This window comes from Eutrigla gurnardus, assembly GCF_963514095.1.
Source record: "Eutrigla gurnardus genome assembly, chromosome: 6".
NCBI classification, from domain to species: Eukaryota; Metazoa; Chordata; class Actinopteri; order Perciformes; family Triglidae; genus Eutrigla; species Eutrigla gurnardus.
Window position 1 is genome coordinate 4445604 of NC_139920.1, and position 144179 is coordinate 4589782.

Consider the following 144179-nt stretch of genomic DNA (forward strand, 5'->3'; position numbering starts at 1 on the left):
ATTAAGGTGCTGGAATCTGATTTCAGTGAGAGAGGTGGAGAAGAGACAACCTTCTGTCAGGAAGATCTTCATTTTTTGGCAAAGCTGAAAGATGGAATCAGACAGAAGCAAGATGGTCATTTTGAAATGCCCTTACCTTTCAAACAAGACAAACCAAATCTACCAAATAATAAATCATGTGCTGTACAACGCCTAATGTCCTTGGAACGGAAGCTCAAGCGAGACCAGCAATACTGCAATGACTACATAGGATTTATGAAGGACATCATTGCTCGTGGTGATGCAGAAAAGGTCCCTGAAGAAGAGCTTAACAAGCAGCCAGTCTGGTATGTTCCCCACCATGGCGTGTACCATCCTCAAAAACCTGGGAAGATACGAGTGGTCTTTGATTGCTCAGCAAGGTTCCAAGACACGTCACTGAATGACCACCTTCTCACTGGTCCAGAGCTCACAAACACCTTGGTGGGAGTCCTTTGTAGGTTTCGCAAGGGCCCGATTGCCATCATGTGTGATGTGGAACGTATGTTCCACCAGTTCCACGTAAGGCCTGAACATCAAGACTACCTCAGGTTCCTATGGTGGGAGAACAGTGATCCAGCATCTCCACCATCAATTTTTCGGATGAAGGTCCACCTATTCGGGGCAGCCTCCTCACCTGGCTGTGCCAATTTTGGACTTAAACATCTAGCTGCTCAAGGTCAGGATAAGTTTAACCCCAGCACTGTTAATTTTATCCAAAGAAATTTTTATGTTGACGATGGACTAGTTTGTGCGATGTCTGATGCTGAAGCAATCCAGCTAATCAAGGAAGCGACAGAGCTTTGCAGCACAGGCAAGCTTAGACTACACAAGGTCGTCTCCAACAGCCAGGAGGTATTGAAATTGATACCGAAGGAGGAGTGTGCTGAAAGCGTCAAGGACATGGATATGGCTTTGGGAGAGCCGCTCATGGAAAGAGCTCTTGGCGTCCAATGGTGTGTATCCTCTGATGACTTCCAGTTCAGAGTGACCGTTAAGTAACACCCAACTACCAGAAGAGGAGTACTCTCTACAGTAGCTTCCATCTATGACCCGTTGGGGTTTGTAGCGCCCTTTATCCTCTGTGGAAAGCAGATCTTACAACAACTGTGTCGAGACAAGGTTGCTTGGGATGAGCCACTCCCAGAAGAGCTAAGACCACAGTGGGAATTTTGGCTACAAGATCTGCGAAACTTGTCTAGGGTAAGGATAAGAAGGTGCTATTTACCAGCTAACTTCACAGATGTCAAGCAGTACGAACTTCACCACTTCTCAGACGCCAGTGTCACCGGTTATGGGGAGTGTTCTTACCTCAGAGTAGTCGATGTCAATGGAGATGTTCATTGCTCACTAGTCATGGGAAAAGCACGTGTCGCTCCTACCAAAGTCACCACAGTGCCACGGCTTGAGTTATCGGCTGCAGTGGTAGCAGCAAGGACAAGTGTTATGCTCAGAAATGAGCTTGAAATAGAAGGTCTTCAAGAACATTTTTGGACAGACTCAAAGGTTGTCATCGGCTATATAAACAATGATGCCAGACGGTTTCATGTGTTTGTAGCGAACAGAGTCCAAAGAATCAAGTCCACTACAGATCCCGAACAATGGCACTTCGTACAGTCTGAAGATAATCCCGCGGATCATGCTTCAAGAGGCCTGTCGGCAGATCAGCTTGTTGCTTCAAATTGGTTCACTGGACCAGATTTTCTATGGAAAAGGGAGCTACCCAGAAGAGATGAACGTGTTCAATGAACACGTTCTTTTGAACTCCTTAATGCACAACACTGGAACTACACTATCGCTTAACAAGGGCACCGAAAGGAAGCGGGCTCCGCTCCGCGCCTATGCGCGGCGCTTCCGCGGCCGGTGTGAACCAGGCGTGAAACCAGGTTGGAGGTTCCCGTACCGTACTACGACTGCAACATACCAGGGTTTCGTTCTGTTATCTGGCTTCTCTAACTAACAACTGCAGTCAAGATCACACGCTGGTTATCAACTCGGTAAGTCAACCAGGGTTTCCCAATCCAGCTATGAGGCTGCGTTCACACTCATCGACTTTGCATGGGTATCACATTATGCCGAAATGAAATGCATCGCTTGTGTCGCTCACGTCGGAGAAGTTGAGACGGATCCGTCAGCCAATCAGATGGAGATCAGAGCTGGCTGCGTCTGTAAACCAGAACCAGACCCGCCTTCCCTTGTCCGGCACCGGTCCGTCAACGTAGTGTGAACGTGACCTAAGAGCTCGAGAGGAAGTGCTGAGGTCAGCACGTGAAGTCACTATCATGAACCACAAAGACAAAAATTGATCTTTGAGTGACATTGAAAGATCGTTTTCAACAACGGCATTGAGAAGGGCAACTTCGAACCCATTTCTTTCGTAATTTAGCTTTTTCCGATCATTTATAGTATTATACTTGTATCCCCTGGTTCTCACCTGGAGTAGGCGTGGCATCTACTTTTTATACAGAAGACATGCAGATCTTTTGTAATGACACGAAAACATGAAAAGCTCAAATGAACCTGAGACACTTAAAGGTCGATCCTGGTCTTTCCATTTTTCTTTCTTTTTTTGAAGTTTATTTTTGCAAATTAGGCTGCACGGTGGTGTAGTGGGTAGCACTGTCGCCTCACAGCGAGAGGGTCACAAGTTCGATTCCCGGGTCGGGCCCGGGTTCCTTCTGTGTGGAGTTTGCATGTTCTCCCCGTGTAAGCGTGGGTTCTCTCCGGGTTCTCCGGCTTCCTCCCACAGTCCAAAGACATGCAGGATGGGGATAGGTTCATTGATGACTCTAAATTGCCCGTAGGTGTGAATGTGAGCGTGAATGGTTGTTTGTCTCTACATGTTGGTCCTGTGATAGACTGGAGACCTGTCCAGGTGAACCCTGCCTTCGCCCAATGACAGCTGGGATCGGCTCCAGCCCCCCCGTGACCCTAAATACAGGATAAGCGGTAGACAATGGATGGATGGATTTTTGCAAGTTTAAAACATCTAAATCCACAATTTTTTCATGTGCAAAGAACTTTTAACTCATTTCCCTTTCCTTTCTTTATTTAGCTCTATCACTTGTACACTATATAACATTATAACATATCCCATTATAAATATTGCTATTTAATATTTTTGTATGTGTAGATCTTTTATTGTTTATTTCTATTTAAATTTATTTTACTTGTCTTATAGGCACTTTTGTGTCTGCCTCCAGGTCTTCTTGGTGTGCCTCCTTTCCTTTTCCCAGTGGATGCTGGAGAGGCCTTGTGATGCTGGAGGCAGGCTTATTGTTGTGTGTCTATTAGGCTTGGCTGCTATTACACTTTTTTACGATTGCTATTTGCTACAATTGCAATTTTTCCCTAAACTCTTAACACACTTAACACATCTTTCTGTATAAGCTATACAATTAACACATGTCTTGTTGCTTTAAAACTTACACAGTAAACACAAATATAAAATGCTTGAACTTTTACACACAAGCTCAACCAAGACCAAAACAATGGATTTTTACTGGCAAATTTACAAATGCTTTCACACAGTATGTCAGAACAGAGAACATCATGTTATATACTGCTGTAGTTGTGTTTTACATTGCACGTTCTGCTTTTTGAACTTCTGGTTAAACTCTAATGGCATATTGTATTGTTCCCTGCACAATGCAGGAGGACAAGAGAGAGGAAGACGAGTCCCATGTTATCGTTGTCTTTACTGTAGCAGTTCTCTCTGCCTTTTTTTGTTTTCATAAACGTATGTTCTATAAAGCTACTCTGACATGAGTCATTGATTTTTTGTATTACATTTCTGCAGAAAAAGAAACAAAATCTAGTCATATGTATACGACTAAATGTTCCTGTATGAAGAGAACATGTGTTAGTTTGGTAGACATTGTGTATTGTCTATTAGTGTATTTTTTAAATTAGTGTTGGAGTTAAGTTTACAATGTGTGATTTTGAGCATGAAATTAACCGTTTGTCAATTGTGTGTGACAGGCAGCTGAGCTCAGAAAGATGGAGGGGAAACCGCAACTCCTTCTTCCTAGTACAGGCCTCTGGACTCCCCAGCCCCAGAGATGATTGTAATTGGTTGAAAGAAATAGAAAGGAGCCAGAGAGTAATGAAATGAGAAAGTTCAGTTGTGATATTGTATTTAATAAAAAGTGTTTACATCATCATTACATCAGATTGTGTTGTGCCTCTCAACCAAAGTGTAAAACATAAAGACAACGCTGATCCTGAGATATTTAAGGCGGCAGATAGAGTTCAGGTGGATGATAGGAATTAGACAACGTGTCAAAGAGAGAACGCTGCTACATAACACAGTGGAAGTCCAGGATGACGGCCGCCATGACTTCCAGGCAGCAGCGTGACTCATGGATTTGCTCCCGTGAGGTCGTGTGTTTCCCGGCAGCATCAGTCCTCCGGGCTCTCCACAAACGTTTCGTATGGTGGCGGCTGTCGGTAGAGGCAGTAGTGCTGAGTCATGAAGAGGATGTCAAACACCACGGAGAACAGACCCAGGCCAAACTTAGTGGGATCACCAAAGATCAGACCCCACTCCTCTGAGGAGAGACACACCAGTCAGTACAAACATACAGGAGGTGGTGGGGGAGGATCAGGTTTTTATTATTGGGATCATCATAATTATCACCATCAGTAATTTGAAAAAGCTGTCAAGCTCTCCGTCATGTAGAAAGTGAAATATTAAGTATTTATTCATCCTTCATTTATGCTGGGACACTTTATGATTTTATTTCAGATTATTTGATGATTTTTCTCTAAAAAAGGATGTTCACAAAAAAAAAACATACGTACAAATATTTGTTTCTTAACTAAATGCAAAGTGATTCCAGTTTGTTTTAGTGCCGTTTTAAGAATTTTATATATCAGGATATTTATTTATATATAAATATCAGGAAATGATCGTGAATTACAATTATTTGGGCCAGGATGATCCTGTTCATATTGTATGCGCATTAACACCCCATACTGACGAAGCCAAAACAGGATTTGACATTTTTGTAAATTCATGAAAAATAAATAAAAACCAAATTGAGGTCAGTATTTAGAACACAGTATTTAGTTTAAGCACCTTTGACTAGAATCTGTATAGAAGAAGTGGACGTCGTCATGGTGACGCCACCTGTTGGTTTGTGGACCACTGTTTTGAAGCATTGAGATCTGAAGAAGTGACCATATTTGGACTACGGAGCAGCAGAGCAGCACCCTTACTGGATCTGGATCCATCTGGATTCTGGTGTGAAGCTGCTAACAAAGTTAGCTTCATAGTTCAAGGTCAACTTTACAGCTAAGTGTTAAAGTCATCTTAGTAGCTAACTGCGTTGGTAGCGACCTGTCAATCAGCAGGTAGCCCCGCCCCCTAAAGCATCCCCTGCTTCCTGGTCTGTTTGACTCTAAATGGACCATAATGTACTAAATGAACATCATGCTGGATTGAAGAAGACTTGAAACCAGAGATTGAGACCATAAACTCATGTTTACATCAGTCGCCCCCTGATGGCCAGCAGAGAGAATTACAGTTTAAGGCCCTTCTTAATGCTGAAACCCAAATTAACCTTTTATCAAACATTTAATTTTAGTTAATTTAACACCTGTTTACTTCTTCATTGTTAAGTTTACACCCGACGTTTAAGCCCGACTGCCCTCAAAGCTGCAGATGAAGAACAGAGTGGATCATTAAACAGTTACCGTTGTTGTAAGACTGTAAGATCATCTGGAGAATACTGAAGGTCCCTCCAGTGAAGTCCAGCAACACGTTGCCGATACTCCACCCTTCAGTACTCTTCTTCCTGTAGTTCATGTAGGCCTGGAACAACAGCCAGACAACACCAACACTGTCAACATACTTCTGATCATTCAGACAATGAATTTTGATTCTCCACACTTTGTGAAATAGCTTTGAAGCATATTAGACTGTACTGTTTAATATATCATAAGAATGAGAACACGTGAGTACAGTCTCAAAACACACAGCCAACAAATAGAAACATTTAACTACGTGGGATGTACTGCATCTACAGTCAATCACTACTCACTACATAGTGAGTTCCCCATGTTTTACTGCTGTCTGAATGTATAGTTACCTCTGACCTTCCACAAAAGCACAAGACATATATGCAGCATCACTGATTACCAGGGGAACTTAAATTACAACAAATCAGCTCAAAATATGTATTCATTACCAAATATATGTCAGTATTTATGATGGATGTCCGTTGATCTGACACGTTTTGATCGTGCGACAGCTGTGACGGAGTATGACTGTGTATATTTGTGTGTGTGTGTGTCTTACCTGCGGTACATATTTGATCAGAGTGATGGCTAGTTTAATGTAGGAGAAATAGTACATGTAATCCAACCAGCTGATCACTTTTGCTACAGCAAGAAACAAGCTGACCAAAGCAAACGTCCAGCCAATCACCAACAAGACCAGGGCGGTGCGGGACACCCTTTGATCGCCCCTCTGGAAGAGAGAGAATCACAGTGACACAGGGTCAACGATGTCCTGTATCCTGTTGGACACACACACACACACACACACACACACACACACGCACACACGCACACACGCACACACGCACACGCACACGCACACACACACACACCTCGTACACAGCAGCCTGGATGATGTAGATCACCGTGAGCAGGAGAGCGTGGAGACTGAAGAAGACATCATTGGTGCTCACAGGGTTGATTCCATTTGGGTTTTTCTCCAGAAACTGCTCCTACAGGACAGACAGACAGACAGACAGACGGACAGACAGACAGACAGAATGAACTCTACATGGTTCATTCAAAGCGGAATGGAAAGTCACCATAAACTCATGTTCACAATGTTGACTGAGAAAATAAATCAACGTAGAAGTACGATCATTTTCTCATAGACTTCTATACAATCAGAGAGGAGTCGCCCCCTGATGGCCAGCAGAGAGAATGACAGTTTAAGGCACTTCATCCTACAAAACAATCATGGAGTTCGCATTTCAGAACCGGAGATCGACACCCGGTTTGGACAACGTACTCCACTTTGAGAACATTTGTGATTCAAAAGGGTTTTATCCTGATAATCATTCAAATATGCTGCAAACTTCACCACACATTTGTTCAGAAAGGTTTCTTAATTCCATCACAGATGCTTCTTTTTTAGTGAACAGATTTTTTACTGAAAACAATCGTGGGACTCGCAATTTATTTTATCTTTATCTTTATACTTGGTGTGTTCACACCAAGTATAAAGCGACTTTTTGCCTCTCGTTACTCGCATGACTTTGACTGCCACATCATTTGTGTTCATTTTCTCCAGTCTGGTCTGGTCTCTGGACTAATGTGAGCTACAAAAATACATAGAATACAAACAGCAATGAATCTTTCCAGGAATCAAGATAATCACAGACCTGGTTGTGAGCAGCTTCATGTCATTTCGACTATAGTTCCTACATGTGTGGGGAAAGTATTTTAGGGTGAATTGTCCCTTTAAGGGGCACAATCACTTCACTCCTCTGGAACTTAGCTACATGTAAACGTGTCAGTTGACATGATGACTTAGTACATTATAGTGAAGTGATTTAGCATTTAGCTTGTGAGGTTTTTCGAGACCGAGTCCCAGGAAACCGGACTGGAACCTGAGCGCCATGTGTGGAAACAGAAGTTACCTTGATATAAGGAACCCAGAACAGTCCGATGTTGAAGACGCTGTACGCGATGAAGCCGGTGAAGTTGAGTGCCAGGAAGTCAAAGTTGAGACCTACAACACTGAAAACAAACATGTTGGTATTATTTATCTGGAGATATAAAGCTACGTTAACCTTTAGAATGATAATAACTAGTAATATGGTACCAGCCAGTGTGGTTTAGACTACGCAGATATAATGTTGATACTCTTTGAATGTAGGATTAAAGAGAAAGAAACATAGGTCAGCATTTCACTAAGCCCATCACCAGGAGACCCAGCTGGCTCGAAACTAGGTCACGGTTTCTGGTCCAGAGGGGGGTCTGGACGGTTCCCCGGGGTTCAGAGCCCCGGAGCCGATGAATAAACAACAACCCACCTTTTCCTCCTGAAGTTTTCCCAAGCTTGTGGATAGAAGGACACCGACCAGGCCAGGAAGTAAATCCAGCCAATCACCTGGCTGATTACTGTCAGGATGCTGCTATGGACGACCATGAAGTGGATCCTGATGGACAAACTGGAGGAGAGAGAATCAGGTTCACAAAGAGACCGGACAAACTGGTCTGTCTGTCTGTCTGTCTCCTTCTCTATCCTGACTGGTTCTTCTCTAGTCTATCAGGTTCACATGTAGTCCAGCTCCTCCAGGATCCACATCCATACATGAGGTCACATGAAGTTTTGTGTCTCCCAGCACAGTCTCAAGAGCCCGGAGGAGATCCCTGGAGACCAGTACACCAGGAGACCTGGACCGGTCCGCAGAAGAGCATCAACCCAGCAGTGCTCCTCCTGGTCCTCCTTCACTAAGGAGCAGATACTGGTCCTGGTACTGGTCTGATCCCTTTGTACAGTTCTACGGCTCCGCCTCATGGTCCAAGTAGTGACAAGGACACTAGCAGAACCAGAACTAGAGAAAAAGCAGTCGGGAGGTTGAGGGCCGTCCTGCTGTCGCCTCGTTGCTCCTGTTTCACTTTGATTTGAGCTTCCTTAATGGACACATTGGTGGAGTTTAACTGACCTGGTGTCAGACTGTGATGATGATGTATGTGTGCATACATACAAACATACCTAGATATGAGATACGAAGCCTGATGCAGGAGTTCCTACCTGTTCAAGTCTGTGTTGTTGCTCAGCAGGTATGTGGTCACCTGACCCACATCATGGGCTGTCACGTTGAAACTCACCGAGGTTTCCTCAGCTGGCAGCAAAACCTAAACAAAAGAAAAGACGTAGAAAGAAATAGGATCTGTGTGTGCCGACGTCGGTTCATCCAGTGAAGGAAGTGTCCTTAATTCTTCAGAATTCAAGGTTGACTCAAGTGTGGCGAGGCTATATCACAAAGTATGCAGCACAGCTGGTTTATGTGTTACCTGATCCGGCAGTGTGATTATAGACGAGTAGTCTGACTTGGAGCTGAAGGTCACATTAAAGTGGATCCCAGCCGACTGGTTGAGAGGGGAACTAGAGGAAACACAGAAGTCCAGTCAGAACAACACAGATGCCGACATCAGCCACATCGAGGCTCCGCCTGTCTCCGTTAGCCACGAGGAAGTAACTGCTGATGTTCCCGATATTATCCCCATAATCATCCAAACGTGCTTAAAATGGCAGCAAAACACACCAGAATCACTTGACCTCATATTTTGTCAGGAAAGTAATTTCCATTGCATCACTTTTAAACAAGACTTTTGTTTTTTTGTACAGGAAAAATTAATAATTAAATAATAATACAATTCAAAATTGTATCAAAAATTTTCATTGTGCAAGTCTGTTGTTTCTGACCTATTTTTGTAATTTAATAAAAAATGTTCACATCTCTACCATGACAGCTTTTTTATGGTGAAGAAGGTGAAATCTTATATCTCCGGCTGCAACGCTGGATCCACGTCCTGAAATTTACATGTGCTGAGCATATTTGCTCATATTTTGTTTGTTTTGTCACGGCTTCATATTTTCACCTTTGTTCTGCAGAAGCAGTGAATCAGCACAACTGTGTAAAGTTTATTGGTTTAAGCCGCCACAGGACAACCAGTCTGTCGCAGTTAAGACATTTACAGAGTAATGGCAAAAAACTGCAAACTAGAGCAGGAAATAGAAGCCAATCAAATGCTTGCGTTGAAAGGCTAATTTTCAGCTTCCTTCAAAAAGCACACTGGCTGCAGTTCGAATGTCAAAAACTTGGATTATTATATATTATTTATATCGAGAGAGAGAAAAAGCTGGTGTGAAAATGCTCCGTGTTCACACTTACTTGGCCAATAAAGCTGATTCGGATTTCACTGTACATCTAACAGGTACAGAAAAAGCTCAAGAATTGACCTCAGTCTTTGAGTGGACTTTAAAAGAGAGACAGGCAGCCCTACAGGATCTGAACTAACCTCCAATGAAGTCTGCTAGCCTGAGACTGAGAGAAGCCTGTGTTTCTGTTCTTACCTGGAAGTAAAGCTGATATTGGCTTGAGAGTTTTCCTCCAGCGAGACGATCTCTGGTGCAAACAAATACACTCTGGACTCTGAGGGACAGAAAACAATTCATTATTGGACAACCAATCCCCAGTGTTCACAGAGTCAAACATATAAAGGCATGGCATCATAATAAGGAATATTTTTTTCCCAATTTGATCCTTTTCAGAAGCTGAACATCCTTATCTCCATTTACTGGGTGAACAAAGAGGTTTCTTCCAGGTTCTCATTGAAATAAACAGCCAGAACAGCAGCCAGTCAGTCACCAGAGACACCGGTCAGCGTCCACAGGAACAGCAGCTGAGCAGGGATCCATCTCCTCGCCGAGCCCGACATCACTGGAACATGGACGCTGCCAACCTGAAGGAGAGTGTTGCAGCGATGCTATGTCATTTCAAGATAACATGGTCATTATATTCACAACTGTAGCAGAGACACACAGCTGATGGGCTGGGATGTCCTGAGATATGTAACATTATTTTTAAATATCCAATCCACTTATTTATAGAGCACAAAAGAAAACAACAAAGTTGACATTGATATCAAAAGCACACATACACAGTATGTCACATAAAAAGTCTCTCAAGCTATGTCAAAGCCAAAGAAAATAAATGTGTTTTGAGGTGTGATTTAAACACTGCAGAATGGGGCCCTCCTAACATGCAGAGGCAGCTCGTTCCAGAGCTTTGGGGCTGCCACTGCTAAGGCCCGGTCTTCCCTAAGCTTCAGCCTGGACAGTTCAAGGGGACCCAAATCACCAGGAGGAGACACATGGACATTACTGGGACCAAACACCAGAACTTCGGTTTTACTGTCATTAAAGTTTAGAAAGTTTAATGCCAGCCATGCTTTGACATCTTCAAGACATGCTAACAAATGTTTTATGGGTCTAGGATTATTTATTTTCAAAGACAGATATATTTTGAGTGTCATTTGCGTAACAGTGAAAGGAGACACCATGTTTTCTAAGTAAAGATCCTCGGGGGAGCAAATACAACATAAATAAAATTGGCCCAAGAATTGAGCCCTGGGGCACCCCACAGATACAGAAGAAGATACAGAGAGGCCCAGGCTGACACAAAAGCTCCTCTCTGACAGGTACGATCTGAAAAACTCCAGAGCTGAACCTTTAATAGTCACTATGCAACAAATGGCTGGAATAAACTTCCTGAAGATGTAAGACTTGCCCCAACTCTGACCACTTTTAACTAGACTGAAAACTTTTGTGTTCACCATAGCTTTCTGCTAAATCTTTTAATTATTGCAAATATGTTTTTAATTATTGCAAATATGTTTTTATTCTCCTTTGTTTCTGTAATGCATTTTTAAATTTGCCTTTATTTTCTTTTAATTCTTCTATTTTTTTTCACTTTGTTGTATGATGTGAAGCACTTTGAGTCTGCCTTGTGTATGAAATATGCTATACAAATAAAGTTGCCTTGCCTTGCCTTGCCTTAATGCCAATCCAGTGCTCCAGGCGGGAGAGCAGAATATTATGAGCCACTGTGTTGAAAGCAGCAGTGGGATCTAACAGTACAAGAATTAGAGAGTCACCAGAGTCAGTGGCCAGAAAGAAATCATTGACAACTCTTAAAACTGCAGTCTCGGTACTATGCAGCGCTTTATAACTAGATTGGAACACTTCCAGAATGCCATGCGTGTCTAGAAAAGACATCAATTGAACAAGTACAATTTTTTCCAAAACTTTGGAAAGACGTGGGAGCTTGGCAATAGGCCTGAAATTAGAGATGACAGAGGTGTCCAGGTTGGGCTTTTTAATCAGCGGTTGCACCACAGCATGTTTCAAATGTACAGGTACATCTCCTGCAAGGCTGTCATTGATAATTATTTGGACATTTGGTCCTATAGCCCTGCTGGCCTCTTTAACAAGGCGAGGATGAGCCTGAGGGCTTCATATGGGAAATGATTTCCTCTAGCTGAGTAAGAGACTCAAACTGGCTAAAAGTGGAAGGGCAGGTGACAGTAATAGAAGGGTCATACATAGGGGTGGAGATGCTAGCTCGAATGTTGGCTACTTAATCAATAAAAACTGCAGAAAGAGCTCTGTTTCAGAGGAGGCTTCAAGACAGACAGACTGGGGGCATCAAGAATAGAATTTATAGTTTTAAAAAGAACCCGAGGCTTGTGACAATTGTTTAAAATTATATCAGAAAAATGTTTAGTCTTTGCCAGAATCTACGCCAGCTATCCCTCAGAATCATTCAAATGACACCTGCAGCTTGTCCTTAATATGACTATGATTCACGATATTATCCTGATAATGCTCAAACATATGCTTCAAACCCATGAAAAATGGCAGCAAAACATACTGCATACAGCTTAAAAACAGCTCACATCATTACTAACTTTATAAAACACTTAAAGCCCGTATTTATAAAGCAAATGTCAAATAACCACCGGTCGACCAAAGGGAAGTACAGACAATCAGTTAAACAGTAACCATAATACAATATGTACTAATACCGTAAAAGCCCACTCAGAACCGCCACGGAATCATCTCCAGCTTTACAAACAATACGGCTGCTGTAAGAAATAGTCCCGTTGTGATTAACCTAACTGACATACGAAGTACAGACTGAAACAAACCAGTAGACACCAGTAGATACCAGTAAGCACCAGTAGATACCAGTAAACACCAGTAACGGGGGAACTCACTCCGGTTCGGTTGACTGGTTCCTCATCGGTCACAAGACGAACCTGAAGTTCCTCTTGTGCGTTCTTCTCTCAGGTTCAACTAGGTTGCTTCTTCTTCGTTGGTGTTTTACAGCAGCCGGCATCCGTTGATTTGCTTTGCTGCCACCTGTTGGAAGTAGTCCGCTACTGAGTATTCTTCATTCTGGACGCAGAAGAGGCTGAAGGTCTAAACCTGAACCCTCAGGGACTGAACTGACGTCACCAGGTAGATGGTGAGTGTGAGAGGCTGTGAGGGCTTGCCTTGGTGAATACAAACGGGACAGCACTCATCATGTCACTTTAGTTTGATTAAAGTTTGGGTTTTTACATGTTTACAGCCTGATCTGAACGTCTTCTAGGATCTTATCACCCCAGACCAGACGTTGCTGTCAAATAATGTATTTACTTGTTTTAGTTAAAACGGCTTCAATAAGCGGAATTAATATAAATGGTTGATGAATAAACCAGGTGTGTAATATAATAATAATAACAATATTCATAATAATAAACCAGGTGTAGCCTATGATGGCATTCCTATGATTTCAAGTGTTTTATGTTTCATATTAAATCTTTAATGTTAATGTTTCTGTGTGAATATAATATTCCACACTCTTTGTTTACCTTTATTTTTTAATTGCTCCGGGCTTCCCCTGGTAACCCTGTGTTTCACGTCACAACGCTATGAACTGTGGGTAATTCCCTCAGGCAAAGGCAGCAACAATGCTGACTTAAAGTTGGCATAAAGGGCTCAAGGAGTCCGTGAGCGAGTCCTCGTGGACCTGACTTGACCGTGGGACAGACCTGAACCCTCAGGGACTTAACTAACATTAAATGGTTGAGTCTGAGAGGCGGTGAGGGCTTGAGGACAGAACTTAACATGTCACCTGTTATCTAAAATCGTGTGTTTGTATTTGACATTTTTTAATAACTGATCTGAAAATCTTCCAGGCTCTTGTCTCTCTGGACAAGAGATAATATTAAATAATCCATCTACTTCTTTTAGTTCAAATAACTGGTTGATGAATAAACCAGGTGAGGATTGGAGCTGTTCCTCTGATTTCATGTGTTTTATGTTCCATATTAAGTCCTTCATGTTTCTGTGTGTAAATGCCTCTGGAAACTGGGAGAGGTTTTATCCTGGGGTCAGGGTGTGATGTTTACAAGCACAACAGACCTTAAGATACTAGTACACATGCAAATGCACTCCTTAATAATAAAATCCTTTAAAAAAATACTGCTTTTTATTTGCTTTGACATCAACAAATATGACACAACTGACTCCTAGTTTATTTTGTCATTTTCACAAGAACTTTATTACATAAACTCCATTTACAACATAGTTACATTTACAGCTCATAGTTTGGGGGGTCCAGATAACTTCCATCCCTCCATCTTGCCGACTTTTGTGAAGAAGGCCAGTGTTCCCAGACCGAGACATGCTGAGGTCCCAGTCATAGCACTGTGGGCTGGAGGGACAAGAAAAGTGAATCATTATGGTCATAGCACCCCGAGCAGCAACCTTACTGGATCTGGATCCATCTGGATTCTGGTGTGAAGCTGCTAACAAAGTTAGGTTCATAATTCAAGGTCAACTTAACAGCTAAATGTTAAAGTCATCTTAGTACCGTAGCTAACTGCATTGGTAGAGTGGTAGCAACCTGTCAATCAGCAGTTAGCCCCGCCCCTAAAGCATCCCCTGCTTTCTGGACTGGTGGACTCTAAATGGACCATAAAGTACTAAATGAACATCATGCTGGATTGAAGAAGACTTGAAACTAGAGATTGAGACCATAAACTCATGTTTACAATGTTTACTGAGATAATACATCAAGAGAGAAGTAGGACCATTTTCTCATAGACTTCTATACAATCAGAGAGGAGTCGCCCCCTGGTGACCAGGCGAGAGAATGACAGTTGAAGGCACTTCAGCTTTGGCTTCACTTTTCAGAAGCAGAGGTTGCTGCTTGACTGAATGCTTTCACACCTGAAGATAGGTTCATTTTGGAAAAGTGTACATTGATGATTTGAGTTCTGGTTCCTGTTCACAGTGAAGTTTTACCAACAGAGGAAGAAACAGGAAGTTATCCAGACAGGAAACTCGTTGATTGTCACCATCAGGACCAACGTGTGGAAAAGAAACTCTGGAGACTGAGAAACTGACAGCACTCTATACTTGTGTCTATTAGGTTCTTGGATTAAAACATGATCATAATTATTATTAGTATTGTTGAATTGGCCACGTTATGATGAATCGTGGTAGAGACACGACTGACCGGACACATGAGGCGTATTACTGAGGATCACTGTCACACCTTCTTATGAACGGACACGTTTCATAGTCTGATACCAGCAATACACATTTTGGGACGTTTCTATTCATGGTCTTAAATACAGATCTATAAGATTGCTTCCTGAACAGATTTCACCATCAGTGGATAGATTTATTAGAAGTTTAGAACGTTTTGAAATCATGCTACAATCACATGTCTGCCATCATAAAACCCTGCGGTTGCTTCATTTGCGTTCATACCACAGACGAGCTACGTCAGAGTCGTCTTGGACTGAAGGTTCACACCAAATGTGAAGAGAATTCTTCGTGCGGTGCTGTTGCATACAAAGTCAATGCTAATACACGCTAATTCGTGTCGGGCGATCCTGCGGTCAAACTGGCGCGAGTAACGCGAGGCGACAATTTACTTTGCGTTTGTTGTGAACAAACCTGGAGATCCACCATCACTTGTTTGGTCCGCAGCAGGATTCGATTAACAGCTTTAACACCCGGCCAACCAAACTGCATGAACACTAACAGAGCAACCGGATCCAGGTGAATCGATTGAACTGAATGGGTTAAATAAACGCCATGCTCTCCACTGTAAACTCGTGTTTACAATATTATGCTAATAAAACGAGTGCCCATAGAGTGCTGACGTCAGATAAAACAGACTGAGCTCCCCTCTCCTCCTGATACTTACTTCTGGCTCCCAGGAAGATCCCGGAGGTGCAACCCCCGATGAAGTAGTTCAGCGGGTCGTCTGGGGCCTCACGGGCCTGAGCACTGAGACAGGTGGCAATGCCGAAAACGGCTCCCATGGTGGCTGGTACAACACAGACACACACCGAATCAGCATCACACTACTTTACAGCATCTTGAGTGGGATTTCTACAGCGACACAATGAGCATCGGTCTGACTTCGTACAGATTTTCAAATGATACAATCAGTCCACGTTCATACGGCTGTAATTTATCTGAAAGATTAAAGATTAACCTCAGTCATCGTTTCATTTTCAAGTCAAGTAGTTTACAAAAAGACGAAGGAAGGAAAATTCGGTTTTAAAGTGTGTGTATCTTAGTCATGTCTGAAATAGCTCAAATTGGTTATCATAACATGTTATGTATAGGTTGCTGCTGTCATTTCTTGTTATTCTACAACTTACTGTAAAATGAATAACGGTTACACAAAATGTCACCTCCATGCCAGCAGACAGATTGCAGGGAAGTTCCTCGCAGCTGTAGCCAAGTTCAAGCTGCATGTTCACTTTTTTTTTTTAAATCAATCAATCAATTTAATTGTCACACAGATCTAAATCCCACCAGTCTGGTCAATTCCAGTTTGGCAACAGGTTCAACATTTAGAACAAAATGATAACGGACATGAAGAGTCTGAGGACAATATGGAGAAAAAAAGCATTGTGCTCTGGGTGTGTTGACATGTTACTGCACAGTTGGTGCATCTTTTCTCTCTGTGCTCTTAAAAATTAATCAGCTATCATGTTGTTTAACAACAATTCAGTACAGTGTGATCTGCAGCCCTCAGTCCAAAAATCAAAAATGAATTGAAAAAAGATGGAAGTCATCATTTCCTCGACTCACAACATGTTTTTCTCTCATGAAATATCCTGTTTCAGTTCCTATTTGTTGGCGTCAAAGCTTTTTAAATCATTATTTCCTATTGGGTTTATCAGTAATGACAGGTGCCCTTTAGTATGTTATAATGAGGCAATCTAGTGCATTATGAGAATAACTTTTCTTTATACTCATTGAATGACAGATTTGAAAGGTTTCCCTGACTTGTCAAGCAGGAGAAATCTTTCACTTTATCATTTTTAATGACAATTAATGATGTGAACAATGCTGAATGACAATATGAGTATTTACCCATGGTGACTGTTGTGTTGGTTGCCCTCTGTAGCGCTGCCAGTGCAGAATCAGGCTGGAATGCCACGATGTGATAGGCTGAACCCACCAGGCCTGAAAAACACACACACACACACATTAACAAACTTGAAATAAAAAAAATAAAAAGGAATATTATTCTAATAATATTTTAAATCAAATACAAAGTATTCATTAGTAGTATGATGTCGTCCAAACATGTTGATGGAGGTTCTAAATGGCTACGGACGCATTAAACCACCACCAAAACAGAGCCTGATTGTTAAAATACAGTATACCACAACATTTAAATTGAGTTTTTCACCATAAACAAATGAGTGCCTTATGTGTGACACAATACAAATATTAAGTGTTACCAGTGTGTTTTGCTTGCTTGCATTTTTAAGTTTTAAGTATTTATGGGGATAATATCATGAATCACGATCATTCTTGGCAGGATAATCGTGACATGACATGTCATGACATGTCTGGACCAAAAAGCCTGCAGTGACCTCCATGACATGAGCTTTACTTTGGTGAGTTCAGGTAGTTAATGTGGCGTCAGTAACGATACTTGGTGTGTTAAGGGTAAATGGACCGGCCTTTATATAGCTTACTAGCTACTCAAGGCGCTAATGTGTGTTGTTAGCTCACTGTTGACAGCAACAAAAAGGCTCCAGAGCCACACAGCGACACCGCGTCCAACACTTCAGCAAACAAACCAGACTGAAGTGGTTTCTCTTCGCGTTGTTGAAACCTGAACGCAGCATCTCCACCGGCTCTGGGCTAACCTGCTAGCGCGTTAGCATTAGCTGATACATTAACGCTAGTTCAACACACACAGCGGGATAGACCGCGTGCACAGCCAGCATGACTCGCAGTGGTTTTATCGGAGCTGATATTCACCCAAAGCTGTGGCCAGTTTGGTGGTGATCCATGCCTTTTCGATACAGCCCGTGCCCTCTGGTAGGTCCCAGTACCCCATTTCGGACGTAGCAAGGACGCAATCTACGGTACGGAAATCTCGCGAGAAACGGGTATGTTTTAGTGGCGAGGAACCCAGTTTGTGGCGCATTACCGCCACCTATCGGATAGGAGGATGAAGTCGTGAACTGGCACTAAGAAGGAAACACTAGTCGGTGCTGCTCAACAGGTTTCTTCATCAAGTAGTTCATTGAATGTCTGCAAGAAGGAAAGTCTAATATTATCTTCCTTGGCTTTTCCCCATTTGTTGAGAAATAAACACGTTTAATCTTCGTCTGGTGTGTGCACATAATCCTGTCGCTGGGTTAAGTACGTATATGGGTGCCGTATTTCAGATACAAATACTACTACTACTACTAAAAATAATAATACATTAAATTTAAAACAACAACAAAAAACATGCAATTTTTAAGGGTTGAAATGGGATAAATAAAAAGTAAAAGTAAAAAAAAGGAGAGACTAGAGAAGATTTAGTGATTTGTAAAGGAAACCCTAGAGTGTCAGCTTGGGCGGTATCTGTTTTTTAATGTCATCATTCCTTCCAACATTTCACCGGGGCGTACAGACTTATATATGCTAGATGTCGGGTGTGTGTTTGTGGGGGCAATTTATTTAATGATCTAGGTCAATTTAGATCTATGTATTAATCAATTGTGGTGTTTTCTTCCCATGATGCCCAGCAACACAGCTGGACTCACCATGACCATATTTCTCTCTCTCTCTCTCTCACACACACACAACACACACACACACACACACACACACACACACACACACACACACACACACACACACACACACACACACACACACACACACACACACACACACACAGGGCCATTTTAGCGTTGATCTCAGAGTGAATTGAAATTACGGGCCTGAAAGCAGAAAAACAAGTACTGAAAACATTGAGTCAGGATTGATTAGTCATCTGATTGGCTCTTCTGATCAGCTTTTAGAGACACCACCAATCAAATAATTCAGAACCAATATCAGCTGATTGGTGGCTGCACCTGGAACCTGATCGAAATGCAGCATAAACTTCAGCAAAGTCAACATAAAATAAGATTCTTACCTATAGTTCTTGATCATAGCACTGTTGTTCTTAAGGTATGTTTGCTGAACAGCTACTACTTTACTCAGACGAGGACCTAACACTGGTTCTATTTTTAGCTCTTACTTTATAGGCAATGATATGTTGTGGTTTCTTTCTTTTGACAAATGCACTTATTGTAAGTCACTGAGTGACTCCATCTCTCTGAGGTGGCAAAGGCCTTAACACTCTACAAAGCTAATAGTAATACTGAATCCTCTATTATTTTTATATCCTTGTTACGCCCCAGGCTAGGGGAACAGAGGCGCAGCACAAACAGAGACAGAGCGGGACGTTTAAAGGAGTCATCACCTGGTTTTATACGTATCCAGCCCCCCTTGGATCGCTTTGGATCAATTCGTAAAACTTATTAGAAAAAAAAAAAAAAAATTTAATCAAACATTGAGCTTGTTCTGACCCTTTTTCGTACCGCGATTTTATCACGCGAGATTACGCGCGAGGTTTTGACTGGTCCGGATGTGCATTGTATAATATGTAATGAGGCGCGCGTTGATTCGCCGCAGGAAGGACAGAGCCGGGGGGGCTTGCCTGCATGCAGACTCCAAAACATAATGGCGGCGCTTCGGCGATTTCAGGTAGCGGACGGGGCGGGGTTGGGTGGTGAAAGAGGGGTGGGCTTATGCAAGTAGCCGCCACGGTGACGTCACCGAAGGCGCAGAATCAAAATCTCGTGCTTTAGGAATGCACACCCTTGTGTGCTATTCCTGTTCGGAAAAAGAGCAGAAGCGAAAAAACGGCGCCACTTTCAAACTCCAGCCTTTCAGGCAAGTTTCAACTGAGGTCAAACACAGATATGCATCTTTTAACAAGAGAAATTGCGATTTCCGGGTGATGACTCCTTTAAGTACCAGTACACCGTATTTATTGTAACCCGGTGGGGGATAATCAATACTGTGGTACAATGCAGACCACATAAACACACATAACACAAAATGAAGTTTTGCTTCAGGGTGAGCCGAGGCCAAAATAACAAACAGAAGAAACTATCAACTCAACCAGCTAACTTGCCCTGGGAGGAAAAAAGGAACGAAACAAAATTACAACAACTAAACCTATCTCTCTAAACTAACGAAAAAACAGGAGAAAAAGAAGGGAATCAAAACAAACGGCAGTTCACCCTTACTGCTTCTTAAACAGGAAAATACTGAGTACAAAAAGTGCTATTTACAATGTGGTTAACCAAGGGAGAGAGAGATCAACGCACAGCACAAGGATAATCTATACAACGCTACGATCAGAAGTGGATCTTAAGTTTCACACACTGGTTGCTAAACAGTAGTTCGGGTCGCGAGGAGGAGAGTCACACCACACAGTGACAGCCCCGTTTGCTGTCTGGAGAACCCCGGTATATGAAGCTGGACTGTTCGTTGTCGGCTCGTCAAGCTCAGCGGCTGCAGCTGCGGAGGACCAATGGCCGGCGGCAGGAGGCGGGACCTGTCAATCAGGCAGAGATGGTGTAGAACACAGGAGCGCTCACTCGGCCTGAAGACAGCAGATGACACACAATACACACAAAACACTCACAGGTCCAAATGGCAAACAGTAACGGCTGGGGGCCGTAACAATCCTCTTTTAACTCGTCACCTAGGAGGAGAGAGAGATGACAAGCTGCTGCTTAGTGACAGAATGCTGACTCGTGGATTTCTGAACTTTCAACAGGGCAAGTGCAGCCGAACACTACCATCAACATAATGTGCTTCATTAATATTCACCAACTGATACACAGTTTTAAAGCAGTTTATTAATGCAGTTTTTAGCAGCTCATTTACAGTTGAAGGAAAGTAACAGAGTCATAGCACAGAGCAGCAGCGGTCCTCCAGCTACATGTGGTCTCTTACTCATCCCCAATACAAGAGTCCTCCGGCTTTCACAGTCCCAACATTTGACCTTGAGAAGGAATCACTTTGTTGGCATAAAAACATCCAGTTAGAACATCCTGTATGTGGACCTTCAGGGAGATTTACATCAGAGAAGTCATTTCTTCTTCCAGAAGTGGCTGTATTTGTCGGCTTTGAAGTCATCTTCATAGTGGACGGCGGTCTGCTTCTTTGTCTTCTTCACTTCTCTCTTTTTCTGTCGAGCTCGACGCTCCTCTTCAGACAGAGTGGACAGGTTGACCGGCATCTTTCAAAAACACACAAAGAAACACCAATGAACCTACAAAAACATGACTGGTGGGGCCAGTAAGGCGATATGCGAGAGAGAAGTCTGAGAAGTTAACCCTGATGAGGTCACAGTGATGTTCTCAGGGTTTTCTCAGCTACGACTACAAAGTTAGAACAGAAGTCGACCCGCTCCAGGGATGGGACAATGTAGGATTCTATCCCGGTAAAAAAAACCTGACAGTGAGTTGATTATTATTACCAAGTTGTTATTTAAGAGTTTTAAGCATATTTTGATGATACCATAAATCGCAATTATTTGAGTGTGGACAATCACAATGTTTCCCATACATAGTCCAATGTGTGGCGCAGCACCACAGAATCAGCACTGAGCGCCACCAATTGATTCTGAGTTTTTTTTTTTTTTTCCCCCAAATGTGATTTTGAAATATAAAATCATTCCATTCATTCATCTCTGCATAGCACTCTTTCTCCCTGTCATTCTTGTTGCATCAAACTTTGCTACAAGGTGGCTGTGGAGCAGTATGACATAAATTTTTTGTAATAGTTTTACACCGAATGAATATGTTCACAAAATAAAAGTCTCTCGTAGAACAAAATCATAATCCAGGAGTATCTAAATCAACCTAAATCAAATCAATCTATTCCACAGAAGTGTTATCGAAACTTCTTTCTACCCGTTTTAGACACGTTTCCATCAGCGGTCACAGTATCTGATGGCTCCATAGACTGTATATAAGAAGTGGATGTAGTCATGGCGACATCACCCGCTGGTTTGTGGACTACGGTGTTGAAGCGTCGGCGGCATTTTGACTGTAGTTTGGCCTGAGAATTGTTTTCTTGCCTCGGTTAAGGAATATGAAAGTAAGTGTGTGTGTAAATGAACATCATGCTGGATTGAAGAAGATTAAGACCATAAACTCATGTTTACAATGTTTACTGAGATAATACATCAAGAAAGAAGTAGGACCATTTTCTCAGACTTCAATACAACCAGAGAGGAGTCGCCCCCTGGTGGCCAGCAGAGAGAATGGCAGTTTGAGGGACTATAGCATGGCGTGATGTTATGATGGGTAGGGGACCGGTACTAACCGTGAGGATCCGTTTGGGCTCCTTGTATCTGATGTTCACCGTGGATCCATCCGGTCGGACGAGCATCACCGGGTACAGCCGCTCATACTTCTGCCGCCCGCAGCGCACCACCGACGTCCTGTTGGAGTTGAACCGAGGACCCTGTGTGTGGAGAAGTGAAGCCTGGCCCAGCGGTGACGTCATCCGAGTGAACACCGGGCAAAGCCACCTGCCCGTACACACGCAACATATAACGGGAGCGTTAATGTCGGCTGTAGCTTAGCTCAAAATATGTCTGTTTCCTTCATTGTTATATCCGTACAGAGCACATTTACCGCCATGTAGCAAGGTCGCTACCACGTATTATTTAACAGTAGCGCACCCTTCCTCTCCATTCACCCCACAAGGTGTGGCAGCGAGCTAACAGCTAGCTAGCAGCCAGCCCTACCAGTCACAATGAATGAGCATGAGTAAGTCTTACCGTGATAAAACACTCTGCGGTGTACAGAGCTTCATTAAAAACATGTTGGCGACCATGGAAGTCTAACAGGAAGCACTTTACTAGAAGGTCAAACTCCTTCGTCTTCTCCTCTGAGGTTTTATGGAGCTTGGCAAACAACTACATGGACCATTACCGCCACCTACTGGCTTGGAGTGTGGATCAAAATATCTCCTCTTCAAAAACAAATAAATACACATAAAATCATGTCTTCTCCATCTATTTAGTCATTTTAACAACTGAAACACAAGTCGGCAACACTCACTTCTGTAAAATATCAATACAATCGAATGTGATCCTTTCCTCTGGTCCCGAATCAAACTTCCACTTTCTGCTTCATGTCTGTGACAGTAAATCCTAGCGTGCTTCACATCTTCCTGTACCATGTTTACCCACTTTATATAATGAATGGTTTTAGCCCAAATCTGAGCTGTGGGATGATAGTTTCCTCTCTGCTGCTCCGTTCAGATCGTGTCATTTCTTCCTGTATTTCTATTCAGATGTCTGGTCTGCTCTCTGGTTGACTGAACGGTTCGACTGGCTAGAGATGAGCTTGAAGCTGAACATATGATTGTTCTCATAGTTTCTTTTGATCCACTGTAATGCCAATAACATTGCGGTCATTTCTGCAGTGTAAACAGATAACCCCTCGCTGATCCTTTACCCACTTTGAAACTCTGGAATGATAAATGCAACTTGTCTTCTATTAACAAAATCCTTTGATGCATCTGTGTATTTTGGATGTACCTGTGGTAACTATCAATATATGCCTGTATAGTGTGTGAATTAAGATGAAATCCCCTATCCTTGATCTTTCTTTTTAACAATGTGAAGTCTACTTTGGCACCCGGACGTATCCAACGTGGTATAGACTGTTGAACTAAGGTTGAATTGATCTGTGTTACTGTCTGTCCAAAGCGTTCCCTTTTCCCCAACAAGGTTTTAAAGTGTCTTGTGCTGGATGTTCTTGACTATGGCCTCGACTGTAGATGAACCCAGTAATTCAGTGTTAGTTGCATCCTTCTGATGTCTAAAGGCCTTTCTCCCATATACACCTGCTGCTGCTGAGGTTGTTTTAAATGCACCTGTGCATAATCTCAAAGCCTGATACTGAATGATATCTCACTTCTATTAGTGATGTTTTAAACATGTAATAACTCCTTTGACTCAAGTCACTAAATAATTATTAATTAAAATAAAGTAAACAACTGTTTTTGTGCTGCACACTTCATTTGTCTATTGTTAAAACTTGAATGTAAATAAGGTGCCAGAGTGAATAAAAAAGCATGAAAGCAGAGCTTTTCACATTGAAACTGTCACGTGACGAGCCGGATGAGAATGTGTTGCTTTAGTGTGTTTATGTCCATTATAGCTAACTAGAGAGGTCAGCGTGTGTCGATAACACACTGATTAATAATTAAGCTTCAGGCTGACAGCACAGATTCACACCCGTCAGCTTTAGGATCGACTAGCGACTCACACACAGTCACACAGGAAACGCTGGAGGACCGAGCGTCTGGAAGATCCCAACATGTCTGCCAGTCTCACTACAGGTCTGAACCTCTTTAACTCACTTTACTACGACCGGAAGATTTATTTTAATGACACGCCAAAAGCAGATTTTCTAGACAGAACATGTAACACAGGCTAGCAGAGATACAAGCTCTAAATATTAATAATACATTTGATTCAAAGAGCACTTTTCATGGGACTCAGAGTCGTTCTACAGTTAAAATAGAAACAAAAACAAAATGACAGCATTAAAGCAGACAGATATGTTTTGAAACAGTTGATCCAGCAGCTGGATCATTCCAAGACAAACCTTTGATTGGAGAACTATTGGCTGTGAGGTGTAATAAGGAAGGAGCAGCTTGTAACCATAAAGTACTAAATGAACATCATGCTGGATTGAAGAAGACTTGAAACTAGAGATTGAGACCATAAACTCATGTTTACAATGTTTGCTGAGATAATACATCAAGAGAGAAGTAGCACCATTTTCTCATAGACCTCTATACGATCAGAGAGGAGTCGCCCCCTGGTGGGCAGCAGAGAGAATGCAACTGGCACTTCAGATTTGGCTTCACTTTTCAGAACCGAAGGTTGTCGCCTGGTTTCAAGTCAATAACACCTTCAAACTTAATGATACAGGAATTAATTTTCCATCTATCCATCTGGAACTCTGATTCTGTTGATCATCATGAACAGGCAGCAAATTTCAGAGGTGGCAAAAGTACTCATATTCTGTACTTAAGTAGAAGTACAGATACATGTGTAAAAAAATGCTCTGGTAAAAGTAGAAGTACTGAAGTACTTTCAAAGTAAAAGTAAAAAGTAAAAATGTTTTTTGAACACATTTTTGAACGCCAGCAGTTCGTGGTTTTTCGGTTGACACAGGACACAGCGCATACACCATGAGTCCTTTTTGGAGCCGACAACAATAAATAACTCTTTAAAATAGGGCCATGGACGGGGAATGTCTTGCTTCTCTGAATCTTCTGAAGCGTCGCCGTCGGCAATACTCGCTTTGTTTCCTTCCTCCATGTCGCTGCTACAGTGCAAGTTCTCTACCGTCTCTATTGTCCCCTCACTCATACAACTTCTTCCCGGGGTAACCTGTCCCCCCCTCTTCTTCTCCCTCTTTCCCTCTCGAGTTCGTCACGTCTTTTACGTATTGTCGCCATCTGTGGAGGTTTTTTAAAAAAAGTAACAAGTCTGTTTTTACGATGTAAGGAGTAGAAAGTACATATTTTTGTGTATAAATGTAGGGAGTAAAAGTAAAAAGTCATCAGAAAAATAAATACTCAAGTAAAGTACAGATACCTGAAAAATCTACTTAAGTACAGTAATGAAGTATTTGTACTTCGTTACTTGTCATCTCTGGCAAATATTGACAGTGCAGTCAGTGTGCTCGAACCATAGACTAGATAAGAGGCGGACGTAGTCATGGTGATGTCACCCATTGGTTTGTGGACTACGGTTTGGAAGCCTTGAGTTCATCCTTTTGGCCGTTGCCATCTTGGATTTTTGCAACCACAAGTCACACGAGAAGGCGGAGCTAAGAACAACCTGGAGCGTCGACAAGAGCAGGAGGCGGAGACTTCAAGCTGTCAGTCAGTCCAGTAGCCTCCACAGGATTACAGGAAGTCATATGTGACAGGCAGCAACACACACACACACACACACACACACACACACACACACACACACACACACACAGAGACACACACACACACGTCCCTGCTAATGAGAATGATAAATGATATTCTTCAATGTGGGGGATAAGACCAGGGGGAGGGGCTATTAATTTAAAGGCAATATATTTTTGGCAATAGAGAAGTTAGTCTTGGTGTTACAGATGAGGTAACAGCTAGTGGAGGATCCAGACTATATTATAAATAACATTGATTTTCCTGCTCTGAAGTGAGTTATTGAGGAACTCTAGTCAGTGCTGTTTTGTTATTTTTGTATATAATGTTCTTTTCACTTTTGTAATTTTGTTCATCTTTTGTAAATATTACCATTGCCCCATTTGCGACTACAGCATTGTTTCATAAAGTCTTGAGGAGTTGGGAGTAGAACCATAGACAAACAGAAATAGTTACATCCTGTTAGACATGATTTGTAGGCTACCTGTAGTTTGTTGATCACATTCAAATGTATTAATTGTATTCTATCCTTCTTCTTCTTCTTAAAAGAGTTGAAGAGGGTTTGATAGTGACATCATATCCTGTCCATCTGCAGGCAGCAGCTCCTCAGGGTTTGCCACTGCACCCCCTCCCACACCTGGTTTGGAGGCTGCTGACATCGCCGTGGTCGTCATCTACTTTATCTTTGTCATGGTGGTTGGAATCTGGGTAAGACCTGGATCATCTCATTTTAACCTCACCATTATCTTATTACTATCTTAAGAGCGATCTCAGGTAAACATATTCATAGTATTATATCGGCCGTGAGGTGTAATAAGGAAGGAGCAGCTTGAAGTGTCGGTTCACTGAAGTCACAAACACATTTGGCACCAGTCTGAACCTGATCCAGGAGGACCAGACCGGGAGAGCCCTCTCCACACAGTGAGACCACGTAGACCCTAATCCTTTGGTTGATCTGTTTCTTGTTGAATGTTCATGATGGTAACATAACTGTAAGTTTAATTGCTTCACACAAAAACTGCGTCAACAATCCTCCAAAACAGTTTTAAAAAACAAAGTCTCTTCATTTTCAACCACAGACTATAAGAAGGACATCATGATGTCATCCATTGGTTTATGCATTGTTAGCATGGTAGTGACCTGTCAATCAGCAGGTAGCCCCGCCTCTAAAGCATCCCCTGCTTCCTGGTCTGTTTGACCTGAATGGACCATAATGTACTAAATGAACATCATGCTGGATTGAAGAAGACTTGAGGTCTTGACTTGAAGTCATGAGGAAGATCGTTTGCAGTTTAGTATGTTTCTGGGAGCTCATAGGTTGTACATGTATGACACAGTATGAGAACACAGTTGGAAGCATCCTGATGGTCTAACCTCTCATTCTCTCTCTCTCTCTCTCTCTCTCTCTCTCTCTCTCTCTCTCTCTCTCTCTCTCTCTCTCTCTCTCTCTCTCCCCGACAGTCATCGGTGCGAGCCAATCGCAGCACAGTGAGAGGCTACTTCTTGGCCAGCCGTTCGATGAGCTGGTTGCCTGTGAGTAGCTAATCTCTGAATGTCTGAATGTAAAAAAAATGAGAAAAAAAGTCACAGAATTGTCAGCAACAACTTCAGTGAAGAGTACACAGCGTCTAGTACACAGAATGACCACAGCTAACAGCTAAACCCACCTGTTCTCTGGCTGTGGTCATTCTGCCCTGCATGCTCTGCACAAATTCATTGACCTAATTTGAAAATGCTAATTTGAAGCAGAATGACAAAATTAAACGGCAAGTTATGTCATACTTGAATAACTTAACAAGAGACATGTTCCGAATATGTAAATAGTACAAGGCTTCCTGATTGCTATTTAACAAATTATTTGCACAACAAAGAAATGAAGATTTTGAGGAAGCAAAATAATATTGAAGCACAGAAAAAAAATGAAATAATAATTGACATATTCGAAAAGGAGTGAGAAGAAGCATAGCTTGTTAGCTCTCACCCCTTTGTCTAAATAAAATTATATATATATATATAAATATATATATATATATATATATATATATATATACTGTATATACATACACATACATATACACACACACATATACATGCATATATATATACATACACACATAAACACATACATACATATACACACATATACACATACATATACATACATACATATACACATTCACATTCTCTACCTCTCGTCACCTTGCCACATCAATTGATAAATAATAATCACCAATGATCATTAATGACCATTATCCATTGTACCCACTAAATAACATGTTTTTGTACATTTTCTTGAACTGGTTAATATCTGGACTTTGCTTGAGTTCCTCCCTTAGATTGTTCAGCTTGACACCAGAAATAGATACACAGACTCAAAACCTTCTGCTTCGTCCAAAGATGGCGTTGCTGTTGCTTCACGTGTGCATGAGTGAGCTCTGTGTTCTCGCCAGGAACAGAAAGTTACAAGTCCAGTTAACTCAGATGAACCTAGTGTTACGCCTACGCCTCACATCTGTAAGGCTTCAATAACAATGACAACATACCAATGAACCATACTGAGTAGGTGGAGCCGAACCAAGACTGACAAGGGTGTGAAGAGGGGAGGGAACTACATCGCTACACAACCAGTGAAGGAAGTGACCATATTTGGACTGTGGAAGAACGACGGGTGGATCTGATGAATACAAGAGGCAGAGTGGCACTCTTTCTGAATCTGGATCCATCTGGAGTCTTTGTGATCACGGATCGCTACCGCGGCCTTGTTACTGTTGCTACCAAGCTACCACTGCAATTAGCACAAGATGACTTTAAAGGTCTTCGCCCACTTCCAAATAAATACAACCTCATGTTCTTTGAATCACGTTTGCACACTGACTCCGAAACATTCATCAGTGAAAAAAGTTTTCAGAAAAGGTCCAATTTTCTGTATCCGCAAGCTCGTCCACCTTGTAGCTCAAAGCAATACGCTGTATGACAAACAGTCTGAAGCCTATAGAGATGATGGGAATGATGATGATGATGATGAAGGACAGATTGAGGCAGTGATCACCGAGCAGTTTGGGATCGGGGGACGTACTGCAGCCTGTTCAGTGTCCGGTGGACTGTGGAGATTGATGGTCTTCTGAAGTGGGGTCCCAGTGGAGTTGCAGACTGGACCATCCTGAAGTCCACCTGGGTCGTTGTGCAGCTCCCTTCTGTTTCTTTTTTCAAGAATGAGAAAATCACAAAACTTTCCTCACTGCTGGATGACTGCGTTTATTTTCAAAACTAATCTATATTAAAAAAAACATGATCTTCATGTTTAGACCGTCATTGAAGCAAAACTCAGATATTAAACAGACTGATGACATCATCCTGAATTCTCTCTTTGTTTACGTTCCTATTCTGACATATACGGCACGCAGGCTGTTTTTCTGCCACTGTACACGTCTGCAGTGACGTTAAAGCAACGTCCACACATTGTGTATATTCATGTATGATTGTAATTTTTCAATCGAAGCAAGCTGACTATTTTTCTTGTTAATGTGTGTTATGTTTGCAGATCGGAGCCTCTCTGATGTCCAGTAATGTCGGCAGCGGTCTGTTTATCGGTCTAGCGGGAACAGGAGCAGCCGGAGGGATCGCTGTTGGGGGGTTTGAATGGAATGTAAGGAAATCAGTCTCGTATAAAGCTTTGGTGCTCTTGACCTTGCTAAGCCCCGCCCCTCGCTGTTACTCCGTCAGGCTCAGAATGTTATTATCAGTGTCTGACAACATTATGGAAAGAACCCTACATAGATTTTTGGGATTGACCTTTTTGTTAAAGAGTAAAATGCCTTTTCTTTAACCAGTAACAGCAGCTACATGGCTGTTATTAAATACACCAGACTCCAAAAACAGAAAAACAGTCATTTTAACGTGTCGTAAAGCACACTTTATTCGGACATGGACAATTTGATGGTCAAAAGTCAATATATAGGGATGTATATCTCCGAATTATACTTTTCCATGATGCGGTCCCACCATAATGTGGACCCTCCAATCTTTTAAATGTGTGTGTCCTGTTTCAGGCAAATGGGCGAAGGCAACCTTGTGTTCTCCTTCGTCCACTGAAAGAAGTGGAGTAGCAGACGATGGTGACGTGTTGCTGAGGCTGTGTGTGTGTCTGCAGGCAGCGTGGGTTTTGGTGGCTCTGGGTTGGATCTTCATCCCGGTCTACATCTCTGCTGGAGTGGTGACCATGCCCGAGTACCTGGCCAAGCGCTTCGGAGGCCAGAGGATACGCATATACATGTCTGTTCTGTCACTCATCCTCTACATCTTCACCAAGATATCTGTAAGACCCACACACACACACACACACACACACACACACACACACACGGTTAGCGGGTGTGAGATATAATACATCATTAATGAGGAAAATATGACGTTCTTTAAAATGTGAACATATCAGAGAGCATTCATATATGATCAGAGTCCCATGGCTGTGGTCCCCATGGTCCCAAGACATAGAAGAAACATTTGTGTGTGTGTGTGTGTGTGTGTGTGTGTGTGTGTGTATGTGTGTGTGTGTGTGTGTTACCCAGACAGATTTATTTTCGGGAGCACTGTTCATCCAGATATCGTTGGGCTGGGATCTCTATCTGTCCACAGGTGTTCTGCTGCTGGTCACTGCTGCTTACACTGTGGCAGGTAAACACACACACACACACACACATAAACACACATAAACACACACACACACACACACACACACACACACACACACACACACACACACACACACACACACACACACACACACACACACACACACACACACACACATAAACACACACACACACACACACACACACACACACACACACACACACACACACACACACACACACACACACACACACACACGCTACATTCCTTTCTGAGGGCTAATTGCACAAAACCTAGATAAGGGGTTAAGCTGGGCTTTCCGGCTGTAGTTAGCTGTGATCCAGTTGCATGAAAGTATGTCTCATATGTTATGGCATACGTTACCATGGAGATTGTGGAGTTAGCCTGCTCCACAGGATCTATGAATCTGATCCCGTATCTCAGTGACTTCATTGGGAATCCAACGTGTTCATTACAGTAATCCCACTGCTCCTTACATGTTACCATCCAGGAAGTAGCCTGCTGTCATTATTTAATGTGATCATTACTTTATATTCAATCAGCCGATATTCATACATTTTATTAAATTCCACATGTGACCGTCATGGTAACAGTTATAATTGTGTTCATATTGTTCAGTAAAGGTTTATCAGTTTAAGGCCGGCGGTCCAAACCACTGGGGGCGCTGTTATACAGTGAGCGTTCGCCTCCTCAGCCACCGTACTTGTCAAAGTTGTTTCATATAGTATTTGAGCATCAGATTAAAGTGCTACAGTAACAATATAACAATGTCTGGTTCATTAAGCCACAGTTCTTCTATTTACGGAGGAGCTTGAACTCCTCATACGCCTCCATCAGAAGCTCGTAGTCAGTTTATGAAAAGTTCATATGCCGTATATACTGTATGTGTGTGTGCGTGCGTGTGTGTGTGTGTGTGTGTGTGTGCAGGTGGCTTGGCAGCAGTGATCTACACTGATGCTCTCCAGACTGTGATCATGGTCGGGGGAGCCTTTGCTCTGATGTTCATAGGTAAGGTACACACACACACACACACACACACACACACACACACACACACACACACACACACACACACACACACGCACACACACACACACACACACACACACACACACACACACACACACACACACACACACATATACACACAGGTTGAGCTTGAAAAGGCTGTGCATAACATCAGCTGACAAACAGGCTCAGTGCAGCCAACGAACCATCGTCATGACGACGGCACACACTGTCACTCAGAACACACTGAGAGGAAAAACAAAAAAATCATTGAAATAGCATTTTGTCAAATATCTCAGAGAAAAGAACATTGATTGTCTGAAAAACTATAACATTTTAATACTAGGAAGCATATTGATCAGCTCCTGTGTGTGTGTGTGTGTGTGTGTGTGTGTGTATTTCCCAGCATTCTCCAAAGTTGGCTGGTATGAGGGCTTCGTGGACCATTACATGTCAGCGGTTCCCACGGTGACCGTCGCCAACACCACCTGCCACCTGCCTCGTAGCGACGCCTTCCGCCTGCTCAGAGACCCGGTCTCGGGGGACCTGCCCTGGCCCGGTCTGGTGTTTGGCCTCACCATCTTGGCTACGTGGGTCTGGTGTGCTGATCAGGTGACTTTACCTGCATTAATAGTCCATTGACTCTTTCATAATTTTGGTTCATCACTCATTTTAAATGTGTGTGCAACCCTATTAAAAATGTGATATCAGATGAAAAGTACAATAATCCTGCTTTGTTTTATCACGTCATTCTACGAAGATATATATTTAGGGACCAAATAAGCACCAATAACAATGTAAATAATGAACTGATAATGAACTATAAACCATAAAAACGATATATTATATATGATATAAAGGCTCTCATTCAATGATAATATATGCATCCCATGCTATTGACTGTCCTCCCATCTCTCCCTGCTCTTCTCCTGGAGTTTCAATTCTTCAAGAGAGAAGTCAGGTCATTTTCTCATAGACTTCCATGCAATCAGAGAGGAATCGCCCCCTGGTGGCCAGTAGAGATAACGACAGTTTAAAGGTCCGGATAAATGAGACGTGGTCTAGGTTTTTAGTATTAAGTTGTGTTTAGGGAACACATTGTGTCAATGAGGGTTCTCACTAGTCTAGAAAGACCGGTATGTGTGTGTGTGTGTGTGTGTGTGTGTGTGCAGGTTATAGTCCAGAGGTCTCTATCAGCCAAGTCCTTGTCTCATGCCAAAGCAGGCAGTGTGTTTGGAGGCTACCTCAAACTGCTGCCCATGTTCTTCATCGTCATGCCGGGCATGATCAGCCGATCACTGTTCCCAGGTCAGTCTGCCGGGTCAATGCTTCTTCATGCATCATTTTCATTTGGTCATCATCTCATGGAACCTGCCAAACACGTTCACTCACCCAAATACTGAGCATGAAAGTTTTCCAAGTGCCCCTCCATTAGAAAACCCACAGGCAGCTACATGTACCATGTCTGATGTTCACTGTGAGGGATCAGGTCTCTGCAGGTCTTATTATGAGTGGGGGTCTAAAATGTGGAAAGATCATATTTGTAAACCCTAAAACACTGCAGTCTTTTTAAAAAGGGCAAGAATCCCTGCAGTAGATACCTGCAGATATGATGTTTTCATGGATGACGATCAAACTTTTGTTCTAAAGCATTTAGAAGCTGGACAAGTAAGGCCCCGTTTCCCAGGTAACAACATGGTGACATCTCACCACCACTCTGACCTCTGTAGGATGAGAGACTAGCACCGCCCCTTTTATGATCGATTTACTGTTTGTCTGATATTGTCTTGGACCTTACCCACGGAGTCGTCCTCCAATCAGAAGCCTCCTCCAGTCCACATGTTGAAGAAGCCCAGCTGGGCCCTGAAGGCTGCGCCATCAGTGTGTGGATGTATGAACCTCTACGTCTGTGTGTTGTAGATGAAGTGGGTTGTGTGGATCCAGCGGTGTGTCAGAGTGTGTGTGGAGCGTCGGTTGGCTGCTCCAACATCGCCTACCCCAAACTGGTGTTGGAGCTGATGCCTGTGGGTGAGTCCAGACCAAACCAGCCAAACCATAAAGCTCACTCTGCGTTTTGCTTTTGGGTCCTGAAGTCTTTTCCCTTAAATCGTAACACGAGTACAAGTTAAATGAACTGGAAATAAAGATTAAAAACTCTCCTATTTAGATGCAGAATTATTATTGTTTATTAAAACAGTTATAACTTCAGAATATTCCCTAACTTGTCTAACCTTTGGGCTCCTGTATGTTACCACGGTTTGTTTGAGTTGTCAAACATCCACATGAAAAAAGAGTCTAACCAGATACTTCCTCATATTTATTTTAGAGATGCACCGATCCGATACCTGGATCGGATATCGGCTCCGATATTGACTAATTGGATATCGGATGAATGAGGACGATTCAGCATTCCGATCCAGTCATTTCATTTTTATTAATATCATACACAGCAATACAGTTACAGCGATCTAGTCACTTCAATTCTATGTTTGCAACGCTGGTTACGTCATCACGCAGAGCAGCTAGTGATGAGCAACACAGAGCAACATGGAGCAAGCAACGGTTCATTAAGCCATTGTTTGTTGGGTTTCAGGCAGCTGCTATATTTTATATTACATTTTAAAATATCTGTTTGCAGTGCACTTTACATGGTTACAAGCATTATTTATTTATTTTTGCTGCTAATGTACACTTTGTTATTTGTTAATAAATAATATTAAGTACATTTATATCTGTGTTCATTTGTTACCTTTTTTTTTAACAAGGCTAAATGTTTAGGTCAAGCCTGATGCCTTCACTCACATGGCAAGTATACGGTTCATTCATTCAACAGTAGTATCAGATCGGTATCGGGTATCGGCCGATATGCTCAGCGCAGATATCGGATTGGATCGGAAAAAACTGGATCGGTGCATCTCTAATTTATTTCACAGTCAACAGCCTGAGCTTTCATTCACTACATTATTATCCTTGTTTTTTCCCCAGTGTGATTAATGATGAAATCATTGATAATAATAAAGAGTTGAACCCGATATTTCACCATGACAGGTCTTCGTGGTCTGATGCTAGCCGTGATGTTAGCTGCTCTGATGTCGTCTCTGACCTCCATCTTTAACAGCAGCTCCACCCTGTTCACTCTGGACCTGTACCACCGGGCCCGGCCCGGCGCTTCAGAGAGGGAGCTCATGGTGGTCGGAAGGTAGGGCTGCAAACACCGACTTTATCTTTACTTTCAGAGTGCTTAGAATGGAGGAATTTTTTTGCAAATATTCAAGAAAATGTTCTTCTGAACGCAATTAGGAAATAAAATGTTTGAGATGTGTGATGCCTTTACTGATCCATATGGAAAAATGGTGTCAACAACAAATCCTCTTATGCTGTGAATGTTCCTGAAAATGTTTGTCCCGGTTCGTTAAAATCCTCCTTCTAGCTGACATTCCAGTTATTCACTTCTTGTAAGGGACACTGTAGCCTCACAGTGAGAGGGTCCCGGGTTCGATTCCCGGGTCGGCCCCGGGTTCCTTCTGTGTGGAGTTTGCATGTTCTCCCCGTGTAAGTGTGGGTTCTCCCCGGGTTCTCCGGCTTCCTCCCACAGTCCAAAGACATGCAGGATGGGGATAGGTTCATTGATGACTCCAATCGCCCAGTAATACAGTCATTTTGGATCCATTAAAGAACACCAGGTTGTATTACCTAAACCATAAGACTTTACAGTCACTATAGAGTGTTTTTAAACTGTTTCAACATGGATGTCAGTGAACGGAGGTTAAAAAGCTGGGTTCCCGTCGAATCATTGTTCAGTCTTTCAGTTGCCATTTGTAAGAACTCCATTTTTACTTCACTGATCAAAGCTGACACAATATTTTGTGAACTTTCAGGGTGTTCATCCTGGTCTTGGTGTGTGTGAGTCTGTTGTGGATTCCTGTCATCCAAACAGCCAACAGTGGACAGCTGTTTGATTATATCCAATCAGTGACCAGCTTTCTAGCTCCACCCATTACCGCTGTATTCCTAATGGCTGTCTTCTGGCCACGTGCCAATGAGCAGGTAGGTCTCACACACACACACACACACACACACACACACACACACACACACACACACACACACACACACACACACACACACACACACATTTTGGCCATCGCCATCTTGGAATTCTCTCCACCAGTGAAGGAAGTGACCATATTTAGACGGTGGAGGAGCGACGGGTGGATCTGGTAAACACAACCAGCAGCAGCAACCTTACTGGATCTGGATCCATCTGGATTCTGATGTGAAGTTGCTCACAAAGTTAGCTTCATAATTCAAGGTCAACTTTACAGCTAAGTGTTTAAGTCATCTTGTAGCTAACTGCATTGGTAGCGTGGTAGCGACCTGTCAATCAGCAGGTAGCCCCGCCCCTAAAGCATCCCCTGCTTTCTAGTCTGGTGGACTCTAAATGGACCATAAAGTACTAAATGAACATCATGCTGGATTGAAGAAGACTTGAAACTAGAGATTGAGACCATAAACTCATGTTTACAATGACGATTCAAAATGCTGAACATTCCAGTGATGTTTTGTCTGTTCAATGTGACTACATTTAATATTTCATGTATGTGTTTCTCAGGGTGCATTCTGGGGTCTGATGACTGGACTAGTGGTGGGACTGGTCCGCATGGTCCTGGAGTTCTCCTATACAATCCCTTCCTGTGGTCAGCCTGATGGTCGGCCTGCGGTCCTGGCTGACGTCCACTACCTGTACTTTGCTCTCATCCTGTTGGCTTTCAGCTGCCTCGTCATCGTTGCTGTCAGCTTGGCCACGGCCCCGATACCTGAGGAACATGTAAGGAACGTTTCCTGTCATTCAGAAGCTGTGTGCCTGTCGTGAACTTTATTGTCAAAAGAACAGCCAACATCTGTCCGCTGCTCTCATTCCACACATCCGATTAGCTGTAATGCTGTTCACGCCAACACAAAGCTCATTTTGTCGTGATTCTGTTCTATTTCAATGCAAAGACACAAATTTATCCGGAGCGGGAAATTTGTCTATCAGCGTTGAGATCGTCCTCCGCTGAATCCTAAACGGAGGAAACAAATATTTGTCTCCTGTGTCTGTGGTCCCGCAATGGTCTACAATAGTTCACATTAGTCCAGAGACCAGACCAGACTATGTGGAGAAACCAGAGACTGTCTGTGCTCCCACAGAGGTCTAGATAGTAGCTCACATTAGTCCAGAGACCAGACCAGACTATGTGGAGAAACCAGAGACTGTCTGTGGTTCCCCAGAGGTCTACAGTAGTAACTCATATTAGTCCAGAGACCAGACTATGTGGATACCCTGAAATACTCAGTATTTATGTCTAGATGACCTTATTTGAAGTGCTGCAAGTAGTGCAGACGACAAGAGAAAGTGTTTCCAGGGAACACGAGAACGTGATGCACACACACTGGGATATGCTTGTTGTTGCCATGGTTATTTTGCTTATGAAGTCGTTGCCAGCTTTCACCAGTATGAAACCCCTTTGCGGTCCAGTTTGTGCTCCCTTTATACTGGTCTAACTGTGTTAGGCTGACTTGTGTCCCCATGTCTGCCACACACAAGATGTTCTGTTGTTTGCTGTTATTTATAAAAGTGTGCTTGCTATTGTTGATATTGTGTCATTCTCTCTCCCTTCCAGCTGTACCGGCTGACCTGGTGGTCTCGATATAGCCAGGAGCCTCGGATCGACTTCACAGCTCCTCCGATGACCGCCGACCCAGTGACCTCTGACCTCAGCCGAGAATCTGAACGCTTGCCAGAATCTCGGTGGCTGAGAGGAGCTCTGTGGCTCTGTGGTCTGACTGGTCCAGGTTCTGGCTCGGCGCCTCCAGTGACTGACGACAGCGAGCTGGACTCCCTGAAGGAGGAGCCTCTCTGGAGGAGAGTCTGTGACGTGAATGCCCTGCTGCTGCTGGCTGTCAACGTGTTTCTCTGGGGATATTTTGCATAATAACTTGGTATCAGTAAGGTTCGATTGGTGTTGTTTTTGTAATGAAATAAAAGGCTTGGTCGAGAGTCTAAACCATCAGCTGGATCCGTCTCTTATAGGCAAGAACAGACGGTTCACTTAGAAGTGGTTTATCAGGAATGACAACTAATAATGATGGTGGGACACTTTTAACCAGCCAACGCTACACACACTTCATAAAAGGCTAAAAGAGACCGCTACCTGACATTTATCCTGATACCAGAAGTGGACATGCAGTCAAATATATATCAGCAACATTTGAGAGTGATGGAAAACAACAAAGATATTCCTTGCAACTCATCAACCAAGAGCCTTTTAGATGTCAGTGTTAGAACTCAGCAGGATTACGTGTGCAGGCTGACGAGTCTGGATCCAACTTCAGATGTTATCACATACTTTTGAGATGAGGAACAAAACCTGATCCAGACCCGAGTGATCTCAACTATCAGGGAAGCGTTTCAGAGTATATATTAGTTTAGCTTTGCATCCGGCTAACCTCAGCATCTCACACAGAGGACAGAATTATTAGAGATGGAAAGAAAATGTTGCTAAAAGGCTAAAATATTAGAGATGGAGAGAAAATGTTGAGTGTTGCTGACTATGATGGGATGTTTTGTTGCCAATACTGGAATAGCATTTGTTTCAGCAGGATAGTTCACAAAGATTCATGTACGCTTGGTTTCTCTATCGGGTGTGTAAACCACAGACGTATTCATCATGAAGCCTCGAGTTGGATCCATCGATCCTGGTGTGAAGCTGCTAACAAAGTTAGCTTCATAATTCAAGGTATACACGCTCACCCGAAGTGAACTCCTTTCATTCACGCTGACTCTGAACAAAATCATGTTTAGACGTTTATGTTTACGCCGGTTCTAGTCTTCAAAATGACAGAACGACATGGAAGCCTCCTGAGGACTTACTGTCCATGTAAATACAAATAAGAAATTATTCACTTACGAGGATAGAGCAGATTATTGGCAGAGTTAATTATACACTTATGAGAACCTATTTATGAATGAAGATATTGATTTTAGCTGATTTTTACTTAAAATGTTCCACACTGTCCCTTTAACTTTCTACAACAAGCATTTAAAAAAATAAATGAGACAAAGATCACGTCTGTTTTCCAGAATATGGCAATGAAGTGTTTATTTTGTCTTGTGTTGACAAAGAAAAAAAAACAAAAACAAAAAAAACTTTACAAAGTAACAATTCAACATCAGACTCAAACTGTTTTTATACTGTCCGTTACCAAAGACTGCCGAAATCTGACAATGGAGCTAAGTTCATCATGTGAAGAAGTTCAGTGATGTCTGGAGGAGGGAGGAGGAAGAGGAGGTGGAGCAGGAGGGGGAAGAAGAGGAGAAAGAAGAGGAGGAGGACGAGGTGGTGCTACATTAACATGTTACCAGCGTTGGCTCAGTGTGGAAGTCTGTTTAGAAGGGACTCTTTAGAAAATGTCTCTGAATTCCTTCAGCCACTGAAAGCAGTGCTTGTGGAGCTTTCGACCTAATCACAGGAGTACTTTAAATACTTGCTGCTCATTTCTGAGATGGAAAGATCTGATGATGCTCGAAAGCTCCAGAACAGCTACTAAAGGACCACGTGGTCCAATTCCTTCAAACTCATCTTTGGCATTTGTGTAATAGTTGTTACTTAGCGGCGGTCAAACGCAGCGATATCACATGTATATTTACACAAACGTGTAGCGTCGACGCCTTGAATGTGGAGCTGAAGGAAGTGTGACTAACGAGCATCGGTTAACTCACCGGCTCCAGCTGGTGGACACATGGTGTAACAGCAACACTGTTTCTGAATGAGCCTACTACGGCCAATATCTACGCTAATACTGATATAAGGATTGATCGATCATGTTTCATGGTTAACACTTTTCAGAGTTGAACATATTGGCATACAGAATGTAGAACACTGGAAACCAGCTTGTTGAACCCAGGAACCAAATCACCAACATGGACACGCCCATCGCCAAAACAATGGCGCCGCGTGGCGCTCTGCTCATCATGCACATGGAACCTAGATGGAGTTACATTATCATGTGTTAGTGGGCGGGGCCGTGCAGCCTGAAGGCTGGCAGAGAGGATTCTGGGTGCAGCTCCAGCTGTTGTGCTTGATATTGTGGAGGCTGAGTTTGGTTGGTGTGAATACCTTAAAAGCTTCTGTAGAACATGGGCCACTGGCATGGCAGCCATGACATCATCATATCTTTTTCAATCTAAATTCACACTTCTGACTGGATATGATGATGATAATGATGATAATGATGAACGACAAAACAGCAACAATTCAGGAAAACATTTGTAATCTCTTCAGTCCGAATGTAAAGTAGAAAAGAAAGAAAAAGAACTCAAGGCACAAATAAATACTGCAAAATGGAATCCAGCCGTCTAATGAACACGTGTCTTACATACTGGTGGATGTGATAGAAGGGCTGCAGGAAGATGTCGAGTCAGCCTGTCGTACTGACCCGACGCAGAGCCATGATGGACAGTTAACACTGGTCATGTGGACCAGGTCTGGAGACAAACCAGATCCACGAGGAGGTTCCATGTGAGGCGCTACATGCTTGACTGCATCCTCACATCGTCTCCTGTTCTCACACAAATCCATGGAGTTCTCTGAAGGACACTTAGATTTGCAATTGCCAAAACACAGACCGTGGAAGTATCACTGGACCACATCACTGATCAGGTCTATGAAAGTCTACCTCCGTTTGTCAAACGTTGCCATTAAAATAACACTCTATCTACCAATCAGGATGCAGGACCAATAAGATCGCTAGAAACAGGATCTAGGTCGGCTTTTTACAGCCAACAACATGGAGGGAACGACTATGAAGAACTAACTTGTGTCCCAAATCACTCACTCATTCACTACTCAGTACACATGGAGGTCTACGTACGGACTATGGCATGTAATGGACTCTGTGGAGGACTATATAGTGGATAAAGCTTGTAAAGTACTTTTCCAGATGCATTGTGGGATACTTTGATACCACTATAGGGTATGCTAATTGTCACCATACATTCTGACAGACCTACAACATGGTGAACTCTCTACGTAGTGAGTGATTGTGGACTCAGCCCAGGTGTCTGATATGGTTTAATGAACGTGGGTTCATAGTCTGAATTTACAGAATGCAACAAATGAAAAGACCAAAGATGTTTTTGGGAGTAAAGTTGAAGTAAAGAGTTTACTTAGTTCTGAATGAAGTGGTTTGTGAGATATTGTGAGCTCTTGTGTGTAGAGTTTGGACAATGAGGGGATCCTGGTCAGTAATTGTGTGTTAGCAATTGCAAAAAAGTGTAAAGAGAGAATAGAATGAAAGCACAGCAAGGTGTAAAAGGAACCTCTGATGTCATCTACTAATGCTGCGTCTGCATGAATCACCAGGACGCAGGAATACTTTGTTGTGATGAAGTGAGCTGCTACTTCTCAATAACACTCATGTTTCTGCCTCACAGCGTCATCACAGCCAGCAGCCCAGGAAACAAACAAGACAAGGCGGCGCAGGGAGAATCTGCTGAGTTGACATGTTTGCAGACAGGAAGGAGCTGAACATCGGAGCGAGCGGCGACTCCGCTCCTCTCCAACGTGCCGACACACAAAGTGTAAAAGCCAGATTAGATGAGAGCGGCGCCGGGCTCGAGGGGGAAACAAAACCACTGTAAACATAAACGGGCTGCTCTGAGGATTGCTGCTGCAGGGGCTTCTTGGAGATAGGAGGTGAGGTCAGGCTCTATCCACGTGTCTTGAAGACCACCTTTCCCAGAAGCACTTGCAGCGTTTGTGTGGAGGAACCCTGGGTGTACTGACAAGACACGTAATGCTGTAAAACTCCAGAAAACACGTTACTCTGGCCATTTCACACCGGAAACCTCCTTCCCTCCATGCGACGGTCAGCTGCTCTGCTAAACGTGCTGACAGGAAGTAGGACTAAAGCCGCCGTGTGAACGGGGCTGCAGGAGGACACGCCTGGCGTGTAGCGGCAGCCCTTTGAGATAAAGCACAAGGGCAGACCTGGACCCGGACACAGTCCACGTCACCGTGAGTGTGACTGTATCACATCCACGCCACAACGCTCGGTCAACCAGAACACTGAATTAGGGCCAACACACAGTCAGTCCAACGTGACATCATCCATTCACCAAGAGTCCAAACGACTGGTGATTTCATGACGGCGCTCGATGAAAAGGAAAATAAGCCAATAGTGGTGAATTTCCAGTATCAGGATAATCGTAAATATCCTCATGAGGGACTTTTAAAGGTGATCTTATCTGCCATCATGGTAAGGGAGGTAAGAATACAGTATACACATACATTTCTTTAAATTGATTCATCCCTTTTTATGCATTTTAGTGCAGCTCATACCAAAACCATCTCAAGACAACGAACATTTCGTAGCTACTCTGGAGCTTTTCATAATGCACATGTACTTCATCAGCAGTCAGATTCTGCTACCATCTACAACTCCGTGACCACAGGGTCAACTCCAGCTGTTGATGAAGACCATGTGATGTGATCAAAAGCTCTGCGACGGGTATTAAATGGACCTTGTGGCGAGCTCTCTGACTGTGCTTGGTTGTAGATGTCGGTGTCGGTCTCAGTGAGATGACGGCTCGGACGAAGACCACACCCAGTGTACACGAGCCGCTAAGGGGAGCCATCACGAAGCAAACGGCAAGAGGAAGTAGCCCGACAGGACAGGAAGTATGGTCTGGGTCGAAAAATGGCCAGAGTTGTGATTGAACATCTCAGGACAAAACGTCCAACATACAACTACTCATTGTCAAATTCAGAACCTAGAGATCTTAACGGTGAACACCAGAACATCTGGTCAAAGACAATCCGCCTACCTCTCCGTCTTTATAGTGCTCAAAGCTTTAAGAATCAAACTTTTCACAGCGCGTGCCACTCAAGAACAGCAGTTCTCTCATTCTGGCCCTTGTGACTGCCGGACAAGCTTCCAAAGTACGAACCACTACAGTCCAGACCCACAGCACCCAGCACAGACCCCCACGCTTCAGCGTGGTACAGTACAACGAAGAGCTTTATCACATGGTCCAGCACTAAACCATTAGAATAAAAATCATAAAAAAATATCTAAAAATAAAAACACATCTGAGACAAAAACTATACACTCACATGAAACCATGAACCTGCATAAAGCATGTTGTGTGGCCCCCGGCGGCTGGAGGGCCGACCCTGCCCCCCCTCTGAGGAGCAGCTCTACTCTGTTCACACAGTGCACCTCAAATAGGAAAATAAAGCACAACAAAAAGGCAAAATTAAGAATATACACATCTCTAACTGATGAAATAATTTATGTTTGAAAAGAACAAAATCTGGTAAACAAAATAAATTAAGGCATGCAAAAGATAGTGTCAAATCTCAAGATTTGGATACTTCTGTTTTTTTTTTTTAAGCCAAACATCCTATATTGTTAGATCTTCCTGTTAAGAAGAAACCACTCACTCTTATTAAATCATGAGAACGAAGGTAGCTGCCAAAATAAAATTCAAACCCACTGGAATATCACTGTAATATGCCCGAGCATTTAAAGGCCCATATTTACATATTTGTGTTCTGTGTTCGAGCTTTAAGAGGCCGATATTTACATACATGTTCATGCGGATTCAGCAGCAGTGCAGCAAAACAAGCAGCGAACACTCGAGTGACACAGACAGGCCTGCTTCTTCAAGCATCCCGAATCAGAGGAAATAAATACCACGTATCAAAATAAAAGAGAAAACAAAAATGTACATCACAAACAATGTCAACCTCGCTCAGATCCCTCCTTTGAAAAAGGAATACTGCGGCCTCACAAAATGATATGTATAAAACAAATGATAGTAGAAAGTGAGACAGCGACGTGTCTGTTGGCCTGTAAGGTGACGGTGATACATCAGAAGTGAAGCAGTGCGAGCCGAGCAGAGGGAGCTGTGGTTCTGCCACATTAAGGCTTTGCAGTAAACATCAGAGCTGCGATGCTGCTGCTCCCTCCAACCACAACCAACTCATGTCAACTTGTAGTAGTTAAGCCGGCACGGACAAAAAGACATGCAGCACACACACACGCACACAAACACGCACGCACACACGCACGCACACTCACAATCGACAGTTCACTTAGAGAGACTTGCCACTGCCTCTTAATTTTTTCCTCTTTTTTTCGGGCTGGACCCCCCCCACTCAGGCAGCGTTATGTGGTGCACCTCTTCAGCCCTCCCAGCCTGTGCCCCCCATCTCTCCTCACCTGCCCCACCCCTCTTCCTCTGAGTGGCTGAACAGGGTGCGAGGAGGCCAGGCCGGAGGGGAGCTTGGGGTGTGGAGGAGGGGGGGGCAGTTCAGTAGTCTGCGATAGGGGCGAGCTCAGGGTTCAGGTCCACCGTGATGTTCTTGTAGAGGCTGCTGAGGGAGATGTGGGGGCTGTAATGGAGGTTGTTGAGGCCATCCAAGTGTTGCCGCTCTTTGGAATACCTCAGCAGTTTATACCTACGAACACAGTCAAACATCATCGTTATCTACTCCACCTGCACTCAGACACACAGGCTGCTTTCACCTGCTAAAAAGGGTAGCTAACTGCATTGGTACATGTCAACCAGCAGGTAGCCCCGCCCCTAAAGCATCCCCTGCTTTCTGGTCTGTTTGACCAGAAAGACTGAAACTAGAGATTGAGACCATAAACTCATGTTTACAAAGTTGACTGAGATAATAAACCAAGAGAGAAGTAGGACCATTTTCTCATAGACTTCCATAGTCATCGACTAAATAAATACGTCGACACGAATGATTTGCGTTGACGTCCCAAACAACTAAAGTAGATAACTCTCGTCCCACACTCAGTCCAGTGGTGGCGGGAAGTTTCCCGCTAGCTTGGCCTGCGTTTTTTTTTTTTTTTTAATTAATATGAACAGACAATTGTAGACGCGAGACGTGAGCGGCGCTAACAAGCGCTCATTAAATCCACACCGACTCGTTCCATCAGCGTCTCTGGCCGTCTGTCAGCAGCAGCTCTGCGGGGCGGAGCAAGCCCCTCATCTCCCCTCTGTGAGAGACTCATCATGTCTGAGCAGCAAAGACGTTTTAGTCTCTGTGTTCTGCTCTCAGGACTTTTGAAGCTTCTAACTGGAACTCTGTGGTCTGAAGTTTAGTTTCTCTGTTCGTACTTTCAGAAAACGTCTTGTTTTTTACGGTTTCGTGTTCTTTCGGCTGAATAGGATTTGTGTTAAGTTACCGCTCATGGAAAGTAAGGGGTCACTTTTATTGTGAATAATTGATAGGAAATTAATGTTTATTCGCGTTAGACCCAATCCTTCATAGTCGTATGACCTTTAATTAATAATAGGCTAATTAAAAAAAAAAGTATCATATGTAATATTGAAATGTTAACAAGAAATGTTTTGATATCCATATTGTGTGAATAGTTACATTGATCAAGTAATGGGAAATAATCGATCGAACTGAAAAATAAATAGTTAGATTAATCGAAAACGTAACAAAGCCTGAGGTTGTAGAATCAATGAAACAAAGAGAAAGTCTCCTAGTGGATCTTGTAGATCAGATGACTTGGACTCTTCTCGTTCCTGCAGCTCTGCTTCGTCTCTGATGTCACAAACATCATCATCATTCACACTCACTGTGCTTCCTCGATCCTCAGTTAAAATCAGAATCAGGGCTTCACTTAAAGCCACCTGCTTGGCTATGAACAGCACTGCATTAGTCTCTTACATAAAAGAGACGTCTCCACTCTCAGTTTCTTTTTTTTACAGAATAGAGACCTTAATGTAGACAAACAACGAGCCGTCCTACCTCCCGAGGAACTGCACCTCTCCTCTGTGGTGGTGAGGAATGGACTTGTACTTGCCGATCTCTCCCTCGGGTCGCGTGACATTCAGACCAGCGTAGTGAACCCTGAGGAGAAAGCAGCAGAGTGTGTTTAGAACCAAACCTCAACCCGTTTGTTTCATGTGTGATAGCGGTACACAGCCTCCCAACAAGCCGCTGGTAGAACCACGGCCATGTCTTCCTACAGGTACGTTTGTTTCATCTCAGTCAGCTGAAAGTACGAAGCAGAAACGCTTCTGGACCATCAAGCTGATTGATTGTTTTGGGACAGTCATAAGATGGTACTGGGTGGTCTTTACTGCTGTGCTACAGGTCCGGTCATGGACAGAAACACCGTTTTATAGAATTAATAATAAATGAAACAGTTTGACAAATGTTTCTGACACGATATAATGGGCTCTTCACTTCTACCAGAGCACTCGAAGCCCCACATCACACATTCAAACTACATGTGAACCGATATTAAATGTGGGGAGAAGATGAACCTTTAAGTAATAGCGTTTTAAATCAACCTTAAATTGAAATTAAGGTTATTGAAAGAATGTTTGACAAAAATGTTCAGATTTTTGAACTGATTGTGTGCATCAAATAAAGAGCAGAAACACGATCTCCGCTCAGAACGCGCTGGTCTCGCAACATAACGTTTCACTGGAATGGGAGTATGCAGCTGTGACACACGCCGTCTCCCAATTCAGCGTCCAGCCGTCGGAGGACGCATCCTTTTAGCTCTGTGCCTTTTAAAGCCCATATCGGCCGGTCCTTGAAAGAGCCTGCAGGCCGGATCAAGCGGTCCCCGAAATCAGGATTTCCTGTTTGCGTTATCTTAGAGCAGAAGAGGTAACGACGTTATCCAATTAAAATGAGTCAGAGATCATATTTGATTATTTTAATTGTATAATATGATGGGGAGATGCTTCATGATTTATATTAGGCTGAGAGTTTATTCTGCTGCATCTCCTGCTGCTGATTCACTCATAGATGCCATGTTGATTCAAATCCAGTTATCACTGGCGCGCAATGAATCTTGGGATACGTAGGGCCGTGAAGGATCCATCAGTTGGATCCTCTGAATCAGGAGAAGAAGGCATTTCTTGGCTCTATTTGAAGGCGTTTGTGACACATGCAGAGTTAAAATGGAGCCTCCGAAGGACGGACGCTGGATTGAGACACAAATATTGTGCTGATTCTGTCGGATCCAACAACTTCAGGAGTGAAAAATCTAATTTTTATTCCCAGGTTAATGGTCAGGCTGATTCCTGGGAATAAACAGTCTCAGGTCACGAAGAACAGAAAAGACATTCCTGTATATCTACATGGAATTAATGTGAGAGCAAAGGACAAGTCTTTTGCTTTTACTTATCGTTATGAAGTTGTTATGCATAATATAACGACTATAGAGTCGTGACTAAATTATCGTTTCCCTAGAAGCATGGCTTTGCTGTCGATTGCAATCTCACAGGAAAGGCTCTACTTTTACTGGTTTGACACTGCCTTCATCGTAGCACTGAGATCGGGGTTCCTAGTTCAAATTGGGAGACTTACAGTTGTTTCTTGCTTTGGACAGTAGCTAGGCTACTAGCGGTAGCATGTTGCTAACACTAAGGAGCTGTAAGGAAGCCAGGAACAGACGGGATCAAACAAATAAACAAACATCTATGTTTATCACTAGCTAGCATTAGCCACAGGGGTAGAAGGGTAGGCTACTCAAACTCCACGGTTCGGAACGTACCTCAGTGTTTGGCTCACGGTTCGCTTCATTTTCAGTACAATAGGATTAGCAAAGAAAATAACATTTTATGTTTGTTTACCTTGAAAATTATAAACATTCAACAGTTGCTTATTGGCCATAATTCTTACTTACACTCAAATACTGTCATATTGTCAATAAGAAATACTAATAAATCACAGTTTCATGTAAATGTAAGCAGTTTCCCCAGGGATCAATAAAGTATCCCTCATTGTGTAATCCTCCATTATCAGACTCGGATCGGTTGATAAACATTCATGTGTGGTCACATCTACGCATCAATAAACAAAATATAGCATTAGTTATTACTAGAGCTGTGTTGAAAAAAATCGATTTTCCGATTTTTAATCGATTCGCATATTAATGACCGATTATCGATTCGTACGTCCAAAGATCGTTTTTTTTTTTTTTTTTAAGATTTTTTTTTTTTTTAAAGATTTTTTTGAGGCATAGACGCCTTTTATTAGCAGTGGATAGATCGGAAACATGAGGAGAGAGAGGGAATGTGACATGCAGCAAAGGACCTCCGGCTGGGATTCGAACCGGGGTCGGCTGCGTATGTACGTTCGTACATGGCATGCGCTCTAACCACTCCGCCAACTGCGCGCCAAAGATCGATTTTTTTTAATTAAAATTATTTTCTACATTTCCCTCAGTGAACTGTTCTGTTCTTATGTTCGCACTTTAAAGAAAAATGCTCAACGTTTACATTTTATACTTCCAGTTTCAGTACTTCTCAGTTTATTAAGTGTGAGCAGTTTTAAAATAAAAATGCTTTTGGTAGCAACCGCTTTTGGGTGAATTCTTAATTATTTTCAAGCATAATAATAATGCACTGGTTAGTGTCCCAGTAGGAATCCACTGTTGCAGATATAGTCACCTCAATGATGTCCTCCATTTATTGTCCTGAATTATCTTTCTTGACGGTAGATTGACCCTTAACCTTTTCATCAGTCTTCCAGCCATCAGTAACTACCAATACTTGTAAGATTTGCTGTTTAATATTGATATAATACTAGTTTTAATATGTTGCTTCTCTACACAGTCATGAAGTGAAGGAAACGGTTCAAATACATTTTTCATTTTTAATAACATTAACCCCCGGATCGAATCGAAATCGGAAATCAGATCAAAATCGGATCGAATCGGATGGAATCTGAGAAAATCGGAAAAAAACGATTCTGAAACTTAAAAATCGGAATCGAATCGATTCTTGAAATTTGAATCGAAACCCAGCTCTAGTTATTACTCCAATCTGTTTTTGCTTCGCTCCGCTGACACATTCAGGTGATGATTTCATGAATTAAATGTGAATCCTCAGATGAACTTCAGTTAAACATCATCAGGACACAGTTTAACACAACTCCTGGTCCACTGAGCTAATTAACCAGACTTTCCCGGCTAAACATGCTGAGCTACAAGTATCTTGTGTATTTTATCATTCCCCTTGGTTTGGTAGTTTATTAATGTGCTGTTTAGGGTCCAAAATGCCAATGCTACCTTTGTTAGGGTTTGGAATGTGTAATATGTCAGTGGTTTTGTTGGTAATTGTCACTTTTGTGCTGGTTTGTTTGTGGTATAAATGCTATAAAAGTATTCTTGACTCCAGCTATATTTTGCCATGGTGACGGGGTTCTGGTCCTCTGGGTTCTTTAACATGACACTAAGCTGTGGGGCTATTGTAAGTGGCAGTGCGCTCTGCTGGCCAAAACATATAATGACACCATTTCTGAACCATTCCAACAGCACTTTTGTCAGATTCTTTTAAAATGTATGTTTAATATCCGTTATGATTGTGGGCTTTGTTGTTATTTTGTAGTCATTCTGTCTTGTGTTGCAATATGGGCCAGCATATACTGTATACCGATTCAGATTTATCTGCGACAAATACCTGACGATAAAGAGATTAGAGAGCAAAAAGTAGTGCAACAGACAGTAAATGGCAGCGAAAGCAGTAAAGACTCACTGAGCTGAATGAAACTTAACTCCCGACTACATGACATCACTGCATCGATGCAGACCTGTCCACAGCCTGATGAATCCAAGCCAACCTCTAGTTAGTGACTTCTTTGTGACGTCACACTGTCACAATCATGAGGAACTAAAGGAGTCAGACTAACCTGTTCCACAAGTCATCGTCCTCTCCTCCCCAGCCCCAGAATGCATTGGGAAAGCCATTAATCTTGCGGAACTGCTCCACAGTGAGTCCGCTCACACCACCAAAGAACTCGCTGTATGGAAGACTGGAAACAACCACGAACGCGAGTTAAACATCCGAAACGGTCATGCAGGCCCACACATTTCATGCTTCAGCTCTCATGTCTATTTGTCTTCACCACAGAGTAACGTTGGTTTCAATATAACATCTAACGCTGATGTTGCTTTAGGCATTTATATTCTGTCTGTTCTTAAAATATATACACATGCATTGTGATGACACTCACATGTACATGTATTTGTCCAGCTTGGCAGCAAAGTGGCGTGGCATCTGACCACAGCCGTAGTAGTTTCGGTCATTCTCAGGGATGTGGTCGACATCATGGAAGATCAAGCAGTCCCAGTCCAAGTCCTTCATGGCCTCCAGGAAGCCCACGTTAAACAGCATGGCTCTGTTGAAGGGCTGGCTCCCACTCTACACACACAGAGGCACAAAAACACACACAAACACGCACACACAATCATCAATTCTAAAGGCTAACACAAAACGCAAATTGTTGCCTCACCTCCCTCATCATTCCTAGAAGTGTCCCGTCTTAGAGCTGCTATGTGAAAACATTATTTGTGTAGAATAGAGCACACTTCCAATGCACTGCAGAATGATTAATGCTTTGTGTTGTAGTCTGACTTTCAAAAGCACTTTCCAAATAAAAAGGGAGTTCAGATTTATCTGATTGCTTGTATTAATTGATGAAAAATGTGTAGTAGTATAGAACATTGAGGATGACGGTACCTGTTCGATGACGTAGAAGGCAAACTGCAGCCGCTGTCTCTGCAGCATGGGGATGAGGTGGTGGAAGAGGATGGGAAGGTGTTCGTGGCGGTTTCTAAATGGAATCAGGATGGCCACCTGAAGGACAAACGTTACAGTGAGAATCAGCCCAGACTATACCGACTCAACTAGATCTGTTGTCTAGGTTTGTTTTCTTCATTCTATATCACTGACATTATACCATATGTACACATTATATAAAAGTGTTGTTTTGTTTAGAGGATATACATTTACTAGGGATGCCACGGTTCTCAATATGATAGTGAACCGTACGGTACGCCATGCATATGTACATTTACAAATTGTTTTACCCCCTTTTATCCTATACCAGTTGTCAAGGTAAAGAAGCACTTTTGCATTTGAAAGTGTTCCTTTTTTTAATCATTTATTTATTTTATTATACAATACACTTGAATGTCTCTGAATGTAAAAAACAAAAAACATTTTGGAATATATAAATAGCAATTTTTTTCTCCTTGCGCACAAAATGTGTACCGAAACAGAACTGCAACCGTAACCCAAGAACCGAGGTATTGATCTGTGGGCTAACTGTATTGTTGCATCCCTAATATTTACTAGATTTGTAAAATGCTTAAACCCACCTTCCAGCGAGGTCTGCAGTCCTTTGGTTTCCAATGGCCTCCAAACTCAATGTCAAAGAACTTGGAGAACTGCAGCTCCATCTCCTCCATGGGGATCTCTGTCATATTCACTTCCATAAGGCCCTCTGTGGAGAGGATTCGGAAGGTTATTCCACCGATAAACCAGCATCACAACACAGAAAAATCACCACACATAAAAACACAAGGCTGTCATAAGACAAGACACAGTCCAAACCCAACCTCATACACCACATACTGGGAGAAAACACTCTTGGTGGGGATGTTGTGGCCCAGCAGCAGTAATGTGTCTGGGATTCAGAGTGATGATCCTTAACGGATCTGATTAAGCAGCTTGTGGCTTTACCTGCCTCCATCAACTAACACATCACATGAATTCTGCAGCCTGCGTTGACTGAACAGTAGTGCTGGGCGGTATGACCAAAAATGTATATCACGGTATTTTTCAAAATGATATCGGTTTCACGGTATTTGACGGTATTTTTTTTTTCAAGCACGACTGGGTGTTAACCTAATTTTCTAATAATTTAGAGAATAATTACTGCAGTAAATTGGCTTGGACTGACATATTTTAATGTCATAAGGAGTGAATATTGTAGAAAAACATTAATGTCCACACTAGCATTAATGATGTGAAGGAATCAGAATGCATGACTGTTGCAGTCAAAATACATTACCCTTTATTGTTTTGCAACTTGAAAAAACATCTTTTGTAAACCAACTGGCTACACAATGTAAACAATACGTCTCCTGTAACTGCAATATGAAGACTTCTTTATCCACTGGACATCAATTAAGGCAACATCCATAAATAATATTGAAACAAATAAATTAAAAAAATAAATAGTTCCACAGTTTGCTTTTCTTGTCGTAGGCAGTCCCCCTAGCAAACGCGTCTTTGAGTGACATTTGACTCGTCTCTTCTCTCGCAGTGCGAACAGCGGCTACAACTTTAGCCCGACGGCATTTGCAGAATATTGTTGTTTGTTCGACTCGATTTTTTAAAGCCGAAGAATTTCCAAACAACAGACACGGCTCCTCTTTTCGGCACAAGTTCTTCTGTTTCATTGCTTGCTCGTTCTGAACTTTCGGCGAAAGTTTCGGCGAAAAAAAGAAATGGATAAACACGGCGAAAGTTTCGGCAAAAAGAAACTTTCGCCGTGTTTATCTATTTTTTCACCGCATCTTACGCTCAACACAGGCTGTGCTCTCGCATGCTGCTTGTTTGGTGCAGCTGCTAAACAGCCCCCTCTCAAACAATGTCCGGCGGCGCGACGTTCCGCCGCTCTGCGTTCCCGACGTTCATACGCTACACACTCACCGGTATTGGGGTATATGAAAAATGCATATCATAAACAAAAAAACCACCGGTATTCGGTATGAACCGGTATACCGCCCAGCACTACTGAACAGACTCAAACATAGCTGGGATTATCTATAGTCAGTCAACTTTGACCTTGATGGCCAACGCCCCTTCACAGCACAGCCAATGAGATTACAGCTGTATATGACGTAGCCACTTTTACCTGCACCCACAGTATCTGCAATATGCTCTGCACTAGATATGGATTATGTTTTCAAAATATGCTCAAAACTCTTAAAATGGCACTTAAACCTAATGGAATCACTTCACATTTGTTTAAGAAAACATGTGTATTGTTTCACAGTTAGGACACATTTTTTTTTGTGAAAAACAACTGCATCTGTTTTTTTTTAATACATGATACTTCCTGTATTTTTTCGATATATTTTTATTGAAAAGTATTCTTATATAGATAGATAGATTATTCTCTATCATAACAAGCTTGACATGGGCTAGAACATATTAGCAAATATCCCGATAATGGAAAATCATCACAAATCAACCTACTCTACCACCTCCCTAGCTTCAGACAGAATGAAACCAGCTTTGTGGAGCCTGAAACCTGGTGCTTTCAATAAAGTTGTCATAATGAAATAAAGGCTTGATTGCAGTATCAATATTATATTAAACTATTGTGTCAGGGGAGATAACACCAGCCTGTAGGTCCATTAGTTTTGATATATTAGTAACATGAGAGCAGGCTAATATAAAGCGCTAACATTAGCTAGATTTATGCGTTTGTTTACCCTGATTGTGATAGTGCTGCTAACCTCAACTTTGCCTTAAGGCGAGTCCACACCGGAAACACGAAAACCGGAAGTAGCCGGTCCTCTCTAGACCATAACACAGAGCATGCTGTCCTCACCAGTCACTGTTGTCAGCAGAGTGAGGTTGTAGACTGTAGTTGTGATTACTCTCTGAACGGAAAAATCTAAAATGTAAACTGTAACCCGATTCCACTGTTTATCTGGTATGTTTACCATCGTCACTTCCGGACTCCACTGATCGCTAGTCAAGCTGCTAGCCTCCACCAATCAGAATGGTAAAAGAATGACCGACTCGAATGGCGGATTATACATTTGAGTCGGCTGAAATGAACGCCGACGTGGGCCGATTCGAGCGACCACACCAAGTAGACTCATGTCACGGACGCCGACTCTCTCAAAGACGCCGATTTTCGGTCCAGCGTGGACTCGCCTTTTAACTAAAATAAAAATGTTACACAGAATGCCAGGTTGATTAACTCAAACATCACCTGGCCAACAAACGCATAACTAACTATAGCTACAATAGCCAACGTCAGCCAACACTGTCGGATGCCATTAAGGGTGCTTTGATCGATCCGCAGTCTCTGTAAAGGCCAATCAGAAGAGCTGATCCTGTTACACACGGAAAAAAACAAAAAAAAAAAAACAAACATGCAAGACAGTTTCTCTAAGGACTACTAAAATGGTGTCACCCTTCTGGCAGTTCTACCGGGTGTCTGATAAACAAGATACTCTTGCAATTTGCAATGTGTGCTCCAAAGAAATCCCTTGTGGAGGAACACAAAAAAAACCCTTCAACACCACAAACCTCATCAGAAATGTGAAGGTTAGACGCACCATGAATATGATGAGTTCTCTAAACTAGCTCGCACAAAGGCAGAGACCATTTAGCAACTCCATCTACACTCACACAGAAAGGACGGCAAGAAGAAAAGACAAAAGAAACCGCCAAAATAATGCAACTTGTATGCCTTGATCACCAGCCACTGGAAAAGGTGCATGTTACTCTAAGACGAGGAACATGGACAAGGCCATGAGGGATTGGGATTGACCCAGCCTACCGAGCATGGTGCATGCACTCCAGCTCATGGTTTCACCATGTAGCATCGCTGATATAAGAACCTCTGGAAGACGCCAGCTTGCCTACTGTACCGGATGTCTTTTTTTAATGCAACGCATCCATTGGTTTTTCCAGTGAAGCATTGAAAGCCTGCAGTCACGACGTCAACTTATCACCCTTAAAAAATAAATAATTGTTAATTAAATTTGTTGCTTTTTAATTAAATTAACTCTGAATGCTTTCTCAATGTGAGTCGTGATGTCTTGATGGAACGTGGAGCTAATAGGCTGAATCGGATCTTTGTAATGTAACCTAATGAGAGCACATGTAAGAGAGATACATTTTGACTCCAGTACTTCACAATGCTTTGGAGTTAATGGACATTTTTGGATCTCATAAGTCAAACAATAATATGAAGTCACCATCTTCATTTTACAAAAAATATAATTAAGTGATGATGATAAGGTATTTTGGTACATTCAATTACATGAATATTGTTGTTTAATCAGAATGATTAAATATGCAAACAAAAACGGCTGCTTCTGCGCAGCATTGGCATTTTTATTTTAAATTAAAGATGGCTTCAAATATCAGCACAGATAGATAGATCGATACAATACCAACAAATAATGTAAGTTAAATGTTAATGCACTTCAATCAGCTCGCTAATTAGTCAGAGTTGACATGAGCCTGTATGAGTTTGATATATTATTAATATGACAGCTGAGCCTGCTGTCATTAATAATATACCAGGCTCGTCCTTCAGTCAACATTGTGGAAGCAACCTTCAATCCAGTTCCTGTATCTCTTTGTGGGCTTTGGAGAGCTTTACACACTTCTCTGCCCACGTTTGATTCTTGTAACACTTAGCTGGGATAAGTTTCTGGGAGACAGGACCTGCCTGCCATGTGAAAATAATGAATTGACCCTCTGAAAAGAGCCTTTTCTGGTGTTGAGTACCAGTGTCTACTCACTCATAGAAGGTAATCGCTCTGGACAGGGGAGGTTCTGGGCGTAGGTGAAGTTCTCAGGGAGGTACGTGGTTGGCTGCACCAGGTATTCACTGGAGTTACTGCCGTCAGGATAGTCTGCAGCAAAAACAACATCAAGCATCACGGCAGAATACTCCAAACTATATCAAACGTCTACTAGATGATCACACCCACATTTCTACTTACTTATTGGTCTTGGATGTAAATATCAGCGTTTCCTTAAGTGATTGCAAACTCGTACCACAGCCTTACGTTAAAGCAGCACCAATACTTCTCTTCCGAGTACTTTTATGTATCTGGATGTTGGTCATATTATCATGGTGTTGAGACATTTTTTGTGTTTGTAAACATTGATGCATTTTCTGGGCGGAGAACAACTGATGTAGGGCTCCAGAGCGCGAACATTTTGGGTGCACACACATGCAACCAAAAATTAGTGAAGTGCAACAAAAATGTTGCTTGGTTGCCCCGGTGCAACCAACATTTAGCTGGTCTCTTTATGTGTGTAGCGTTATGTTTTTTCCCCACCAGCATACAGGGAAGAAGAAATACCACAGTCTGAGCCAATCAAAGGCAAATCGGGGTGGACTGTCGTGTCTGATTGGCTCTGACCGCGGTCTCCTCTTCGCTGAATGTTTGTGGGAAAGCCTTCATATACTACATGTGAAAAACATGAGTTTTTCTGCTCATGCTCGAACGACAAAAATAAAGAGACATGTATACATTTTTCCGTAAAGTAAGTTGCTGGATCCGTAACACCACCTATCCCAGCACAGACACGACATCGTCGTGGAGTTAACTGCTTCACCACCTGTCTCCCCTCACACTGTAAGATGCCCGTCCTGTCTCACTCGACTGTGAGCTGGTGTCGTGAAGGCAGTCCGGTCAGTCGTAGTTTTAAGAACTAGAACTGTTTGATTTGCTCTGTTTCGCCACAGCCATTAAGCATTTATTTTAAAGAGTACGACCAGAGCTTGGCTGGGGACACTGCTTTTGCTGTCGGAGCATCGTCGTTTAAAAAGCACCAGAAACACAACCTGTACTGGGACAAGTGTGTGGTGGGCTGAGCATCCCCCCTCCCCTCCCGGCAGCGTCTCAGCGTTGGGCAGCCAAAAACTGAAGCAGGGCGTAGTCAGAAATAATAATAACATTAAACACTGCTTATAATATCACCAAAGAAGCACATTTTAAGAGATTTAAATTAAGAAAAAACATTCATGAATAATACAAAAAACACCTTTATTCCTGTTTATTAAATTACCAGTGGATATAGGAACTGTAAAGAAAAGTTATATGAAACATTTTGGGTGCACCTAAATGAAAAAGTTAGGCGCACCAGTGTGACAAATGCAAAAAGTTAGTCTGGAGCCCTGTGGCGTCAGAAAGTGACAGTTCTGTAGTAGCGCCTTCACGTGTCACAAAGAGTATGGATCATCTGAAGCCTCCTCTGATTATCCGACTGGTTTTTCAGTCGGATAATCAGAGGACATTAATAAGATATGATTTATCAACATGGTGAGTTTCCTGAGTCGTAGTCACTGTACAGAACAACCCAGTATCTCCACTAAAGAACAACCCAGTATCTCCACTAAAGAACAACCCAGTATCTCCACTAAAGAACAACCCAGTATCTCCACTAAAGAACAACCCAGTATCTCCACTGAAGAACAACCCAGTATCTCCATCATGTTCAGTACTGAGATTCAAATGATTTCTGTTGTACTGAGCGTCATCATGACGACGTCCTCAGTCATCACATTGGAACACCAATGATATTATGAGTACCAAGACTCAGCTAAGTTTGTGTTGAGTCATAGTGGAAAGTAAAGGCTCGGTTATGCTTCCGCGTAGTGATCACGCAACGGCCACGCAACGGCCACGCAGTTGCTTGGAGACCGTGATGGTTCTGCGTTGGGTTTACGTGTCGAAATGCAATTCAATGCCACACCGGTAGAGGGCGCTATGTTTTTTGTAAAGACTGACCGACCGACCGAGACTCTTGACGTATCGTCGTTAGCCTCGTTATAGCCTGTTTGTTTACTTTCCGGCTTTAAACATCCAAAATTTTTTAGAACTTGTTGTTTTATTTCTTTGTGCAAAATCGAGAAGGTGCAAACAATAAAACGAGGTGCAAACAATAAAAGTAGCCTATTAAAAGTTTAAATGCCGGTGTTTATGAGTGGAAACCGGAAAAGTGGTCTCCAGCGGATGTAGTTAGCGGACCAATCACAGCCAATGCCGCTGCGTTGGTGTTGCGTCGCCTCGACGCGCGTCTAGGATTTTTGGGAGGTGCACGTCACGCCCTTGCGTTGGACGTAAGGGGGGTCCGCAAGGATGTAAGGGGTCCGCAACCCCCTTGTGTTGTGTCGACACGGAAGCATAACTTGGGCTTAAGGGTGCACTTACTAAGAGATAACACAGAGAACTGCAAACAATAGTGGTGCTTTTGATTTGAAACAGGATGTACAATGTCGTCCCTCTCTGAGAGAGTGACCGCGGTTGGATTGGAAACGGGACGTCTGCGTCAACGACTGTTGCCTTGTGCCATCGGGGCACCGCAGCCTCCTTAACGTCGTCGCTATGGCGACAATGTCCAATGCTGCACTTGGTATATAATGATGCAGCTTCTCGATCTAGTTGGTGAAACTTTTTCAAGGCAAATGCGACATAGAAACTCAATAAAAGGCCTGTAATCCAGCTGCTGTCACTGCATTTTCCAGTAGTAGCAGTGGTTGGAGACAGGAAAGCAAGACTTCTACGTGTTGGTGCGTTAATGTCCTTACTAAGAAAGTAATTCAAGACACCATGCCAAATATAATAACTTAATGCAAATAAAGCAAGACAATAATAACGACTGCAGTGAGGTCAATGTGATGTCCACTCCAAAGTGCTCCATTCACATACACAATACAGTGGTGGAAAGGACATTTCCCCGAACCTTAAGTGTAGAGTTGAGGTCTACTAAACGTCCCATTTGATATTATTTCAAGCAACTGTGTACTCCACTACACCTCAAGGAGAGATTGTGTACTTTTTACCGTGCTTTATTATTCTGACTGCTTATGGTGGAGGATCAGAGCTCTAAGATTCCGTTATTGTTAGTCTGCTCCAAAAGAATGAAAGAGGCCATGGCCCTATAGTTGATGACTTTGTGCAGTGGTGTGAAGAGTCACATCTTCAAATTAACATATCGAAAACAAAGGACATGTTAATTGATTTTAGCAAACAAATTCACACATATGATGCCACAACCATAAGAGGTCAGTTAGTGGAATGTGTGGAATCCTACAAATATCTTGGGACTATCATTGATTTTAAATTGAACTTTCAAGAAAACTGTGAAACTGTGTGTAAAAAAGGACAACAGCGTTTGCACTGTCTGAGAAAACTGTCTTACTGGAATGTTGACAGAACCATGATGATTCTTTTTTATCGTGCTTTTATCGAGTCCGTTTTATCCTTTTCTTTGGTGTCATGGTTTGGAAGCCTTTCTACTAAAAACAAGAACACACTGAATCAAATTGTGAAATGGTCAAGTAAGCTGATAGGTGAGCCACAGCTGAACCCTTCTTCCCTGTATACCAGACAGTTACAGCGGATAGCCACGACCATTTTAAATGATAGTCTACACCCTTTGCACAGTGAATTCCAGTTTCTTCCCTCTGGACGGAGGTTGTCAGTCCCATACTGCAGAACAAAACGTTATAAAAACAGCTTTGTTCCAGCCGCAGTAACACTAGTAAACAAGCTGTAGTTTGCACAAAAGATGCACAAGTCACTTTTCAGAGCATGATGTATCCCCCTCTTTTTTTAATCTATTTATTTCATGAACTGCAGCACTTTCTGTCGAGACGAAGCTGTCTCTTGTTTTATGTGTATGTGTTCTTTTTAAATGTCCTGTTTCTAATTTGATTGTTCGTTTTCTGTTGCCTTCTGTTGCCTGTTGAACTCTCGACTGCAAAACTAGTTTACCCTTGGGTATCAATAAAGTAACCTGAACCTGAACCTGAAGACAGTAAGACGGTCAACTAAACCAATAATATAGTTTGTCTTCACTAATGCCTCTCCTCTCCTGATCCATGCATTCTGCACATCCAGACATCACAATAAAAAATGTTTTTGAGTCAGTTATTTACATGCAGTTGTTTCATTACACCAACTATCGATACTGGTCCAATTGAATAGTGTTTATTACAACTAGTGCTGTCAAACGATTAAAAAATGTAATCGAGTTAATCACAATAACAGGTTGTGATTAATCACGATTAATCACAAGTTTAAAATACTAGTATTTACTTGTATTTTTGGGGGTAGGATATAAGTGCATTGGCTTGCAAGTGATATCTCAGACTGGACGTACTTCTATGGTAGCTAATTTCATATCCACAGTACGCGCAGATGACTTTGGTCTTATCGACTGAACCATCCGGCAGTCTTTTTGCTTCCCAGTATTGCACGCTTGGTGGGCTGCCACGAGAGGATGATTGACAGGCGCTCTCCCTCAAACAACAGATTTTTGCGAGCGTTCGCGAGCGTTCCCGAGGCGGCGAGTCGAGCCCGGCGCCTCTGATTAGCATAAAGTAGATTCGATTTATACTTTAGGCAAATGGGAGCGGCCAACTCGCGCGCCGTCTCTCGACATTCGCCGCGACGCTACCAGAATGCATTGCACGGCTTTTCACATAGACAATGAATGGGACGCGGGGAAACACCGCTGCCTGTGGACACGCACCTTCCCTCTGGATCAGGACTACAGGTGCCACCGACGGCCATAAAACATACAATGCGCTTTTTTTTTTTTTTTTTTTTTTTAATACCGAGCGTTAATCGCGCGTTAAAAAAATGAACGCCGTTAAGAGGATGTTGCGTTAACGCGTTATTAACGCGTTAACGTTGACAGCCCTAATTACAACACAAGTTATACAAAAAACCTACAGTAACACTTCTACTTGTAAGCTGGTAGTTTACAGTGTTGATCAGTGCCGTAACTCCACTGCCTCTGCTGAAGCCTCTCCAAGCTAAGCTAAGCTAGTAGTTCAAACAGCTTTGTTGTCAGGTTTTGAATGCATGTTTTTATTTTCTTCAAGCTAGAACCGGATTATTCGTTTTTAATGAACTTCAATGGCCCATATCAATTACTCTGCTGCTGGCCTTCAGCACCACCACACTCTCCACCGCCCACCCTTTTCTAGAGATCATTTTCTGTGGAAGTCTGCGTTACAAGACTGCACGTCTATGGCAACACCCTATGTTATCTTACATAAAATAATATTGTAAGTTCCAAGAAGAATAATATAATATACAAACCCTACCTTGGGCCCTATGATTTCAGCAAAAACGCGGACAGAATCTCGGAATCTGACAATGAAAATGGAATATACTGTAAAACACAGATTCCGAGGAATTTGTCAAAATCTGGATACAAGTTAGAAAAAGCTATGTTTTCTCTGACATTATAAGTGTTTGTCACCGCACCTAAGCTGAAAGAAAAGACGTTGCCGGGAGTCTCTACTGTGTTTTAGTGTAATTAACAAGCACACCGCTTCATCCAGCGTCTCTCCTCTCTGTCTGTTTCACCGAGGGGCGGGGCTTAGACACGCAGTGATAGTCACGTCGAAGACGTTTATTATTCTTTTCAACAAGAATGACTCGACCCGCAGAATCCATAGGGGGGGGGGGGATTTGAAAAAGTTGGTGGTATATTGTGACTCCTCCATAAATTATTGTACATACACTTACTTATTTATCTACATTTGCATGGTCTCAGAATGACAAGGAATTAGCCCTATTAGAATGTTTCTTCGGTAATTTCTTAATTTTGATTGATCAACCACATGATTAGACACCATTTGACGGAAAACAATGCTCTAAAACTGTAAAACACAGAATTTAGAAAAAATAAAATGGAAAACACGGAATTGGGGAAAAATAAAACTGATTTCATAGGGCCCTAAAACTAGCACAGTTCGCAGCAGTCACTGGTTTTCGCAGTGTTTCCACAGTGTAACCGAGAGCAAGCAGCCTGTTAAAAATACTACAAATACTCTGGTCGATAAACTTCCATTTGAACATTAATGATGAAATAATGATGTGACATATAGAAGTTAATTCTCAGCTAAAAGGAAAAAAGGAGAATGTACCGTTTCAATTCCTCCGTCATGTTTGACGTGTTTTCCAGTCTGAACACAAAGCAAAGCAGAAACAGCAGCTCGTCTCTCACAAGTCAGTGAAAAGGAGGAGGGTAGAGAGGGTAGATTTCACTGTAATTTTACCAATGGATCCCCCTGTTAAAACCTTATGTATCTATAGAAATAATGCTGGAATAACAACATTATAAGTTGTGTTTGTGTATAGATGCAGTGCTGTCTATAGTCCTAAACAGAGGAGATCAACAGAAAGAACTGCCATAATTCTATTTCTCCGATTTTAGGAATCCACAGAGAGAAATGACAACGAAAGAGACGTCAGCAAACGAGGCTGAAAGCCGGAAACACTCGTTTCTACGCACGTTTCCTGCTGATTCTGACACACATTCATAATTCAAAATACATCAGCATTCTGATAAGGTGTGAGTGGTTTGATTAATAAATATAGTTTCTAAATTTTGGAAACTTGCCTTGTATTGTTATTCAGCGCTTCCTATAGACTCTTTCTAAGAAGTAGACCTAGTCATGGTATGCTAGTCATTGCAGCTCGCGGCGCCTGCAGCTCACGGTTAATCAGTCGACCACTACTACATGGTGATGTTAATTGATGTACAATAATGATAGGTTTTTTCGCCACTGTGAGATTGTCAGTCTAATCAGGCTCCTTAGAATTTAACTTTTGAGGATTTGGGGTCCCTCATTTTCAATACAACACACATCATAGTCAAATGTGCAAGGGTATCACTTACCCGTCCCGTTGAGCGTACTGTTCTTGTTGGTGTACAATCGAATCATCTGGCCGATGGTCCTCACATTGTCCCTCAACATGATGCCCTGAGCCTGCACCATGAAGAAGTATGTGTTGGCTGACAGAAAGACAGGAAAAAGAAGTTGACAATTTGTGGGAATCATTGCATTACACAAATTTGATTCTCAAGCTGCAGCTACAAACACTGGAAACGGTAAATTTAACATTTATTACAACTACAGCAGCCACAACACAGACGTGGCACAACATGAATCAAGGGGACCTAGATAAATATTAAAAGTTCCATACGGTTTAAAGGTGACAGGTGAATGAAATACTGTCAGGACGTCTAGAAAATCTCCACTGGAGCCGTTAAAGATTTGTTTTGCATTGATGTTTAAATAGTCCTGTAACTATCACAATGTTCTGTCTAAAAGATCTTCCAAGTGGTGTGAAAGCAAACAAACGAGCCACATGATTGGATGATAGCAAATACGTGATTTTTGGCATGAACTACAAATATGAATAACATTCTAACATTAACAGTCCTTTATTATGCCACAAATCAGAATAAACACAGTTTGATTCCCTCTCATGGGACCTGATGATGCAGAGTGACAATCGCCGAAACGCTCCCATCAGTCTGTAAAACTTCATGTTCACTGTTCGTCTGTGAAACAGCAACAATCATTTTGTTGTTCCCCGAGTCTGGACCTGAAGGGAGAGCCACATAAAGAGGGCTGCAGAATTGATGGGCTTGAAAACTTTTGATTTTATCGCTGCAGCTTAATTAATGACCACTTTGAGCTGGAGGAACGCTCGCCGCTTCATCTCACTGATGCTAATCAAGCTGCCAATATCTTTTGTCATTATTTCATCATCATTCAGTCGACAGCGAAAACTGCTGCAGATTTTAAAAAGTGTATATAGAGTATGGAACAGCAGGATGTTGAGTTGGGACGTAATTCCCATTTGCTCACATGTTGTAAATAAAGCATGTTGCTAGATATTGATCATTTCATCCATGTAGCTAAATGAAACACCACACGTCTTATCATAATTAGGGGTGTAACGGTACATGTATTTGTATTGAACCGTTTCGGTACGGGGTGCTCGGTTCGGAACGGAGGCGTACCGAACGAGTTTTCATACGGACATATTATGTAGAGGACTGCATTTGTGGAGCGTGCTGCAGCCGCACATGCGCAGTTGCGCACACCGCGACACAATAAACAGCAGTAGTAGCGGACGTCATGGCTAATGCCGCTAGCGTTGGCAACAAGCCAGAGTTGGAGGACCCTCCCGCGACATTAAGGTCTCCCGTTTGGGAACACTTCGGCAAAGCGGTTTGCCGACATTGTTCATGTGAGGTCGGGTATGTTTCTTGCAACACGTCAAACCTGTTGACGCATTTGAAACGGCACCACCCCCACGTGAACATCGCTACGAGGAGAAAGACGAGCGTAGCGTTAAGGCGGGTCCACACCGCACCGACTGCCCGACTCGCGTCGGTAAATGAAGTCGGGCTACTTAATATGGCCGACTCGAATGGCGGATTACACATTTGAATCGGCTGAAATGAACGCCGACGTGGGCCGATTCGAGCGACCACACCAAGGAGACTCATGTCACGGACGCCGACTCTCTCAAAGACGCCGATTTTCGGTCCGGTGTGGACCCGCCTTTAGTGCAAACACAGCTCCCCACCGCATTTAAACAGCCTCTCCCTGCCCTGTTCAATTTTGCACATCAGATGGAGAAAAGATTTGTTTTTAAAAAAACAGTCTGAGCCTTATTCATGTTATTTAATCTGAGCAACAACTTGAAACATTTAGTGTTGCAACTGTTCAATTTTGCACATCAGATGGATTATTTTTTTTAAACTAACAGTCTGTTATTTTTATTTATTTTTATTTTTTAAATAAATATTTTAAATACTTGTATTTATATTTTTGAGCAGCATTCTAGCTCCAGTGCATGTTCCTACTGTTAAAAGCACAAAAGTAATAAACAACTAGCACATTTATATTTTGCATTTTGTTTTCTTACTGTACCGAAAATGAACCGAACCGTGACCTCAAAACCGAGGTACGTACCGAACCGAGATTTTTGTGTACCGTTACACCCCTAATCATAATACTATAATATTTATATGAAGCTACCCTGCTTTTTGTCTATTTAAATAGCTCTCTGAAGGTTGACATCATTCCACCTAAACATCGTCATAACCCTGGTGTTGGTTTCAGTTCCGTCTTCCTATCGGCCGGCACACCGGTGTCAGCATGCGTGCTAATGAAGGACCAGCACAGTGTCACAGAATGATAAGCTTATCACAGCAGCCAGGCAGCCAGGGTTAAGAGAACAGGCAGGTCAAAGCAGGCTAATGATGTTTCTAGCTGACAAACGGTTAAAAATGTTTCCTTTGACAATCCCTGAAACTAACTCTGTTCAGGATCAAAAATAAAATCTGAATCTATCTGCTGGGAGTGTAACACACACATCAATATGTACTCCAGTCATCAACGATACACAGGCTTGAAAAGTCAAATCTGTCACAGGGAAGGCAGAACAAGCAAAGCATGAAATGACGGTCCTGAGTTCTCAAATTAAATTCTCAGCAGGATGTTGAATAGAGCGTGGAGCACAGCAATCCCACACTGGCTGGGAATCCACACAAAACCCAGGCAGCACCCGAACGCAGCACAAACAGCAGTCAGCAACATACTGAATGCTGCATGACATTTGGAGCTCCGATACAAGCCAACATCCAGCACCGCATCACACGCCGCTCAGGCTAAATAATTCGAAAAACGCTCCCTCGACTGTATGATTTGCACGCATTAAAGAGCGCATTAACTAGCTACAGCTATTTCAAACCAAGAGCAATATGCAGATGGGTGAAAAACAAACAAACACAAATAGCCTTATTTGCTGGGCCAGCCCGAGCCTTCAGCATCAGCGCTCTTTGTCAGAGATTCTCCACATTCGTTATGCTGCCCCACTCATTCATTCAGTCTCTATGTCTACATTTCGCTGAGTGGCAGTGAGACAGCACGGATGCTGTCTATTATTTATACATGTGGAGTCATGTGTTCATGTCATGCTAACTTCAGTCTCGTTGTTGACAGTCAGAACAAGTCATGCATGAATCTATGGCGTAATATTGATATGGAAACATGTTCTTCTGAAAAACACCAGATGTATAAAGATTGTCCTTTTCCTCAGTTTGAAAAAGATACGGCACTGTGGCCTCAAATGTCCATAACCCCACTATGAGTGTAGCCTTGCAAGAGTTTATAGACAAAATAAGTGTTTGTTGTGTCCAGTCATGGGATGAAAATTTAACCTTTAAGAAATTGCAGTTTAAATTATTTTGCCGATAAACATCAAAATATGCTTAAACTCATAAAATCGCGGGAAAAATGCTAGAATCACTTCACGTAACATGTTGCTGAGAAAGTAATTACACATCCTTTTTGATGAGATAATCTTGGAGATAATAAATCCTAAGGTTCCACTTCATGATTAAAGAATAAATACTTTCTGTTCTGATGATTTCCGTATTTGAAATATTTTTCCTTCCAACATGTGTCACTTGTGACGATATTTCCGATTATCCCGATATTGGGAATTCTCCACGATCAACGTATTGTTAGTGTTTTTAATCACGACATCGTCCCAGGTGTGTCTGTTAGATCTTTACTTCATGAGCATGTTGAACGTGTAATTGCCAGTGAGTACATGTGATAATACTTCATCAATTAATAAGGATGGATGCGTTTCACTTATTCCACTTTTAGTATCAATACAATAAACCACCAGGTCCAAACCACATCCCATATCATATACTTTACTAGCTTTTATCTAATGCAATTCAGTACACTAAACAAGCAAAAACAACACCCCTTTCGATCACTGACTAATACAGTCTACAGCGCCAAAACCATCTCATTACAGTTATGGTCACACTGCTACCTATCAGGCTGTCCACAAGTATTCAGTGAATTTCCCCAGAAGTGCCTCTCCTCTCAAGCATGACTGCCCCTGATTGCTGCACCATCAGCACATAATTCCTGTCAACAACTTCCCTCCTGCATGCTGTCGCCGCAAAGTTTGCCAGAAAAAAACCTCAAATCAACATAAGCAATACACAAACTAAGCAGAGTAACCATAACCAGCCCAGTCCTCCCAGTATGACTCCAGCATCAGCATAGAGGATGTAAACATCCACCACAAAGTTGTTCCTCCGTGTTTGCATGGGAGATGCAGTTGGAGGTAGAAGCCAGGAGGCTGGGAGATGAAAGGTCGTGTCATTTAAACTGAACACATGTGGAGATGGTGAACTCTGGTACATGTCGGTCCAGTCGCATCGGGGCCGGTCTACATCCCCGTCACGGACCGGGATGTGGACCCGACGGACTGGCCCGAGCTGCCCGTGTTGCTGTGTGGATTTTAACATGAGCATTGATGCCGAAACTTCATTCATTCACAAGTCACCTATGCAACCAGCAACCATAAACCAAACACTTATGTATTTTATATATCCACCCGTCTGTCATTAAGAGACACATTTTGCTCTGTAACATAGCAGAAACGGCGAGGGGCTAGCCGGGCATCATGGCCTGGGTTGGAACCACTACGTGGGGTAGTTAGCCTGGTGGTTAGCTCGTTAGTTAGCCCGTTAGCTAGCCCATTAGTTAGCCCGTAAATTAGCCTGTTAGTTAGCTCGTTAATTAGCCTGTTAGTTAGCTTGTTATTTAGCTCGTTAATTGGCCCGTTAGTTAGCCCGTTAGCTACCAGGATTAGAGTCAGCGTGGAATTTGACAGCAGATGGAGCTCGTCAGGCTGCGAGAGATAATCCGGGCATAATCCCATTAACTGTTACCCCGTGCAACGTGTAGTGTGAACCCGAGTTAACTGACCTATTCCGGGAGCCACGTAGATGAAGTAGAGACAGGTGGTGGACATGGAGAAGAAGAAGATGAAGGCCAGAAACGATCGGTTGGACATTCGCAGCAGCCGCCTCCAGTTCACCATTTTGGCTTAGGCCCGCGTCTCGCTCGCCAATGTGAATCCCATAAAACACGTTGCGGAGCTAAAGAGTCGACTCGAACTGATGGACAACAGCGTCGGTGGTGCGGTCATGGGAAACCCCGCACCATCCCAGCCCGGAGATGCAGCGCGGAGAAGGCGGACGCTAGCGGTGCTAGCCGACCTGCTTTCCCCTGCCGACAGACCTCCAGTTGGAAAAAGCAGGCCTGTAGCGGTGATATCAGGCAACTGAGAGCCTCATGGAGCACCGGCGGTCGGGCATCGTGGAACCGTTCTACTGCTAAAGCTCAGCGAGTCCTCTTAAGGAGACCCGTGGTAGCCCTCCATGGTCGCAGGGTCGCCAGCGGAGCTTTCCTCGCTAGCAATGAAGGTTGCTCATTGAAGCGGGGCAGGACCGCGCTGCCTTCACCCACACAGTCTAGTCTCCGCCGGCGCGGTGTTCCCAGCACAGTCGGCGCACTACTTCGTCAAACCGCGCGCCCAGTCCGGGTCCGCTCATGCCACCGGGTCTCTCCACACTGTCCCCGCACGTCTGTGGCATTCAAAACACGGAGGCGCGGGATAACATAGGAGAAATAAACTCAATTAGAGAGATGGCAGGTCCGCCTCCCTTTCATTTTCTGCTGGCACTGCAGAGACCGTTTCCGGTGGGTGGAACAACCCGTTCCCCTCCTCCATGTCGCCATGGAAACCTGTGCGCGCGGTGCGGCGGAGTGTCTTCCTCGAACGAAAAATTAAGAAAAATAAAAAAATAATTAATAAATATACAAATGGCGCTATATTAAAAAAAAAAAAAAAAAAAAAAAAAAAAAATATATATATATATATATATATATATATATATATATATATATATATATATATATATATATATATATATAGCGCCTTTTCTCAAACATTCATATTTGAAAATTGAAGACAGAGGAGCAAACTTTAAATTCACAATATAAAATGTAGATTTAAAAATTCAAATGTTGTATAATTATATTAATTATATAATATTAATATATATTTTTAATATTGTATTATTACTAGATATACAAAGTATTCTAACTATTTTATTTATTCATTCATTTTACTGGAGGGAGACCATTAACTGTGTGCTTTTCAAGTGGTCTCTAACAGTGGTATGGCGCCTGCAAAATATTACATAGGGGTGACCAGAAAATCTGTGGGTGGCAAATAAAAACCAAAAGCCTTGTAGGGCCAATAGGCTACACTATGTCAGTATATGAGAGTTAAGGAATCACATAATTATATCGACCCATCCATTATCAATCACCGCTTATCCTGCTCAGGGTCGCGGGGGGCTGGAGCTGATCTGACATTGGGTGAAGGCAGGGTACACCCTGGACAGCCAGGGACAGTGCTAACCACTACACCACCGTGCTGCCACATACTGATATGTTGGGTTATTATTTTCCAGTAAATGTTAAAAATGTATTAAAAGGCAATTTTATTTGTATAACACCTTTCAATCACGGCAATTCAAAGTGCTTTACATAAAACATGTAAAGCATTAGAAAGACACAAAAAAAACATAAAAAACTTAAAAATTAAACCAAGATTTACAAAGGAATAAAAATTACAGTGCAGTATAAGAAGTTCATAGATAGTATTGTTTACTGAAAGGCAGCAGCAAACAGAAAAGTCTTCAATCTCAAATCTAAACAAGCGGAGATTTGCAGCAGACCTGCAGCTTTGGAAGCTTGTTCCAGATATGTGGTGCATTAAAACTCTGGGATCTCTGTGGCAATCACACTTTGATAATTACACGTTTTGTTCAGCAAGATAATCTTCACAAATTAACACATACGATTTTTGAAGGTTGATTGCAATTAGCAAAGCTAATGTTAGGCTATAAAGGAACTACACCAAGCTCAAGTGCCTCAAACTTGCATTCTCTCTGCTGGCCATCAGGGGGCGACTCTGACATCAGATTGTTTAGAAGTCTATGAAAAATTGTTTCTACTTCTCTCTTGATTTATTATCTCAGTAAATATTGTAAATATGAGTTTTTATGGTCTCAACCTCTAGTTTCAAGTCTTCTTCAATCCAGCATGATGTTCATTTAGTCCATTTAGAGTCCAACAGACCAGAAAGCAGGGGATGCTTTAGGGGCGGGGCTACCTGCTGATTGACAGGTCGCTACCACTCTACCAATGCAGTTAGCTACTAAGATGACTTTAACACTTAGCTGTAAAGTTGACCTTGAATCATGAAGCTAATTTTGTTAGCAGCTTCACACCAGAATCCAGATGGATCCAGATCGAGTAAGGTTGCTGCTCCACCACTTGTGTTCATCAGATCCACCATCAGATCTATCGCACCTCCGCAGTCCAAATATGGTCACTTCCTTCACTGGTTGCAAAAATACCTAGACAACAATGGCCAAAATCCAATATGGCACTCAAGGATTCAAAACCGTAGTCCGCAAACCAACCGGTGACGTCATGATGACTGCGTGTGTGTGGGGGGGACTGAGAGTCCAGTGTGTGTTCATGGTCACGAAGGAACATGTAACCCGGGGCATCAGTGCGGCTCATTGATGTGGTTTAATAGAGGTGTATGGCACAGAGGTAGAAGCTAAATCTTGCTTTTATGCACACACAATACTTGTTTGTTGATACATATTATTGGTTTTAGATCAGCAAATAAGATTTTTTGAGAAAAAACAAACAAAACACAGATGATCTCCAGCCTTCGTGGGGTCATGTGCATCACTGGTGTGTGTCGGTGACCACGGCGGTGGTGGTGTACGAGTACGGACTCAGCAGCAGGGCCAAGGTGTAGTGACGATGGCCTTCAGCATGGGCCTCAAACACCACCTGCACACACACACACACACACACACACACAAACACACACACACACACACACACGCACCCACACACACACACACACACACACACACATGATGCCACAGGAAAAACATTTACAGTCAGGGTGACCAATACAGTGGAGCATGATGTCATAATAAATGAATGATACTCATTTGGCATTGAAGTCTTTGCATGTTTGGGACCAACCACCTCAAAATACATACATTTCTGAAAATCTAGTCTGAGTTGCAATGAAACGTTGGAAGCAACATGGCTGAAAGAAGCTTTCCTGTCATTGCTGCCGCATCCTTCAGAGGACGCTGTCTTTGCGGTCTACATTGGCCGGATCCCTTGAAGACCAACAAATTCTGACCCCCCCTGTTGCCTAGCAACCAGCTGCAGTTGACAAGAAAGAGGTAACTAATGTTATCTGATTCAAATGGAGCCAGAGATCATATTCGACTCATATATTCGCTGTTACCATGTTGATTAAAATCCAATCATCACTGATGTGCAATGCATCTTGGGATACGTTGTGCCATGAAGGATCCATGAGTTTGATCCTCTGAATCAGGAGGAGAAGGCGATGTTTCTGGGTGGCATTTGGAGGAGTCTTTGAAAGGGGACAGACGATGCATTCGGTGTTCAGATGTAACCTCCGAAGGACGGACGCTGGACTGGGACTCTAATATGTTTAAAGTTTTGATGCAACAGAGACCACATTTTGTTTGTTTGCCACAAACTGAATGAACAATCATATATATTGAAGAGTGAATAAAGAAGAGAAAGTAGCCATTAGATAACGTTAACGGAGGACTTTTGGCCACGCTGTTCTGGGAAGAGTTACCTCACACTGCAGACTAACAGCAGAACAGCAAACATGCTTGAACAATGCTGCTTTTCAATGCTGACGACAGCACTGTCCTTATCTGAGTGATCCAAGGTCAGATAAACAGAAGGTTTACACAGGTTGAACAGTGTGTTGTATTGGTCAGCTGAGAGAGGGGGCCTAAACTTGTCTCTCAGCTCTTTTCATATGCACATATTTTAAACCCATATTGTATTGCATTTTTAAACAAATTGAAAAAAAACGTGAGTCAAATATGGGTCTTTCTTTCTTCTGTCTGCTTTAATGTAGAGGTGTTAAACCCCTTACTTGTATTATCCACTTATTTATATTTCCTTTATTATTATGATCATCATTTGGGGCTGCACGGTGGTGTAGTGGGTAGCACTGTCGCCTCACAGCGAGAGGGTCCTGGGTTCGAATCCTGGTTTTGGCTCGGGTTCCTTCTGTGTGGAGTTTGAGTCGGTTCTCTCCGGGTTCTCCGGCTTCCTCCCACAGTCCAAAGACATGCAGGATGGGGATAGGTTCATTGATGACTCTAAATTGCCCGTAGGTGTGAATGTGAGCGTGAATGGTTGTTTGTCTCTACAACGTGTCGGCCCTGTGATAGACTGGCGTCCTGTCCAGGGTGTCCCCTGGATGATGGATGGATTATGATCATTTGCTTTTTTATCTTCTCTTTTCATTTGTCAACAACTTGTTGATGTTATTATGATAATCATCTATTTACACAATTCTCTGTCTTCCTTCTCCTCGGACATGGGCAAACCTCTGGTAACACGCTGTATGAACATATGACACACTCACCAACACTGACAATACTCCCTCTAACAAAATCAACAAACCGTATTTAAATCATAACATCGGTTTCACATGTCCTATGTTAATGTCTGTGTATTTTGTGATTTATTTCTACCCACTCCCTGTGCTTTGTAATGTTACTGCTCCTCGTTTCGGCACAGAATCTCCCCTCAGTCACTCTGTTTATACTGTTTGGCCCTTTGAAACAGTCTCAATGGCAACGGTACACATAAAAACTGCGGCCCCTCTGACCCCACTGCTACGTTGATTTGAGTGGGGCTGTCCACTCTACAACTGTCTCTAGGGGCTCCCACTGGCTCAGAAGTGCAATTTAAAACACACCACAGGCAGCAGCAGGATGTGATTAAAGGTGGAGGAGCCCATGGAAAACGTTCTAGTGTAATGTCATAACTAACATGAATTCTTCACATTGTGGTGGTGACACATCGCTATGATGACTATACTCACATCAGCTACTTCATGGAAGGGCGTGCTCCCCTCATTCTTCCAGTACGTTTTGGTATCAAACTCAATGCGATACACTCCGGCAGGAAACTGCTGCTCTGTGATCAGATTGTGGACCTCTCCAGTGGCATCAGTCATTCTGCAGTGAGGAACAGTGATACCTTATTGCATGGTATTAAACACATCATAGAATATACTGAACCCCTGTTTCATGTCTTACATACCCATTAGCCACCTGTGTCCATCCTCCATCAGCAGTGGCCTGAGACAGCTTGAGGGCCACTGATCCGGCTGGAGTCCCTTTCACGGCATCCAGGATCTTCACCATCACAGGACACTTGGTGTCTGAGCCCCCATGTTTCTCCTGCACACACAGGTAACCATCATAGGGCTGACATGTAGAGACAGACAGGTAACCAGACCATCACAGGGCTGACATGGAACATGTAACATGCAAACTCCACACAGAAGGAACCCAAACGGGACGTGGAGCCCCAAACCGTAAAAAACGGAACATACATGTAACTACAAGAACACCTGTCACCTGGTTGAAAGTCTTCTACCACACATTAACCCTCACTGGTTCATCAATACTCAATAGATATTCAGTTTTAAACCAAAGCATTCAACTTCCGATCGTACTTTGAATTCCGGGTCATTCAGTGAGCATTGTTTATTAAGCTCAATGAGTTCAGTGCCGTTATCTCCCGTGTTTGCAGTACAGTGGGCGATGAACAGAGCAGCATGTACATTATGACAGTGAACCAGGTCACTGAACTGGTTTCTCTGCCGCACACTGATTTGGTCTACTGGCCAGTACTGTGCCAGGTGTCTGTCTGTCTGCAGACTTGTCTCTGTGATCATCACAACAATGCAAGATGCAGTTCTGAAGTCTTGACCAGTGAAGTAAGTGACCATATTTGGACTATGGAGGAGCGACGGGTGGATCTGATGAACACAAGCAGCAAAGCAGAACCCTTACTGGATCTGGATCCATCTGGATTCTGGTGTGAAGATGTTAACAAAGTTAGCTTCATAATTCAAGGGTCAACTTTACAGCTAGGTATTAAAATCATCTTAGTAGCTAACTGCATTGGTAGAGTGGTAGTGACCTGTCAATCAGCAGGTAGCCCCGCCCCCAAAGCATCCCCTGCTTCCTGGTCTGTTGGACTCTAAATGGACTAAATGAACATCATGCTGGATTGAAGAAGACTTGAAACTAGAGATTGAGACCATAAACTCATGTTTACAATGTTTACTGAGATAATACATCAAGAGAGAAGTAGGACCATTTTTCTTATAGACTTATGATACAATCAGAGAGGAGTCGCCTCCTGGTGGCAAGCAGAGAGAATGACAGTTTAAGGTACTACAGGCTTCACATATCAGAACCGGAGGTTGTCGCCTGTTAAATACTTAAACACTTCCAATGGAGTTCTCACTTCCTTAGTTGTCTGGTCGTTGTAGTGAATGTTCATAACTTTACAGTGATCCTCTGCCTCTCAGAGGATCATGTCAAATCAGGATAGAAATGTGTCTAAGAATATCAGATGGATTCTTATATATAAATTATAAACTCAAATACACAACATATTATTGTAAGATAATGTTTTTTTCTTTTAGTTCATCCGAAAACCCCACTGACAAGTCATCAGCTTCTCTTATTTGAATTCTGTTGTTGAATGTTCTTATTGGATATCAAATTATTGAAGTAACTGCATGTATCGTCATTGTGAAAAAAAATCCCACATTGACACATTTTTGTACACAGACGGACAGACAGACAGACAGACAGACAGACAGACAGACACTGACCGTGGGGGTTGGCATGGTGGTGCAGAGCAGCACAGCAGAGGCCAGAAGCAGACAGTGTAGAGGGTGAAGCATGGTCGGCTGGTGGACGGACGGACGGACGGACGGAAATCACTTGTACTCGTTCAAGACCTGCACTGTCTTAGGCCTCTTATAACACCAGCTGTCCTCCCCCTCCCTCCCTCCCTCCCTCCACCACTCCCTCACCCACACTGGTGACCACATCAAACCCTGGACAATGAATAACTTAGACCACATCAGTTTAAATTACCTGCTTTTAAACTTGCTCAAACTAGTAGAAGTACATGAAAAAGGTGTTGTTACGGAAACAAGAGTAATAGTAATTTGTTGCCTCCAACTCTGCAGCAGTCCTACTTTATTTACAATGTGGAAACACTACACACTAATTTCATGTTAGAGGACACAACTACACACTGGTTTAATATAAATGGACAGGACTATACACTGGATTAATATAAAAGGAGACGACTATACACTGGTTTAATATAAGAGGAGACACCTATATACTGGTTTAATATAAAAGGACAGGACTACACACTGGTTTAATATAAATGGACACGACTACACACTGGTTTAATATAAGAGGAGACGACTACACACTGGTTTAATATGAATGGACACGACTACACACTGGTTTAATATAAGAGGAGACGCCTATATACTGGTTTAATATAAAAGGACAGGACTACACACTGGTTTAATATAAATGGACACAACTACACACTGGTTTAATATAAGAGGAGACGACTACACACTGGTTTAATATAAATGGACACGAGGTCGCAATTCTCTTGCATTTCTTCCGGTTTATGACACATTTTCATCATCACAGTCTGTGTTTCCACCCAAACCACAATACAGTTACACCTTACAGATGCATCTCACCATAGAGAGGCAGACAGGCACAAGTGTGTAGCGGCCGTGCACCAGGACCAGCAGAGCATCACCGGACTGTTGGCCAAAGGGAGACGTGATGCGGTGGTGTACGCCGACCTTTCACATTCTGATGAAATGAAGAACTTGTTAAAGGACATATTTGCTAAGAGGCTATTCTCATGTGGGAGAACAGAGGCAACTGAAATAGTTAAAGGTATACCCAATGCTATTCCACATCATCAAGGCTAGTCCAAACTATCCTTTGAAAGAAAATTGTAAAATGATAATTTTCCCTGTTATTGTAATGAATTTGGTTATTTGGTTGTTTGCATGCTGCAGTCACAGCATGTGACACAGTGTTTTACAGCTATATCAGTTGGAGGTCTTTTGCAGGCATGTTTATGAAAAATAAAGTTGTCTACTTAAGTGTGTTCAAATGTATATACTCAATGCCATTAGCACAGCAATTCTGATAATTGGGGAAAACACACTTATAAAAGAGACTTAAACTAAAACTGTTTATGTTGTCTCAGGAACTGACATGTTTCTGGGGAGGGTGCATGTACCCTGCTAGAATCCTCCCTATTTTAGACTATTTTAGACTATTTTAGTATGCACATTATGGACACATTGGAATTGAGACCAGTCTGAGCTATTCAGCCATATGAAGATTAAACTTTTTACCAGAAGGTGGTGTAACAACACCAGGAAATGGATGCACTGACTCCTATATTACAAACTTTGACCCTGACGAGCATTTGTATAAGATATGCTCTGTGACACCACATCAGTGCAAACATTACACGAGTACATACCAGGGTAGGAGCGTACTCTGAAATGTGTACTCATGTAGCATTGTGCTAACTTTACTTGCTGCACTCAAAAAGAAAATGGAGTCACAGTTCGACTGCTGTCAATCACTTTATTCTCTGCTGTGTGGTGTTTTAGGATTTTAAATTTCTTTGTGATTGCTTACAGACTACAAGTACATACTTTGAAAAAAGCAATAAAACCGTAACTTTTGTAACCATGCCTTATTCAAACACACTTTGTTTGCACGTCTGCAACACACTTCTTGGAAAACACTCCACACGTTTCTGACATTCACACACATGCTTGAGCATGAAATCTCTTACTATCATTGTTGAAACTTCTATTCAAAGTGCAAAACATACTTCACACACACACACACACACACACACACACGGGGAAAATGTAGACACTAATAAAACAGTCTTGAGTCAGGGGGAGGAGGAGACATTGCTTGTGATGTGGATGAGGTGATGTGATCTGAACCGCCAGGAGCCAAATGTTCTAATATCCAGCATGTGGTGCAGTCGGCACACGTGCATGACTGATCACACACATGCCCACAACAGCTCTAGACTACACATGATCTTGATTCTCTCCTTCGCCCCCTCGTGGCCTCTTTGCCACCAGGTGGTATCACTAGCTCCCCCTACTGGCCAAATGATTGGGACTCTCCGTAGAGCTGCTGTATCATATCCTAGTCCTTATTAAAGTCCCAGTCGGCAAGTCCGGCAGATCGAGGGCACTCTGTCAGATTTTGAATGTTTACAACTCTCAGGCTCCTCCCCCACGACCACCGAGCTCCTTCCCCTCGACTTCCTGCCCTTTGAAATCCCTTAGATCACGCCACCTTTGAAACGCGGGTCCGATGTTGACTCTGGTTTTATCACGGGCACCGTCTCCATCTTTCTTTTTTTCCTTATTTTCCACCGGTGTTTTCTTTCCTTGGTTGTTTTGGACCTCCTTGTTTCGGTTTTTAACTGAGGAATTGGAAGCTTGTTGCTACTTCCCTCCACCTCCCCCCTGTGATAGTGGTATGACCCGAGGGGGGAGGGGCTCTGTGTGTGCATGAACACAGTCCTGCGTGCTGATTGGACAGGATGATCCGGGCTCTGTAGATTTTTTTGCAAATTAAGGCTCTACGTGCACGTAGAGGCGTGCTTTTTTTTCTAAGACTGATTTATGTTGTTCTATCGGAGCGTAGTGTCGGCTTCAGTGAATATGATCAAAAAAATGTTGCCGACTGGGACTTTAATAATAGACCACATAAATGCTCTAACGCAGCACGTAGAATGTATTTCAACCTGGCGCTTAAGCCCCTTCCATTAGATGCAGTCTTTTAAATGTTAGGTCCCTCTCTAATAAGACATTTGTTTTCAATTTCAAAAAATAGAACCATCCATCCATTGTCTACCGCTTACCGGTATACTGTATTCAGGGCCGCAGGGGGGCTGGAGCTGATCCCAGCTGTCATTGGGCGAAAGCAGGGTACATCCTGGACAGGGCGCCAGTCTATCACAGGGCTAACATGTAGAGACAAATCCATTCACGCTCACATTCACACCTACGGGCAATTTAGAGTCATTAATGAACCTATCCCCATCCTGCATGTCTTTGGACTGTGGGAGGAAGCCGGGGAACCCAGAGAGAACCCACGCTTACACGGGGAGAACATGCAAACTCAAAAAATAGATTTCTTTTGATAAAATAAAACCTGACTGAAGGAAAATTGTAGATATTTTAACTCCCCCAGGCTAATTAGTGTTGGTGGTGCCCTAGCTGTAGTTTAAAATTAATTTTTTATTTTTTTTATTGTACATTTTTTAACAAGCTTTGAGGCTCTAATGTTGCTTATTGTGGCACCCCACATCAGACCCGGTCATCCACCATTACCAGTATCACCTTCGCCGGCCACGACATCCACCTTTCTCCATCAGTCACCAACCTTGGAGTAATAATGGACCCCCACCTGACCTTTGAACTTCACATCAAACAGCTTTGCAAAAACTCTTTTTACCACCTAAAAAACATTGCAAAACTCCGTCCATCACTCTCTCTCCCAGATGCAGAAAAACTCGTCCATGCCTTTGTCTCCACCAGGCTGGACTACTGTAATGCTCTTCTTGCCGGGATCTCCAACAAAAACATCCAAAAACTCCAATACATTCAAAACTGTGCTGCCCGGATCCTTACAAGGACACGAAAATTTGACCACATCACACCAATTCTCAAATCCCTCCACTGGCTCCCTGTCCCATTCAGGATTGAATACAAGGTTTCCCTACTGACCCACCAGTGCCTCCATGGTAATGCTCCTATTTACCTGAAGGAGCTAATCACCCCTCAGCCCACTTCACGACACCTCCGCTCCGGTCAGGCAAACCTCCTGCAGATCCCAAGGACCAAACTCCGAACCATGGGAGACAGAGCTTTCTGTCACGCCGCTCCCTGTCTTTGGAATGCTCTCCCTGACCACCTGAGAGCACCACTGACCCTGGACACTTTTAAAAAAGGCCTAAAAACCTACCTTTTTAAAAAAGCCTTTCATTAGTTGTTTCCTTTGGAGAGACGCTCTCTCTCCAAATTTTTACTTTTACTTTTCTTTTTTTATGTAGCACTTTGAGAGTGTTTGCTCAATATAAAGTGCATTACAAATAAAATTCATTATTATTATTATTATTGTTCTAATCCTGTATGTTGCATTCTTGTTTACTGTTCTCCAAAACCAAACAGTTATTTCTTATCTGACCTCTCTGAATGCATTGCCGTGGCAGTACAAAGTCATTGTGGTTGGTGATTTTAATTTTCATGTTCAGGGTCCCACCTATAAACATGGCCATACCCACGGTTTTTACCTTTTCGAAAGAATCATAGCACAGAGACAGCCCTGTTGTCACAAATGATATCTTCTTGCAACTAGACCACTGTGAAATAGCTCTTTTAGTTCTCTTATCTAGCGATCTTCCCTGATAAGAAATGAACCACTATTGTAGGACGGGGAAAAAAATGGGTATAGCCTTAGGTCTCCTCACTAACCCCAAATCCTGCTCCGTAGTACAGGACTGGAGAGTGCTAGTGATTTGTGACCTGTACGGCAGGTTTTCCTCACATAGCGCCTACAGCAGGGTGTTGAAGATCAATGGATCTGTCATCTATTGAAGTCAATAGAGAAGCTTTCGACAGGTGGGAATTCTTTGTTCTTGATATCATGCCAATGTTTTTTATTGCACCTGTGCTGACTTAGCTAATGCTGCAGTGTAAGCCGTTAAATCTCAGAGATCAGATTCCTGCTAACATGAGAACAAGACGTTCAGACATTCTCAACGTTCAATCTAAACAAACCCACATAAAGACACCCATCTGACAGCGAGTCACTCATTCATTAGTTTACATGTTATACCTTGGAATTATAAAGTTCCACATGAAATCTGAAAGATATTGAGGTTCAGTGACTTGCAGCAAAGTTCATCTCTGGAGCCGATCCCAGCTGACATTGGGCGTTCGCTTCCTCGGGAGGAAGTCCTGCACCATGTAGCCCCTCTGTAATAATTGGCAGCCTTTCTGGGGAAAACCTGGTCTGATCAGGAGAGATGGCATCCGCCCCACTTTGGATGGAGCTGCTCTCCTATCTAGAAACATCGCTGATCTCATTGGTAGTCCTAGAACATGACAAACCAGTGTTGAGACCAGGAAGCAGAGTTGCAGTCTTACACACCTCTCTGCGCCTCCTTTAGAGCAGTCACCCACCCAAAACCAAAACCACATAAGAACGGTGTCTGTCCCCCGACCCACCAAATTAATCAGGTCAAACAGAAGAGAGTTTTCACATGAAAACCTAATAAAAATTAGCACTTCCGATGAAGTAAAACAAAATAAGAGAATTACATGTGGACTCTTAAACATTAGATCTCTCTCATCCAAAGCAGTATTAGTGAACGACTTAATATCAGATAATCATATTGATTTATTCTGCCTGACTGAAACCTGGCTGCATGATGAAGACTATGTTTGCTTAAACGAAGCTAGTCCTCCCAGCCATATTAATACTCATATATCTCGAGGCAGCAGACGTGGAGGAGGAGTTGCAGCCATTTTTGATTCAAGCCTGTCAATCAATCCTAAGCCAAAACTAAACTATAACTCATTTGAGAGTCTGATTCTCAGCCTTTCGCACTCAAACTGGAAAACAATGCAGCCAATTCTGTTTGTTATTGTGTATCGTGCTCCTGGTCCATACTCTGAATTCCTATCTGAATTTTCTGAGTTGCTATCAAGTTTAGTCCTTAAATCAGATAAAGTAATCATTGTGGGGGATTTTAATGTCCATGTGGACGTTGTAAATGACAGCCTTAGTGTAGCATTTACTTCCTTAATAGATTCTATTGGCTTCAGTCAGAGTGTACAGAAACCAACTCACTGTCATAGCCACACTCTCGACCTCGTCTTATCTTATGGCGTTGGAATTGAAAACTTAATAATCTTTCCTCAAAATTCTTCTTTATCTGACCATTACTTGATAACCTTTGAATTATTGTTGCTGGACTTCACTCCTCTAGGAAAAAGCTACTGCTCTCGGTGTCTATCGGATAGAGCAGTAGCTAAGTTTAAGGAAGTAATTCCACCAGTCTTGAGTTCACTTCCATGTCTTAATGAAACGGAGGACTTTTATGTTAATCTTAGTCCCTCCCAGATCGATTCTCTTATAGATGAATCTGGAAGCCTACTGCGAACGACTCTCGACTCTGTTGCTCCGCTAAAACAGAAAACTATAAAGCATAGGAAGTTAGCTCCCTGGTATAACTCCCAAACTCGTAAATTAAAACAAAAACTGCGTAAACTTGAAACCATCTGGCGCTCCACCAAACTAGAAGAATCCCGCCTAGTTTGGCAGGACTGTCTTAAAATATATAAGAAGGCTCTCCGTAATGCCAGAGCAGCCTACTACTCATCTTTAATAGAGGAAAATAAAAACAACCCTAGATTTCTTTTCAGTACTGTAGCCAGGCTGACAAAGAGTCACAGCTCTACTGAGCCATGCATTCCTAGAGATCTTAGTAGTAACGACTTTATGAACTTTTTTAATGATAAAATTCTAGCAATCCGCGACAAAATTACTTGCATCTTGCCTTCAATTGGAACCGCATTACCCTCAAACTCAGGAGTTTTAGAACTAGCATTAAGACCTGATGTCACAAGGCCAGCGCCATGAGAGTTTGTGTTGCATGTTTGTCTGTTTTGTTTTGTCACCCTACCTGTTTGTATGTCTGTCTCCTTCCCCCTCCCCCTTGCACTCTGTCACCTCTCCTGGGCCTGCCTGCCTCCCACTCCACACCTGCCCTGCTGCTGCAATCAGGCCACCTGGTTCCCATCAGCTCGTCACCCAGTCTGCACTTCAGCCCTGCTCAACCGTCAGTCTCTGCCGGATCGTCACTCTGTCCACACGGTTTGTCGTAGTCACGTTTGAGCTAAGCCAAGCCTCAGAATTTCGACTAGAAAGTTTTTGCGCTTTTTCTGACTGCTGCCTTTTCCTGCCGCAGTTCTTGCCCTGCCTGACAGCCTGCCTGCCCGCCTGCCTGCCAGCCTGCCAGCCTGCCAGCCTGCCTGCCTGCCAGCCTGCCAGCCTGCCTGCCTGCCTGCCCAACCAGCACCTCACAACTTCCAATAAAACTTCTCAATTCTGCCAGTTGGTGTCTGAATCATTGGTTCCTAGCAGAGTCGTGACACCTGATATATATTTAGACTGCTTTTCTCCAATCAACCTAAACCAACTAACGTCAATGATCTCTTCTTCTAAACCTTCAACCTGTCTCCTAGACCCGATACCAACCAGGCTACTGAAAGAAGTCTTACCCTTAGTTAGCGCGTCGCTATTAGATATGATCAATGTCTCTTTATTAACAGGCTATGTGCCACAGTCATTTAAAGTAGCTGTAATTAAACCTCTTCTTAAGAAGCCTACTCTAGATCCAGGGGTTTTATCAAACTACAGACCAATATCAAATCTTCCTTTTCTCTCTAAGATCCTTGAGAAAGTAGTCGCCAACCAACTGTGACTTTCTCAACAATAACAGTCTACTTGAGGACTTCCAGTCAGGATTTAGAGTACATCATAGCACAGAGGCAGCTCTGGTAAAAATTACAAATGACCTTCTTATTGCTTCTGCTAAAGGACTGGTTTCTGTACTTGTTCTGCTAGATCTTAGTGCTGCATTTGACACCATTAACCATGAGATTCTAATATGTAGACTGGAAAAATTAATTGGCATCAAAGGAAACGCATTAAGCTGGTTTAAGTCCTATTTATCCAATCGATCTCAGTTTGTGCATGTCAATGAAAAATCCTCCAGGCACACTGAAGTTAAATACGGTGTTCCTCAAGGTTCTGTGCTCAGACCAATTCTTTTCAACTTATATATGCTTCCTTTAGGCAACATTATTAGAGGACACTCTATAAACTTCCATTGTTATGCTGATGATACTCAGTTATATCTATCGATCAAGCCTGAAGAAACCAATCAGTTAGTTAAACTCCAGGCATGTGTGAATGACATAAAATCCTGGATGACCTGCAATTTCCTGATGTTAAACTCCGATAAAACGGAAGTTATTGTACTTGGGCCTAAACTCCTCCGAAGCTCGCTGTCTAAAGATATAGCGACTATTGATGGGATTGCCATCACCTCAAATACTACTGTAAGAAACCTTGGAGTTATCTTTGATCAGGACCTGTCCTTTGACTCACGAAAAGGACAGCCTATTTTCACCTGCGTAACATTACTAAAATTAGGCCAATGCTGTCTCAAAAAGATGCAGAAAAACTCGTCCATCTATTTGTTACCTCAAGGCTGGACTATTGTAATTCCTTATTATCAGGCTGTTCTAATAAATCTCTTAAATCTCTCCAGCTGGTCCAGAATGCTGCAGCTCGTGTTCTGACTAAAACCAGAAGAAGGGATTACATTTCTCCTGTATTAGCTTCTCTGCACTGGCTGCCAGTAAAATCCAGAATAGAATTTAAAATCCTTCTCCTCACTTACAAGGCTCTTAATGGACGGGCACCATCATATCTTAAAGAGCTCATTAAACCCTACTGTCCTCCTAGAGCACTACGCTCTCAGAATAAAGGGTTACTTGTAGTTCCTAAAGTCTCCAAAATTAGAACAGGGGCCAGAGCTTTCAGCCATCAAGCTCCTCTTCTGTGGAACCGTCTTCCGGTTCTGGTTCGTGAGGCAGACGCTGTTCCCACATTTAAGAGTAGGCTTAAAACCTTTCTCTTTGACACCGCTTATAGCTAGTGCTGGCTCAGGTTTGCCCTGAGCCAGCTCTTGGTTAAGCTGCTATAGGCCTAGACTGCTGGGGGATTATAGTGACACACTGAGCCCCTCCCGGGATCACTCCCGGGAGTCTGGCTATGCTTTCTGGTCCAGCAGAGTCCACTGAGGTCCTGACCGATGCAGACTGCTAACTGGCCTGATGCTGGAAACACCACATTGTAGCTCCACCTGCCCACTGTGTGACTGCTCAACTACTCCTGCTTTCTGGTCTACGGCGACGTGGTTGGGATGGATTCATCTCGGCGTGGCTGTGCCTGCTGCCATGGACTACTACTGTTGATACTATTGCTTCTGTTAATGCCACCACTACTGTTAATGCTACTACTACTATACTACCAACACCAAATGCAGTTGGAACCCAAGGGCCTGGGCTGCACGAGATTTCTGCCTAAAAGCTTATTAAGGCAGTTTTTTCTCGCCACTGTCGCTGTAACGCTTGCCCCTGGGTGATGTTGGGAATTTGAAATTGTGTTGACTCTTGAAATTTTGAGCGTATTCTAGTCCTGCTCAATGTGTTAAGTGTCCTGAGATGACTTCTGTTGTGATTTGACACTATAAATAAAATTGAATTGAATTGAATCTGTAGCACTAGTACAGCTGCACCGGCACAGTGACCTCAGTAGGGGTCTCAGACGAGCTTCAAGGTATCCAGTCTGGCAAAATGGACAGCCTTCACATTTTTTCATCACTGTTAAAAAAAAAAACCCTGAAACGAACCAACAAACCGAACTGAAAATGTAACCTCTTTGGTGGGGGGACAATGAAACTGGTTCATCAAGACGGAGTAAACATTCAGCCCTGAGAGCACTCAGAAGTATTTACATAACTAAATAAAAAACCTCTACTAACCAGTAATGTTGCTGTTTACACCTGTCTGTCCAAAACGTCATAGTTTTATGCTTTTTTGTGAGTTATGGACCAAATGTTTTGTGAGGTCACGTTGACCTTTGATCACCAAATCCTAACCAGTTATCCTTGAGTCTAAATAGCTGTTTGTGCCAAATTTGGGAAACTTCCCTTACAGTGTTCCTGAGATATACCTGTGAACCGGCAGACGGACAGACAAACGCACATATGGATGGGCCATATACAGCATAATCCCTCCAGCTATCGAGGCATAATAAAACTATTATTATTGAACCAAGAGTGCCCTTACTGTACACAACACATAATATACTGTTAAATTTAATGATGACATTATTCAGTATTCCCAAATTGTATTGAAAAAACAGTTTTTAATGATTTTTAATGATAATTATTTCAGACAACAAGATGAAATCACCAAAAAACTTTTAACACACCTACTCCCAAATGCAGCCTCAGAAAATATGTTCAGAAACTCTGCTCAGTTTCTCCAGCTTTTGTTTCAACCAGTTAAACACGTTTTGTCTGGTTGTTGACGATTGCATTTCAGCTAAAAGCAAATAAGAAGAGCTGTCTCCAGCACAAACGTGGTAAAAAGGATGAAATAAAAGATAATGAAATTATACGAGACATTATACGAGATTATTTACCCCCCCTATTACTGATTATGTAATAGCTGTTTTAATCAGAGAGGTTTACAATCAAACCAGGAACACAATCATTATATTTGATGAATTGACAAACACACAATTTTTCTATTTGTAAATAACATATAGGAGAATTTCCCTCAAATGTCGTTAATGCATATAATGCATGCAATATTTTTTTGGAAAGCAGAAATAACACACGTTTTTTTGCCAATCAAAAGTTGAAATCATTAGCAATAATAAAATCCACTGTTGCTCATTTGAACACAATAGGCGTAAAGTCATCTTAGTAGATAACTGCATTGGTAGCGTGATAGTGACCTGTCAATCAGCAGGTAGCCCCGCCCCCAAAAGCATCCCCTGCTTTCTGGTCTGTTTGACTCTAAATGGACCATAATGTACTCAATGAACATCATGCTGGATTGAAGAAGACTTAAAGCACCCTTTAATATGGCAATATACCCACCCTCACTAACAACGACTTGGTAGTAGATTTGGTCGGTCTTCTGCCACTATTTCTATTTGTTACCTGATGAATAAAGTACCGGTTGACAATAACCTCCGGGGCCTATGCCTCTTCAAAAGGGTTAGGGACATTCCAGTGGAGAATGTACTTTATATGCAAACTTAACATTTCAATTGCAAGCTGTCAGGTTTTACAAATGTTTCACACATGGGTACAGTTTTCTGTCTTTTAGGCTACGTTCACACCGCAGTTACAAGTGACCTGAATCAGATTTTTTCGCTCATATGTGACCCATATCTGATTTGCTTTTGACAATGTGAACAGCACAAGTCGCATTGAATCTGACATTTTCTAATCAGATTCAGGCCACATTTAAATGTGGTACTGAATCGGATACGTATCGGATTTTTTTGAATGCGACCGCAGTCTGAACAGCCAGGTCGCATTTAATGCGACTTTGACGTCATTCTGACCCGCGCTGCACTGTTTTGTAAATTAATGACAAATAAAGTTGATTGAAAAGCGGGCGGGAGCCAAAACAAACATGGAGGACAGCAGCGAAGCAAATTTGCCGGCTGCCGCCACACACTGTTTTTAGCATGAAGCCATACAGTCCCACGTTACCGGTTGCCGTTGCCATGTTCGCTTCCGTAAACACCGCTGTGGCGTGGTCTCATCAATGATCAACTGCGCATGCGGGTCACTTCAGGAGCGTGAGCTGTTCACACAGCAATCCGTAGACAGGCCGCATTTAAAGAGGTAGAGCCAAACAAAAAATCGGATTTGAGCCATAAATCGGAATTGTGCATTAAGACCTGCGGTGTGAACGTAGCCTTAGTCTCAACTGTGTGTGCACAGCGCCAAGCCAGGCTGCAAGGGCAATTCAGGACAGCATGGGAAAATCATGGTCATTGATCAAGAAACAGCCACCATGTGAACCAAACTCATCCGACAAAAACTGGAAAACATTTGTCAGGAGAGTTCGCAACAGGGAAAGAGACTTCTGCAAATTAAAATCTAAGCAAGTAAATACAAGACATATTTTATTCCTCAAGTCATCAGCCTGTATAACATGCACTTTTGCTTTCATTTCAAATCTGATTTTAATGTTTTGCATTGACCTATTTTATTTGACTGATTTTATTCTCTCTCAATTTGATCAAATGTCTAAATGTGGTCTTTCCGTGTTCACACCAAACCTGAAGCGATTTATAATATTTGCTGGGTGAAACAGCCCTACTTTTATTGAAGTTATGATGACGGAGATTTAATGATGAAAGTGGTGCAGAAAGTTTCTGGGGCAGACCACATTTAATGCTACAATTTACTGTATTGCTGTTAATGCAGCTTCAAACTGGAAGCAATCACTGTTGATGGCACTTTCCAGAGGGGCTTTTTGGACTACGAGGATTCTTATTGGAGTTCTTTTTACTCTTTCTGGATTTGTTCCGAGGAGCTTCGCTGATAACTGACTGAAGCTGTACAGGACTCGCTTCAGCACCACTTGCCTCAGCACCACTTGCCTCAGCACCACTTGCCTCAGCACCGTGCATGTAATTGGGAGCTGTTGAACAAGCATGCCCTGCAGCAATTAGGCTTACCTCTGCTGCTTCTCCAACCACGTGCACGCTTTCATTCTGAACAAGGGGACCAGCCTCCTCGCCTACCTCACTCATTGCAATAATACATGCTGTTCCTGTCTCTGTTGAGCCTGGGTCTGTTTCCAACACTGAAGATATGGTCCTGCCCACAACTTCAATCCCTGAATAAGATGTTGGTGACACTCGACCAGATGCATTTGTTGCACTATTATCTAATGTCTCTGTAATCCCTACATCAGAACTGACCTCTGCTTTGTCTTTTTCCAAAGTCAGATCCCCACCCTCGCTCTGTAAAAATATGTCTGTGTTTAGGTAATCACCCTGAGAGGTTTCATCCCCAGCAACCTGTCCAGATGCCAATATTCTACCAGTGTACACTTTCTCTGGACTGGACATAGAAACCTGTCCTGTGGCCACCCTGGACGACCTCAGTTCCTCTGAAGATGTGTCCGCAACATCCAAAGCCTCCATGTAAGCACCCCTCACTAACGCTGGTCTCTCAGGAGTATCCAGAGTTATGTCTCCTGTCTGAGAAGAGTCCATCTCTTGCCTCAATTGATGTGCAGTAACGCCAAAAGATATTCCTTCAGCTAAAACCACCTGTGATGTTTCTACCACTTGAGTCGTTTCTGCATGTTGTCTTGCTGAGTAAGCATCTTGCACAGATAAACATTCTGTCTCTAAAGAGTCCTCTTCTAACAGCTGGTCAGAATGAATGCCATCATCAACGGCATGAGGACCCAATGCATCGTCTCTGTCACTTTCTTCATCTTCGCCATTTTTTTGCTGAATGGCTGATGGTTTCTGTCCATCACTTACACGGTCATCTGTGATGAGCTTATCCTCTGCTTGAGAAGCTGCGTGGGAAGAATCTTCTTTTCCACCATCTTCATCTTCATCTGAGCCAAAAGACATTTGATGTGCAGGTGAGATCTCTTCCTCTACAACATCCTCCTCCTTCTCCTCCTCCATCTCCTCTGAGATGAACTGATCCTCCACTTGGTAAATCACACTTCCTGCATCTGTTTCTAGAATCTCTTGATCATGGCCATTTGAGATGCTAAGATGTGGCTGTATAGCTGATGTTACTTCCTCTACGATATACACCTCCTCTTCATTATTTATATCGTCACCTGTGATGAGTTGATCCTCCAAAGGAGAACTTCTTCCTGACACTGCTTTTCCTTCAATCTCTTCATCTTGGTTGTCCTTGATGCAAACATTTTGCTGTATGGATAACACCACTTCCTCACCAGTCTCTTCCTCCTCATTTATCTGATCATCTGAGTTATCTACTTCAGAACTTGTGCATGTAGCATCTTCTGCTGCACACCCTGCATCTTCGTCATCTGAGAGGCTTATATTTTGCTGTGAAACCATTTCCTCCACAGCATTTTCATCTTTCTCTTCATCAGTATTGCCATCATCTGAGGTTGAATGATCCTCCGTGAGAGAACTCAAAGCACTTTGTCTTTCAGTGTCCTCATCTTGGTCATCAGAGGTCTGCTGCGATACTCCGTTCTCCACAATATTCTCCATTTTCTCTCCATCACTTATACTGTCTGCACCTGATTCTGATGTCATATTTGATTGATTATCATCTTCTTCTCTGTAGCCAGGGTCTTTTGCTGTATGCAGATCTTGCTCTAACGTTGAAATGGTTGGCACATTAGAGCCCTCCTCTTGTTCTTCTTGTTCTCGAGTGGTCATTTCTTCTGATACTGAATACAAATAACCCTGATCTCCTTCTTCTTGGTTAGTTAAAATAGTACTCCCTGGTTGCAATGCCGATCTTCCTTCAGAATCAGCAATCTCTGCCTTTGTTTGACCTTCATCTGTCATGTTGTCTTTACTGTGATCCGCCTGTGGTTCTGGGATCACTTCTTGATCAGGGATGAGCCTCTCTTCAGATGCATTCACAGTATCTGTTGAGATCTGTTTTGGAGGAGTTGCTGACAATTCATCAACCAAAGTATTGAGTCCCTCTTCAGAATCTAACAGTTGTGTCTGCTCAGCCTCAACCTCGTCATGTGAATCACTGGGGACAATTGTCATTTCATCCATATTCTCATCTGCCTGGATGCCATCAGATGTGGAAATTACCTGATTACTTTCTAAGTCTGAAACAACTTTCTCTGTTGGACTGACATCTTCCTCCAGGCCCCTGTCATGTTGATCCTCTGTGATCCCTTGTGATTGACGTTCTGACCCAACTTCAGCACTTATGTCATCTGGATCTTCAACTATGCTGTGCTCAACAGACGTTCCTTCTTCTTCTTCTACTTTTTCTTCTTTAATAGGTGCTGCTTCCTGTCTGTCCAAAATATTTTCTACACTATCGTGTATTTGTTTATCTACAATGTTGATGTGTTCTAAAGTAGAAGCTTCTCCTTCTGTTTGAAGACATGTTGATGTCATTTTGTCTGTATTAGTGATTTTATTTAAGTGATTGGGTCCAATTTCGTCTATTGTACCTCTCAGTTTCTCTATCACTGTGTCAGACTGATCGAATGATGTCCGCGGTACATCTGGCCCTGGCAATGATTTCACCACATCTTCCTTAAGGTTTACAGTTGAAGGTTTTTCTGATGTCTGCGTTGGATACTCTTGGATAACTTTATTCTCCACAGATGCCCTTGGGACTACCTCACTAGGCTCCTCATCACCTGGTGTTGTGTTGTGCTCTGATGTGTTTTCAACTGGATCTCGATCATTCTTAAAAAGATTTTCCCTCTTAACCTTTTTCTTTGAAGGCCGAAGAGTTTTAGTGGTTTGAGAAGAAATCATGTTTTTTATGACTCTAGTGGTGTTGTCCTCCTTTGGTGAAGCTGTTCTATATGCTGTCAGCCCCGCTGTTTGTTCCAATGACGGTGGTTTCTCAATCACGTGTCCCATTCCTATTCTTGTTTGTCCAACACCAACCCCCAAAACTGGCCCTAAACCCATCTGCCCTGACTTCCCAACCCACGTTTGTCCTAAATAGCTATTTACAGCAGAGTGTCCTGGCAGAATGCCATACACAATCCCCTGAGCTGCTTGACCTGAGACCCCCTGAGGGGGAGCAGCCTCATTTACCAGGATGGCACCTCTGGGCAGAATGCCCTGAGATGAGCCTGGGTCCGCCCAATTAGCTTCACCTGGACTACTCTTTTCTTTAACTAACATATAAGTACCATCAGGATTTGGCCCTACCACTTTCCAGCCTTCCCCAGGTACTGAGCCCTGAGAAACACCTGGGCCACCAGTTAGCAGCAGGGTGGGGCTTGCTGGACTGGTGGGGCTGGCAGAGCTTCTGTGGCTCTCATTGCTCTGGATAACTAGCCCAGAGGGGGAGCCTTGGGAACCACTGATTACGAGTCCAGAAGGACTCTGACTCTGCCCAGTGACTACATACATGCTTGGATAATTGGCTCCATGGGTCCCATCTGCCAGCAGCACCGTGTTTTGAAGCTGTGGTTGAACTACATACTGCACAGGCTGTAGTACAGGGCTGGTGGTGTAGTAGACTGGCTGCTGCTGCTGCAGTATGACAGTCTGAGCTTGGTGGGGCATAGTTGCAGAACGACTGACGTTAGAGGAATGACTCATGCTCATAAACCTGGAGTGAGGAAGCCTCATGGATGGTGCTGCAGTGCTCACATTACTGACGGAAGAGTTGGAGATGTTAGTAGATGACATGACTTTCTGGGTCTTTATATCCGTATGCTTTGTTTCAACACTGCGTTCAATTTTGGGTTTAAAAACCTGTTCAACTGAGTGTGTTTTGACAGCACCTGCCATTTTGTGTGTCAGGGAAGGTTTGGGTGTTGGTGTAGGAGGGGAACAGATGGCAGCCAGAGTCTTGAACTTTGGCCCAAGTTCATTAAGGAATTCTAGGTCATTGTTGGACTCCAGGAGGCTGCAGCAGCCAACTGAACCAGCAGGGGAGCCCTGACCCTCAAAATCATACTCCAGAAGACCGTCCTTCACTGGCACAGCACATGCCACTTTCTGTATAGGGCAATAAAAGAACACAAACACAGGTGAAGATGAACTCTGTATGTGAGAGATCCGGTAAGAAAACAGCTGCATGTACAGCTAACATAGTACCTGTGAGTAGTAATCATCGAGGAAAGCGTCAGGTAGGGCTTCGAACAGAGCCGAGGTATGCCGGGCACCAAGAGTTTGCCTGCTGAATGTAGTGCTGCCACTGCCAAGGTTTAACAATTCCCTTGAAAATCTGTAGGCGTTGTCGACCTCCATTAAACTTTGGCTGGTTTCCTGATACTGCTGCATAGTTTCTTCATAGCTTGAGGTCATCTGATGAGTGGCTGTGGCGATGGCGCTGAAGTTGGCTGCTTCTGAGGTCTTTAATTTCTTCTGACTTCCCAACATGATAGGGACACTTTGGAGGGGCACTTCCTAAGGAAAGAACAGAAGAAAGAAAATGTGACCTTGCAAGATATATTATGTATGGTTTTGACTGGGTGTGGTTAAAAGACAACAACAAATTGGTTAAAAGTTATGAGGGTCAAAACCATAGAATCACAACCAGTGCCTGTAGTTTTTTTAAATTATATTTTAAACAGGTATTGTAGAGCTCCATGACTTTAAAATTATGAACTATAAGTGGGGCTATTTTTATCAAACCTTTCGAGAAAGATAACATGACTAATCCGTTTTAGGATGGGTGTAGACAGATTGAACAAATTCAAATGATCGGTGACAGCAGTAGCCCATACGATATCCCAGTGACACCATTAGCTCACCTCTAAAGGTGTGTTCACACCAAACATGATGCAAATTTTCGCCTTGCGTTACTCACGTGAGTTTGGACGCTGAATAACTTGAGTTCACTCTCACTAGAGGGCGAGGGGGACTTACTTCCATGTAGACACCAACAATGTTTCATCCATCATGGCTGAAATAACCACTATTGCTGATTTGTACATGTTGTGAAGTATTTAGTAAACTATTTAGCTGCGATGTAGTATCAATAACCAGATGAAAAGGATGCTGAAATAACCATAATGATAGTGATACGTAAAAAGTCTGAAGTTTTGCTTTGTTAGGTCTGTCTGCAAGCCGACAAGCTAACTACTTTAAAAAAGCTTGTTTTCTGAATGGAGTCTGGGTTGATGGGTTCGAGGCTATGCTAAAAATTGTAAAAAAAAAAAAATTGTACACCATCAACACTCCAAATAAGGTCATCTAGACATAAATATGACAGAGACCTTTGGTTTGGACCACAGACAGTCTCTGGTTTCTCCACATAGTCTGGTCTGGTCTCTGGACTAATATGAGTTACTATCGTAGACCTCTGGGGGACCACAGACATCATTTGTCATTTGTTTCCTTCATTCTGATTCAGCAACATGACAGGAGGAGGATCTCAACACTGATAGGCTTTCAAGACAGAACGTCATGCATATCTTGGATATTCGCCTCATTTGCGTTGCGTCATTTGTGTAAAATTGGTGTCTTTGCATTGACTTTATGCAAACCCGCCACAATTTGGTGAGAACATAGCATTCCAGCATTCATTAATTTCAAATACTATTAATGTTTAATTCTGTGTATTGATAAAAAAAAAAGTGATTTATGCTTTTCATACCACAAAAAGGAAACAAAAAATTCCAACCTTATCCTCGCCTTTGCCTTCAGTGTGGTAAGATATGAGGTGCTGTTTGGCATCAAATGGCAGATCACTAAATTGGTCAGGAAAGATGGTGTCTGCTCCGCCACACTGACAGAACAGCAGGAAAAGGGGGATGACTGCAGAGAGAGAAGACAACATTCAGATCAAAGCCAATTTAAGGTGGGCTAAATAATAACAGCTAAATAGTTTATTCTGGTTCCTCCTGCTGTGGTTAACCAGCTGATGTGTGTCTTGCTAGATCCAGTGAATCCAGCACTTCCAATGTTGGCAAAAACATTGTGTTAACGAATGAGGGGATTCTGTCCACAGAAAGAGGAATTGTAGTTTGAATCCATAACAGGAAGTGTTTTGAATGTTTTTCATGTCTTGTAAAGTGTTCTGCAGATCACACAGCAAAACTTTAGTAATGTTGCTGCACTTGATAATAGTAAAAGAAAATAATTGGAAACTGGGTATTTGTCCACACGATGAGGTAATTATGTGTGTTTGTGTGTGTGTGTGTGTGTGTGTGTGCGTGTGCACTCAAGTTCAACTCACGCAACAGTAAGCATATTGCTGCTAGCAGCAGGCCAATGGCTGGGGCAGAGAGTTCAGATGAAGGTGCTCCTCTCCTGGATGTCCTCGGACCGCAGTCCTCGGTGTCCACACAGGTACAAACGTCCACAGTGAAAGTGTCTTTGGCCGGGCAGGACAGACCCTGAGCGTCCAACACCTCCACCTGCAGCTCATATGAGCCCGGCCACAGCGCCTCCCCAGAGTGAAGAGCGGCAGTCGTCGCTGGAGACAACAAAGAAACTCACACTGTTTTATCATAATAGACATTTTTGTGTTTGTTAACAGCGATGACATGTTTAGTGGGAGGAGTGTGAGAGTAAAAGGGGAAAGAGAGAACGACGACATGCTTTAAAAGAGGGCTGCACTGCGGATTCGAACCCATGACCGCTGCAGGGTGCCTCGGGATATGGAGCAGCAACTGTACCACTGAGCTATCAGCACACTTATCACATTAATTTAATCAATCAGATCTAAATAGTGCTGTTATGATGGGGCAGTCATATTATACGACTATTAACTTACACATTCGTAAAGTCGGCGAGTTTTTAAGACTGGAGCAGATGTTAGTCACGCGATGTTATTGATGTGAAATATTAATAACTGACCATTCGTCACTCAATATTTGAATATTTGAGAAAACTGATATTAAATGTTGAATTCAGGATGATTTCATCAGTCCAGTGGGAGAAGTTGGGCTTCAGAATCAGGAAAAGTAGGCCACATTTCTTTCCTTCGCATTTATACATAAAATATTCACAATATACAATGGGTTTTCATCAATGAACGGCCAATGCATCTTAAACAGATGCTAACTGATGCCTTGGTGCTTCACTATCAGGGCCAGTGTGTGTATTTGATGAGCTGGGAGTGAGAAAGGGGTGAGCACTTTATGCCTGGATGAATTACACTCAGACAAGTATTTGCTAAAAAGAACATTATCACAACAATCACTAATGCGAGGTGAAAGGGCACATTGCCTTACCATTGATGACTTCTACGTCCCAGCTGCCTCGTGTCCCATCAGGTATGATTCTGAAGGTGAACGGAGCCCCGTTGGGACTGGCGTCCTCGTCAAAGCCAGTAACATAAACCGTTTTCGCATCAGAGCACAGACTGGTGTGACTGGTGGTCAGGGTTGGACAATGGTCATTGTGGTCATTGACCTGAATGGCTATTGTTCCAGTGGCTGTCTTTGATGGTATGTCTGAGGATGACAACAGTTTAGTTAGCCATGTAACCGCAACGTCCCCAGTTCTATTCCCACCGTGGGACCACTGTCACCTGTACAGATGAAAATGCCACCAACTGTAGTTTAAAGGTCCAGTTAATAGTGAACACCTGTTTCCTGCCCGACTAGAACATAAATCTGGAACCTCCGTTTGCCGGAACTACCTGCTCAGTACACTCCTGAAGCAAATATTTTAACATTTAAAACATTTATAATTATTTGGAATAATCCCCAATTACAATAGTGTGTTTGTATCGATGCCAGTGTGTTTTAGCTGTTTTTTTAAAAACTGACACCGGATTATATAGCTGACACACCTGGAGTCACAAAGTGGTTATACAGGTTCTGTCACACAACAACAGTGTGCTTTATTTCATGGATAGCCTCGGGCACGTTTATGACCTGCTCATAAGCATCCAGGTGATAAATCACAGAGAAGTAAAGCCAGTCCTCCAAGTCTGAGCCTGTTTAAATGAAGCCTTCTTGTTCACAATCATCCTACAGGAACATTAAGTACAAAAGGGATTACCTTTGGATATGGCCAGAATCTTGGCTATGTAGGTACCGTTCACCAGGAACGGGGACTCTCTGTCTGGTGCCTTGTTGAGTTTAATCTCCGCCGTCTTTTCATCTATGGTAAACCAGTTGTCTGGATCATAGGCTTTGGCATAACTGGAGCACAAAACATATGTAAGGGAAGGAACAAAAACATTCAAATTGAGCTGAAAGGAAAAATGCCAACAATATTCTTCCTGGATAACAAAATATGACACGCGATTACATCAGCTATTACCAACCAACAATGCAACATCCATCAATCACTCTGCAACGTTTAACAGAGCTATGGTCCTGAGTGACATTATATTCCACCTGCTGATCTGGTATCATTTGGAAATATGTCACCCAAGATAGATACTCTGGAAAGGATGTGTCAGCTCGATTTTTACGCAAAGTAATGTTATGCATCAGTATAGCAGTGATTTGAATAAAGTAACGCCTTGTTTCTGCAAAGACGTGATGAATGAACATGAGCTAACGCTGACATGTGATGAGGAATTGTTTGGATCTTTTATACTCTGTGCTGGTTCCTCAAAGCTCCTCAAAGTTCCCCATTTAATCCTCCCATCTGCATATGACAATGTCACTTTGATCAGGTATAATCACACTTAATAGTTCAACACATTGCAAATGGTAGTAGCTAAAGCCAGGAGGTTATTGTTAAAGACTGGAAGCAGAGGCAAGAGTGCCTGGCTCTGTCAAAGTTAAAAAATACAAGTACATTAATAAGCTGTTTCCCCTCTTGCCAGTGTTTCCCTAAGATGATCTCTTCCAGGCTGAATCTACACAGACAGGAGAGTGATATCAACCTTTTTTATTTGACTCAAAGCAACGGCATGTGAATGTGAACGATGTTATGTTGGCGTAGCTCTTGGGACAACGTTGTTTTGTTCAACCACTGTGGTCTATCTCAAACTACTAGGCAGAACTGTGATGAGCCCTGAGACACACCGAGCCTCCAGGAAGCAGCAGGACGGGCCAAACAATTCAATCACTTTGGTTCAAACCAAATACCTGTGAAACGAATGACTTCCCCATAATCCTCAGCTGGGCTTTGTGTACTGCTTATCAGTAAATGTTAGCATGCTAACATGCTAAACTACGACAGAGAACATTGAAAACATTCAACCTGGTCTCCGAAAATGAAATGCCCAAACAACAAAACTGTGAAATAAATTACAAGAAATGTTGATGTGAAATGTATTTTAGGCTCTGAAAGGTTCAGATGATTCTGTGGTTTGAAGGAAACACACATCAGTATGTCAAAACATCAGTGCCTACATAGCCTCAGGAAACTGTCATTGGCTGTCAACTCTTCTTTTAGTAAAGTCCTGCATACTGCAACTGGACTTACCTCACGTCGTCAGCTGGTTGTCCTGTGTCTGGATCAACCGCAGTGAACACTGCGATCACGCCGTTCTCAGGTGTTTCATTGGGATCTTCTGATACAGGAACACTTTTGGTCTCAGGCATGAATTCTGGACCCTCCGGAACATTATTCACTGCTATTGTAATGGGATAGCTTTTCGGTGCATTTGGCTTCATGTTTGTTCCTAGTCCTGGTTTGACACCTGGATGGAGACCAACACCCACTCCAGGTCCGACACCAGGCTTAACACCCACTCCAGGTCCGACACCAGGGTTAACACCAACTCCAGGCTTAAGACCTGCATCCAACCCTGCATCCAACCCTGCATCCAACCCTGCATCCAACCCTACATCCAACCCTACATCCACCTCCAAGTCCACTCCCACATCGACCCCTGCACCTCCACCAGCTCCGGCTCCGGCTCCGGCTCCGGCTCCGGCACCAGCACCGGCAGCGAGAGGACCACCCTCTCCAACATTAACGTCCACATCCATCAGAACAGCACCACCCTCCACAAAAGGAGCTACGTTCTCAATGAGCAGGCCGAGCTCAAGCTTCTGGCGTGCTTCAAAATCCAGTGGCTGTTTGGTCCGGGACAGAGTGTGAGCGAGATGGAGAGAGAGGACAAAATGTTAAACAATGTTAGGGACCCAACCAACAGGATGATATAGCATTTCATTGTGGATCTGGATTTAAAAAACAAAACACTCACAATAAATTGACTGTGGCGAATTTCTATTATTGGGATTATCGTAAATGTTTAGCTTGCTATCATGGTAGACAAGTGAAAAATAGAGCCTGAATATACAGGATACAAAAATATTTATTTTTGAGTTATTTATCCTGTATTTATGCTGGAAGACCATATGACTTATGATTATCTTATTTAAGATTGTTAGATTGTTTTTCACTAAAATTTTAGGATTCGTTTTTCATGTTGTCCTATGAACACAAGTTACAGTAAATAATAGCAAATCAAAACACCACCAAAATTAAAGTCACATAAATACCTTGATAAGAGTCAGGATTCCCTCATTGGTTTCTTTGTCTGTCTCAATGGAGAAGAGATTATTCTCATTTCCCTTGGTGATGTGAAAGACAGTCAGCCAGTTGTCTGTTTGGACAAGGTCTTTGTCCAGAGCTTTGATCCTCATCACAACAACATCAACCACATTTTCATCCACTGAGCCAGCGTACTGCAAAAAGAACATGATTCAAAACATGCAGGGTATTGTCTGAATTGTTTATTCATGCTCAGAAGTCCTCATGTCACTTCTGTGTCTGCATCAGCTCTATTCTTTCCAGCGGTTTATGAATACTGGAAACAAACCAGCCTCCCACAGCACCCACTAGGGATCTGAACTGGCAACAATCTGTGATATTTTATGTATTATGATACAGGGGTTAGAATTCAATGTATTGCAATACTGTCAACAAGGCTTTTCACCAAATGCACCACTGTGTTCATGCATTATCTCTCCATATACAACTTTGAGAAGTAGTTGAAAGCTCAGACACAAAACACTGTTCCCTGAGATCAAGAATTCACTTTTTTCAAATGTGTGTGTGTGTGTGTGTGTGTGTGTGTGTGTGTGTGTGTGTGTGTGTGGGTGTGTGTGCAATGTATATTTCCTCACCTCAGATTGTTCCAGAGTTGGGATGTTGTCATTGATGTCCAGGACTTTGATCTCCACGGTTCCGGTCCCCGTCAGACCCCCTGGTGCTCCTCCCATATCAGTCCCTTTTACAACCAGTTTGTAGAAGTCAAAAGTCTGCAAAAAGAACAAACAGATGCACTCTTCTTGCATTGGACCAAAAAACCATCACACCGTTTAGTGTAGACAAAAGTCAACAGTGTTTTTACAGGGCAACATAGTGCTGCTGTAAAACTTCCTTTGAGTCTTGCACCTTGATGCCAACTACAACTCCCACTACTCCAGTTGTGTGAAAGTGAAATTAGTTGATTGAGTTCATTGGTTCTCATGAGCTTACTGTAACTCAAGGGAATTGGGTGAGTGAGTCCAATTGGGGGCTAAATACCGTAGTACTCAACGCAGTTGGTGACCACGTCCACTACTGGTCTCTGGATGTGATCTGGGGCATCACGTTGGAAAGTGTTACCACAGTCTTAGTTTATTCTGGTCACCAACAGCAGCCTCCTGGATGAAAATTCTGTGTTCGTTAACTGCGGATTTCCTCGCTTGTTCTGACCATCTAATATTGACAAGGATGGGTTTACGTTGGATTCTGGAGAAGTCCGGTGTGTGTGTCGGTGTGAGACAGTGACTGATGGTTGGGAGTGAGAACTGGTTGGTCACAGAGCGTTTCACGTTAGTTTTTGTATGTGTTTTCATGTGAGCAGCCTCACCTCTCTGTCCAGCGTGCCCTCTTTCACGTACAGTTTACCCGTCTTCTCGTCGATAGTGAACATGTGACCTGTGCCCTGAGGCTCCTGACTGACGATGGAGTAGGAGATCTTTGAATTAATAATTCCAGCTTGGTCATCATCTTTCCCCTCGATCTGCATCACAAAGGTTCCTGCAGAGGACCACAAGAGTACGCCATCTCAGTAGAATCCATCACGTTTCAATTTGTTGGGAAAGCCTGCTCTGTTTAGGCTATGCCGTTTATGAAAATGATGTATCATATATGAATGCCTAATTTCAATTATACCATCCATATATAACCATCAACTTTCATATACTTCTCATATCATGCTCCTAGTCCAGGTCTTGTTTCTGGGTTTCTTTACATTGAGATATTTGGGTGAAGGTTCTTTTTGTCAGGCTGTTTTCACCTTCGGAGGACCGCAGGATGGCAACTGATCCTGACAAACTCTCTTTAAATCTAGAGTGAACATGCTTGACATCATAAGAACACTTACTGGAACCAGTGGTACCTGCCATGTCATGCTGGCTCATTGTAAAGTGGGCTGAAAGTTAGAGGAAACTTTGGCACATTAACTGGATCTGACTGGAAAGCTGAAACCCTTGTGGATCCCATGAGCTCTGTTTGTGTTCATGTGAGATGCGTTAATTCTCTCTCACTGGCTTGTACACTGCAAAAATGGAATTTCAAGAAAGTAAAAAAAGCCTTGTATCAAGAAAATAAGTCTTATTTTTTGTCCAAAAAGAATATTAATCTTGTCAAGCAAGTTTTGCATTAGAAAAAATATCTCATTTTAAGAAAGTATGCCTTACTTTTTCTTGATAAGATATTCCAGCTAATTTTGAGCTAGAATGAACCAGAAAAAGAGTATAAAAATGTTTTACGATCAAACCCAGCGGGGCACCAAGATTATTTGCCTTATTTTAAGAGTAAGACCATTTGCACAACATCTCAATTCAAGAATGCCATGAAACAAGGACAAAAGTTTTTATTATTAATATTTTCATTTTCATTACAGGACAGTTGCTTGGTGAGATTGAAAACCATATGGGATATTATGCTGCAAACCAGCTGCAACATGATGTTTAGTTGCTATGCTGCTACAATAATTGATGTATTATTATTTTGATAGTGAGGTTCAAATCAGAACTGGCTTTTCAATCTGTTTGATTATGATGGATCTGGAATGCAGAAGTGCCCTTTTTTTTTGGATGTTGAATTGAGCAATTGTATTGCAAAGTTAATAAAAAAAATTAACTGGGGCGGTCGGTGGCGCAGTCGATAAGGCAGCCGCCCCATGTACGGAGGCTCAGCCGGTGGCGCAGTGGATAAAGCAGCCGCCCCATGTACGGAGGCTCAGCCTTGACGCGGAGATCAGTGGTTCGACTCCCAGCCCGGCAATCTCCTTCGCGCATGTCTTCCCCCTCTATCTCCCCTTTCCACACTGTCTCTCTCATAATAAAAAATAAAAAAGGCTTGCATGGCACTCCAGCCATAAAAAAAAAACTGAGAAAGTTGTGATATCTTGATTTAAGACATCACTTTTATATTTGTTATGCTGTTTTAAGAAATTATGTCTTATTTTAACTACTTTTATGCTCATTATCAATCCCAGATTAAGGTGTAATTTCTTAAATTAGTAAAGAGACTTAAATTCTAATTTTGAGTAATTTAATCTTGAATTAGTGTTTTTTTCATTGCTTGTTTTAGAAGAATTTGGATTAGTTTAAGATTTTCTGTCTAGTTTAAAGTCTCATTTTAGTGTTTCGGAGCTAAGAAATTTGGGCTTATTTTAAGAATTGCTTGTCAAGCAAAAAAAGCTTACCCCATTGGCAGATTTTTTTGCTTGATACAAGATAATTTGATTGAATATGAGAAAATTTTACTTCTTTCTAGAAGGGCTGTTTTTGCAGTGTAGGAGAATCACAGCCTCATGAAACTTTAATGCCACAAACTAGAGAGCTGATCCAGTGGGTGGATGGCTTTACTACATATATTGACAATAACAGGACAACAATTTTGTTGGTGTTCCTCAAGGTCTTGTTGTCTGAATGTGGTATTTTGGAGGGAAAATCTTTGATCAATTTGTGTAATAAGTGGCATCCACTCCAAAAAATACTGCAACAACTTATGAAAAAGAAAAGCAGGAGCGTGTTCTAGTCCTGCTCCACGTGTAAAGTGTCCAACTTTTGTTATGATATGATATGCTCTCTCTCTGATGAGGACTTACAATTCTGCCCTCTCAAAAACAAAAGACATGCTTTCCATGAGTGCATGTCTAGTTTTATTAAATAGCGGGACATTAATCTTCGTCATTTGTCAACTAGTTTAAAAAGTCTGTTCTCACAAACACTTGCAGGCCATAATTGAAACATTCACACAGCATCCTGGGTGAAAGTCCTGTGTTTGTGTGACTCACACTGGGATAACAACAGGGTTAAAAGTCTGACAGTACCTTTTTTGCTTGCCTCTGTGATGTTGCCAGTCTGCAGCTCAAAGTAAGGAGAGTTGTCATTCTGGTCCAGGACTGTGATAGCCAGTGGGATGTCTTCTTCTGCCATGGTCCCGTCTCTGTACTTAGCCACCCCTGTTAGCTGCATGAATTACATGATGGGACAACATGGTCGGTTTAATATAGATAAGACATAACACACAAACAGATCAATGCTTCCAGCTGTCATGCTGGTGTTTATATGTTTATGGACGGAAAAATACAAGATCAGGGAAAAATACACAGGTGTGTAGTTGAGATCAAAATGAAATGCGCGTTCAAAGATGGGCATGGTCTGACCCCACCCCCCCACCGTGCTCGATTCGGCGTCACAGATCTTTACAGGTTTGTACTTTGTCTTTGTAAATCTTCATGTACGAGCTGGTCTTTAAGTGTGTGAGGGGAGCCGGGTGATCAGCTGTGTTTCAGTCCATGGAGTGCAGCACAAAAACTTACATTGTAGAATGGGTGTTTCTCCCGGTCCAACATGGCAGTAATGCGCACAAAGCCCGTATCAGGGTCCACAACGAAGAGGTTGAAGGGCGGCTTGTCGGCTCCAGCTCCAGTCAGAAAATACTGCACCTGTGCCCTTGTATCTTTATCAGAGCGAATCTGTAAATAATACACAGCCTTGTAAACATTATGATTATTGCTAATTTACCGTTGAATAAAAACACATGCTTTGACCCATTATGACTACTGCTGAATGGCTATATAACAACCTTTTCAGTTATTGCTATGGAGCAGATGCCAACCAGAGCTGCAAAAGCAGGGTTTTACTGTCCTTTCTTTTATTGCTTTCAGGAAGAAAACATGCCACCATGTCCAGCGGAACTGATCAAAAGCACAGAGTGAGTTGAGCCCAAAGCCACAAATTTCAGTCCACTATGAGCAGTGCAGGGCCTTTGAGCTCAGCCATGTAGATTACAATCCTTTTCCTGGTCTGCAGCAGCATCCCCAAATACTCAATAAATTGTAACCGCTTAACAATAGTACACGGCACCATTTGTAACTTATTATTTCAAAATTCAAGGGTAATATGTTGTCATTATGTAACGCAGGGACACACAGCCAAATACAGTGAAAGCCCATTTGCTACATAAGAAAAACATAACAAAAAACAAAATACTAACAGTGGTGCATTCCTCTAGTACATGTTTGAGTTTGCTTCAGGAGGAATGCAAACAGCAGCAATTAAGCACTTTTTGAAACATTTGAAAAATTGTCCACCAACTCTGACTGTTTGAGCACCATCGATGTTCTGCACTTAATCCAACTCCCACATTTCCCGATGTTGATGATTGTATCTATAATTTGCCGTCAACGCTCCAGTAATAGATGACAACACAACAAATTAAGACAAGAATGTTTTGAAATTAATTGTGGCTACAACATATACAAGCTTTGTTCTCTTTTCAAAATATGAATTTATTTGTAGTTGCAGGGAGGACAGTGGCTGCCTTGAAGCAGGTGGGAACACGCTCCATGATGTTAAAAAGGGAACTTTAGCTCACATATGTGGTTACGATGTAACAGGAGGTTGATGAGCTTGTATTTGGTATAATAGCGAGCCCATAGGGGGAATGCTTCATGTTGCTTGCTGACTGTAGAAAACATGTTGATGCCTGCATGAAGGCCATGAGAAACGTGGTGACTTTGCTTCTGCGACGACACAATTCAATTGGACCGTCTACAGACACAAACCTTGTTACCAGCAAAGCAGATTGTTTGAAACCTAAAATGAATAGCCAGATAAATGTTAATAACCACCCCAAATTAAAATGGAGCTGACATGAAAATGCCTTTTTAACTCCTTTAATTCACCGCTGTAGTCATAATGTGCACCTAATTTAATTTATGCAGAAAAACAAACCAAAAATACTTTTTTTCATATTTTTTTATGTCAAAATCCAATGTTTTAGTCGCCCTAGAAAACAAAATATGATGCATGCTTACATCAGCTATAGTACAAACCAATAATTTCACGTCATCCATCCACCAATCAATTTGCAACTTCAGCTCTGAGAAGGTTGTGAACTTATCTTTTTAACGATCAAATCAAATTCCTCCCAGCGTTACATCCCACCTGTTTATCCTGTTTCACTCAGATATACGTCACACACGGAGGAGAGAGACTCTGGAATGCTGTGTGTGTTGCTGCTAATTGATTGTGAAGAAGTAGCCTACATGCTTTTTTGAACAATAAATATTTGCTATGAATAAACTATGGCATGTTTTGTTGTTGTGTAATGCTCCTTAGCTGTGGTCAAATCATGGGACTTCTTGTTTAACCATCTGTCCCGTTAACACAACACTTCTTCTGCACAATATTCCACAAATGAGGAACGGGTTCATCACTGCAGGGTTCTTGGCAGACAGCAACATGATGTAGGGTTTTCTAAAAATGTGTAAAAACATTCATTTTTATTTTACTGTGTTTTTATAATAAGTGATGGTAAAAACATGCAGACGATTCCTTTATACTGTTTTCGAACACGGAGTGGATGAGGACTTCATTTCCCAGAATCCCCTGTTTCCCGTTTTACAATACTTTTGTTTAAATTAATACTGTTCATGTATTAATTCTGTAATTCATGTATTATATTGTTTAAAAATATTCTATGGCCTTTAAAACTGATTAAGGTTTAGTTTTTCCTGTTTTAGGAAAAACTATTGTTTATTTCCGTTGGAGGAAGTTTCGAGAAGTTCTCCGGGACAGAGACGAGCGGCTGTGTGTTCTTCCTCGGCAGAGAACGAAGTCAGTGTGTGGAGACTCGAACTTAATGTTGGCCCATATATTGCACTGCCTGGAGAGACTTTATCGGTCAGAGGACTCTTTCCACATATCTCCATCGATTGTGTTTTAGTTTACACGACGGTGACGGTTTTTCTTTTCTCGAGCCGCGATAGCGTGGTCTTCGTCACAAGCTCCGACATTAGCGCTGGAGTGAGTTAGCTCGGTGGCAGAGAGCTAGCCTGCTTCACAACACGGACGCGAGGAGCGACGCGAGGAACGACATTCGTGGGAGTCGTGAGGACTGAGCGGACGAGGTACAGCCGAGAACGAGGACGTGTTGCTGGTAGCCCGGGCTACGGGAGTCGTCGCGGAGCTGTCTGGACATCGATCTACGGCCTGGCTGGCTAACGCCATATTGCATCTGCGACGGAAGGTTGCGTGAGTACTTGACATTGGAACGGAACCGAGAGACGGGACTGTTTTAAAGCAGACTATGTGAACTGTCCTGGTTTCCAAGTTTAACGTCTTGTGACCGGATAAAACTTCATGTGCACCAATTCTACGAATGGGCCCCAACGGTTAGGGAAAATTATCCAAGCGCTTGGGTTAGTTTTTTTGGGTGGTAGCATTATTATTTCTTTTCTATTTCTATATGAACTGTGAACATACTTTGGTACAGGAAATGCTGTGTGTTTGTTGGTTTCTATATACTCATCCATGTCTGAAGCATTCTCCAGGTATTATTCCAAAGGTTTACAGCGAATAAAGGTTTGTGTCTTACCTTTACATATTGTTCGTTAACATTCTTTCAGAGTAAACTGTATTTATTTGATTTCTGAGGGCTTACATAATTTTATGCTATGGCATAGCATAGTAAGTTTTCAGTGGAGGCACCGCGCTAGTTACATGACACCTTCTTTTTTTTCTCACTCAAGTGATAAAGTCCCTTGTTTAATTTGGTAGAGAAGAACCACAGCGAATTCACCATCTTTAGCTGAGAACCTAGGACCTGTTTTATTCTTATTGGGTGTGACCTCAGTGTAGATTTTAAACACTAAGGAAGAAGGGGTTACAATGACATGACAGAAACCAGTTTGTGGTTTGCCTGTTTACTTGACACATTGTGATTCCAAGGCATGCTAATTGTGATTGTAAAGATTTTAAGAAATAAAAGCCAAATGAACCTTGGCGATGAACTCCTTGTGGGTGTAGTCAGTGTTTTCCATCATCTTGGCAGGAGGAAGGATCCACTCTCGCTTCTTCCTCCTCAGGGTCTTTGGTGTCCTCTCTCTTGCCTCAGCACTGAGCATCTGAAAACAGAGCAGATGAACACTTGCTTTAATGGAGACTGTAGTGGGCACATACCGATACTCAATATGTTTTCAGACTGGATCACTCCAGTCCCAGAATAAACTATATAGCTGTGATTTAATATCAATAACCAGATGAAAAGGATGCTGAAATAACTCCATCATGATGGTGATCAGTAAAAAGTGTGAAGTCATGCTTTGTTAGGTCTGTCTGCAAGACCACAAGATAACTTTAAAATGCTTGTTTTCTGAATGGAGTCTGGTTGATGGGTGCTAGGCTATCCTAACATTGTAGCATTGTAGAAATGGTGAAGAGCGTGTGAGTTAGCTAGCTACTTGGCTCTGTGTGTGTGTGTGTGTGTGTGTGTGTGTGTGTGAGATTGACATATTGGGTGTTGAGGTTGTTGTTGTTGTAGCTGCTAGTGCTGTCATGTTCAACACGTGTTGTGGTGCATTCAGTGGGTAATGGTTAAGCACAATGTGTTCAAGCAGGTAGTTTGTATGTCAGGGCTCCAGACTAACGTTTTGCATTGGTAGCACTGGTGCGCCTAACTTTTTTTTTTTTTAGGTGCACCAGCACAAAATTTAGGTGCACCCACATTTTTCATCGTGTCGCCTTTAATGCCAAAAAGTCACCTTTTTATTGCTCCCCTTTTACATAATGACTCCCCCTTATGGCCTAGCTTAACTGCAGCACCATCAGCTCCCAGAGCAATCCTTTTCTCCAGCCAATCTGCACACTGATGCCCAAGTGCAGCAAATGCTTGCTTTGTGGCACAATAAAAAGATCATACAGGTCACTAGCCTATAGATTGCAGATGGAAAACTGTTTATGTGATCTTAGCCTAGCCTACTTATATTTTTACTTAGGCTATTCATTTTTAATAATATTAGGAATAGGCTACTATACAATTTCCCATTCATGATGTCTCATGCTGTAATGTGGGCCTTCAAACACTGTGCGTGTCCATGCTCCACCGGACATGTCCAATTAACATGTTGACCGGCCTCCCTTTATGCAAAATGCAGCAGTAGACAATAACGCACTCCTTCATAGAGACGTCTGTGTCGCCGTCAGTCATGAATGACGTGTACGTGGCGTTTCCAACCTCCGCAGCTGTCTTGTTCTTCAGTGTGTCGGCATTTTTTTCATCAGAATCATTTCTGACTTAAATTTAGTGAACGGCAACCCCTCAGTTGCAATATTATATGCGACGTTGAATTTTATAATAATTTCAGATTCCTCAGTGGAGCTGATTGATACAGCCTGACGCTGAAATGCAGCTGGATGAGGGGCCACTTTATTAACACACTTATCATGGCATGTAGTATGCTTTTTGGACATATTGCGCTTTTTCAACGTCTCGATGCGAAATGTTGTTGACTCCTCCACAAACGCACTATTACCGGCCATATTCTGACCGCACTCCCGACAATAAATGCAGTGCATTGAGTCCCTTTCTTTATCGTACATCAGCCAGGGAAATTGCTTCAACCAGTCCTGTCTGAAGGCATATTTTTGGGCTTTTTAATTAGTCTCGGGGCGAGGCTTTCTGCCTCTCTTCATTTTCAAAGAGAATCGAAGCGCTCAGGAGTACCTGCTCAGCTCGCTCGCATTTTTCAAACTGACCCAATTTACAGCAGTGAAAAGGACCACAGCCAATCAGAGGCAAGGACCCGCCCGAGCTCCGTCTCTTATTGGTTTAGACCACGATACCGTCAGGAGAACACAAAGAGATGCTGCGCTTATGATTTTTTTTTCTTCTCCCGAGCAGCGTTAGGTGCTCGGGAGAGTACGACCAAAATGGTCGCACTCTGGAGCCCTGTATGTCATTAGCTACTGAATGGATGGCACACGTAGTATTATAATTTGATTAATGCTTTCCCATCGGTGACTCCAAGTAGCATCTAACCTCTATATCTGGAGATTCTCTGATCAGGACTAACAAACAGAAATGGCTCAAAAAACTGAAGTAAAAGCCAGGACAACGTGTTACTATATGAAATACATACATGGGGAAGAATTGACTGTATGTAAGAAGTGGCTGTAGTCATGGTGACACGTATGTGGACTACACTCTGGAAACCTTGAATTTTGCATTTTGGTTGTCGCTATCTTGCATTTTCTTGCCACCAGTGAAGGAAGTGACCATATTTGGACTGTTGAGGAGCGACAGGTGGATCTGAGTAACACAAGCAGCAGAGCAGCACTCTTACTGGATCTGGATCCATCTGGATTCTGGTGTGAAGCTGCTAACAAAGTTAGCTTCATAGTTCAAGGTCAACTTTACAGCTAAGTGTTAAAGTCATCTTATTAGCTATCTGCATTGTTAGCATGATAGCGACCTGTCAATCAGCAGGTAGCCCCGCCCCTAAAGCATCCCCTGCTTTCTGGTCTGTTTGACTCTAAATGGACCATAAAGTACTGAATGAACATCATGCTGGATTGAATATTGATGAATATTGGCTAGCAGAGAGAATGACAGTTCAAGGCACTTCAGCTTTGACTTCACTTTTCAGAACCGGAGGTTGTATGTGTAAGTGTTGCACGCAGCAAAAGGTTCAACCAAACCACCTGGATGGTGGAGCCAACAAAGTACATGTACGAGCCTTCTGAAAGCAGGCTCCTGCAGGAGAAGACTAGTTAGTCCAGTGCAGACAGAAGGGGAGGGGTCCAGACGGGGGTGTATATATAAATATAGTGTTGGAGGACTTGAGATCAAGCTCGGTCTCCAGACTGGTTTGATGACTAATTCTTGTAGGTCTCGGTCTCATCTCTGAGTGGACTGTTTCTCTGACAAACAGGACTCAGGATGAGAGTTCAAGACCATAACTACAGTTTGGTGATGTCACAATATCACATCTGAATCCTCTGTTTCTTATTTATTTGTTAATATCTTTACTGTGATTGCTAATAGAAAACAAAGGAAAACACGTGCGTGCACATGCTTTTTGATTATTCCTCCAGATATTTCTCATGGTCCACTTGTACATACACATGTTCCATGTTTGATCTTCAGTATGACCAGTGTGGGACTCACACTGGTCTGGTCTTGGTCTTAATTCAGTCTCAGAGTCATGGTCTTGTCTCAGTTTTTGGTCTTCATCATGACTCATTTTAGGCGGTCTCGACTACAACACCGATTATGAAATAATTCTGCATAAGAATGTTATCGCAACGTATACAGTATAATAATTAAAAGAATAATAATAATGCTATCGGACAAATTCATCTTTTACTTTAAAATTCATGTGAATTTGTTTTCTGCAAATGAGTTACACTTCACATAATCGAGATGGAGCTGGAGGGAGAATGTGAGTTTCTGTCTTTCTCTTTTAACAGAAACAGTATGTTAAAACTTCTGTGTATTTACATCCCAACATGTATTATTAAGGACAGACGGATCACAACTCTCATCTTTTACTCCATCTCACTCACAGCACATTGACTGCTGCAGAGAAACATCATCATGACACAACAATGCTCCAACTCTTTCTGTTTCTCAATGAATTATTCAGCAACTGTGCATGGATTCAAAAAACAATTTAAGTAGAGCCGTCATGCATTGTATCACCACTAATGGCATTTAATAAAGAGCAAATTAGTCCAACTGAAAGAAACAGCAGGACGGGCAGCATGCTGGTGTGGAGCTTCAAGGTGAACTCACCAAAGCCAGCGCTGACAGCAGCAGCAGCTCCACGAAGGAGAGTCGAGCCATGAGAGCAGAGAAGCCAACGCCAGCCTGTCCTGTGTGTGAGACTGAGAGGTCAACACTGAGCAAACTGAATAAAAGACACACATATATGAGATCCCCCCCCTCCCCCACACTAACAACCAGTCCTGCTGGTGCAGCCCCCTCCCCTTGCTTTATACCTTCATAACTTCCACTCTTACATGCCTGCGTGTTTCTCAAAGGTGTGTCTGCTTGCTGCCATATCGCTGTTAAAGGTTTCAGTTCAGCCTCGGGCTTGAACAGTCCATCAGGCTGACAAGGACAGGCAGCTAGAACACATTGTCAAAGCACTCATACAGGGGTAAACGCACTACTTTCTTCTCAAAGGGTTTTGCGATGACAGTTGGTTTTCTGCAGAGCTGCTTCACCCATTACTCTGCACAGAGAGTTCTCTTCTCCCAACGTACAAAGTTTTAGCTTCGGTTCAGGATAAAGGCCACCCGTTACTCCAAGCCCACTTTACTTTCTCTCCTGTTTTCCACCTTCATCGTACTATATTATATATAAATATATATTATATTCTTTTCAGATAAGCCACTCTGGCCCAGTCACCTTGGCGTTGTATGTTTCTGAACAAACCAGGGATACGTGTTTCTCAGAGCAAGGCTATTATCAGCCTGCATACTTAGCAAATATAGCAGTTATTAAAGCTGTAAGCAGTAGACCAAAGGAGTTTGGAGGAAAATGTTTGTTATTTTCATTTGTATATGAAGATTTAGAAATCACAAGTTGTTGGGAAATTATTGTTCTATGTGGAAGACTTTGATATGTTTTAATTTGTTAATGAGTTAGGGAAAAATAAGTATTAAGTGAGTAAGTGAAGAATAATAGTGTGCATGCATACTTTTTAAATAAAGTCTGAAGTGAGGGAGGACGCACCTGTCTCATAATTTTCTTGTTCTTTACACAACACACTTTTAATATAACCTTTTTTCACCTAAACCTAACAAATCATTTTACAACGGTAACCACTCACTGTTGTGCTCCCCTGATACACAGCTGATATAAAAAGAGTACTTATGATACTTACTTAAGGTACTCATGGAAACAACCCAAAACACTCATGGAAACAACCCAAAACAACCCCAGCCGTTCCAATCCCAGTTATTAATGTTACCAAAAGAGAAAATACATCTTTCCACAGGTCTGCAAAAGTCTTAAAAAAGGTCAATTTAACTCTATAATTTGAACTTTGACTTCAAATATCTGAAATCAATTAAAGGTGTCTGGTGTTTGTTTTGTTCATGAAAATGAATGAAAGCGAAGAAGTAAAAAAATCATGTTTGTTTTAGCATAAAATGTTCAGCCTCAGATTCTTCTGTCTTTCTGTCTTCAACGCTGAAAACAACTTTACAACACGTATTTCAGGTTCACTGCCATAATCTTCCTCCAGGGGAATTCTTCCCCCCCCCCCACCTCTCTCTCTCTCTCTCTCTCTCTCTCTCTCTCTCTCTCTCTCTCTCTCTCTCTCTCTCTCTCTCTCTCTCTCTCTCTCTGTTTAGACACGTTGACTAAGATGCATATACATACATATGAGAGCACCTTTAAAAAATACTTATACTTCTCTCTTAGGGATGGGTAAAAATATCGATTCAGCAATGCATTGCGATTCTTTTCCCCGCAATTCAATATCGATTCAGCAATTTTCTGAATCGATTCAAGCCCCTGGCCAGTGGGGGCGCTGTGACCAACACCCTCGTGTGATTCGCGCTGTACGGACGGGGGCCGCACTAGACCAAACCATAACAATATGGCGACCGGAGTGAGTAGCAGCAGCGTTAAGCCACCGCCTTCAAACCTGAAATCTGACGTGTGGATTCATTTTGTATTCCCATGTAAACCTGGAACACAGGAGAGGGATAAATCTAAGGTGTTGTGTAAACTTTGCCAGGCAGTTCTAAAATATTGTAGCAATACGACAAACCTACGAAACCACCTGAGCCGACACCATGCAGACGTTCTGCAGCAACCCGTGGCTAAATCCGCGGATTCTAAGCAAGCGCTACTCGACCGATCATTTATGTGCAACTGGCGCCACAAAGTCCGGGCACAGAAGATAACAGAGTCGGTGGCTGTCTTCATATGCAAGGACCTGCGGCCGTACAGTGTCGTCGAAAACGAGGGTTTTAAGAAGATGGTACCCACGCTCGAACCACGATATGCCATACCAACACGCAAACACATGACAGAAGTCGCCATCCCGAAGCTGTATGAAGAGAAAAAGTCTCGCGGTTTTGGAGTTGTTGAAATCGACAGAGAGAGTGGCTCTTACATGTGACTGTTGGACGTCGAGAGCGACGGACTCCTACGTAACTATTACCTCTCATTTCATTTCTAATGAGTGGGCACTAGTGTCAAATGTCCTGCAGACTAGAGCCCTGCACGAAAGCCACAGCGGGAGCAATATAGCAAACCTGTTGAAGGAGGCAATGAACGAATGGGGGTTAGTGGATAAAGTGCTGGCAATCGTCACAGATAATGCTGCAAACATGCTGCTTGCTGTCAGTCTCATTGATTGTTTGCATGTTGGCTGCTTTGCCCACGTACTCAATTTAGCTTCTCAGGCTGCTCTTAAAATCCCTGTCGTCTCGCGGCTTCTCGGCAGAGTGAGGCGCATCTCCACTTTTTTCCACCGAAGCACGCTAGCCAGTCATGCACTCAAGAGAAAACAGAAGTTGCTGGATCTCCCACAGCATAAACTAGTGACTGATGTACCAACGCGTTGGAACAGCGCATTAGAAATGCTGGAAAGATTTTTGGAGCAGTAGCCAGCTGTGTCCGCTGCACTACTTTCCCCTGAAGTACGAAAACAGGAAAAGGATCTGTGCACCCTTACAGAGGCAGACATGACAGCAGCAGAGGACGTTGCACAGGCTCTGAAGCCACTGAAGAAAGCCACCTTGGTGATGTCTCAGGAAGCTACCCCTACTCTTTCTGTCATCGCACCCCTTAGGGAAAAACTTCTGGAGGAAATGCAACTGACCCCCAGTGACTCTGGGATGGTGAAGGAGATTAAATCTGCGGTGCGCCGGGATCTCCAGAAAAGGTATTTTTTGTTCTACATTATCATCACATTGTTAGGCCTGTTTTATTCGGTTTGTTTGTTTTTTTACAGTAACTATACACTACAAACTAATTTTCATTAGAATTTCATGATTATGTGGGGAAAAAAGATTTATTATAATGTGAATTAATTCATTTTAATTTATTTAAAAGGTACATGGGCCTGAAGGACGAACTCCTCCTAGCTTCAGCTGTGGACCCACGCTTCAAGGCCCTGCCTTTTCTGTCTGATGATGATGAGCGTGAGGAAATCTTTGCCAATCTCACCACTATCACTGATGCATTAGCAACTGAGAAGGGCTCTGTAAGTACAAATTTATATTGAATGAAGATACTGACTGTGTGTGCAACTGTGCACACAGAATATTTTTGTTTTGTTGTCTTATGCAGTCAGGTCTGGAATTATTTGAACGCTGGTACATTTTATTTTATATATAATTTTACTTCTATCATACACTCCCACATTGGATTTGAAACTAACGTGTAACTATTGAAATACAAAGCTTTTCTTTTCTTTAATGTGATTTATTTACTTTCACAACAGGGTGGGCCAATAACTGCAACAGACAGTGAGGGAGGTGAAGTGCTGGAGCAGCAGGCAGAGCCAGCTGATGACTCTGGACCACCATCAAAGAAAGCAAGGGACTCCTGTGCTTTGGCTGATCTCCTGGGGAACACATATGCTCCAGTAGCAGTGTCCAGAAACACAAGTGACAAAGCTTTAGATGAGGTACAAAGAGGTAAAGCCACTGCCACTCTCCACCAATCCACTCAACTGGTGGAGAGAACATGAGGGGGAATTCCCCCTTTTGTCATGCCAAGCAAAACGATACCTATGTATCCCAGGAACTAGTGTACCAGCTGAGAGAATCTTTTCCACAGCTGGTGATATTGTCACCGCCAAGCGAAGTGCACTTAATCCAGAACATGTAGACCAGCTGATTTTCTTAAACAAAAATCTACATGTGCACATCTAGTTTGTAACCAGAAGGCACCTGGTTCTTTTGTGTTGATGATAAGTTGATGATGCTTTAAGTTTACATAGGCCTACATTACATTACATGTAATACAGCACTGTCATGTTATATTTGTTTACTTTTGCACACCTTAAACTGGTATTGTTGTGCTGATGTTTTATTTGTACACATCTAGTTTGTAACCAGAAGGCACCTGGTTCTTATGCCTTATTGTTTAAGGATGTCATGTGAGCTCAGAAAGAAATGCCGTTTCAAAGCGGAAAGAAATACATAATTTAAGTTATGCACTTTAGTTCAGTGTTAATACAGCACTGTCATTTTTTTTATACTTTTGTACGCACCATGTGTACTAGTATTACTGAGCTGATGTTTTATTACTCAAAATGTTACGTTATGTCATGCCATGAGTTATACCACGGCTGTTCATAAGGCATGTGAAACGAAATAAATTATTTGAAAAAATGATCTGGTACTCTTACTTTTGTATTTCTACTTGATACTGAATCGATATCGAAGCATTTCAATCAATATCGAATCGAATCGATATCGAATCGTGACCCAACGAATCGAAATCGAATCGAATCGTGAGATTCTAAACGATACCCAGCCCTATTCTCTCTTGATGTATTATCTCAGTAAACATTGTAAACATGAGTTTATGGTCTCAATCTCTAGTTTCAAGTCTTCTTCAATCCAGCATGATGTTCATTCTGATTGACAGGTCGCTACCACGCTACCAATGCAGTTAGCTACTAAGATGACTTTAACACTTAGCTGTGAAGTTGACCTTGAATTATGAAGCTAACTTTGTTAGCAGCTTCACACCAGAATCCAGATGGATCCAGATCCAGTAAGGGTTCAAGGTTCAAGGTTCTGGTTTACAGCTAGCAGTAACACAGAAACAACAAACACAACCAATAAATAAATGAATACAAATTTTACATTTTACATCTGGGATTGTGTGTATACTCCAACATTTTGCATAACAACTGTCAAATTGTACATATTACTATAAAACTGCTATAGTGCCTTTTTCATTTTATGGTCATTTTTATATTTATTTTCTTGACTACTTTGCCTATTGTTTATTCTTTGTAATTATTGTGCACACTGAACACCAAGGCAAATTCCTTGTATGCAAAAACGTACAATAAACTCCTTTCTCATTCAGATTTTTGATTTAGAATCCCGATAGCAGCATAAACAGATGACCTCTTGAACCTCTCATGAGCAGAGATGGACCTGACCTGAGGCTGATGGAGGTTGATGATGATGTTCCAGCAGTTTTGCATTTTTCCCCTAAAATCAATACACGTCTTTCGTTTTTGCCACATTAACATTTATATCAGGTGCCGCTTGTGTGTATCAGATCGACCCTTCCCTCCTTCACCATTCAAAGATGGTCGCTTCCTTGACTCCTATTTACACTTATCTCAGGACACTCTCAGGCAGACTAGAATAGGATCATGAATTTCAGAGTCCCAACATCACCAGGAGCAAGAGAGATGTAGACGGGCTGACCAAAACTCCATCTTTGTTTTGCCCAACTTCCTGCACAGACTTTACCCACGAGCATACCAGAAAGAACCGCAACACCATCTGTTACCAGAAGGTTTCATTTGTATTTGCAATATTAATAGTTTATATAATAATGTCCTTTGACCGAGGAACTCTTACTGATGCAGTGTTGTCTCACATCACTTTTTCAAAAGTGTCACTGCAACTGGAAACGTTAGCAGCTAACAGCAGCTACACATATTTGTCTCTACCTGATGATGTCATAGTCAAACATAACTGTTCACTGAAGTATGCATTTTAATTGTACATTCAATTGTTGAGCATATTTAGACAGACAAAGGATTGTTTATTACAAAAGGCATCATTCTGAGAATAGATGTCCTAGAAGTATCACTTACTTAACTTTCAGCGATTAGTCTGCAACTTCCACTAAATCAGCACTTACAGAAACATCTGGGACAAAAAGCAGAACCAGGCACATGTCGTGAGCTCTGGCATTAAAAAGAAGTTGATTGAATTATGTGGCAGAAGTGTTTTGAAAAGAATTCTAAAGGAAAGGGAGGAAGGATTTATTATTCAGTCATGTGTGATGCTACAGACATTTCCCACACGGAGCAGAACGTTATGAAATGTGAGTGAGAACAAAGAAACAGATGAGTGTGAAGATTCCTCACAAAACAACAGGATGACAGAGATGATTGATGCTTCATGAGCGAGGGATGGACATCAGAGATGGCTGAGGGGCGTGACACCATGGCAAACATGTCAGGTCACCATGTGAAAATCATCCTGCAAGACTGTCCTGCTCAACAACACATCATTTCATCAAATCATCACCAAAACATGTTTAAAGTGACACTAAAACATACATTTAGTTACGAAATAAATCACGGATAATACAGACATTTTTGCGTCTTATTTTTCTGTTTGTCACTTGTGGGTCATGTCAGCGAGTAAGACACACTGAGATTGTTTGTTTACGTTTTGTCCAATAAACGTTACGAATGTACCTGAAGTTCGACTTTGAAATTTGAGTTCTTGGGAAAGGAGACATACATTCAAAGTTATGTTGTTTTCCTGCTTCCAACATCATGCAACGTGACCTGGACACTGAGGGTGAAGATAAAGTCCGGTCCGTGTTCTCAGACACGTGAACACTGTATCTGCTGTTACTTCAGCCCCACGTGTCCCCTCTGGTCTCCTGAAGGCCTTTTTTAAAGTATTATTTTGGCCTTTTATTTATGGAGAGGACAGCATGGGGTGTAAGGTTTTATGTATATATTTGCACACTGCTGGTGGTGAGGAAGCTTTCAGTCACCTAAAACTAATAAAAGGTCCACTATGTCCCAGGACAAGCGTTGTAGTCTTGCCATTGAAAGTCAATTGGCTTGAAAGCTGCACTTTGAACACTTTACTAGCAAGGAGGCTCGGTGACGGGATCTCGGTGAGTAAGTGGAAGCTCCAAATAGAAGAAACCTATTGAAACACTTTTCATTCCTCTAATGCCAACATCAGCCTTCATTTCCACTTCTACAGCTTCTTATTGTATTAGTTGCTATTGAGTTAAGAAAAACTGCTGGCAATTTTATTTTTGTTTGTCATAATATTGATATTGATTATATTTATTTATTCGATCTGAAAATGTTAATATATATTAAGTGAATTTTATTTTTATTATCTTTACATTATTTAATAATGTCACGACAATAAACCATGAAAGATGATCTTTAGCAAATTTCTACTTGCAACTCTGCAAGAGGCTGTTGGTCTTACATCAAATACTGAATTCCACAGTTTACATGCATGTCTGCACAGGGTGTTTCCACTGTTGACTGTCAGTAAATCACACAGTAATGGACTAGAAGGGACTTCTCAGCCTGCACATTATTTAAAGCTTTGGGTGTTGGGGTGTGCAGGTTTGACCACAGTTGTTGTGTGAGTGTGGCCTCTGGTTGTGGTTTCTTCTCATGGGAACACATCTCAGCTGGAGCTTTTGTCGTATCCATGCAGCCACGATGTCTCTAATAGTGTTGGAACCTACTAGCGTGAGACTCCGGTGAAGATGTGCTGCAGGGCTCCACCAGCCTCCAGCTCTAGAAGGTGAAGCCACCCTCTCCTTTGTGTATGTCCATCTGTGTTTGTATACTGAGGATGTGGCACTCCTCTTGGCTCTGTCAAGTCTCCAGTTATTCTCAGTGTAAATTGTACACAACTTAATTAGTGTGGAGTCTCATTATTGCTATATGTGTTGAGGGTGGAGGATGAGTGGTTTTAGATCGGGGTGCCGCTCTGCTGCTCGTGTTCAACAGATCCACCCGTCGCTCCTCCACAGTCCAAATATGATTCCTTCCTTCACTGGCTGCAAGAATCCAAGATGGCGACGGCTAAAATGCTGAACTCAAGGCTTCAAAATCGTAATCTACAAATGGGTGACGTACCCATGACGACGTCCACTTCTTAAATACAGTGAGTGTTTTCAATCCAGCATGATGTTCATTGAGTAAATTGGTCCATTTCAAGTAAAATAGACCCTAAAGCAGGGCAGGGCTTTAGGGCGGGGCTACCTGCTGATTGACAGGTCACTACCACAGCATTGTCCTTTCTGTGAGTTGTCTGTGTTTTAACCTTAGCTCCACCCTCTCATTTCACATCTGGTTCCAAAAACTAGGACAAGTCAACTAGGACAACTAGGCCAAATGTCTGCTGGGATAGAGAGACTTCTCAAGTAGAGTTAAAGCTTGTTCATACCATCCATCCATCCATCCATCCATTATCTTCCGCTTATCCGGGACCGGGTCGCGGGGGCAGCTGCCTGAGCAGGGACGCCCAGACTTCCCTCTCCCCAGACACTTCCCCCAGCTCCTCCGGGAGGACCCCAAGGCGTTCCCAGGCCAGCCGGGTGACATAGTCACTCCAGCGTGTCCTGGGTCTTCCTCGGGGTCTCCTCCCGGTGGGGCATGCCTGGAACACCTCCCGAGGGAGGCGTCCAGGGGGCATCCGATGCAGATGCCCGAGCCACCTCAACTGGCTCCTCTCGATGTGGAGGAGCAGCGGCTCTACTCCGAGCTCCCCCCGTGTGACGGAGCTCCTCACCCTATCTCTAAGTGAGCGCCCCGCCACCCTGCGGAGGAAGCTCATTTCGGCCGCTTGTATCCGGGATCTTATTCTTTCGGTCATGACCCAAAGTTCATGACCATAGGTGAGGGTAGGAACGTAGATTGACCGGTAAACCGAGAGCTTCGCCTTTCGGCTCAGCTCTCTCTTTACCACGACGGACCGATACAGCGACCGCATTACTGCAGCCGCTGCACCGATCCGCCTGTCAATCTCACGCTCCATCCTTCCCTCACTCGTGAACAAGACCCCAAGATACTTAAACTCCTCCACTTGAGGCAGGAACTCCCCCCCGACCTGGAGGGAGCAAGCCACCTTTTTCCGGTCGAGAACCATGGCCTCAGATTTGGAGGTGCTAATCCTCATCCCGGCTGCTTCACACTCGGCTGCAAACCGCCCCAGGACATGCTGGAGGTCCTGGCTCGAAGGAGCCAACAAGACCACATCGTCCGCAAAAAGCAGGGATGAAATCCAGTGGCTCCCGAACCAGATCCCCTCCGGCCCACGGCTGCGCCTAGAAATCCTGTCCATAAAAATAATGAACAGGACCGGTGACAAAGGGCAGCCCTGCCGGAGTCCAACATGCACCTGGAACAGGTCTGACTTACTGCCGGCAATGCGAACCAAGCTCCTGCCCCGGTCATACAGGGACCGAACAGCCCTTAGCAGAGGGCCCCCGACCCCGTACTCCCGAAGTACCTCCCACAGAATATCACGAGGGACACGGTCGAATGCCTTCTCCAAGTCCACAAAACACATGTGGACTGGTTGGGCAAACTCCCATGAACCCTCGAGCACCCTGCGGAGGGTATAGAGCTGGTCCAGTGTTCCACGGCCAGGACGAAAACCGCAGTGTTCCTCCTGAATCCGAGGTTCGACTATCGGCCGAATTCTCCTCTCCAGCACCCTGGAATAGACTTTCCCGGGGAGGCTGAGAAGTGTGATCCCCCGATAGTTGGAACACACCCTCCGGTCCCCCTTTTTGAATAGAGGGACCACCACCCCGGTCTGCCAGTCCAGAGGTACTGTCCCCGACCGCCACGCGATGTTGCAGAGACGTGTCAACCAAGACAGCCCCACAACATCCAGAGACTTGAGGTACTCAGGGCGGATCTCATCCACCCCCGGTGCCTTGCCACCGGGGAGCTTCTTAACTACCTCGGTGACTTCAGCCCGGGTAATGGGTGGATGAGCCTCTGAGTCTCCAGCCTCTGCTTCCCCAATGGGAGACGTGACAGTGGGGTTGAGGAGATCCTCGAAGTATTCCTTCCACCGCCCGACGATATCCCCAGTCGAAGTCAGCAGCTCCCCACCTCCACCGTAAACAGTGTTGGTGGAGGGCTGCTTCCCCTTCCTAAGGCGCCGGATGGTTTGCCAGAATTTCCTCGAGGCTGACCGATAGTCCTCCTCCATGGCCTCCCCGAACTCTTCCCAGACCCGAACCTTTGCTTCAGCGACCGTCCGTGCTGCAGCACGCTTGGCCTGCCGGTACCCGTCAGCTGCCTCGGGAGTCCCCCGAGCCAACCAGGCTCGGTAGGACTCCTTCTTCAGCTTGACAGCATCCCTTACTTCCGGTGTCCACCACCGGGTTCGGGGATTGCCGCCACGACAGGCACCGGAGACCTTACGGCCACAGCTTCGAACAGCCGCGTCAACAATGGAAGCAGAGAACAAGGTCCATTCGGACTCAATGTCCCCAGCCTCCCTCGGGATCTGGTCAAAGCTCTCCCGGAGGTGGGAGTTTAAGACCTCCCTGACAGAGGGTTCCACCAGACGTTCCCAGCAGACCCTCACAACGCGTTTAGGTCTGCCAAGTCTGTCCAGCTTCCTCCCCTGCCAGCGGATCCAACTCACCACCAGGTGGTGATCAGTTGACAGCTCAGCCCCTCTCTTCACCCGAGTGTCCAAAACATACGGCCGGAGGTCAGATGACACAACCACGAAGTCGATCATTGACCTCCGGCCTAGGGTGTCCTGGTGCCATGTGCACTGATGGACACCCTTATGTTTGAACATGGTGTTCGTTATGGACAAACCGTGTCCAGCACAGAAGTCCAATAACAGAACCCCACTCGGGTTCTGATCGGGGAGGCCGTTCCTCCCAATCACGCCCCTCCAGGTAACACTGTCGTTGCCCACGTGAGCGTTGAAGTCCCCCAGTAAAACAATGGAGTCCCCGGTTGGAGCACTCTCAAGTACCCCTCCCAAGGACTCCAAGAAGGCAGGGTACTCTGCACTGCCGTTTGGCCCGTAGGCCGAAACAACAGTGAGAGACCTATCCCCGACCCGAAGGCGCAGGGAGACGACCCTCTCGTTCACCGGGGAAAACTCCAACACATGGCGGCCGAGCTGGGGGGCTATAAGCAAGCCCACACCAGCTCGGCGCCTTTCACCGCGGGCAACTCCAGAGTAGAAGAGAGTCCAGCCTCTCTCAAGGAGTTGGGTTCCAGAGCCCAGACTGTGCGTGGAGGTGAGCCCGACTACCTGTAGCCGGTAGCGCTCTACCTCCCGCACTAGCTCAGGCTCTTTCCCCCCCAGTGAGGTGACATTCCATGTCCCCATGGCTAGAGTCACCGTCCGGGGATTGGGTCGCCGGGGCACCCGCCCAGGACAGCCACCCAAATCCCACCGCACCGGCCCCTTCTGAACCCTCCTGCGGGTGGTGGGCCTACAGGAGGGCGGGCCCACGTCGCTCTTTCGGGCTGTGCCCGGCCGGGTCCCGTGGGCACAGACCCGGCCACCAGGCGCTCGCCTGCGAGCCCCAACCCCGGGCCTGGCTCCAGGGTGGGGCCCCGGTAACGCCAATCCGGGCGACGTGAACTTCCTTGATTTTTCTTTTTTCATTAAGGGCTTTGGAACCGCTCTTAGTCTGACCTGTCACCTAGGACCTGTTTGCCTTGGGAGACCCTACCAGGGGCATTAAGCCCCGGACAACATAGCTCCTAGGATCATTCAGGTGCTCAAACCCCTCCACCACGGTAAGGTGTCGGTTCAAGGAGAGGCTTGTTCATACCGTATAATGTATATTTATAATTGTTTGTAAAATACAATATTTCTTATCGTATAACTGTACAAAATTAAAATGTAAAAACAAATAAGTGATGGCATAACAATTATCCTTTATTGGCATTTTAGTAAACAGGCTGAAGAACAAGGCATCGGTACAAGGCATTCATATAAGCTGTAATATGAGTTAGTTTGTCTCTTTAATACGGACATCAAAATCACTCCACAAACAATGTGTGAAGTGGCAAAGAGTTTGAACCCAATACAATACAGTTTCACCAAAGTGGCTGTTTGGCATGTTCACACAGAGAGAATGGAAAACTGGGACAAGAAGAACCTGATGTGTGAAAGATTCTGATCGGCACGTTTCTGGGTCATGTTAGAATCAGCAGGCTGAGAGGGAATTCTTGTTAGCGTACATGACACAGTGTACTCCGCTGCTGCAGAGGGGGAGCGATGTTTGCTTTTCTATTTTCTATTCAAAGTTTACTCATATTACTCATATGTGTCAAATTGCACCACCAGGTGTGAATGGACAAACTGTTCTTGAGATTCTACATGTTCTCTCATTTAAATAAACCTTTATCAAGTGTACTCATTTATTATATTTCTTTATGCAGAACATTTTTAACAAGTTTTACGTTTAAACGTGGTGGGGACATGTCCCCAGTGTCACCTACACTAACACCTAAAGAGGCACGTTCAAATTACATACAGAAACGATTTACAGTACAGAAAAAATACCATATTAATAAAAGGGAATTTTCTGTATCGAAGAAGTGTCTGTGAATGTATACTGTAAATCTCCGAAATTTCCAATTTAGGATTTACAAGTTTTTGCACTGTAACAAAAATAATTTGTAGAAAAACAGTCCTTGGCAGAGAATGACCATACCTTTTATGTTTGTGTAATTATGGACATTTCCTTCAACCCTAAAACAGAACATTTTGTATTACAGTATATCCTTTGTACCGCTAACAGACATACAGAAAATACCCTCAGATTAAAAAGGTAGATCGGCCATATTTTTTACAGACTTTCCTCGCGTGTCGGTTGAAGCGACAAAACAACTTGGTACAGTTTAGGAAAGAAAATCATGTTTATGGTTGAAAGAACAATGTTTGTTGCATCACTTATTACATAGCCTATAACTTAAAATAAGTCATCAACGTTGACTTTCAGACACGAACGTGGGTCTCTTGAGTGAAAGTCCCATATATTTCTGTTGAGCCGATGATTTAGTGTGTCCTGCATGAACAAGCTGCACAGCTCTATAAACATCATTTCATAAAATACTTAAACCCTTATAAGCATACCTCTTTTTATGCAGAATATATTTTGATTGGATTGAGCGTCGTTGTTTGATGTGACAGTGAAGAACTACAGGCTGCTGTTTCAGACTGAACTTCTCTGTTTAGCCAGAGAGCTTTGTTCAGAAACAGAACGTCCTTGTTCTCTTCACTTCTATTGCAAATTTGACAGCAATATTTCAATTCAGCCATTGGAGCCAGACTTCATGCAGCAGAGTGGGAACACTGAGGAATGTATGGCTTCAAGTACATTTACCATCAACACTGATTAGACATCTACATAAAACTAACACAATTGTCCCTTTTATGTTAATGTTTAATGTGTACAACAGCATAATACATTATCCCCCCACCAGTGTAAGCTTGAAAGTGACTGTAAATTAGCCTTTAAAAATCAAAACGTTATCATTGCTAATCAGTGATTATATTATAACAACATCTGAGAAACTATATCACGTGTCAGAAAGAAAAGCTTAATTCTGCTGTCATGCATCTTTGCTGCACACAGGATCCCACCAGCTGATGAACAGCAGCAGCTCTCTGCTGCCATCTAGTGTTCAACTGGCAACATGTGCTTTGAGAGCTCAGCTGATAAGCCTTTCCTGTCCTGTCTCACTCACACCAACCAGCACCTCTCTAGACTGCAGGACAGGCTGAAAGCTTTAGAATCAGGTCTAACAGACAATAACTTCTACGATAGGATACGTCAGCATATACGCCTCTGGTTTTGATTTTATGTTTTTTTTAAAAGGTGGTTGCTAACTAAATGGGAAAAAAATGGCATCATTAGAAAACCAGCCCACCTTTAGGTTAGTGGTGGTGACGTGAAGTCATGCAACCAGTGCAACTAGTTCTGTTCCCAGAGCTCCCTGCCCCTCATGGACATATGTGGAAGCCCAAGGCAGCAAGAGTACAGAACCGAGCCGGCATAAATGACAATGTAAAGGTGATGAAGGCAGACGCAGCATGAGGAGGAGGACTTCGGGTGGAGGCCGCTTGCAAGGGGTTTGCAGATGAAGCAGAAAGGCTTGGCATGCTAATGCAGCTTATACAGCAGCCCATATGAGCATTTGCCAATTGTTTGCATAGATAGGATAGGAATCAGCTGAGGCATCATTGGGCTGGTTTGTCATGTGATCAGCTGATGAAGCTGGAACATGAGCGGAGTTGACTTCATGGCCTGTCTAAGCTAACACTACGCTCAACATCGTTTACTGCCTATTGTTCGTTTTTCTTTTCTTCTTTTCAAAAATCATAAAAAATAGTGTTTATTTGTGAAGATTATGTCTGAAATAACCCAAAATCTAATGGAAAAACGATTGTGGTCAGAGAGACTAGAAAAGCAATTTAAAAATGCCGGTCCATTTACCATTACATGCGAAAATACGTCATCCCTTCAGCACTAAAAAAATCAGAATTAATTTGCATGTCGACCTGTCAGCGTCCCGACATCACACTGGCATGTTCTTGCTCTACTCTTGGACTTGATTCTCCTACCACTTCTGCTATCATCCATCTCCTTCCCCGGGCTATATACCATGTCCTCACTCCCTGGTTCTCCTCCACTACACCGTCGCCTCTTGTTCTACACAGATTGGAGTCCCATCAGTGTTACCTCTGTGCAGAAATGCAACCTGCAGGTTGCTGACAGAAGCTTTGGACAGCAGCACTGGACTCTGAAGCTGTGGTTGAACTATGCAGTGCATCGGCTGCATCACAGAAGTGGTGTAGTAGTAGACTGGCTGCTGCTGTAGTAGAAGCAACTGACCAGGAGAAGGCAGCATAGCTGTGGTGACAGGACCGATATGAGGTGACCAAGCCATGCTGCTGGTGCTGTGTGAAAACTGCCCATACACGCTGCAGGAAGCTGTTCCTTTAAAGCCGATGCCACTGGTGGATGTTTGCCCATGCATGCCAAAGGTGGATGTTTGCCCATGCATGCCAAAGGTGGATGTTTGCCCATGCATGTTACTGGTGGGTGTTTTCCCACGCATACCACTGGTGGATGTTTGCCCACACATACCACTGGTGGATGTTTGCCCACACATACCACTGGTGGATCTTTGCCCACGCATGCCACTGGTGGATGTTTGTCCATGCATGCCACTGGTGGATGTTTGCCCATGCATGCCACTGGTGGATGTTTGCACACGCATGTTACTGGTGGATGTTTGCCCATGCATGCCACTGGTGGATGTTTGTCCATGCATGCCACTGGTGGATGTTTGCCCACACATACCACTGGTGGATCTTTGCCCACACATGCCACTGGGGGGTCTTTGCCCACGTATGCTACTGGTGGATGTTTGCCCGTGCATGCTACTGGTGGATGTTTGCCCATGCATGCTACTGGTGGATTTCCTGTTTGAGCCCATGACATAGATGATGGGTGGTTTCATCTCCAGTGAGCGCACAGCAGTGTGGTCAACTTCATCCACCTCTGGGGTCACAATGCTGTTGGGGTTGTAGCAGGAGCAGATTTGGTTATCAACAGTTAATTATTAATATCAATATGATTATCGGTATTAATAATTATATTTAATATATTATCATGATATAATCATGAATAAACGGGGCACCACCCTGGGATCAGGGAAAAGATAACCTAAAACTGTATTCAGTCTCAATATAAAGGTTTTATACTCACATGCCAATCATCGTGATCATTGGCATGGAAGCATAAAAACAATCTAACAATTAAAAGGCGTGAAATTCAAGCACTAGCCTTCACAACCTGCTGTTATCCAGTGACATATACACAACAAGCACAAGAGACCGCTAGTTATAATATAATAAGATTTATTAAAATCAGTAATAATGATCACAATCAATAACACTGCAATTAACAAAGCCTTATTACCTAACTACCTAACACACAAAGCTAAGCTTAAACAAAGGGAGATACACACGTGGAGTGTGTGTGTGCGTATGTGTGTGCGTGCGTGTCGAGAGAGAGAGAGAGAGATGGCTATGGGCGGCCACCAGATGGAGCTATTCTTGCAGCGTTCAGGGGCGGAGCCACTGAGGTTCGATGGGGTAGCGAGAGAGAGAGAGAGAGAGGTGGAGCTATTCCTCGCAGCGTTCAGGGGCGGAGCCACTGAGGTTCGATGGAGTAGCGAGAGAGAGAGAGAGAGAGAGAGAGAGAGAGAGAGATGGCCGTATGTAGCCACCAGATGTAGCTATGTCCCTAGCGTCCGCCGGGAACAGCTGGCTTAGGACACGTGTGTGCGGCGTGTATGTGTGTGTGTGTTAGCGGGACACAAACAAAGAGAGAGAGGATGCTTGAGCGATATTCGGAGGGACAGAAAGCGTGCCGCTATCACACGGGCTCGCGTGAATGAACTGGCGTTTATTCCGCGAGACCGGTCTTTTAACTGATAGTAGAGGCTTTCTGAGCTCGCGAATATGGCGGAGGTTAGTCGAAAACACTGTTACAGAAATCAACCCAGCTGCGTGGGTACACGATCAGCATTCACATACAGCAGCACATGAACAAACGGACTCGGCGGTCCGCGATCAGAACTTAAAACACATTAACAAGAATTACAAGCATGTCCTACACTATCGAATCTCTGCTTCTGCCCAGACAAATAGCCTCTTACTTTTGTCGATGTGAGATGCGTCGATGTGAGGTTTCCGTCCCGTGCGTTGATGCCGTTTCTTTACGCCGGCAGCGGACGGTAGTTTGCGAGCGCTGGTTCAGCGCCGGATCCAATTAGTTGAAGAAAACAGTTAGTATTTCTTCCTTCTGCAGGGAAATCGCGTGGCTCGGCGATTTAGTCAGCTGATTTCAGACAAAGACGGGTCGAGTTATCCATTCTGCTGGCAGCTGGGACGAAGAAAGTTTTTCTTCTTACCGCGGGGAACGGGAGAGTCGCGCTGTCGCGGTGGTCTCCTCGGGATCCAAAATGATAAACAAAAGAAAAATAAAACGAGTAGAGAAAAAGAGGGGTAAAACAGTCTGTTGCTCGTCCAGCGAGTTTGGGGGAAAGACTGCGGCCTAGGACAAAGGGAAACGCTGCAGACGTAATCTTCACCTCCTGGCGTAACGCAAGTTACTTTGGAGAGAGCGTTTTTCTGGTGGCCGTGGGATTTATAGCTCACGGCTGGTCCGGGGGACCCCCTGGAGTCCCATGCAGTTCGCAGCCAATGGAGCGCCAGCTGTGTGACGTCAGATCTCGTGACCAGGTGGAGGTGACACTAAAATGGTGGTTGTAGTTTTTTATCTCCTTTGTCCCATTGTCTGGCCGCATTGAGTAGGCTTTGTAGGCCGCATTCTGTAGTCCTAATGGTTAGGTCCCAACAATGCCTTGAGGTGTCAGCGGTGATGGAGGTCTGGCAGGAGAACAGATCTCAGCCAGGGTCTTGAACTTTGGCCCAAGTTCATCGAGGAAGTGCAGGTCGCTGTCAGACTCCAGCAGGCTGCAGCAGCCCACTGAGCCAGCAGAGGAGCCCTGACCCTCGTAGTCGTACTCCCACAGACAGTCCTTCGCTGCCTGCATCTCTGCTGCACAGCTCGCCTTCTGCGCAACATTAACACAGAGGAAATGAAAGCCATGTTATTCTTGTTTCTCTCATCAATACTTATACTAATCACACCGTAATATTGGCTAACCGCACAGATTGTAATGGTGCAGGGTTGTATCCCACATCACTTTAATTAAAAAAAATCTGTTTGGCATCAACGCACCAGAAGGAAAGTAAGCTAGCTAACAATGATAACACAGAAAGTGGCATAAGGTTGTTATGACAGGCCATAATACATGTTAGTTAGTAGTTATGACACACACACACACACACACACACACACACACACACACACACACACACACAAAACAACCAAGAATCTCCACTAAAGAACAACCCAGTATCTCCACTAAAGAACAACCCAGTATCTCCACTAAAGAACAACCCAGTATCTCCACTAAAGAACAACCCAGTATCTCTACTAAAGAACAACCCAGTATCTCTACTAAAACAACACAGTATATCTACACAAGAACAATCCAATATCTCCACTAAAGAACAAACCACTATCTCTACTAAAGAACAACCCAGTATCTCCACTAAAGAACAAAACAGTATCTCTACTAAAGAACAACCCAGTATCTCCACTAAAAAACAACCCAGTATCTCTACTAAAACCAACACAGTATTTCTACACAAGAACATTCTAGTCCTGCCTCTTCCACATGGCCTCCTCCCATCTACTTGTGCCTGGAACACCTCCCTAGGGAGGCGCCCAGGGGACATCCTTACCAGATGCCCAAAACACCTCAGCTGGCTCCTTTAGACGCAAAGGAGCAGCGGCTCTACTCCTCACGGATGACTGAGCTTCTCACCCTATCTCTAAGGGAGACGCTAGCCATCCTCCTGAGGAAATCCATTTTAGCTGCTGACCATATGTGAGAGTAGAACCGGTGTGGCAAAGCAAAAACAATACCAACCCAGCTGCTTTGATTCTTCGGCCAATCTCACATTCCATTGTCGCGAACAAGAACCTGAGGTACTTGAACTCTTTCACTTGGGGTAAGAATGCATTCCTTCCCTGGAGAAGGCAATCCATCACTTTCCTGCTAAGGACCATGGTCTCAGATTTAAAGGTGCGGACCGATCCAGTGAGTTTTGGAGGTCACAGACCGATGATGCCAGCAGGACCACATCATCTGCAAAAAGCAGTGATAAGATCCTCAGCACACCGAACTGCAAACCCTCCTCTCCCTGACTACGCCTCGATAACCTGTCCATGAATATCACACACAGGATAGGTGACAAAGCACAGCCCTGGAGGAGGTCAACCACCACCGGAAATAAGTTCAACTTACTGCAGAGTACCCGAACACAGCTCTTGCTTTGGTAGTAGAGTGATTGGATGGTCCTGAGAAGTGCCCCTCAGCCCATACTCCCGCAGCACCTCCCACAGTATTGTTGGGGTAGTAGCAGGAGCAGATTTGGTTATCAAAAGCTAATTATTAATGTCAATATGATTATCGTTATTAATAATTATATTTAATATATTATTATGATATAATCATGAATATCAATCAATCAATCAAATTTTATTTGTACAGCACTTTACAATAGCCAGGACTTTTGTAAAGTCTTTAATGAGCCATTCGCAGTTTCACTGTACCGGCCGTGTGTACTTAGACTTGCATGGCTTAATCTTTGAGACAAGCATATGCTACTGGCAGGATCAACCAGGTAGCCCTGGACCCAAAGTGCTTTACATCAAAGCAATAAAAAAATACATTAAAACAATACATAAAAACACAAGAAAGTGCCACAGTGCTGCAAGAAAACACAAGAAAAGTGCTACTAGTGCTGCAGGGTGTTTGAGGCCCTCTAAAGTGCATTAAAGTAAAAACAGGCAAAATAAGTATGCCTAAGAGCAGGACTACCCTAGTCACAGTTAAATGCCAATCTAAAAAAGTGTGTCTTCAGCTTTGATTTAAAAAGGCTGAGGTCAATGGTGCGAATGTCAGGGGGCAATCTGTTCCACAGCCTGGGAGCTGTGACAGCAAAAGAACGATCACCCCACTGTTTGAGTCTTGACCTTGGGACTTCTAACAGGAGCTGGCCGGAAGAACGGAGGGCCCTGCCATGATCACGGACAGTTAAAATCTCTGACAGGTAGGAGGGAGCCAGGCCATTAATGGCGTAAAAAACAAACAATAAAAGTTTAAAATCAATTCTAAAACGAACTGGAAGCCAGTGGAGTGACGACAGTACAGGGGTAATGTGTTCATGCCTGGACGTGCCTGTAAAAAAGCGGGCAGTAGCGCTCTGAACAAGTTGAAGATGGGAGATTAAAGACTGGCTGATGCCGACATAAAGTGCGTTACAATAGTCCAGTCTTGAACTAATGAAAGCGTGGATCGTCTTCTCGAGGTCCTGCCGACTTAAAAAAGGCTTCACTTTGGCCAGGAGACGCAGCTGAAAAAAGCTTGTGCTAACAACAGACCTAATCTGTTTATCGAATCAGAATACATTCAGTTTTGCTGTCGTTCAGGTGCAAAAAGTTCAGAGCCAGCCACTGTTTTACATCTGAGATACAGTCCAGTAACTGAGTAAGTGCAGTGTTTTCATTGGGTCTCATGGGCAAATATAACTGTAGATCATCAGCATAAAAATGAAAAGACAGATTGTGTTTTTTTATAATTGATCCCAGTGGTAGCATATACAAGGAAAACAGAATAGAGCCAAGAATAGAGCCCTGTGGCACCCCACAAGAGAGGGATGTCTGTGAGGAGCAGAGGTTACCAATTATTACAGAAAAGCTCCTATTTGCCAGGTACAACCTAAACCATTTGAGGGCGGTGCAACGGCTGCCTACATAGTGCTCTAGGCGAGATACAAGGATTGCATGGTCAACTGTATCAAAAGCTGTGAGGTCCAGCAGAACCAGCACAGCGGGGTTCCCAGCATCCACGGACAAGGCAATATCATTATGCACCTTCAAAAGTGCTGACTCAGTGCTATGTCGGGATCTGAAACCAGACTGAAATTTATTGAGAATGGAATGAATTTCTACAAATGTTTGTAATTAAATAAAAACAACTGTTTCCAATACCTTATAAAGAAAAGGCAAGTGGGAGACAGGCCTAAAATTGGACAGTACAGAGGGGTCAAGATGTGGTTTTTTGAGGAGGGGCCTGACCACAGCATGCTTGAAGGCAGCTGGGACAGACCCTGAGCTAAGACAGGTGTTTATAAAAACCAGCAAACTTGATCCAATAGAACTAAAAACCTCCTTCAGAAACTTGGCTGGAATAATGTCCGAGACAAATGTATTATAACGTCGGACTATCGATGTACATGTCAGTGTTGGTAGAATAATTTTAGAAATTAAACCAACCTTGCATTTTCAATGATAAAACATTTTGAGGGACTAGTTTCTCAGCAGCAGCGGAATTTTACTTTGTGTGTTAGTAGTAGTGCGTAAAAACGAAACCTAAGCGCCCTACAGTCGTGACAGCTAGTACTCGTAGCAGCGTTAAACAATTTTTTAAATTATTCTACCAACACTGACATGTACATTGATAGTCCGACGTCATAATACATTTGTCTCAGGTGTTCTGCGGAGCAGTTAAAGCTGTTTTTAGAGACAGGCTGGATGTTACCGTTGACGTGCGCTAGCTCAACACCAGTTTAGCAACAGTGACTTGTGCAACTATAAGGACTGGACCAATTGTGCTGAAAACGGTCTCCACCAACCTATATCACCTCGGGTAAGTTGGAAAGGAGGTCCTATGTCCAAAATTCCGAACTTTTCCTTTAACTGATTAGATTAGATTCAATTTATTGTCATCATTACAGTGAAATGCTGAATAGCAGAATGCAAAGTAGCAGGTATATATCATATGAGAATGTTATGTTATGATTATCTTTGACTGAATCACAGCAGTGCTCATATTCAAAACAGCATTCTCTCTCATGTGATATTGCTTAATTAACATTAATGATGTGCACTTTAACAACTAGGCTTACAACTATAATATATAAAGGGGTGGAAAAGTCACTATTACCAGCAGGGCAAACGTGAGCTAACCAGAAGGCAATAAAAATGTAAACAAATGTAAACACCTGCTTAAAGGATCTAATACAAATGTCCCTGAGGAATGTAAGGTGGTCCCATAGGTGGGAGTACTGTAATTACCTAACATTACATTATTACTTTCCATAAAAACTTAGCCCCCTCCACAATATTAACTGACATTAAAACAGTCAACTAACGTTAGCTATTTATTGATTAGCAATTAGCGAATCATGTAACGTTATCCTAATGCTAAAAAGCCAGGTGTCTCTCTGTAACAGATAAATAATTTCATGTAACGTTACCTCTGTCTCCCCCTCTTCTTTTCTTGTTTTTCTTCCCTGGGCACCGGACAGTTTTGGCCGTTTTGACATCTTGTGTTGATTTTTTGATGTGGTGATGACGTCCAAAAAGAATCATGATACGGGAAGGGAGGGGGCACATCGTGCATGGGAGGGGGGGGGGGGTGGGGTTGTAATGTTGTAACAAATATTATTTCTATGAAATAGGCTTTGCTTTGCATTTAAATTAACGTGGGATTATTTCTTGTACCAACTTTAAAAACATTTTTTTTTTACCATTTGTGGCACTGGCGTGGCGCCCCCCGATGGACGGCGCCCTTAGCATTTGCCTATACGGCCTATGCAACGGGCCGGCCCTGCATGGGAAGATCGACTGGAGGAAGCCTTCGAGGGGAAAGGGAGAAGTACGATGGCCTTGTCAGCGACTGCCACAACCAAGGCTGGAAGGCAAGGTGCTTACCTGTGGAGGTGGGGTGCAGAGGCTTTGCGGGGCAGTCCCTCTACAAGGCCTATACTGCACTTGGCATCACAGGTGAGAGAAGGAGAAGGGCCATTCGCAACAGCACAGAGGCTGCAGAGAAGGCTTCGAGGTAGCTCTGGATCAAAAGAGCAGATCCGTGGACAAATGCTGCTAGGGCACAAGCTGAGGCCTGATCAACCTCAGCTGGGTCGCCTGATGGAGGGTGTCTGATGTTTCGAAAGACCCGAAACACCCAATGAAATCAGGAACATCACTGACGATGAGCCCTAGCTTAGCATCAGTAGATGTATCATTACAAAAAATTGACTTCATGAAAAATTAGCCAAGTCACGCCCCCCTCCTCATCAACGACGCTGCAGTGGAGCTGGTCAGCAGCACCAAATTCCTGGGAGTGCAGATCACAGAGACTTTGACCTGGCCCCTTCACACCTCTGCTGAGAGCACAGCAGCGTCTGCACTTTCTACGTCAGATGAGAAGAGCAAACCTCCCCCCTCCCATCCTCACCACCTTCTACAGAGGGACAATAGAGAGCATACTGACCAGCTGCATCTCTGGCTGGTCCGGGGCCTGCAACACCTCAGACTGGAAATGTGTAGAAAGAGTAGTGAGGACAGCGGAGAGAATCATCGGGACATCACTTCCTGCCATCCACGACACTGCTCGCAGACGCTGCCTGACTAGGGCTCAGTCGATCACCAAAGACACCTCCCACCCCCACCATGAGCTTGTCTTAATACTTGAGAACTTGTCTTGGTACTAACTGGGTCACACTACGGGGTTGTGAACTATAACTGTGAAGTGGAAATATTCCTTGATAACAGGGCATTTCCTTTTAAATTGAATCTAAATTCATATTTAATTTGTCTCATATTTGACAGGCTTTTATTTTGAAACTATACATCAGAATGTCTTGATACTTAATGGGTCACACTACGGGGTCATATACTATAACTCTGAAGTGGAATTATTCCTTGATAACAGGGCGTTTCCTTTTAAATTGAATCCAAAATCATATTTAATTTGTCTCATATTTGACAATTTGACGGGCTTTTATTCTGAAACTATACATCAGAATGTTTTGATACTTACTGGATCACACTACCAGGTCATATACTATTATCCTGAAGTGGAATTATTCCTTGATAACAGGGTGTTTCCTTTTAAATTGAATCCAAAATCATGTTTAATTTGTCTCATATTTAACAGGCTTTTATTCTGAAACTATACATCAGAATGTATTGATACTTACTGGGTCACACTACCAGGTCATATACTATTATCCTGAAGTTTAATTATTCTTTGATAACAGGGCGTTTCCTTTTAAATGTAATCCAAAATCATGTTTAATTTGTCTCATATTTAACAGGCTTTTATTCTGAAACTATACATCAGAAAGTTTTGATACTTACTGGGTCACACTACAATGTCATATACTATAACCCTGAAGTGAAATTATTCTTTGATAACAGGGCGTTTCCTTTTAAATTGAATCCAAAATCATATTTAATTTGTCTCATATTTGACAATTTGAAGGGCTTTTATTCTGAAACTATACATCAGAATGTTTTGATACTTACTGGATCACACTACCAGGTCATATACTATTATCCTGAAGTGGAATTATTCCTTGATAACAGGGTGTTTCCTTTTAAATTGAATCCAAAATCATGTTTAATTTGTCTCATATTTAACAGGCTTTTATTCTGAAACTATACATCAGAATGTATTGATACTTACTGGGTCACACTACCAGGTCATATACTATTATCCTGAAGTTTAATTATTCTTTGATAACAGGGCGTTTCCTTTTAAATGTAATCCAAAATCATGTTTAATTTGTCTCATATTTAACAGGCTTTTATTCTGAAACTATACATCAGAAAGTTTTGATACTTACTGGGTGGCACTACAATGTCATATACTATAACCCTGAAGTGGAATTATTCTTTGATAACAGGGCGTTTCCTTTTAAATTTAATCCAAAATCATATTTAATTTGTCTCATATTTGACGTTTTGACGGGCTTTTATTCTGAAAATATACATCAGAATGTTTTGATACTTACTGTGTCACACTACCAGGTCATATACTATTATCCTGAAGTGGAATTATTCTTTGATAACAGGGCGTTTCCTTTTAAATTTAATCCAAAATCATATTTAATTTGTCTCATATTTGACAATTTGACGGGCTTTTATTCTGAAACTATACATCAGAATGTCTTGATACTTAATGGGTCACACTACGGGGTTGTATACTATAACCCTGAAGTGGAATTATTCTTTGATAACAGGGCGTTTCCTTTTAAATTGAATCCAAAATCATATTTAATTTGTCTCATATTTGACACTTTGACAGGCTTTTATTCTGAAACTATACATCAGAATGTCTTGATACTTACTGGGTCACACTACAATGTCATATACTATAACTCTGAAGTGGAATTATTCCTTGATAACAGGGTGTTTTCTTTTAAATTGAATTCAAAATCATATGTAATTTGTCTCATATTTGACACTTTGACAGGCTTTTAGTTTTGAAACTATACACCGGAAAGACTTGAAAAACTTCCTGGGTGGCAATATGAGGCGGTGTACGTCTACTATTACCCTGAAGTGAAATTAGAATGTGGAAACATGGCCTTGTTAGAAATTCTTGTTAGAAATTCCAATAAAAAAACTATTGGCTTAAGATTACAATTGTCAATTATTTGAGCCTTTATTTTGAAAGTATATATCACAACGTCCGTACATTTCCGTTGACAGTATTTGCTTTCGTTATCAGTCTTTCGCTATGCACTCGACGAGTGCTTTTATTTTGAAACCAGTTCTGAGACATTATTACCGTAAAGATACTATTATAACGTACAGCAAAAAAATGGGTCGGCTGGCTTGACTGTGGTTCACGATGTGTCGGCTGGCTTGACCGCAGTGGTGTCCCGGAGAACTGGCCGGAGCCATCGATATCTGTACTCCGTGGAACTCCGCAGATCGTAGCCGCTGTAGTCTGCGGGGGATCCGGCAGGCAAACGACAGGGATCGTGGAAGGAAGCCAGATACGTTTTCACTTTAATTAGGATCCCTCCTCGCTTTCCGCGTCTTCTGCGGCGACTGTTGCGAGGTAACCAGCAGGAGAGACGCCGTAGATGTAACGGTATGGACGCCAGGAGAGGCGGCGGCGTCTTTGAGTGTCCATCAAAGCCACAAATTGGTAACTTTTCGAAAGAGTCACGAATATTAAGAAGTGTCAGGCGATCATACACCCGCAGCGGTGACACAATCCTCGCAACAAGCAGCAGGCACAAGAAGAACAGCAACACACTCAGCAGAGGGAGACGGCCAGCCAAACCCAGGGGTGCCATCTTGTTAGCGGAACCTCTACGGGCCACCACCCTGGGATCAGGGAAAAGATAACCAAAAACTGTATTCAGTCTCAATATAAAGGTTTTATACTCACATGCCAATCATCGTGATCATTGGCATAGAAGTATAAAAACAATCGAACAATTAAAAAGGCGTGAAATTTGAGCACTAGCCTTCACAACCTGCTGTTATCCAGTGACACAACAAGCACAAGAGACCGCTAGTTATAATATAATGAGATTTATTAAAATCAGTAGTAATGATCACAATCAATAACACTGCAATTAACAAAGCCTTATTACCTAACTACCTTACACACAAAGCTAAGCTAAACAAAGGAAGAGACACACGTGGAGTGTGTGTGTGTGTGCGTGCGTGCATGCGTGTGTGTGTGTGTGTGTGGAGAGAGAGAGAGAGAGAGAGAGAGAGAGAGAGAGAGAGAGAGAGAGAGAGAGAGAGATGGCCGGGCGCGACCACCAGGTGGAGCTACCCCTCACAGCGTTCAGGGGCGGAGCCGCTGACGTCAGATAGAATAGCGAGAGAGGGAGGGAGAGAGAGAGATGGCCGGGCGCGACCACCAGGTGGAGCTACCCCTCACAGCGTTCAGGGGCGGAGCCGCTGACGTCAGATAGAATAGCGAGAGAGGGAGGGAGAGAGAGATGGCCGGGTACAGCCACCAGATGGAGCTATTCCCAACAGCGTTCAGGGGCGGAGCCACTGACGTCAGATGGAATAGCGAGAGAGGGAGAGAGAGCGAGAGATGGCCGGTACCGCCACCAGATGGAGCTATGTCCTTAGCGTCCGGAGACGGAAACAGCTGGCGTAGGATACGTGTGGGGGCGGTGTATGTGTGTGCACATGTGTGTTAGCCGGAACAAAGAGAGAGAGAATGCGCGCGTAATACACAAAAGATCAGTAAGCTATTACCATCACACGGGAGCTCGTGAATGAACTGGCATTCATTCGGCGGGACCCCGGTCCTTTAACTGATGGTAGATCACTTACTGAGCTCGTGAATGTGTCCGAGGTGGGACACGCACTGCTACCGAAATGAAACCCAGCGGCGTAGGTACACAATCAGCATTCAAACACAGAAAGCAACGGACTCGGCGGTCCGTGATCAAAGCTTAAAACACGTTTACAAGAATTACAAGCATATCCTACACTATCAAACTTATGTCTCTGCCCAGACTGATAGCCTTTGTCGATGTGCGTAAGTCCGTCTTGTGCGGCGGCGGTGCTTCTTGACGCGGCGGCGGTGCTTCTTGACGCGGCGGCGGCGGCGGGATGTGGTTCGCGAGTCCTCGGCGGCAGCGGGGGATGCGACGAGTCGGCTAAGTCCAGATGAGAGCGGGGCGTAGCGGTTATGCTTCTCGATGATCGACTCGAATGAAGAAAACAGTTCGTGTTTCTTCCTTCCGTGGGCAACAATAGAATCGCACAGCTTGGCGATTTAGTCAGCTGACTTCAGACAGGAGCGGGTCGTAGAAGTTATCCTTACGGCTGGTCGCTGAAATAAAGTAAAATAAATATTCTTCTTCTGCAGGCAAACAAAGAATCGCGCGGGTGCGGCGATCTCTCAGGATCCAAAAACGAGGGGCGAGTCGCGGAAAACGGGGGAAAACAGTCTGTCGCTCGTCCAGCGAGTTTGGGAAAAGACCTAAGACAAAGGAAACCCTGCAGACGTTAAAAGTTCATCTCCTGTTGCAGCGGCGTGCTGCGGTGGAGGAGTCTACCTCCTGTTGCAACGTCGTGTTGCGATGGAAGAGGAAGTTCTTAAGGCAGCGCCAGGTTTTATATCTCACGGCTGCTCCCGGGGACCCCCTAGGGTACCTGTGGTTGTCAGCCAATAGGGCACTAGTTGTGTGACGTTGCACTTCGCACCTGGGTGAGAAGTAAAGCCAAAATGGTGGTTGTAGTTCTTTATCCCCTTTGTCCCTTTATTCTGACCGCATGTGAAGGTTTCTGGGCCTCTGTGTAGGCCGCATTGTGTAGTCCTGATGGTGAGGTCCCTACAGTATCTCCCTGGGGACCTCAGTCATACGCATTCTCCAAGTCCACAAAACACATGTAGACAGGATGGGCATATTCCCAGGCCCCCTCCAGGATCCTGCGAGAGTAAAGAACTGGTCCATTGTTCCACAGCCAGGACGGAACCCGCATTGTTCCACTTCAATCAGGTGTTTGACAATCGGCCAAACCCTCCTTTCCAGCACCTTGGAGTAGACTTTACCAGGGAGGCCGAGTAGTGTGATACCCCTGTAGTTGGTACACACTCGCAGGTAGGGTTGGGCATCGTTTGGATTTTACCGATTCCGATCCCGATTCCGATCCTCTGTTTCGATTCCTGTTCTAAACGATTCTCGATTCCAATTCTTTGAGGTGCAGGTCAACAGGTCCAGTGTTGCCACAGTCACAAGTAGTACTCTTGACTTCACTTAACTTAAATAATTGTTTGCATATTGTAATGGCAGTAACATCATGAATGAACATTTTATGAATATTGAAGCAAGGATTGGTTTTATGAAACAAATGAGCACAGTCCTAAAGTATGAGCGGCGTGATGACGAAGGGAGGGGGCGGGGCCAGCAAGCAGCGAGACATTTCTCCACTAAACACTCAAGAGAGACTCCGCTCGCATTTCAGCACAGACTGAGTTAGCAGGAGCTCCGTGAAATCGAGAACTCGTCTTGTTTATTCACACGCTGCGCCTTTTCACCGTCACCGGGCGGGACCTGCTCTTTTAATGTGGTTGTGCCATGCTGTGACTCTAAAGGTTTTTTCAAGTTTGACGTTGTATTCTTGAAAGTAGACAACACTTTGTTGTTAACACAGAGTGTACAACGAACCTTTATGTTGCCATCTTTTGCTGAGATGAAGTCGAAATAATGCTTGTATTTCCAGCTGGAAAATGCGTATCTTTCCCCCTCCATTGTTTACGTTTCTGCCGGTAAAGCCGACTACACGCGACCGTCCGTGAAGGTGTCTCCGCATGCCGGGCGGAGTAATACAAACAAACTAGTGCGGACGTTTAAGAACCGAAAAAAAAGGATCGCAATTCCAACAGCTTCTTAACGGTTCTGGAACCGGAGGTTAGGAACCGGTTCCTATTTGGAACCGGATCTCGATGCCCAACCCTACTCGCAGGTCCCCCTTTTTGAACAAGGGAACCACCATCCTGGTCTGCCACTCCTTAGGCACTGTCCATGAATTCCACGCAATGGTCAAGAGACGTGTCAGGAGTTCCTCAAAGTGCTCTTTCCATCATTTCATATGACAAAAAATTCCAAATAAAATAAATGATAGAAATGACTCGGGGTGGTGATATTAAAACATAACTGGTCATGAAAACATTAAACATTAAACCAACATTTTTTATTCATATGAATTCTTGAGCACATTCCGATATACAATTGACAATTACTTTACTTGGATGATATTATTAAGGATGACCAAACAAATGATTGTAAGAGTGATGATGAAGCAGGATCAGATCCTCTGGTCCCTCACCTGAGAGAAGTACTGATGCAGAAACACATCCGGCAGGGCAATGCCATCCATGAAGTTATGCTGTGACAGTTGTTCCTCCAGCGAATTCACCTCCCTCTGGCTCCCTCTGGATTCTCCAAAGCTTCTCTCCAGGATCCTGCAAACATTGGGGTTGATTGCAGAATCGTGGAGAGAAGCGGACTTGTGAGTTCTGTTGGTGGCACCCATCTTGTTGCTGGCCCATAAAGAGGACATGGCAGCAGGTGCCATCTGGACCAGAGAGCTGAGCAGGGGGAAATCCTGAGGCAAATAAGGACAGGGATTGAAAAGAGACTTTATGATTTATTTATGTGCATACTGTAACATGTTATAATTTTATTCACTTTGTTTAATCTTTAGTTAGTCAATAAATACCCTCATATTTTAACCGCTGTTGTCCGTTGATATTTCTCCTGTGCAGAACGCAAAGATTCCTATTTCAATGGATTATGATCTGAGGAAATGAGACTGATTTATTAAATGATATTGATTAATTGTTAATTAATTAATAAGTGGTCATTAGAGTCATTAAAGTGAACAAGTGTAACAATTTAAAAGACTCAGGGCCCTAGTTTCGTAGACCAGGCGCAGTCAGCGCACAGCGCACCTGCGACACGCCGACGGGATATGGAGGAAGCCAAAATTAAGGCCAAGCTCATGGCAAGGAGAGAGATGCTGGAACTTGAAAGTGAAATGGCAGCAGCTGATGCACGAATCCAGGTACTCTCGGAGGGCAGCCTAACATCTCACACAAGGAGAAGGCGTGACCTGATGTATGCGGAATCCACACCCACAGAATACAACCTAATAACTCCACACCCAACCCGCACCACTGCGCGCACAGCGCTGCCATCTCAACAGCAACCCCACTCAACCAATGCACGGACAGGACATCCATCTCAACAGCAGTGTCTCAGGGCGCATGGATGTTGAGCAAAATGCTAATTCAGTTCTGAATGCTAATGACCCTGCAGCGTTATGGGAAAACAACATGACATAACAGAAATCATGGTGGAACAGCTACAGCAGTCCCTTCTTCCATCAAAGGAAATACCACTTTTCAATGGTGACCCACTCCAATACAGGTCTTTCATTAAAGCTTTTGAACATGGCATTGAGGCCAAAACTGACAGTGACCAGGACAGGCTCTATTATTTGGAGCAATTCATGACTGGACAGCCAAAAGAACTCATCGTGGAACTTTGGTAATGAAATTAAGATTACCACAGCATATGTCAATAAAGCACTGTACTGGAGCACCATAAGGGCGGAAGATGGGCAGGCATTGCGAGCCTATGCATTATTCTTAAGAGGCTGTTGCAACACAATGCAGGATGTCCAACATTTGGAGGAGCTGGATAACCCATCCAACCTCAGAATCATTGTCTCCAAGTTGCCATTCAGGCTCCGTGACAAATGGAGGTCAACAGTCTGTGACTTCCAGGACAGGCAGAGGCAAAGGGTGAAGTTTAAGAACTTGGTGGAATTTGTGGAAAAGCAGGCTAGGATCGCACTGGAACACGTTTTTGGTGATATCATTGACCTGACAACCACCAGTAAAGGAGGCTCCAAGACTAAGCCATCAGACACAAAACAAGGACACAAACCGACCAGCAGAGGGAGCAGTTTTGCCACGACAGTGATTTCATTGCCTGAGGATTCTGCTATAACTGCTAAGCCACATCCAAATAAACGTCAAATCCAGGACTCAAGCGCAACTGCTTCTCAAAGACCTTGCTTGTATTGCAATGGGGATCATATGATGGAGTCATGTAATAAGATGAAGCACATACCTAACAAGGAGAAAATAGAATTTCTTAAAGGCAAAGGATTGTGCTTTGGATGTTTGTCAAAAGGACACATGAGTAAGGATTGCCGCAAGCGTTTGACCTGTCCAGTGTGTCAGCAACGACACCCAGGCATTCTGCATATTGAACTGGAAAAGAAAAAAGGTGCTCAGACAGAGAAAAGGTCTCCAGATGGAACAACTACAGAGTCAGCTGTGAGCAGTGCCTTGGTTTCTCTAAAACCACATCAACCTATTGGGGCCGGTAGCAAAGAGTGCACGCTTGCTGTCTTCCTGTGCAGGTGAAGCTTTCTAGAGGAAGCCAGATTGTGCAGACGTATGCCTTTCTTGATCCTGGCAGCTCTGCTACATTCTGCACTGAGGCACTGATGATGCAGTTGAACGCAAAGGGGAGGAAGATGGGGATATTGCTCAAAACACTGGGACAGGAAAGGCCTATAACCAGCTACAGGATCATTGGCCTGGAAGTTGCTGGGCTCAACAGCAACACATTTCTGGACTTGTCAGATGTGTACACCCAGCAAAGCATCCCCGTCACCAAAGACAACATCCCAGACGAACATGACATCAGGAAGTGGCCATATCTGAAGGATGTTAAAATTGCTAAAATCAACGCAGGCGTGGAACTCCTGATCGGTGTCAATACACCAAAGGCGCTTGAACCTTGGAGAATAGTTAACAGCGAGGGTAATGGACCATACGCTGTGCAGACTCTCCTCGGCTGGGTGGTCAATGGTCCACTCGGCAACAGCACCACCAGCGTGGATGGACATGGCCGTCCATATGGGAGTGCAAATCGAATCTCTATTGCAAGTTTGGAAGAGATGCTGGTCAAGCAGTACAATCAAGATTTTGCTGAACAGCATTATGATGAGAAGCAGGAGATGTCGGTGGAGGATAAGCAATTTCTAAAAATAGCATCTACCTCTGCTACATTGAAAGATGGCCATTACCACCTCAAGCTACCCTTTCGCAAGGAAGAAGTTAGCATGCCTAACAATCGCCAGATGGCAGAGCAGCGAGCAGCTCACCTCCTGAGAAAGTTCGGGAAGAACAGCACATTCTTTGAGGAATACAAAGGCTTTATGAATGATGTCATTTTGAAGGGATACGCTGAAGTGGTACCCAACGACCAGCTGGAGTGTGACGAGGGGAAGGTCTGGTACATACCACATCATGGTGTACATCACCCCAGAAAGAGAACCATTCGTGTTGTGTTCGACTGTGCTGCAACCTTTGGTGGTACATCCTTGAACCGGGAGCTCCTTCTAGGGCCCAATTTGACCAATACACTGCTTGGCATTCTTCTACGCTTTCGCCAGGGTCCAATCGCTCTAATGGCTGATAGAAAAGGAATGTTTCACCAGGTGAAAGTAGCAAGAGAGGATGTCGACTTTTTATGCTTCCTCTGGTGGCCTAACGGTGATCTCAGTCAAAGGCCCACTGAACATCGTATGACCGCTCATCTCTTCGGAGCCGTGTCCTCACCGAGCTGTGCCACTTTCGGAGTGACTACCCACCTGAAGTGACTGACACCATCAGAAGCAACTTTTATGTGGATGATTGCCTTAAGGCTGTAGAGACGGAGGAGCAAGCAGTGTCTCTATACAAGGGCCTTACCGAGGTGTGTGCCAAAGGAGGATTCAAGCTAACCAAGTGGGTTAGCAATCATCGTACCGTCCTCTCCTTAATACCAGAGGAGGAAAAGGCCTTGGAGGTGAAAAGACTGGACCTGGATAGGGAACACCTTCCTATCGAGCGAGCTCTTGGAGCTCAATGGAATGTCGAGCATGACACCTTCACATTCAGCATGGCGGTCAAGCAACGGCCAACTACAAGACGTGGCATACTCTCAACTGTCAACTCTGTGTATGACCCGCTGGGGTTCCTTGCACCCGTCATACTTACCGGCAAGCGGATTCTGCAAGACCTGTGTAAGATCAAGCTTGGATGGGATGAGGAAGTCCCAGAAATCATCGCTCAACAGTGGCAGCAGTGGGTCGCTGAGTTGAAGCAGCTGGATAAGTTTTGTGTCGACCGATGTCTCACACCAAGCAGCTTCGGTGAGATAAAGGCAGCACAACTTCACCATTTCTGTGATGCCAGCGAGTTTGGCTATGGAACGGTGTCTTATCTTCGACTGACCAGCAAGAACAACAACGTCTACTCTACTTTTATAATGGGAAAAGCCAGAGTGGCTCCCTTAAAGCAAACAACCATCCCAAGACTGGAGCTTGTTGCGGCAGTCCTGGCAGCTAAAATGGACAGAATGCAGAAGGCAGAGTTACAGTTCAAATGGGAGGATTCAGTGTTCTGGTCAGACAGTACAACTGTCTTGAAATACATTGCAAACACCACCACAAGATTTCAGACATTTGTGGCAAACCGAGTTTCCACCATTCAGGACATGTCCAAGGTGTCACAGTGGAGACACATCAGCTCAAACCTCAACCCTGCAGATGACGCATCATGCGGCCTAGGAGCAGGTGCTCTGCTGCAGTCTAAAAGGTGGATTTCTGGCCCAGACTTCCTCTCACAGCCTGAGTCACAGTGGCCAAGGTCCTTTGAAGAACTGGGAAAGATCACTGATGATGACCCCGAAAGGAGAAAGAATATCACTGTTTGCAGCACAGTGGTGGAGGGAGAGAAGAGTCCCACAAACAAATTCATTGAACACTTCTCAAAGTGGACAAGCCTCAAGAGAGCTGTGGCGTGGATTTTAAAGCTAAGAAAACTGCTCCAATGCTTGTTCCAGGAAAGAATCCGAGCACAAAGGGCGTTTTGTGCACAAATGGATCAGGGTAGAAAAACACAATCACTGCTGGAGGACCACATGAAGAAGTTCAAAGACAAGCTGCCCACTCAAAGTCTTTCTGTAGATGACATGGCCCAAGCAGAGGAGGCTATTGTGCATTTCGAACAGGAGCACAGCTTCCATGAGGAAAAGACGAGAAGGGTTACACAGTAAAGAAGAGCAGCAGCTTATACAGACTTGACCCTGTTCTGAAGAATGGAGTGCTAAGGATGTGAGGAAGGCTGAGCAGATCAGCACTGCCGGAAGAGGTGAACCATCCAGCAATCCTGCCCAAAAGTGGACATGTGTCCAAGCTGATACTCAATTATATCCATGAGCTAACCGGCCACGGCGGGAGGAATCACATGCTCTCCAGGCTTCGACGCAAGTACTGGATCTTGCAAGCCAACTCTTTAGCAAGGACGATCATCAGGCATTGTCATGTCTGCCGACGTCAGCGTGGGAAGGTAGGGGAGCAGATAATGTCTGACCTTCCCACCAATCGCATCACACCAGACCTACCTCCTTTTACATATGTTGGGATGGACTATTTTGGACCCATTGAAGTGAAAAAAGGACGTGGTACGGTAAAGAGATACGGAGCCTTATTCACATGTCTGGCCTGCTGAGCCATCCACCTAGAGGTAGCTCATTCCCTGGATACCGACTCTTGTATTCATGCCCTTCGGCATTTCATTTGCCGGAGAGGTCAAGTGAAGGAAATCTGGTCAGACAATGGCACTAACTTTGTAGGCTCTGCTTGTGAATTGAAGGAAGCTCTGAACCAGTTGAACGGAGGCAAGATTGAGAAGGCCTTACTGCAGGATGGCATATCATGGAGATTCAACCCTCCCCACGGAGCCCATCATGGTGGTGTGTGGGAGCGGCTAATCAAGCAAGTGAAGAGCATTCTCCAGTCCGTCCTGAGACAGCAAACGCTGAATGATGAAGCTTTGCAGACAGCCTTCTGCGAAGTGGAAGCAATACTGAATGACCGGCCAATCACCTTAGCATCAGACGATCCAGGTGACTTGGAGGCCTTGACACCCAATCACCTCGTTCAGTTGAAAGGGAAACCGATTCTTCCACCAGGCCTGTTCAGCAAAGATGATATCTACATTCGCAGACGATGGAGGCACGTGCAATATATTGCAGACCTCTTTTGGAGAAGGTGGACCAAAGAATATTTACCAATGTTGCAGGAGCGTCAAAAGTGGAACCGCAAAAAGAGGAACTTCACCACAGGAGATGTAGTTCTCATCGTGGACAGCCAAGCTCCACGCAACTTTTGGCCAATGGGCCTTATCATCAAAACAATGCCAGACTCCAAAGGTTTCGTCCGCCGAGTTCTCCTAAAGACAAAGACAAATGAATTGGAAAGACCAGTGGACAAGATTTGCCTGCTCCTGGAAGCAGAATAGACTTTTATTCAGCACACTGAGATGACGATGAGCCAGTGGTGAACACTGAGTTCCAACTGGGTCACTGTTCTCGAACAGTTGGCTCTCCACTTACTGACAATCACACTCTACTATGCTCACATTCATACACGGCAACATGCATACCATTTCATTGACATCCCATGGCATCTGCTGACATGCACCACACCCACTGGCACACCAATGTGGGACCCCCAGGCCCCAATGGACTAAACGGCATGTGCATGCCCCCGATGAGCTTTCCAGCACATGGACATTACTGCATGCCCTGTTTACATTGTCAGGCAAGACAGCAAACTCATGAACTCTTAAAAAAAAATGTGAAAAAAAGAAAAAAAAATGATGTCATTGTATAAATTGAAATGTACTGAATTTACTTAATTATGAACTTATCTTGGCTATTTCAGATGTACAGTTGGTATGACATAGTAATTACATATTGCCAAGACGGCTCCGTTTATGTTGATTATTGTTCTGGGTTAACAATTAGGGGCCGGAATGTTGGAGCCATATTGCTTATATGAAATATTTCTGTTTGAATACTGCTATTTAAGTTTCATTTTTAAGCTTAGAATTATTTGTATATATTTTTGTGCAATAGGATTATGCCTTGGTTATTT

General features: G+C 43.3%; 7 protein-coding genes across 10 annotated transcripts; 1 reads left to right on the forward strand and 6 right to left on the reverse strand.

The window, feature by feature from the left end:
* Positions 1-4137: 4137 nt before the first annotated feature.
* ctns (cystinosin, lysosomal cystine transporter) lies at positions 4138-12939 on the reverse strand. Of its 2 annotated transcripts, none has more exons than XM_084011588.1 (11): positions 12832-12939; positions 10422-10515; positions 10127-10205; positions 9064-9154; positions 8801-8904; positions 8076-8213; positions 7680-7779; positions 6633-6752; positions 6320-6490; positions 5716-5833; positions 4138-4568 (listed from the first exon to the last, which is right to left on the reverse strand). In XM_084011588.1, exons 2-11 carry the CDS (start codon positions 10489-10491, stop codon positions 4420-4422), a joined length of 1140 nt encoding a protein of 379 aa, XP_083867714.1. In that variant the 5' UTR covers positions 10492-10515; positions 12832-12939; the 3' UTR covers positions 4138-4419. The 2 variants fall into 2 exon arrangements, with proteins under 2 accessions (XP_083867714.1, XP_083867715.1); XM_084011589.1 differs by lacking the exon at positions 12832-12939 and adding an exon at positions 12640-12743.
* Positions 12940-14124: 1185 nt separating this feature from the next.
* Positions 14125-18030, reverse strand: ndufa11 (NADH:ubiquinone oxidoreductase subunit A11). Its single transcript, XM_084011607.1, has 4 exons — positions 17909-18030; positions 17006-17098; positions 15822-15944; positions 14125-14315 (listed from the first exon to the last, which is right to left on the reverse strand). The coding sequence occupies exons 1-4, from the start codon at positions 17985-17987 to the stop codon at positions 14203-14205; spliced, it is 408 nt and encodes a 135-aa protein (XP_083867733.1). The 5' UTR covers positions 17988-18030; the 3' UTR covers positions 14125-14202.
* A 2783-nt stretch (positions 18031-20813) lies between these two features.
* On the reverse strand, positions 20814-22901 carry mrpl55 (mitochondrial ribosomal protein L55). The gene is made up of 3 exons (XM_084011606.1): positions 22776-22901; positions 22316-22523; positions 20814-21224 (listed from the first exon to the last, which is right to left on the reverse strand). Exons 1-3 carry the CDS (start codon positions 22829-22831, stop codon positions 21075-21077), a joined length of 414 nt encoding a protein of 137 aa, XP_083867732.1. The 5' UTR covers positions 22832-22901; the 3' UTR covers positions 20814-21074.
* Positions 22902-24284: 1383 nt separating this feature from the next.
* On the forward strand, positions 24285-37672 carry slc5a9 (solute carrier family 5 member 9). Of its 3 annotated transcripts, XM_084011568.1 has the most exons (14): positions 24285-24346; positions 26538-26650; positions 27404-27475; positions 29484-29588; positions 30093-30257; positions 30511-30616; positions 31523-31603; positions 32010-32215; positions 32776-32911; positions 33524-33631; positions 34652-34802; positions 35482-35650; positions 36216-36431; positions 37267-37668. In XM_084011568.1, exons 1-14 carry the CDS (start codon positions 24325-24327, stop codon positions 37576-37578), a joined length of 1962 nt encoding a protein of 653 aa, XP_083867694.1. In that variant the 5' UTR covers positions 24285-24324; the 3' UTR covers positions 37579-37668. The 3 variants fall into 3 exon arrangements, with proteins under 3 accessions (XP_083867694.1, XP_083867695.1, XP_083867696.1); XM_084011569.1 differs by lacking the exon at positions 27404-27475; XM_084011570.1 differs by lacking the exons at positions 24285-24346; positions 26538-26650; positions 27404-27475 and having other exon boundaries at positions 30515-30616; positions 37267-37672.
* A 3115-nt stretch (positions 37673-40787) lies between these two features.
* Positions 40788-67564, reverse strand: b4galt6 (UDP-Gal:betaGlcNAc beta 1,4- galactosyltransferase, polypeptide 6). The gene is made up of 9 exons (XM_084011587.1): positions 66817-67564; positions 61896-62012; positions 54983-55096; positions 50801-50925; positions 50160-50276; positions 49654-49841; positions 49330-49452; positions 45427-45528; positions 40788-44109 (listed from the first exon to the last, which is right to left on the reverse strand). The coding sequence occupies exons 1-9, from the start codon at positions 66929-66931 to the stop codon at positions 43962-43964; spliced, it is 1149 nt and encodes a 382-aa protein (XP_083867713.1). The 5' UTR covers positions 66932-67564; the 3' UTR covers positions 40788-43961.
* Positions 67565-69003: 1439 nt separating this feature from the next.
* Positions 69004-73850, reverse strand: ttr (transthyretin (prealbumin, amyloidosis type I)). The gene is made up of 4 exons (XM_084011605.1): positions 73697-73850; positions 72106-72245; positions 71885-72020; positions 69004-69774 (listed from the first exon to the last, which is right to left on the reverse strand). Exons 1-4 carry the CDS (start codon positions 73766-73768, stop codon positions 69667-69669), a joined length of 456 nt encoding a protein of 151 aa, XP_083867731.1. The 5' UTR covers positions 73769-73850; the 3' UTR covers positions 69004-69666.
* Positions 73851-87127: 13277 nt separating this feature from the next.
* Positions 87128-105194, reverse strand: LOC311015232 (desmoglein-2.1-like; the record flags this gene model as incomplete). Its single annotated transcript, XM_084012363.1, has 15 exons — positions 87128-87211; positions 89505-90302; positions 90402-90713; positions 91933-92066; positions 92488-92727; positions 93488-93709; positions 94263-94405; positions 95646-96241; positions 96671-96856; positions 97298-97432; positions 98029-98198; positions 100504-100642; positions 100996-101151; positions 104461-104586; positions 105186-105194. 15 exons carry the CDS (start codon positions 105192-105194, stop codon positions 87128-87130), a joined length of 3450 nt encoding a protein of 1149 aa, XP_083868489.1.
* Positions 105195-144179: the final 38985 nt, after the last annotated feature.

Excerpts from the sequence above, each read along its gene's own strand:
- ctns (XM_084011588.1), bottom strand. The coding sequence starts at position 10,491 with ATGTCGGGCTCGGCGAGGAGATGGATCCCTGCTCAGCTGCTGTTCCTG. Across the intron at positions 7,780-8,075 it reads GAAAACTTCAGGAGGAAAAG|TGTTGTAGGTCTCAACTTTG; the intron begins GTGGGTTGTTGT and ends GTTTGTTTTCAG. Across the intron at positions 4,569-5,715 it reads CTTACAGTCTTACAACAACG|AGGAGTGGGGTCTGATCTTT; the intron begins GTAACTGTTTAA and ends GTCTCTCCTCAG.
- ndufa11 (XM_084011607.1), bottom strand. The coding sequence starts at position 17,987 with ATGGGGTACTGGGACCTACCAGAGGGCACGGGCTGTATCGAAAAGGCA. Across the intron at positions 15,945-17,005 it reads CAACACAACAGTCACCATGG|CCACCATGGGAGCCGTTTTC; the intron begins GTAAATACTCAT and ends GTGTTGTACCAG. Across the intron at positions 14,316-15,821 it reads GATCTTCCTGGGAGCCAGAA|CCCACAGTGCTATGACTGGG; the intron begins GTAAGTATCAGG and ends TTGTCCCTCCAG.
- mrpl55 (XM_084011606.1), bottom strand. The coding sequence starts at position 22,831 with ATGGTCGCCAACATGTTTTTAATGAAGCTCTGTACACCGCAGAGTGTT. Across the intron at positions 22,524-22,775 it reads CCGCAGAGTGTTTTATCACG|GTGGCTTTGCCCGGTGTTCA; the intron begins GTAAGACTTACT and ends GTGTACGGGCAG. Across the intron at positions 21,225-22,315 it reads AGCCCAAACGGATCCTCACG|ATGCCGGTCAACCTGTCCAC; the intron begins GTTAGTACCGGT and ends TGTTTTTGAAAG.
- slc5a9 (XM_084011568.1), top strand. The coding sequence starts at position 24,325 with ATGTCTGCCAGTCTCACTACAG. Across the intron at positions 34,803-35,481 it reads GAGCTCATGGTGGTCGGAAG|GGTGTTCATCCTGGTCTTGG; the intron begins GTAGGGCTGCAA and ends GTGAACTTTCAG. Across the intron at positions 35,651-36,215 it reads GGCCACGTGCCAATGAGCAG|GGTGCATTCTGGGGTCTGAT; the intron begins GTAGGTCTCACA and ends TGTGTTTCTCAG.
- b4galt6 (XM_084011587.1), bottom strand. The coding sequence starts at position 66,931 with ATGGTGAACTGGAGGCGGCTGCTGCGAATGTCCAACCGATCGTTTCTG. Across the intron at positions 49,842-50,159 it reads CCTTCTACGTCATCGAACAG|AGTGGGAGCCAGCCCTTCAA; the intron begins GTACCGTCATCC and ends CTGTGTGTGTAG. Across the intron at positions 45,529-49,329 it reads GACGATGACTTGTGGAACAG|GGTTCACTACGCTGGTCTGA; the intron begins GTTAGTCTGACT and ends CTTTCTCCTCAG.
- ttr (XM_084011605.1), bottom strand. The coding sequence starts at position 73,768 with ATGCTTCACCCTCTACACTGTCTGCTTCTGGCCTCTGCTGTGCTGCTC. Across the intron at positions 72,246-73,696 it reads CCACCATGCCAACCCCCACG|GAGAAACATGGGGGCTCAGA; the intron begins GTCAGTGTCTGT and ends CTGTGTGTGCAG. Across the intron at positions 72,021-72,105 it reads TGGACACAGGTGGCTAATGG|AATGACTGATGCCACTGGAG; the intron begins GTATGTAAGACA and ends TCCTCACTGCAG.